Genomic DNA, 125591 nt, shown 5'->3' on the forward strand with positions numbered 1-125591 from the left:
GGCAACTGGGTCAAAGTAGACTATAGGATTACCTGTTATTATTTATGTTTTTGTAATGAAACAATATTGTAGGATGTGTTGTGTTTGTATTTAAGCTAAGGAAGGATAGACAAACACTTAGAGTTATGGTTTTTGTATTTAGAGTTATGGTTTTTGAGAATGGTTTTCAAATGCAGCATACTTCTGTAAATGGATTGGTATTGAATGGCATTGTCAGCATACTTTTGTAAATGGATTGGTATTGAATAGCATTGTCAATTTTAGTTTTTTTTTGTCATTTTTGTTCCATTGCTTCAAGTGCATTGATTTGGAATAAGGCCTATTGTTTTGCAAATCAACTCAGTAGGGTTACCATTGCTTTAAGTATACAGTCAATTTGTTTGTGTTGGAAATGTTGGTTGTGTATTTTGCATTGGAATGCAGTAAAAAAAATTAAGAATTTGTTGATTTTTTTCCAATTAAACTCAGCAGGTTTGTGTTGGAATAATTTTCAATGCATTTTCATGTTCCAATAAAAAAGAACATACAAAAATCACAAATTTCATAAACATAATTCATTGCTTTCAAACATACATCAAGTACATAAAACACCTTACAAATTCTTACAAATTCATTTCATACTGAACATTAACATGGTGGAAATAAAACACATAAGCAAAACCACCATAGATGTCTTCATCATCATGGTTAGTACCTCCATCTTCATCTCCAGCTTGATCAGTCTTCCATTAAATTGGACTCCTTCCTCAACTCTTGGCATCTCATCGTCAATTTCATCTCTTCCATAGATGAGAGCATATCCAACTGGGTTACATCAAGCCCAGAAATCACAACCCCTCAAACTTGCATTTTCATAGACATAGTACAACTTACCTTTTGAAGGCTTCTCGGAGTCCACGATTCTAATGGCTGCTTTTCTCCCACAATGACATTTCTTACTTATGAACCTCAACATTTGTCCTTCTCCACCTCTAATGCCTGAAGATGACATTTTTGCTGGTTAGATTAGCCTACAACTCAACATACAAAGCAACGAGGCAATATAAAAAATAATCTTCTTGGGTAAGCTTTTATGTTTAACCCTAGGGGCATTTTGGTCTTTTCATTGTGAGGGAATATCATTAGTTCATGCTCATTTATACCACACTCGCGTGTACTGCACAACTAGTTAGAATACACAAAAAAGCTAAATGTGCACATTACTCCATCAACCACAGAGGAATTATGTGATGATATTTGAAAGTCGAAGGTAATCCACATAAGACCTTAACCATAGTGGGTGAAGTAAAGTTTGTCGTAATAATAATATAATCGTAGGAAAAATATTTGGGATATCTTTTTGGAGAGATCCCACCACTCTCATAATGACGTGGATTAATGATCTGTTTTGTAGTATTTTTTTTCTTTTTATTTCTTATTTGGACCAATGAGGGGGTGATGTTTTGTGGGGGTTGTCCATCATTACGACGACCTAACTTGGAGCACCACTGTTTCCATAAACAGGCCCGGTTTTTACACTCCATCACAGCCCAGGCTATCGGTCGAGACCGTACGCTCTTCGGGGTGGACCGCTACACCTTCCCTTCCCGGCTCTCGTGGTCTCTTCCATCGATCGATCAAACTTGGAAAAGGCTATGCGAACCAGAAACCAATCCAAGCGACACAACCAATCCACTGGTACGCTCTTCAACCCCCCCACTCTTTCTCTTTCACACTTAATAATAATTCCATGTCTAGGTTTCCACAATAATGGACCAACTAGTTCTAATCTAATAGTTTCAGTGCCATTTTCATTTTCCCGTTTCCAACTCTCAATCTTACTTTCCTGGTGGTCAATAAGATAAATTTCAAAAAATAATGTAAACTTTATTTAAATTTTTTAAACCATAATGTGCAATTTATTAGCACATGGTTGGGTTTGTGTTATTGCTGGGGGATACATCAGTTTTAATGGTCTTGTAAATGACTGCATTTTGTTTGGGAACTGTGGCATCATTGTACAATAATAATATTATTGGGTTATATAGATATTAATTGGTTATTTGAGCTAGTTGGTTCGGTGGCACGCTTTTGGAGGTTTCCAAGTGTTGTTGGCATGGAGCAATGTGAATGCTTTGTATTGGTTTTTTTGTGTATCTCCTCAACCATCTTATGTTATGTATAAATATGGATGTATGGGTTGGGTTGAGACTCAGAGAGAGACTCTCCAAAATGGGTGAGTGAGAGTATGAGCTATCAAGGGCGTGTGTGATTGAGGTGAGGAGTGTGAAATGTAAAATACCAATGAGCGGGAAAGGCTTACGGACTCAATTAGCCTTGAGTAGTGAGCGGGTATTCTCTATTATACATAGTGGATTTACCTCCCTCTCTTGTGGATGTAAGCATTTGGGTTTAACCACGTTAAATATTGTATCTTTTGTGTGTGCATTTTGTCTTGGGTATGGGTAGCTTCCATTGGCATGTGGGTTCATATTTTAACATGGGGTGTCAAAGTTTTAAGGTGGGATTATTCCCAACACATATATGGGACAAAATATTCAATATAAATAAATATAATAGAGGACAAAGAGAAAGGGATAGTTGATTATACATACTCTAGAACCAAAGTGGTTTCATATCATGGAATTCATCTATGATTGAATCCGTACTAAACTTTTTAGTAAATTCCTTTTCTATGTTTACAATCAAAGAGTTGGTGATAAAATAATCCTTCATTTTGTTGCGAAGCTAACTTTTATTATTTATAGAAGAGAAAGCACTAATTGTGGTAGAAGTGGGAAGTGTAAGCACAAGTCTGACAACCAATCTATCAATAAATGGATAAATTGTTGGTTTTCTAGTCTTAACCATCTTAACCAACTATGCACATAAATCAGAAATACTCGACAATTTCAAAAGATCTGGACATATCTTGTCCTCCCTGTCACTGCATATATTTCCGGGTGTGTCTGTATATGTGTGTTTGTGTGTGGTCAAGAGAGTGGAATTGGAGTAAAGAACCTATGAGAATGAAGATGGGTCAGTTTTCAAAACTGAGGAAATCATGATATGGTTTTATGCTTCATTTCATTTTCTAATCGGATCTGTCAAGCTCATTCTGTCTGGTTTCAGTTTGTGATACAAATAAGGGGTCTCAATTTTTTTTTTTTTTTTTTGTTCCTTTTATTATATCAGGTGAACAAGTGATGGAACCAGTGGAAGGCTCAAACTCTTTGGAATCTCTTAATGAAGATGGTTCGTTCATTAGCCCGATTTTTTTGTTCTAGTCAAAGTTTAATATGGTTGAAGTAATGGATTAATAAATTACAATGTCATCAATGTGAATGTGATGCTGGTATAATTTCAGGCACTCTTACTTCCATATCACGTGAGGCTGTAGGAAAGCTTTTAAAACGAGTGAATGCACGTGGCTTGTCAGCTTTGAAGAAACAAGATAACTATCTCCGTCAGTGTGATCTTGCAAGCAAAGTTAGCGTTTTTTTTTTTTTTTTTTTTTTTTTTTTTTTTTTTTTTGTGACTTCATTTTTATTTTTCATTCATAGCATGGACATGGGCAATAGTTGTTGTGCAATTTTGGCCTATTTATTTTTGTTCAGTTTTCATAGAGTAGCAATTACTTTACACAGACTCTTAATTTCCTATCACCATTTCAATATGAAGTTGTTTGATATTGAGTTTTGGTTGTACCGATTAAGGAAAAGAGTTTTAACCTCTGTTTTCTTTGTCCTCTATCCTTTTGTTTTTATTTTTCAGTCGGAAAGTCTGTCTGAGAAGACTGATGAACATGGTGTAGCAAAGAGGAATAAAGAAAATGCCTTAGATGGTGCAGGTTGTAGTAGTGATGCAATACAAAGCACTCCATCGAAAGACACGGTTGAAGGGAAAGCATTCCATCACACTAATCCTGATAGTGAAGAAGGATTGGACGAGTCATTTTGGGAAGATGGTTCTCTTCATATTTTGAATTCTGTAAACAATTTTCAAAAAGACTTAGTTCATGGAGTGACTATAGAATTTGAGGGGACCCCAGATTCTGGTAAACGGAAGACTATTCGTCGAGCTTCTGCTGAAGATAAGGTTAACTTCATTAAAAAGTTTAGATGCCATGTTCACCTGATTGTAAACTTTTGCCTTTTGCTTGAGCAGGCTAACATTTTCTAATTATTTCCACAGGAATTGGCTGAGCTTGTGCACAAGGTGCATTTACTTTGTTTACTTGGACGAGGAAGGTTGATTGACAATGCTTGTAATGATCCTCTCATTCAGGTTTTTTCTTGCATAACTTCATATTTCACGAGGAATATCCCTTTAAATATGTTTACTCAATATTGTCCATTCAATTTGCTATTGCCATGGATTCTGTTATGATCATATTCAAATGAATCTATTATTAACTGAATAGCAAGGACCGCTCCTATGACCACATTGTGTTGGCCATTGTCACTTGTCCCAAACCATTTAATTATTATAAGAGGTTGACTGCTGGCCTCCAAGTATAGACGTTGGAGAGTGGCACCTGCACTTCTTTCTTCGATACTTTTCACGTAAATCTAGTTATATCTGCATGTTATGGACTCCTTATTGATGAGTGACAGCGAAAGCCTTAAGAAGAAAATCTGGTAAACTTTGTGGGCTTTTCTTTGTCCATGCCTGTCATATTAAATAAATCAGAAAGTAAAACTGGCGGTTTGGGCTTCTTATTAGGGTAAGAATGGCAATTTTAAGGCTTTTCTTTGTCCATGCCTATCATATTAAATAAATCAGAAAGTAAAACTGGTGGTTTGGGCTTTTTATTAGGGTAAGGATGGCAATTTTAAGTTTCTATGATGCCTTTGTAGTACTAGGAAATGTCATGGGGAATCTCTTGCTTTCGCTATTTATTGGGGGTATATTACAAGAAAAGGTGGCTAATGTGTTAAAAGACTAATGCTTGAAATTCATCATTTTTATAACCCGGCGATGGCTTTCATTTCCTTTGATGCTTCCAATTGTTATGGTGGAACTTTTAGGTTCCATTTGGATTTAAGGATTTTAGTAATGTGGATTTGAAATCTGGGTCTGCAATTCTTGTGTCCCATTTTGATGAATAAACAGCATATGGATCCAGCCAAATACGCGCATTGATTTGATTAGCAGAATATGAGGATTTGAAAATGGCTGCATTATTTGCAATATCTGCTTCTTATGTGACTGTTGCTCACTCATATCGTAGCTCTGCTCTAAGCAACCGAGACAAATGGGTATCATGGTTGTTTATTCATGTCCCAACCTTCTTTTCTTTTCTTTTTTTTTTTTTTTTTTGTTGTATTCATTTGTTTTTGTTTTCTTTCCTTCTTTTCTCTTGCCACTGTATTGAATAGCAAGTTAATCCTGGGGGATTCGATTATCATGGCAGGCTTCCTTACTTTCACTTCTACCAAAACACTTGCTGAGGATATCAGAGGTCACAAAATTGACAGTTAATGCACTGGCTCCACTTGTCAGTTGGGTATATGACACTATTCTTTTTTCTCTTCTTTCATGTTATTTGGAATTTTGTTCTCCAAACAGAGACCATGCCAACTTCTTTTGCCATTGTTTTTTTCTTATCTATTCGTTTGATGTCTTGCATAACTTGCAGTTTCACAATAATTTCCATATTAGAAGTCCAAGCAGTACAGAGAGATCATTTCATTCAGCTTTGGCATTTGCTCTCGAGACTCGTGAAGGGACTGCAGAGGAGGTAGTAGCTTCATAATCTCGGAAGTAAGAATATTTATCAAAAAAAATAAAAATAAAAATAATCTCAGAAGTAAGAATAAGGTTTTACTTTCTTTCTTTTTCATGTATTTCTATTTCTTTTCTTCTTTCCTTCTTTTCTCCTTTTTTGATTTCTCCTCCCCTACCTCATGGCCAACCCCTCTTCTTTTAGCTAACAGAATCAACCAAAAATAATTTTTCATTTCTGCCGCACACACCCATTTCTGACGCACAAGATTTTTCAAATTAAAATCACACACATAAACACACACTCACACACACATATACACCTATATATATAATACACATATATATAAATATAAATATATATCAATCAATCAATATATATATCATATATGTATAATTGAAATTGCCCACCCACCATGTTTGCCTCCAGCTGCATTACTAGCAATTTTATCTCCTCATAATTTATTTATTTTTCGTAGAAACAACCATGACTGTCCAGCCAACTAAGTAGGAAGATCCACCCACACACCCACACGTAAATATTTACATATATATATATATATATATATATTCATCAGCCATGATAAAAAAGAAGGGAAATGAGATGGAGGAGATAATGAGTAGGGGCAAGAAGAAGAGGTGAGGAAGGACAGAGTAGATAGGTTGCTGCCATACAGTGTGATGAAGGGGAGGAGGATGAAGGAAGAAGAAAAAAAAAAAAGGCAAAAAAGAAAGGAAAAAAAAGGGAAAAAAATGTCATTTGATGAACCCATTTGAGGGCCCATGTTTATATGATAGGTCTCACATGCCTAATTTGTGGTGTGTTATCTACCCACAGTTAATTTGGACAGAATCCGTTACTTTTACATTTCACTTCAAACCACAAGGGGGTTAAGTGTGTATTTCTAAACTACAGGGAGGAAATGTGTTTTCGAGTTAAACTACAGGGAGGCAAAATGTAATTAATCCAATTTTTTATAATGCTAGTACCCACATAAAGTCTGCTAGCACATATAACCACTAAAATTATATAATAAAATTTAGTTATTTAGATCAAGGCATGAAGAAATTATTACAAAAAAATAAAAATAAAATGTGGTTATGTGGCTTTGTAGTTTAGTAGTTTACAAGAAACAATATTAAACAAAATCTAAAATTATCAACTAAAAATTCTTCTTCTTGCATTTTTAGATGTAAAATTACTAATTAAACTTGCCACTATATCCTTTTCAGTAGATAATATAATTAATTCGTAATCTTTTTCGTGACATTGTTGACCGAAGTAAGATTTAATCAATCTCAACTTTAAAAGATTTTCTCCTGAGGCAACTGTAGCTCATATAGTTAACAGTATTTTATAAGCAATCAATGCATTTGGGAAACAACTATCCATTAATTTCAAATAATTGACTACTTCAATTTGCTTTTTGGTGCTTATTTGGCCATCCCTCCTATACACTCTTAATTAGGAGGTGAGTGGGTCGATTTTCTACGAAAGGCAAATATTGAAAATTTTTCTTTCATTATGGCTTTTTTTTTTTTTTTTATATAAATTTTTATGTTGGATGTTGGGTTGTTTGTTGTGTTATTGATTTCTTTCCTATTATGAGACTTTTGTTGGGTTGATTGTTAATTATTAGATATTAGATATGTGCTGTATTGTGATTAACTGTGATTGCCAATTGTATGTAATTTATGTTATATTTGTAATCTCATATTGATTAATAAAAAAAATTAAAAAAATCTCTGTGGTTTGGATTTTGGACTTAGATAAATTGGAGTGGGCCTCATTTTCGAGTCTACTAATACTATAAGGGTTAAACTTTTTTCTTCGCCTTTTCTGAAGGCCAGCTCTGATTCCCCGGACTATGCCTTGTGAAACTGGGATCCACATATGTATGCCATCGGTGCATGCTTCAGAATTCAGCTTTCTTTCTATATAAGCTCTATCTAAATTTTAATGGGTTCTCTAGGTCAGGAAAGTACCTTACTACATTTTTTTTGGGTTCATTTTCGTAGTGCCTGCAAACAGTTTTCTTTTTCTTTATGCTCTGATGAAATTTTTATTCTTTTGGAAAAGAACAAAGGTGCTGATTAACTGGTTGATTGTGTTGGTGGAAGAGTTGAATCAATTTTTACATGATGCTTTATTTTCTGAGCAAAATGTTTCAGAATCTTTATTTTTTTCGTTCCCAGGTTGCTGCATTGTCTGTGGCGCTATTTAGAGCTCTGAACCTTACAACCCGGTACACTGTTTTAACATAACTGAAGTTGGAATTTCTGTTTTCTAATAATCAATGTTTTCATTTTGTCTCCATCCATTCTTTTTGTAGTTTCAAATATTTCTTTGACATTTGTGATTTCAGTTTCATTATCTTTATTTCCTTACCAACTGGGCATAGGTCTAACCTTTGGCATGATTGGACCTTATTGGCTGCTCTCAAACTTGAGCCTGAGGTCTCATGCTTGGCAACCAAGGCTTTATCCATTAATGCTCCTTGGTACTGATACCTTAATTGTAAGCTTTGGGAGTTCAGGCATAAGCCATGCTCCTTCACACTTCCTTCTACATTAAAATTTATGGTTAGCATCTTCAACCATAGTCGGGGTGTCACTTGTGTCCCAATGTGAGATACCTGGTTGCTGCAGAGCAATTAAAGACCCTTAAATTTTGACTGAACAATGAATTCAATTTGCTTGCTGTATAAAGCCCAAAATTCTGTGCATTAATTTATGATGCCAAGGAAGAAACCTGCGAGGGTAGGTCATTGGTTTTCAACCTAAAATCTTTGCTGCTTTGGTTTCATTTCTGCTCCCTGAGTTTCCTTAATTGACATTAGACCTCACGTTGAAGTTACTTTTGTAACTTCCTGGAATGCGAAGTCTTCTTTTTGTGCTGACAAAAAGAATGTCTTCTTTTTGTGATATTTCACCATGCCAAATTTGGGCAGACCCTTAGCATGGGTATAATGATAGGTATACCACTAGAATATGTGTGAGTATTGACACTGATTAGGATAATATTGATATGTATCTAGTGTCTAAAAGATCATAACAAAATGATGTGGAAGATATAAAAATTTTTAACAAGTGGCTTTCTGAATTAGTGGCAATGAGAACCTCAAAAGAGTCCTCAAACTGTAAACTGTGTATGAAGTAAATTATATGTCGACAGTCAGCTAAAATGCTAAAAGAAATCTTGCTCTTGTTTTGTGGACAAGATACAAGGTGAGCTTTGGGCATGTAGCTTCCACTTTATATGCACCATCACCATGTACCTTGGGGCTTAAAATTCTGTGCTTGAGCCCTTCAGCCCTTTGAGAAAATTGGACATCTCTACTTAAATTTTTGTGATGAATAAGAAGTAACCTAACTTGTGTGGTTGCTTATGTTTGCTAAGAAGGCCCTGTTGCAATGGGAATAGTCCATCAAATTCTCTGATACTTGTATGACTTTGCGTCTGATTTGTATATTTACTGACTTTTCAAATGAAGGCAGAGTTTGTGAATAAATGGAAGTAGTTTTTGTGAAATCTTTGGCACTTCTAAGGACCAAGGTCAATTGTCTGCTGGTTCTAGAATTATCTTATTTAATTTTATCTCTATTTTTTTTTTAACTGTTTAAAGATACATACTAAGGATTCTCTAAGTGGTTTAGTTTGTCAGACTGAAAGGAAGAGTTTCAGGGTTTAAGACCCAGTTAGGAGCTGGGGTGTGTTTTGTTCTTATCAAGAAAGAGAAGAAAAAAAAAAAAAACTACAGATTTTAAGCAATCACTAGTCTTCTTGTGTGCATGCACAAATATCTTTTGAATAGCCAGCAAAGAATCATCTGTTGGTTCTAGAATTGTCTCCAATGGTTTCTTGGGATATTTTATAATTCCTCTGTAGTCATAATGGCAGGTCTTTTTGTAGTTCCAGCAGGTTCTAGAACTTATCTGTGATGGTTCTTAGCAAATAATGAATATCATGTACACTCATAGTTCTTAATTAGCTCAAAATGCGGTTATTTGCATTTCTTAATTTTGCTGGCTACTTTTCTACATCAATATATTGTAAAAGGAAAGTTCCTGTGTGATAATTGCTCTACAAGTTTTGTCCTTTTCTTCTTGATTCTAGGTAAGTGTTGTTTCCCGAGGGCTGAAGTATTTGATTTGAAGTTGTCTGTCTATTTTCAGGTTTGTGTCCATTTTGGATGTGGCCTCCTTGAAACCTGATACTGACAAATCTGAATCTGTTAGTCAAGATGCAAGCAAAGCAGGTAAGGGCATATTTCACTCTTCCACACTGATGGTGGCTAGACCAAATCAGGTTTCTATTTCTCCCGTGAAACAATCATCATCAGATGACAAGGGCAACATCTGTGAAACTTCCTCAAGGGGTGCATGCAGAGCTAAGAATAGCAAGTCATCAAGAAATTCCTCTCAATCCAAAGATACTCCAATTGCTGATCAGTCTACGTTAGCTTCCGAGGAACCAAATGAATTATCTGATATGTGCCTGACCAAGAAATCAAAAGAGGAATCCAAGAGAAAAGGGGATCTTGAGTTTGAGATGCAGTTGGAAATGGCTCTTTCTACCACAGCAGTTGGGACTTCTAGAAGCAGTATGATCTTGGATGCAAATGACATTCATAATAATTCAGAAAATCTCTCGTCTCCTGCTAAAAGAATGAAAACAATTAAAACGGTAGAATCTCCGTCTTCTCAGGGAATTTCTACTGCATTTGGATCAAGAAAAGTTGGAGCTCCTCTATATTGGGCAGAAGTCTACTGCAGTGGAGAGAACTTGACAGGAAAGTGGGTGCATGTTGATGCTGTCAATGCTATTATTGATGGAGAACAGAAAGTAGAACCTGCGGCTGCTGCGTGCAAAACATCTTTGAGATATGCAGTTGCTTTTGCTGGACTTGGAGCTAAAGATGTGACCCGCAGGTTATTGTTTTCATGTCTACTCTGCATGTTTTTACTGTGACAATCACAATATTTCCCAATCCAGGAGTAGTTTGGGGGTTCTTGAACATTATCAGCTTCCCAGAGGATAAGTTTGTTTCCTCATTGCATTATCTTTCTTACAATCTTCTCAATATAATTCTGTAAGCCTATTTCTTTGGAAATCGTCAGCATCCCTGTTTCCATTAACACCTCGTGAAGGCATCTATTTTTGAAAAGAATTCATAGCTTGAAGTAATCTTGTTCGTGTAAAAAAGGATTATACAATATGTATATTGAAGGCATCTTCTCATTACTTGGGCTAAAGGGAGTCCAGCTAGCAGGTGTAGGAAGAGTTGAGTGACTGATCCTTTATGTGTTTTTTGTGAGTATGTAGGGAGAAAGGGTGGAGATCTTGAGAATGAGGACAGCTCTTTATTGTGCCTGAAGGGAATATTTCTCATGTCTCTTTATTTTGTTTAGGGATTTTTTCCCTTTCGCTCTTGATTCTTCTGTAGAGTTTTTGGGGAAATTGTGGTATATTCCTGTAGAGATATAAAGGTATAGATTTTGATGTATACATTGGGTGTTTGCATCCCTGAATACACATATGAGTTGATCAATAAATATCTGAAAGGTGGTCATTTGATTAATGTGGCATCTAGTGTGTGTATTTAGTGTTAAAACTACAATATACAAAATCAATGTCAATTGAAAGGTGGCAGTAACTACAACATCGTCAGGTGATATGATTACTGAAGGTATATATAGAGAGTAAGCACTAATATATTTGAGATGACCTTTGTTTGGATGTTCTTTGACCCGTCTTAACCCTTTCTTTTCTTCTGTACCTAGTTCTAAGGTATTATCATGTGAATCATCGTGTTTTTATTAAAAGTTGGGTAGAAATGATTTATGTGGTAAATCTGCTCCGTGTTATAATAAACTATAGGCTTGCATTAGTAAGAAAGTTGACTTGGGGATTTTCTTAGAAGTCAAGAGAGTCCCGAGTGTGGAGACTAGTATTGCTCAGGTGTCACTGCTCCATAGAAAGACAACTCAATGTCCAGGGGTGACTTCAGTTTCAAATTTTAGTTGACAAGAGCATGACTGTGATTGTGCACTGGGAGGCTAAGGGAGAAGAAGTCTTGTTCTGAGGAGCTGGTATTGCAATTGTCATGCAAAATCTAGGTATTGCAATTGTCATGCAAAATCTATGTCATTTATATCTTTTGAGGCTTTAAGTCTTCAATTAATTCTTGATCTCAGTTTTCTGCTCTATCCGTTAGATAGTGGTCTCTTTTTAGAGTCCCGTGGATGCGTATTTAATTCAAACATTGTTCTAGTAACATTTGTGTTCATCCAGTGGAGATAGGGATAAGTATAAATGTATCACACGAAAAATTTGTAGGGACAATGCAGAATTACTCCACTTTAATGTTCATCTTCTACTACAAGCTCTTGGGCTCAGATAATTAAAATTGCTGTGTGGTTTGAATAGTTCTTAAGTTTCTTTGGTCTGGATTGGTGTTGACACAGGATGCTGTGGTAAGATTTTAATTAGAAAACTGTAGACATCTTAGAATACTGGAAATTTGGTAATAAAAATTTCAGAGAGTTTGGAAGTTGTTTATGGGCTCAAGCATAATTAGATGTCAAAAAGGTACAAATGCTTATATGTCAGAAAGAAAGTTTTTCAAGTTCTTATTTATCGTAATGACATGCTTAGGGGTCATTGTTTTGTGCAATGGTATAAGCTTGGGCTTTTAAGAGTGAGAATACAAGTTTGAGTCTGAGCATCCACTTTGTGCATATAATGCCAAATTTTAGGTCTGTGTCTGATCAACCCCTCCCAGCACCCTGGATTTCAGGGACTAGCAATTGGGAATAACCTTTATAAAGTATTCTCAGCATTCTGGTTTCATGAATTTTGAACTTTTGGCTCCTTCTTTCTCCCTTTTCCTTTTAACTAAAGGTTTGCTAGAAAGCATGATATCCTATATGCTGACTTGGCCCACATAGTCGCATTCATACATCAACTCATGCATAGGAAACTTTTGTTGGAATGCAGTTATAATAATTATGATTCCAGCATTTGACTATATTTCGATCAAAAATGTGTTTATCTAGCCGTGGAAGCTTTTTGATGTGAGTAGAACCAATTTTTAATTTTTGTGCCAAATTATAACCCCCTCCCCGGTCCCCGGTCCCCAGTCCCCAGCATGCACATGCAACAACAGCATACACACGGGGGATTTATTTTTCTTACAAGGCTGTTATTGTCATCTACTTTGTACTTTAGGAGCCCATAGAAAATAACTGTTTGAATTCCATATACTATTTTTGGTCATTTTGTGTTACCCTTCTGGTAATCTTACTCAGAGTCACTAGATATGCGTTCCAGGTATTGCATGAAATGGTACAAGATAGCATCACAACGAGTTGATCCAATTTGGTGGGGCACCATTTTGGCCCCATTGAAGGAGTTGGAGTCCGGAGCAACTGGAGGAGTGATCCATTTGGAGCAGGATGATTCAAATGGACAAGAGAAAGTAGGAGCATTTAAAATTTCTGATTCTCTAGGTCAAAACTGTATTCTAGCAGATGCTGCCATCTTGCCTGGGCAGCTAGCAATGGAAGTGCCAAAAGAGGCTTGTAAGAAACTGGGTGCAGAGTCTCCTGCAAGGAATCCTATTATTGCTAGCAGGAGCTCTCTTGAGGACATGGACTTGGAAACTAGGGCATTAACTGAGCCTCTTCCTACTAATCAACAGGTAAAATGTTTGTTATGGTTATATAAGGCGCTTTAAAAGTTATTTGTTAATCTGAAAGTTTTTTGTTTTATGCAGGCCTACAAAACCCATCACCTTTATGCTCTTGAAAGATGGCTTAATAAGTATCAGATACTTCATCCAAAGGGGCCTATATTGGGATTTTGTTCAGGTCATCCAGTCTACCCAAGGACTTGTGTCCAAATACTCCATGCAAAACAAAGATGGCTGCGTGAGGGGCTGCAAGTCAAAGCCAATGAGCTTCCTGCAAAGGTCTGATCTGGCTCATAAGAATTTTAGAATTCTGGAAGTTGACATATCGAGCACTTCTTGCAGTTCATCTTCATCAATTTGTGATTTTTTTTTTAGGTGTTGAAGCGTTCTCTGAAACTCAGCAAAGCACAAACTTCTGAAGCTGATGATCATGGTGAAGAGGGTTGTGAAGGGAATATTGTGCTTTATGGGAAGTGGCAAACAGAACCTTTGTGTCTGCCTCATGCTGTCAATGGGATTGTTCCTAAGGTGAAATGTTATTAATTTACCATAAATGTGGTTCCTTATATATAATTTGAGAGGAGTTTTTTGTTGCCATAAAGCAAATATCATCCATAACGAGGAAGAATTCTATCCTTGGGTGACAATGATTTGTCTACAGCTTCGTGTGTTTCCATTACTATTAGCTGGAATGAGAAGACTAGTGTGTTATGTGTTGTGTGCATGACAAACGACATAGGGGTTGAGAGCAGGTTGATATCGGGGTTAAAACTAGACAAAGGGGTCAGGGAGAGAAGATTGAACCTCACAATGATGTAGATGGTTGCTGTGTGGTTGTCCATTGAGAGAAGATAAGCTGATGAAAAGATGAAAAGATCAACTGAAAAGATAAACTGAAACCCCATAATTTAGACATTTATGGGAAATGACATATAGTGAAACATAAAAGTTGTTTTTTTTTTTTCTTTTCACCTTTCCTTTTTCATATTATTTTTGTACAGTAGATTTCCTCGAAACTGATTTAATCTACAGAAAACTACATAGAATTGACTTTTACATGGAATGCATTTTTACCTGTCATACTCCTATATTTTTCTGAAACAAAGCTCAAATTGTATGTAGAGGTTTCACATTATCATACCTAATATATGTTGAATTGTCAATTTTTTTGGGGTTATTCTTGGGGCTGTTAAAATTCAGAATGTGTCTTGCTTCAACAGGAACTTTAACTTTCATGTAAGTGAAAAGGTAGAGGCAAACATTTTGGGCCTAAAAGGGGGTGAACAAGCTAAACTTGAACAAATTACTTATTACAATTTAGCAAGTGGATAATTTAGTTCAGTTAACCGGTTTTAATTATCAATCATATTATTACCATCCACACAATATTGCAGTAAATAAGGTACTATTTAACACGTTGAAATATGTGGAAAACCCTTGGAACAATGATCCCCACGAAAAACCATAGGCACCCCAATTGGCGTAAGTAGTCTAGTAAACAAGTAAAACAACTTGCAACACTGATCTTCAGTACTAGAAGACTGAGACATATATAATATGCCTAATGTAGACACCTAGCAGACTCGCACATGTTTTGTCTATGGAAATTGGCAGCACACTAAATCCTATAATGAAGTCTTGAAAATAAACCTGCATTCCATGGTACACTAGTACTTTCCTTAAATCTTGGTTTTTATTTATTTATTGGTTTAGTGGGAATGATGTGTTGAATAAATTCAATGTCAACATGGGACTCACTGCTGGATTGGTTGGTATCTAATTAAATTGTTGGTTAATGCGTTATAGCATGTGGGTGTGGTTGCATCTTGCTGATAGATAGAATTTGTTGAGGTTCCTGCCAAAATATGTGGACATATAATTTATGTTGGTGGAGAGGACTTGTGTTTGTACAACATCTGATGACTATTAGAGTTTGCTTCCCAAAGTCTGCGACTTCTTCCTTTTCTATATGATGCCTGTATATAGATTTTTTGTTTGCCATTGAGATTAGTGGAAGAACAAGGTCTTTGGCAGACTGGATTTCCGGGGTGGCTTTGCTAAAATATTCATTTCTTTCTTGGTTATATAAAGTTACGATGCAATCCATTGCTTTATATAATGTATATATATTATATATATATTTCTTTTTCCTTTTTGGCCGTGAATTTTCCTGTTCCCAGTTAACAATTATGAGTCAAAATTATTTTTTCACTTTCAATACCTTTTTTGGGTTGCGTGGTTGTTTTTCTTTAAAGAACTGATACAAATCATTTGTGTGTAACATTCTAAGAATGCATGCTATAGCATTTATAGTTTTCACTGAACATCAAGATTGAAAAGATCCAAGGCCAAGGTCTTCGGATATTGTCTTGTTCTTTGTCAATCTCTCTAATTAATTTATGATTGCTGATATCTGATTTATCTTGTAGAATGAACGTGGCCAAGTGGATGTGTGGTCCGAGAAGTGCCTGCCACCAGGAACTGTGCACTTAAGGTTGCCACGGCTGGCTCCTGTTGCAAAGAGGCTGGACATTGATTTTGCACCTGCTATGGTTGGATTTGAATTCCGAAATGGTCGCTCTTTACCTGTCTTTGAGGGCATTGTGGTTTGTGCTGAGTTTAAGGATGCGATTTTAGAGGTATATGACACAACACAACGCAACACAACTTGGTGAATGAATGGGTTTATCAGAAATGTTCATGTCTCCATGCATTGAACACCACTATTATGCATACAATTTTGGAACTTTTGTGCTAGATTCACAATAATTGTCAAATTCTGATCCATATAGTTTTTGTTTGGCACATTAATCCCGTGCATTTAACTTTTTTTACAATGAGACTGCTAATTCGCAGCCTTAATGGCTGTAACCACAGCCCTTCCTCTCGCTATGTGGGTCCCACATTGTGAGAGTGGGGGCTATAGATGCAGCCTAAAAGGCTGTGGATTTAATCCGTTTGAATAGATGTGGATTTGAAATGCATGGATTTGACATTAACTTTTCAAGGAGAATAACTCAAATTTAGATTTGATAGTTTACCTGTGAATTTTAAGATTGAATTAAATAGCTTTATCATGCCGGGTTTGAAATAATTATATGAAAGTAGTTATTTGAAATCATGCTAAGGATTCTCTTCTATCTACAAGTATCCTACTAAAATAAATCTATTTTATCTCAAGTTCTCTTCTATGTTTTTCTCTCCACCTGAATAGCTAACTCTCCAATATTATTTTTATTATTATTTTTTTAATGGCAACTCTCCAATATTATTAACCTCAAATTTCTTGATTTGAAATCCACATCCATCCAAACGGACCCTAAAAGTTTTCCTTGTGCTCCCATCTTATGATGATATTTGCTTCTGACATATTATTGGATTTTAAGTCATCTTTGTAGAAGTCTGATGAATCTCAAATTTATGGGCTACTGGTTCTTCTTCAGGCATATGCAGAGGAAGAAGAAAGAAGAGAGGCTGAAGAGAAGAAAAGGAGCGAAGCGCAAGCTATTCTTAGGTGGTATCAGCTTCTCTCATCCATTGTTACCCGGCAAAGGTTGAATAACTGTTATGGGGATGGTTTGGCGTCACAAACCTCCAATGACATTCCGCAAACAAATGATAAAGTTAGTGCACAGGTTGGTTGTAGTGAGGATGACAGGCATTCTCCTGGACGTTTGGAACAGAATGTATTGGACAGAAAGTTGGATGTTAAGTCGATGGTGCCCACAGAAGAAGAACACGAGCATGCATTTTTGACAGATGATCAGGCTTTTGATGAAGAGAGTTTTACGAGGACAAAGCGATGTCGTTGTGGTTTTTCTATTCAAGTGGAGGAAATGTAGCACCTCTGACCAGTTATTATCTATCTGGTGCTTTCTTTCATGGTAACCTCATATTATGGGTCGGATTTGGTAGCGTATCATGTGATCTTGTCTGGAAATAGCTTAGTACTGGAAACAGGAAGAAACTTTCATAATAGATGTTCTTTTTTTTTTTGGGTATCTGAATGTAAGTTTGGTTCACTGAAAAGAAGGTGAGGCATATATTTTCGTTGTAATGTATACTGGGCTATCAGGAAATGAAGAACCCATTGTACATCTTTTTGGCATATACAACCATTGTGAAGTCTAATTTTGACTCGTAATTTCGAATGAGATCATAACTAGTGTTTACATGCTTTGATGAAAAAGATATGCTATTAATAATTATTTTAGTTCTGATATATTAGGAACTACCATATTAGTGTATACAAGAGTTATATCCTTCTCTCTTCAGGGTATTTTGTGACTCTAATCAAATTCAGTCCTATGCTTATTTGCTATGATGAATATGCTTTGAAATTTGTTGTTCCACGAATATAATAAGATCATAATCTAAACTGTTCCAAGGTTTGTTTTTAAACCTGGGAGTTTCCAAGAGAATGCTTTTTAGTGAGCTCATATAGTTATGGTGCTGAAAGAGAAAAGTAACATTTTAAGTAGTAATTTTCATGATTCCTCAAAAAAAAAAAAAAAAAAAAAAAAATAGAGTTGTAATTTTCAAATATTTCTTTTCATGTGGGCAAAGGCTTTGATAAAGTAGTTTGGAAGTAAACTGAATAAAAGAATTGAGAATGCCCATCAATTGCCTTAAAATATAACAGTCATGATGATGAAGGTTTATTCTCTCCCTCTTTACATCTCCCCTTCTCATTGCTATTGCATATTTTAGTGGTATGATCATTTATTTCATTTTTATTGTTCCTTTTTCCTTCCTTATTTTACAACCTTTTGTTGTCACTAGAGTGATTCTTATAGTTTAGGAGGGAACTAGAACTCAAGGTAAAACAGGGCAAACACAGGAGCACACATTTATGTGGTCTGGCTTAAAGCTTATGTCCACGAGTGAAAAACGACAGTGTTTATTGACTCCAATTAGCTTAGATGAACACCTAATGGAATTTAGTAAGTCACATTTATGTAATATGCTTTTTAAGCATTTGCTTCAACTATGAGCATCTCATATTTGCCTCTTTGGATCAAAACTCATTCACAAAAGGTTTAAAAGAACAAAAATTGCGGGTTAAAAATATTAATGTTTTTCACTTTCAGAGATGGAAAATTGGCAACTACATTGCTCGAGGCAAAATGTAATATGAAAACTAGTCTTACCTTTCATGATATGCATATAACAAACTCACTGCTACTATCAGCTCCATCAGTGACAAAACCCCATTCATTTAGATACAATGTATGCATGTTTTACAAATCAAAACAACCTTGTCCCTCGCTAATTAAATACATCGGTGCAGACAGTTAGCCATCTTTGCTTGTCGTCCCCCACAAAGGAAAACAAAGAAAGTTTTGCAACTTGCGTAGGCCAACATACAAACTGACACACTTCACCTCTTCACCTTTCTATGGAAATGAAGTAATATTGAAGGAAACCTTCAAAAACTAGGATTAATTGAAGGCCCAAAATTGTTTCAGGTTTCGATTATGAAGTCTACCTCGTAATACAGATGATACGAGGAATGTCCTCCGTCAATCTGCATTTATCAAACACAAATGCATTGGTGAAAGTAACAATAATACAATCAAAAATTTCAATCATAGTGCAAAGAATATGAAAAGTATGATCATTTCACCTCTCATCTTCCCATTTGTAGCCAAGATCACAATAAAGGACTGTCACATATGTTTCTTGCGCGTAGCTCCACAGTCCTCAAATCACGAAGATGTTGTAAAATTTCTTGAAGAAGATCCATTCCTTTATCTCCTTTCTTTAAGGAGCTTATGCAATGCTTTAGGAACTCCCTGTCGGTTTCAAGTGCTTGTAGCCTTTCATAGACATGATCTACATCCTCTTCGATAGCAAGTTTCTTGTTCACCGAATCAAATTTGGAACCAGATTCGATCCAGTCTTCATTCAACTCCCCTTCTTCATCAAAAAGAGGAAGGAGTGTCTTTGCCTTGGAATGCGTTATATCACTCTCTGGAGAATGTTCTCCATTTGAATTCCCCGAAAACCCATGTGAAACCCCATTTTCTTTTGGACTGCTAAAATCATAGTGGTCATCATCTTTACCATCATAGTCTGCAAAATGCCCAATTGATTTTTTTACATCCCCAAACGACTGTTCCTCACCATCAGCCAATGTGAAAAGCTTCTCCTCCAATTCCTTGAGTTCCTCTAGAATCGACAGTCTCTCTTCCTCAAATTCTGCCAATGATTCATCAAGCGTGCTCAAATGTTTCACAGGATCTACCCCCAATTCCTCCAAATTTAAATCTGCGCCAATAGGAGTACTAATGTTACTCCCTTCTTGATGCTCATAAAAGCTACTACTATCTTCATCCCTTCCTTCACGATTAAGATCAATAGACAGCTCATCAGTTTCATCAGCATTGCCACAAGCAGAAGAGTTTCTACTTCTAACACTCCCATCTTTTCTTCTCATCATCATCGTCATCTTCTCTTTCGCTTCATAATCAAACACCTTCTTACGATACATTTCTAGCTCCTTCTCGAGCTCTTGCTTCTCCTTCTCTCTCTTTATCATGATCTCATTTAGAAGCTGCAATGCCTCTTGGTCATACTCGGATTGTTCTTCCATCATTCTCTGATATTGCAGTGCTTCCATTTGCATTGCCGACTTCTCTTCTTGAAGCCTTGTTATCATAGCCATTGTCTGATTGGCAGCTATTGCAGCGGCACTCCTCTCTTCTTCTAGTTCTGCGTATAAAGCACTTAGAGCCTTACGTTCAGCTTTTAGTGCCGATTTAAGGTTTTCAGTGGTCATGGCTCCATCACCGCCTTCCATTTCACTAATAACACTCCCATCACAACACTCCTCTGTTCCGGATTCTCTTTTCTCAAATAGTTGTAGTTTCTTATGCAGGTTGCGAAGATCATCCATGTAAAACTTCTCTTCCTCAACCTTCCTGAGCTCTGAATTTGCCGATAAATGTGAGTTTATCCCTTCACAATCTTTACAAGTCAAAATTGTTGTTTCTTGTGAGGTAGCGCTCTGGATTTGCTTTGAACCTTGCAATATCAAACATTAATCATCAGAAGTCTCTCTTGCATTACATGATATATATCAAGTTAGTACTTTATTAGAGAAAAAAGATAGAAGTATGCTGAGTCCTGCCTTGATCAATGTTATTATTTATGCATTTGTTTTCATCACCCAACAATCCACAATCTTCATCTTCCTCATCTTCTTCACCTTTAATTTGTTCATTAATCAATCAATTGTAGATTTAGCTGACACAATGAAGAGAACTATGCATTTGGGATGGAAAAAAATGGATTTGTATATATTTACCTGTTTCTTTAATGGCTGGTGCTTCGACATTGTTGTCATCAGAGCACGGGGTTTGAGCTGCTTCACTAACTGCAAGTTGATGACATGTCCCGGCAACTAAATCTTGTATGCCTTGTTCATCCATTGGAATTGAAGAGTTCACAAGCTCACCAATCTCCAATTTTTCTGTCACTCCATAGCTAGTCTTCTCTTCAACCTCACTCACTGATTTGACTTGTTTATTGATCTCTGGTTCAGAATCCGAAGTTCCATTTAGATGGTCATGCTTTGCCAGTGGATCTTCCTCCCCCACACTTGATATTTGGCTTTCAATAGTCGAAGAATCGATCAATGCAATAGGTAGTAATCGATCAATATCTTCATCATCGTAAGTACTAATCCGCGGAGACAGATTCATGAGAATAAATGATTCATCTTCTCTGCAGCAAATTTGACTGATCTCTCCATTTTCAGGACCTGCATTCATATCTCCATTTCCACTAGAAATGAAACTATCAACATCAGAAAGTATCAGATGTTCATCTTCTTTATCTTCTTCTTTCTTTAGTTTGATGTCACGATCTTTGACGTTGTGATCTGCAAAACAATCAGAATTACTTGTATCTGAAAACTCAATTTCATTATTGCCATCATCCATTGCTTGAGCTTTCAAAGTACCCCAAGAGGGCTTAAACAGCAAGAAAGAAGGGTAGACTCGTTTGCCATTGCTCAAGCTCTGATCACAGCATGAACATTTGGAATTGATCTTGTCACCATTTTCAAGTCTGTTCTCACTAACCCATGTGAAGAAGCCAATCCTTCTTGAGATTTCAATGGAATTCTCGGCTTGTTTTGGGTGCGTGGATAAGCAATCCTTGCACAGGTTTTGGGGATGATCAGCCAGTTTCTTGTGATTGGGACAGTAACCCAACTTGGAAATCTCAGTGGCATGTGCTTCACAGACAAGATCTCTGTAGGAATTTCTTTTACTAGTGTTTGGGTCCAACATGTGATCAACTCTTGAACACCAAAGGCAGGGTGGTTTGAGTCCAAAGTAGTGAGCAAACTTTGAAATCAGAAAAGAAAAGAGTGAGTTCAAGAGGAGGAGGAAGATGAGAATCCACTCAAGGACTGCATAGACTAGGATTACAGTGATTTTGTGGGTGTTTCTGTGCAACATGGTTGCAAACTTGTTGGCAGCCATAGATGTTGCTAGGGTTTCTTGTTCTTTACAGAGAGAGAGAGAGAGAGAGAGAAGAAGAAGAAGAAGAAGACGAAGAAGACGAACAAGAAGAAGAAGAAGAGTGTTTTATGAAGCTTTTAAAACAACAGATACTGGGTGGGTGTGGCAGAAAGAAGCAGAGTTGTACTCCAAAAACAATGTTGTATTGTACTTGTGTTAAGAATACATACTTGAGTTTCTGTAATATTATTACCATATATGAGTATTATTTTTGGATTAGTTTCCTCTTAATTTCAATTTGTTGGGCTCACTATTTTAATAATTTAAATCGTTGAATTGGTAAGACTTTTCTTATATATATCATTTATGCAAAAAATTTAGGTCGAACCAACAATTGTAGACTTTTTATTTTATCATTTTTTGCCTAAAACAAATGGAGATTTATTTTTAAAAACACACTTGTCTTTTATTTTTTTATAAACAAATATAATAAAATAAAAATATTATAATTATTGAATCAATTTAATTTTTTTTATAAATAATAACCTTAGAAAATAATTGTTAAATTATCGAAACGGGATGATATATATCACTAAGAATTAGTGCTCCTAGACTCCCTTTTCTGCCCATGTCTGTAACTGTTGTGTACAAATAAATTTCTTATTAGTTTTTATTTATTTATTATTAAGCCCCGTTTGGCAACAGGCCGGTTTAGTTAAAAAGTCAAAAAGTCAACAATTCATACTAAAAAGTTAAAAATTCTCTTTTTTTCTACTTTTTGCACATCTTTTCGTAAAAAGTCAAAAAATTATTCCAAACATATTAATTTTTTTTAATTCATATTTTAACCAAATAGTCAAAAAATTACTAAATTAACCTATTCCTAAACGAGCCCTTAGACATAAAGATAATAAGAAGTTCATACCTTAACAATAAGAAATGCACACGGGATCCATGCCTTTATGTTTAGTAATATGAAAATTATGTTAAAAATTCACTTACTTAAAGATTGAAAAAAAATAAAAAATAAATACTAACCGTTATATGGCAAATAACAATGGTCCAACTTTAGACCATCTCCAACGGTAAACTAAACTTTCCATTAGATTTGAAATTTGGTGAAAAAGTCACTTTTTGGAGCTCCAATGGTTTCACCAAATTGATAACAAAATGAGAATGGAACAAAAAATTCATCAAAGTGAGAACATGTTCCAGATTTCACCAGTTCACTGTGCGTTACCGTTAAGGTGGGCCAACCGATCAATCAATCGGTTGTCCGGCCGGTTGACCAACCGGTTGATCGGTTCCCTTTCAAATAGGTAGGTTTAAACCGGTCAAAAAGGTTCAAAAAGGCAAAAAAAAAAAAAAAAAAAAAAAAAAAAAATATTTTTTGCCTTACCGGTCAACCGGTCGGTCAACCAACCGGTCGACTACTTCCCTTTTGATGCACGGTTGGAGCAAATGGTATCAGATTGAGAAAATTGACTTTTTTTTACTCAAATTTGGTAAAAATTTTGGTTCACCGTTGAAGATGCTCTTAACTGCTATAGAAGAACTTGAGTCTATCAAACTTTCACATTGACGGCAATAAAATAACAAATCAGTAGCGTTAGGAGCGGAAGTGTGATCGAGAAGTTATAAAATATTTTTGAAGTATTGCGCGTCTGTATTCTGAATCAACTATTATTTATTACACATTTTATATTTATCAATCACCTAATACAATACTCCACTTATTCACCTTCTCTACAAATTACAATATTATAACAATTATCTGGCATGATCACTATGTTGAAAAATATTGATTTAATAAAATTTATTTGAAAAATTATTAGCAAATATAAATTGTATTAGTTGAGGCGCGTTTATAATTTTATATTAAATTATTTTGGATAGTTTGATGAGTGAAAAAAATGAGTTAACTATTATTAGATGTCATAGTTACTGAATGTTGAACGTTTTTATGAAAAAAATAAAAAGCATGATAATGTATATACTAGATGAGTTATACATTTTATATAATAGAATCAATATAGAAATCTATCCTAATAATGTAGTAGTGACATTTTCAATAATATGAGCTATAATGATGAATATTTTAATTTAAAATGAAGACCACATTATTTTGCATGAACAATATATTTATATAATATTATTCAGTTTTATTATTTTTTTTGGGTATAAATAATATTCAATATCTTTAAAGTAGACTCCATTTTGAGTGAGGTACGACAAGAAATCACAGCAGTGACTGATAATCACTCTGTAAAGTAGTTATCCCATACCAAATTTGACCTATTTGCAAAGGAACACAAAATAATGACAGAAGGATAGTGATACAGTTTTACTTTTTATCCTTGTAGTGTGAAATAGTTAATAAAGATAAAAAAATTTAAAATTAAAAATAATTAATAAAGTAAAATATTATATTTTACATATTAATCAATCATTTAAAGGGTGTTTGAAATGATTTAAATAAGTATGCTTTTGATTTTTTTATGAAAAAATGTGTAAAAAAGTATAGAATAAAGCTTGAGGGCTCGAAAATTCCAAGGCTCGATTGGCCCGAAATTGAAAACGATGTCGTTTTCAAAATTTTTTTCCCTCTCCTTGAACAGGGAGAAGAGAAAAGAGAGAAAGGAGAAAGGAGAAAGAAGAAAGGAGGAGAGAGAGAAGAGGGAGGAAGAGAGAAGAGCAACGGCGACGACGGGACGACGGGTTGTGCGTGTGTATACACAGATCTGTGTATACACACAGAGCAATGGCGATGGTCGACGGAGGCGGTTTCTTCCTCCTCTCATTCTTTCTCTGTTCTTCTCTCTTCTCCTCATTTTTTTTTTTTTTTTTATTTTGATTTTGATTTTTTTGATTTGTGTAGATTTGGTGATTTGTGAGATTTTTTTGAGTTTTTGAGAAGAACAGATTTGGTGATATGTTCTTCTCTATTTCTTTGCAAATTGGGGATCTGTTCTTGAGTATTGGTGATCTGTTCTTCTTTATTTCTTAGATTTGGTGAAAAAACCCATAAATTTTTTTGATGATCTGTTCTTCTCTATTTCTTAGATTTGGTGAAAAAATCCATAATTTTTTTGAGTTTGTTTGCTGAGTTTTGATCTTCATGTGAGATTTTGAGTTGTTGAGTTTGCGATGGGTTTGAATTTCCAGAGCAGCAAGGCAGAGAGGGGGAAGGAAGAAGAGAGTGAAGGAAGAAGAAAAGGGAAAAAAAAAAAAAAAATCAAACGACGTTGTTTGAAAATTCGAGGCAGTCGAGCCCCTTAACATTCGGGCTACGTAGCACAATTGAAAAATATAAATGTGATGTGATTCAAAAAAGATAAAAAAAATGTACTAATATAGGGATGCCAAATAGTACTTTATTCTTTCTCAATCATCTATTTAATTACAAAAGAATTTATAAGGCTAGGTCTGGCATCCCTTAAAAAAATCAAAAAATTACCATTCTATTTAAGTCACATCATCTTATTTAAGTCACATCACCTTTCTACCACATCATTTTAAACCTAACTCATATTTCATAAAAAGTTAAAAAGTACACTTATTTAGAATATTTGAAACAACTCCTAAATCATGTCAAGCATAATTTTTTTATCTCATAAAATAATCAAAAACAAATTGCAAGTGAGCCCGTGAACTTGTCCATGCAAAGTTGTTATCCGAAAGTAATGGATCATAATAGTTACTAACCTAACCAAAAAACCCTCCACGTAGATGTATGATTTAATTGAAACATTATCATGGTTACAGCAATATTAAACAATGAGATATAGATATCTCACAAAAAAGTAGTCCCAAATGTGAACCCTACGTTATGTGGATTCCATCCGTCATGAAACACATTCTATTATGTATCAAAAAATTAATATATAATTCTATTTTCTAGATTAATAATTTATAAAAGAAATAATTAATTGATAATTAGAGAATACATAAGAAAAAGTGTTAACAGAGATAGAGTATCACATCATTGTGTCTAAAAAGTGAGTATCACATCATTGTGTCTAAAAAGTGAGTCCAATTTTTACATTTTAGATGCACTTAACTTAGAGTGCCGCATCATTTGGTTTCAATTTTTTAAAAATTGAGTTTGTTTTTTTTAAAATTTTTCGTATTTTTTAAAATATTTTAAGCATTTTTTTTAAAAACTTTTTACATACACTTAATATAAATACAATTTAAAAATATAATATTTGTGAAAAAAACTTTAACAAATTCAATAAATACCGAAAATATAAAAGAAATGTGAAAATTCAGTATATTTTCGTATTTTTATGTATTTATTATTTTTTTAAATATATTTTTATAAATATTTTATTTTTTAAATATATCTAAGTTAGGTGCATCTAAAAAGTAAAAATTTTACTTCAAATATTAAAAAAATTAATTAAAAACCAAAAAAATATGAAAAATAAAAAACTCAATTTAAAAAAAATTAAATTTAAAAAATTGGAACCAAACACTATTTTTTTTTTGGTATTTGGTATATGTGCACTTCAACTTAAACTTATTGTTATGATTATATTATTATGGGAAATTATAAATAAATAAAAAAACCCAAATTTTGATTTTTGTAACAAAATAAATTTTAAAATTTTGATTTTGTCAATTTAAAAGTTTGATTTTTTTTAATATAAACCATCAGTCTATTTTCATTCAGTAGAATTTATGAAAAAAAAATGATATTTTAGTCATTACTATAGGTGCATATAAAATATCTAAAATATCCTTATTCGTTGAGTTTAATGATTAAAATACATTTTTTTCTTTCAATTTTACTTAACGGAAATAGAAAGATAATTTAGATTAAAAATAGATCAAAAATTTAAAATTTAAAATTTATAAATTTAGAATTTATTTTATTATAGTCAAATATTAAACTTATTTTATAATTTTAACTAAAAGTTAAAAGCATTTATAGTTTAGTTTAGCCATGTTTGGTGCCATTGAGTTTGTGATTTGGGCTACAAGACGCGCAGTGGCTGACCCACCACCACCACCACCAACATCATCCGCGCAATGAGCTGTTAAAAAGCCCTGTTGAACATTTTGGGGATTACACACCATAATCAAGTTATTGGGCAGACAAAATAATTCATTTGCACATGCCTGTTTTCTTTAAGGAATAGTAATTGTGTGATTCTTTTTACATCTCATCAATGTGATATGATATCAAATGAATTTTGAAATGTCATTCAAGTTTAATCTACACTTGAAATTTATAAGTGACTTAAAAAACTTGGAATTTATTAAATTTTTTTACCTTGAGGAAGTTTTCCATCATAAAAAGGTTATGAATAAATTCAAAAATCAATCCCAATATAGATGGGGCGATAGGGAGGGGATCATGGCAAATATATCCTTTTGAAAATCTAATAATTTTATCTTATCCTCTTGATTGTACAATTTTTGAATCCGCCATTGTCGACCTAAATATGGTAATTATTGAATCAGCAATGCTAGGTATCATGAAAAGTCTTTCATGAAAATGATCATGAAAGATTTGTGACCTTTAGATTACACTTACAATAAAACACCACACACTAATCAAAATAATCTAAGGGTCCCAAATTTTCATGATCATTTTCATGATCCTTAACATTTCTCTTATTGAATTGTTTCGCAAGATTTACTTTCAAGTTTTTCTATAAACACACACTTGAACATTAATAAAAATCCTAAAGTTGAAACCAGACTTTTCTAACTTGTACTATTTGAAGTGGAATTTGGGATTTTGTTTATAAAAGATTGAAGTGGGGATGCAGGGAATGATGAAACATAGCTGTCAACAATGGCTAGCATGATGAAAAAGGCTGTAAAAAAAACAAAAAGAAAAAGAAAAAAAAGAGTGGATCAAGGTAGGCACTCCGACGGTGACTCAAGAGCCTTTGTGGTGCACAAAAGCTATAGAAAATGTGGTTGTGCTGGATCAAGGTTTTTCTCTTCTCTCTCTCTCTCTCTTTTTTTTCTTCATATATATATATATATATTATTTCTTAATTTCTCTCTCTTCCCTCTGCCTTTATTTTCCTAGTTCTTTCTTTGCTTTTAGAAAAATCCTTACTGGTTCATATGCAATTAAATTGATCATATATAACCACTCTTGCTTGATGGTTTTGAGACCTACGAAGAAATTTATCAAACAATTGTTTGTGTTTTAAATTCTGTGTCTCTGTTATTGCTTGTAGTTGTATCTACAAATTTTTATCATACACGATCAAATCACTTAACCTATTTTTCTCAATTTGTCTTCAATTGATGATATTATTTTCATTTTAATTGGCTTTTCTAATTTTATCATACATCTATTTAGTTTCATTAACGGCATATCAGTATTCTTCATTATAGTTGCATCTACAAGTTTTTATTATATATAATCAAATTATCTCAACTTTATGCTTTCTCAAATTATTTTTAATGGGTGATATTTTAGAATTTCACAAATACATTCGTTTATAATTTTTTCAATCTTATCATATATTTATTTAAGAATTCTTATATTAGTTATATTCATTTTATGTATGTGTTATTTTTTATTTTTTTATCGTGCTATTAATGTACAAATAAAACAATTAATTAAAGTCGAAATGAAACGCCGAAAGTCCGTAGGTTAATGCCTCCATAAGAGAGCAAAAACATCATCACAGAGCACAAGGAAACATGCGCAAAATCGCAACATTTAACTTAAAGATAAATTAATGATAGAATTAAGATTAATAATAAGGTTAATGGCACCATAATTTGCATTAAGCTACTTTAAAAATGGTACAAAAGCCCATTTGATCTGTATTTAATGTAGTTTGCCAGAACAGTATTTTGATAAGAGTAGATCTTCCCAAAAATAGCAAAAATTTATCTAGAAACATCAATACATCATTTAAATCTCAGTCTTTTCACATTTGAGTAACTTTTTAATAAAATTTCTGGCTACTTTTTTCTCCAGAAAAAAGGATAAATTTCACACCTGCATCCTAATCACCATTTTTAATTTATTTTTCTCTCCTCTCCGTTATTTATTTATTTATTTTGGGTCATTTTTTTAAGAAACATTTTCCATGGAACGTTGGGACACATCACTCCTCCATTAGAAAATAAAAAACAAAGTAAAACGATAGGGAAGATTTACGTGTAGATCTTAATCGATAGTTATTATCCAATAGATTTTATGATATTTAATGATATTTTTCATCAAATATTATTAAAAAAGTCACCAATTATTAATTTTTAGCGAAAATTTGAAAATTTTGTAATAAAAAATGTCACTAATTATAAGTTTTAGCAACAGTTTAAAAAAATTGTCACAAAAAGTCACTAATTTTCAACTTTTAGCGACACTTTGAAAAATTTGTCACAAAAAATGTTACTAACTGTAAGTTTTAGCGATAATTTATAAAAATTATGACAAAAAAATCACTAATTATCAATTTTTAGCGATATGCAAAAAATCGTCCAAAAATTATTTTTAGTGACGATTTTACTAAGATTTATTTTTAATAAGATTTGATAGGAATTAAGTCCAACTAGATCTATTGGTAGTTTACCCAAATGATATATTAATACGTAATTTTCATAGGAAATTTAAGACAAGAATAATATGACAACGTCTTTCTGTTTTTTTGATCTGGATGACAATATCATTCTAGCAGTTATGAACTACGGTTATGAACATTTTAACTTTCAATAAATAGATATAAATATGACACATTATTCTATACAATTTTTGTGTTGTTTTTTATTTTGTTTTTAAATACAAATTTAATTGTATATCTGTGACAACTCCAACATGGATATTATAATTGCATTTATTTAATTGTGTGTGAATTTAAAGTCGTGATATGTGCTTTGTGATTAATTAGTGTATCTCTGTTTGATTTGAAAACTATATGGTATAATTTTTGTTCAGAATTTGAAATTGAAGGCCTAAATGAATTCAGAAACCAAAATTGACAAGGTTAATAAGTTAATTGGAGTATCTAGAACTTTTTGGGAATAAAATTTGATTTAGTTTAGTAAAATCTGTCATGATTAAATTAAGTTTTGTTTAATTAGTATTGAACCTTGATTAATTAGTCTAATGTTTAATTAGTGGTATAAGCTAATCAACACTTATATATACGAGCCTTAAGTGAAGAATTGGTTTATTTCTTTTGAGTTCATCTGCTGTAGAGGTTCTGGAGAGGTTCTGGAGAGAGAGACAGAGAGAGAGAGAGAGAGAGTTCAGCATCTAGAGAGAGAAATTTGTGTTTGTGTTGAATTAAAGAAAAAATGAAGTAGCTAAGGGGAAATCATCCCAAAATCTTGAAGATAAAAGCTCTAGGTAAGAGTTATAAGCTTAATTTTTGTAGGAAATCCTCCATGCATCGTGTATTAAGAGAATTGTAGAGTCAATTTCATGGAATTTGTAAAGAAGATGGGTTTTGAGTAAGAAAATGGAAAAATGGGTTGCATGCATGTTCATGGAAGATACTCTTTGGTTTCATCATTTTTGGTTTGAGTTTTGAAATTAATGCATGCATGTGAGTTATATCTTGTTTATTGTTTCATAAATTCATGAACTTGTAAACATCATTGCATGTTCTGAAGAATAAGAGAAAGGAGTTGCAAAATCTTGCATGCATGGAGTTTGAGTTCAATTTTGTGAATTTAAGAAGTTTTGAGCAAATGATTTTTAAAGGGGATATGTATTTGAGTTTTATAAAGTATTTTCATGTTTTTAAGCAAGCTATGCATGACCCTAAGTTTTGAAATGGTGTTTTAAAGCTCAATTTTTCAATTTTGAGATCCAGAATTTTTACAAACTGCTCAAGCGACCATGTGATAACTCGAGTGAACATTGTGAGCTCCCAGTACTTTTGCAGTCTTTACAGACCGCTTGAGCGACCAATTGGTGGCTCGAGCGAACTCACTGTATGTTTTCCAGACGCTTGGGCGACAAAGTGTTGGCTCGAGCGTACATCACACCTATCCAGTAGTTTTGTAGACCTCTTTGACTGGGTGCGCTCGAGCGAAAACTTCTATTTTAGCATATTTTGGCAAGTTGTTCTATGTTCATATCTTCAATCCCATCTCTTTTTGGCCATTTCTAGGCATGAATTATGACTCATTGAGAATTAATAGGTAAGAAACCAACTTGTGTAATTGAATTAGAAAAGAGAAGAAAGAGTTATTCGATTGAACAATGTGATTCCATATGTGTGGTTATATCTAATGCGTAGGTTGAAATGCCAAAGTGGAACATCAAACTTTGTAAAGATGTTTTTGTATAAATGACCTTGAAAATGGCTACGGTATACGATGATTTGTGACATACTTTGCTTACAAAATGTTCTAATATGATTAGTTTTCCGAATAAATACTTTTGAAACGCTAAGTTATGATATGAAATTTCGAAATGGGTACGACATGATAAGTTTTTTGTAAATGAGATTTTGCTAAGAATGAATGAGTATCCTTTTAATCAACTAATGTGATAATGCTTTTGAAAATGTACTTTGATCTCCGAAACTTCCATTCTACCTTCGACTCGTTTTGGACGTTCTGAATATGTCATTGATTCGTTACAAACGTTTTGTATAATGTTGATCTTTGATGATTGACGTTCTGAATATGTCATTGATTCGTTACAAGCGTTTTGTATAATGTTGATCTTTGATGATTGTTCTGTATGGTTTCGATTGTGTATAATCGTTCTGTATGCCTCTGTACCTTTATGGACGTTTTGCATATTATTGACCCGTTATAGACGTTCTGTATGATATCTACATGTGATAAACGTTCCGTATGAGCTCGTCCAATGTGGACATTCCTTATGACGTCGTCTAATGTAAGCGTTCCGTATGAGCTCATCCAATGTGGGCGTTCCGTATAATGTCATCTAATGTGAGCGTTCTGAATGAAACCATCCAGTGAGGGTGTTCTGAATGCTTTGTTCCGTTGTGAATGTTCTGTATGGTATCCGTCATGTGTTTATAAAGCTTCGGAAATGTACTATATTATGTGTGATACCATGAAAGGTTTGATAGACTTTATTTGTTATTATTATGTATTTGAAAATGCTTTGATTATGTTAATGTCTCTGTATTTCTAAAATTATGGAACTCATTCATTTAATCTCTTTACATTGAGATTACCCATTAGGGCTTTCAACTCATTCTTATATATATATATATATATGCAGGTGAGCATCAGGAGGTCCCGCATTAGAGATTGTGTGGAGTCAACCCTTTTGGTGAAGTCACCCCGAGATGTGCCTATGCGTTGAGACTTAGCTTTTGTTTTGGCCAAGCTTTACTAAGTTTGACTTTATTTAAGTCTTGTTAAGTTATATGTATGATCTTGGGTTATGCTTATTCAGATGAATGTTTGTAAATATGTTAAGTATGTGAAGAAGTGTTTTGTATATCTCTACTCATGTCAAATAAGCACAGCTCAATGGACAACATTATTCTGTCTTGCTTCCGTTTCAGGGCCCGTATATTTAATTATGTTTTGATTTTCTGTCTGAGGCCGTAGTTAATCTCATGATTACTGGTCAGTCATGATCCAAACCTCTAGGGGCGGCTTCAATCATTACCCAAATATATGATATTAAACTATTACATTGTGTGAAGGGCATTGTTACAGACAAGGCCGACTGAAACGTGAAGGCATTAAAGCTTTTGCTTTAGGCTACCAAATTTGGAAGGCCCCCAATTTTTTAAAAGTGTTAGTCTATATAATATATGTACATATATATACATATATATTTTGGTTGAAATAGGCCATTGACATAAAAAGGCCTCCCAATTGTTGTATATTTTCGATCCAACTACTACTGATGTAATGTGAAATCGAAGAAGGAAAAGAAAGATGAAAATATATATATATATATATATATACTGATGAAACATTGTGTGCAAGGAAATTGTTACTTACTTGATTTCTAGACATCTTTTTCTTGTTAGCAGAGATATAAGATGATTAAAAAATAATAAAATATTAATTACATATCCACTTCCAAAAAATTAACCTATTTTCTCTCTATATCTCTCTTTCTCTTCATTTTTTTATTTAAAAAAAATTATTATACTATAATTAGAAATTTTTTTTTTTGTGCGCGTGCGCGCGCGCGCACGCAAGTTTAACATAGAAAAAATTTGTACCAAACACTAAAAAATTTGCACCAATACATACAAGAGACTTGCACTACCATAAAAATAAGATTAGTTCTTCACTGTCCAACTAAAAATTAATTTCCCTTCTTTTTTTGTTCTTCAAACCATTTTTTTTTTCCATACTGATGAAGAAAGCACTCTAATTGATATAGTAAATTTATATAAAAAGATTTGGTTTTTTTTTTTAATGCATGCATTTCTTACAAAATATTATTAAGAATACTTGCAATTGTTGTTTCCTCATACAAAAGTTATTCAAAATTAAAATTATAAAATCTTACCTTAAATTAACTATGTCTTAATAAAGATTAAGACCTCAAAAAGTTAGACAAATAAATTTTCAATAAAAATTTTAAAATGTAAAAGGCCTAATTTTTTATTGTCATCTAAACCATAAATGATCTAGGACCGGCCCTGGTTACAAATATTACCTAGAATCATCGAAGAGAACCTTTACAATTTCAGTCCAACATTCCTTCCGAGTAATAAAAGAGAACTGAAACTGACATGAACAAAGCAAGCAAATTGCACAAAGTTTAGCCTAAAACTAAGAAATGAAAAATGCTAACATCATGTTAAAATTTTTTCAAAATATTTAAAATTTGTTTTGGATTTTGTGAATATTCAAACCTTTCCTTTTTGTTTGTTTACTTGCCATTATGAAATCTTGTTCCACATATGAAAGGCATGACAAAAGTAATATCTTAATAAGGGAGCTGTTGTAGATGAAGTCATGAAAGATTCTCTTTGTTCAAAGAGTATCAACGGCTGTGCTAGTATGTACTTGTATGTTACACACAATGGTGCAAAGTACCATTTGCATGTGACGCGGGCAATTTGGCACTTTAGAAGCACACTTGGCACTTGGACATGTGTTCATTTGGTGTATGTTCAAGACCATTATTTTTTCCAATCATAATTGGCAATGATCAAACAGTCAAAATGCTCCAATATTATGATCAATCAGCCATATTTTAATCTATCATTATGACAGTTACAAAATGATAGTTTATGATTGTTATTAATAGTCATATTATTCATATACAAAAATAGAGACGTCGGGAAATCATGTTCTAGCCTATATGAAGGTTAGATTAGGCCTTTAGAAAGAATAAGAATAATTCGTAAGCTCTTTCTATTTTCGCAATGTTTTCTATAAGGCATTCTATTATTCTTTATTTTCTTCTTTAGTTTTTTTTTTATTATATATTTACAGAAATAGAATTTCAGAACCTCTTCAATTTCGTGCATCACCAAAGATATTTTCGGTCAATATTCATTAGTGCAAAGTGCAGATTTACAAACAAAATTGGCCCCAATTGTATCTTAAAAATGATTTGCCATTACGTGTTACACTTTATGTGCAGACAAATAACGTCTTAATTGGACAACGATGTTTGTAACATGTCTTGAAACAATATTTACCATTGTTCCCTACATAATTACTGCACTAATTTTCCAATACATCAGAAGATGCAAGTTTTCGTGTATTAGTGAATTTTATCTCAACAATTGCTCGGTCCTTCTGGTTGATATTTTACACTAAAATTTTATGGTAAATTTTTTAGGGTAAGGCTTCGTTCACCAATCTTCACTGTATTCGAAGAATAGTTTAAGATAGAAGAAATTATATTCGAGTACTAAACCGAAACAGAATGTATAAATACATAAAAATTGGAAATATAGATTCTGTTTTAATTACAGAAACCAAACAGGATCTTGAAAAAAAAAAATAGAAAAACCAGAAATAAAATAAAATACTCACAGTATTTATTTGTCTAGAAAAACTAATCAAGTTTGGCGTTTGACATTGTTTTCTTAAGACAGATTCGTCCTCTCCATGTTGCTTTTAGAATATGGACGTTTATCTCCTAGGATAAAATGATCGACAACAATCATTAGCAGCACTACACACTAATTGTTCAACGAACACATACAGTGTATATACTCTCTTTTACAAACAGAAATGCAGAAAATATACAGAGAAAAAGAAGGACGGAAATTGAATGAATGAATACATGAAGGACTGCTTATTTATAAAAGCATTAGTGGCTATTCGGGACAGAATTAAACAGGCATGGAACCTGTTCGGGTTGGAAGGAAAAGCTGGAAAGGTGCATTGGACCAAACTGCCAACGTTTAGAAATGTTGGGGTCATTTTAGCATTTAATTTGAATTTCAAATAGAAATTTAAATTCCAAACGGTAAGAATTTAATTTAGAAAAAATAAAATTCAAATGTTTTTGATCCAAAAAGATAAACACTGGGCTGGACCACATAAGCCCAACCCAACCTCGCACCCGTGCCCAAGCCTAGGCAAGGTCTAGTTTGGGTTGGTGGCGGCGGTGGCACCACAAGCGTGTGTGTAGTGGTTTTTGGGTCCAATGGGTCAAGGCCCACTTTACCCATAACCTCTCAATCCACAAAACTTGGGTGCCCCTTGTGGCCCTCCCCAAGATGCAAACTTAAAACTTATAAACCCATATCATGTTTGCTACCCAAGCAATGTGGGACAAGAGTTTCTTCTTCCCCTATGGAAACCTCACCAAAACACCATTTCCATGGAGTTCACTTTAGCATCAATTTTCCATTTACCTGATAATGGTTTTGAGCAACCAAATATATGACGTGAATCGTCATGTGGCAAAGAATACGTTGCCACATAGACTCGCCAACTTTGGTGCATGGGTCCCACTTTAAAATTAGACCAAAGTTTAGACAAAATCTATTTTTTTCCCAAACCATTTCCAACAATCCCCCACATGAATGAATTTGATGACAACGAAAATGCAACAATATGTAGAATTGTCGAAAGAGTATAAATCGAAAATATTTTGTTTTAAGATAGGTAGCTTTCGACTTTGAACCTTCCTTAGTGATAACCAATCGGACTTACTAGCTAACCAATGGATGCGATGCCTTGACTTGTTCAGCCATTTGTGTAAGCCAAGATAATAGATTTCACACAGAATATCTTCTAACACATCGTGGTTCTCACGGTTTTGTTCATTTGGCCTTGAACGTTCCTGGTTATTCATGAGTGCTTTAGAGAGTTTAGCCTCTTCATTCTCATAAAACTGGCTCTAGTTCGACACTCATATAGATGATTCCTATTGTGAATATCCCTTATACTCATCTTGATTTTTATTCCTAAATCAAGATATAAGTAATCATTAAAAGCAAAGCTTACCCTTAAACCCTTGTATATAACACATGTTGCAGCTATCACTCTCATCATAGGAATGGATAGGGATCTTAATCCCTTGATGATTTCTGGTAAGCCACACATAACTTAGTTGTCCCTTTGAACTTAGTTCTTGGGATCTCCAGTCATCTAAGTAGGGTTACCATTATGACGGCTCTTATGTAATAGGTTTTAATCTCATTCCCTTCATTGAACTATACACTTGCTATTTTGTTAAACTTTTTGTTAACGGATCCACAATATTCTTTTTAGACTTTATATAATCTATTGAGATTATACCATTTGAGAGCAATTGTCTTACGGTATTGTGTTGCCGATGAATATGCCGTAACTTATTGTTATACATATGACTTTGTACCCTTCTTATTGTAGATTGACTATCACAATGAACGCAAAATAGCTGGCACATGTTTTGGCCACATTAGAATTTCTTCTAAGAAATGGTGAAGCCATTATGCTTCTTCTTTTGTTTTCTCTAAAGCAATGGACTTAGATTCCATTAGGGATCGTGCAATGTACGTTTGTTTCGAGGATTTTCAAAAAACAACTACACCTCATAGAGTAAAAACATAACCACTAGTGGATTTTGAATATTTAGTATCTGATATCTAATTGGCATCACAATACCCTTCGAGTATTGCTGGATATCGTATAAAGTTCAAACCATGATCACGAGTAAATCTTAGATACTTAAAAACTCAAATCATTGCTTTTCAACGATCTTCTCCGGGGTTACTAGTGTACCTGTTTAACTTACTGACAACATATGCTATATTAGGATATGTGCAGTTTATTAGGTACATTAGGCTTCCAATGATCTGGGAGTATTTTAACTGAGGCATCCCATCACCTTTATTTTTTGACAAATAACAATTGATATCTACAGGTGTTTTTGCCACATTTATATCATCCTCGATGTATTTACCAAGTATTTTTCTCAATATAATGTGATTAAGACAATGCATATCCGTTAGATGTTTTAGTAATTTTCATTCCTAGAATAACATCTGTTACTCCTATATATTTCATATCAGCATTTTCTTGGTTGATTTAATCATATTATGACTACTACCAATTATGAGCATGTCATCTATATAAAGACAAACTATGACATACCCTATCAGTGTTTTTAACATAGACACATTTGTCACAGTCGTTTATCTTAAATCCATTGGTTAGCATAGTGTAGACACGCCCTTGAGCCCCATGCTACAGTTCGGACTCGATTTGTGTGTCGGTTCTTAATCTGATCTCACAATGTGCAATGTGAGATTGATAAATCACCAAAGAGTCCAAATCCGGCAAATCGTTTTGGAAAACAGATTTTTTAGAAAGAAGTGCCAAACATGGACTGCTTTGCCAGATACAGAGTCGCCATCTAAATATTTTATTTTTTGGGAATTTAGAAAACCCTGACTCGTTGCCTAAGGCCACGTGCCCATCATCACCAAAGTTGCCTCGGCTCGGGAACTTGAGTACGATTAGGGAAGGTCAGCTATGAGCACCCCCGCTTGCCCGATCCGAAGATCGGCCTCTACTAACCATGATATCTAGTTTTGAAAACGTTATGTGTTCTTAATCCGGTTATTAGCCTAATCTTACTATGTGATGCGCACAACACAAAAGTATAAACTAGATCGCCTAATTTGGAACAAAGCATCGCATATCCATTTGGTTGAAAAATAATTTGAAATTTGCTACTCGCAAGTAGGCTAAAACACGGATTTCAATGGGTTGTTCCAACTCAAACAATCCGACCTTCACCCACAGGCATTCAGGCAGTTTATATCACATAAGCATATAGCCACATGGTAAGTATGCTATCATGTTTAACATTCACACTCATGCGGGATGCTAAAGCATAAAAACACTCATAGTGTACTCCAAGCCAAAACAAGAAACTAGTTAGTAATCATGCATGATCCTAGTTCATGTTAAAGTGGCTAATGCATCGCATACAAAATGTCACTAGAATAGGCTCGGCTAATCTATGGATGGCATGTGAAATACGACAGATAGCATATATTCAAATTAGATTTGAAATACTATGCAGTTAGCATGATACGCCGAGCCCGGTGCATGCAATACTGATGAATGATGCACGCATGCATAGCATAAGGTATGCTAAATTGAATATGCCCTAATACTAACCATCAAAAGCTGGTAAATAAAAGGGAGAAAAACATAGAGTTGGAAAACATACACACACTCACGCACGCTTATTACACAATTGCCCTCGCTTGAAGGGTCCGAAAGAATAATACAAATCACCTAATTAACTAACTCACAAGCTAATTAATTACAAAGCCACTTAACTAATTAAATGAATCAACTAAGCTACTAAAGCAGTAAAGAGGCCTCGGGAAGAGGGTCAAATGCATGCATGTTCGGCTCCGCTTGAAAATCTATCGCCATGCTCATGTTGCCTCTGTTTACACTGCTTTTACACCTCTGAAGACTTCACAAATCTTCGGAACACTGTTGTACCACTCTTTGGGTATTGTGGGAGGTCACTGGCCAAGAGGTAATGCCACCAGCCACTGGAAACTGGTCATTGACCATAAATAAGGCTCTCAGCCAGATGTTGTTAGCCGACTGGCACTAAAAGTAGCCGACCGGCCATTTCTTCTTGCAGAAAGCTCCTGTGCTGCAGTAGAGGACAAACAGAGCATGACAATACATTTACAAGACAATGTTTGCACCACCACCCTCCCTATCATGTTATGAACTCAAGGGAGTATAGTTCTCGACCCTCGGACCATCAATCATGCATTTCCATGTATGATGGCCAAAGAAGTCAAGTGTGCATTTAATATCAAATGAAATGCAAACAAACACATAAAGGGGCTCCCAACCTCTATCATGATTGATCAAGAGGCAAAGGATGCATGCACAATGCTATGCAACCTAAGCATGCAAGCAAACTAATGCAACATGAGCATGCAAGCAACAATGCAACCTAAACATGCAAGCATGAAGCAATGTAACAACACTTTAGCAACATGCAAAAGATGGACTTAAACTAATATGGACAAGCCTCAGCCATGTCTAAATCAGTGGCCATATGAGATGAGAACAAGGCCCAAGATTCATGCAAACATGCACAATGCAAGGGCTCCAAGCCTAAGGCACAAAATGCAACTTTCCAAGAGCAATGCAAGGATGAAACATGGCATACAATGGCATACATTTCAGCTCTGAAATGACAAACTAAATGATTCCAAAATGACTTCGAAGCATGCAAACACTCATGCTATGCATGCTAGAAGGCTCAAACACCAAAAACTAGTGAAGTGCATTACATTATAGTCATGCAAAGCTATGTTCAAATGATGAAACCAACCCCAAACAGACCTTATGCAGCCCTAAAACAGTGGCAAAATGATATGAGATGGTAGCTCGAAATGCATTTAAATGAAGCTCATGCAAAGGCTCATAAATGGGGCATACAAGCACAACTCTCAAACACATTTAAAGCATGGAAAATAAGGGACTATGGCACAAGTATAAGCTCCGAAATATCATACACAATGATACTAAAACATGCAAACACCTCGGTATAAGCATGCAATAGGCTTTAAAACTCAAAGCTAAGCATGGCTATTACACTACAAGCATGCATGGAAAGCACCAATCGACTAAGAGGCCTAAAAAAAGAGCTAAGGCAGCCCAAAATATGAACAAAACATGTTTGGAGTATGGCCAAAACATGCTAGAATGGAGGGCCAAAACAACATGCAACATTGGCTAGTAAGCATGGATTACACTACATGTATATGAAGCATTCAAGGGGCCACTAAACCAGCCAAAAATAGATTTATGGCATGCCAAAATATGACCAAATACCCACTGAAATGTGTCCAAAACATGCTAGAATGAGGTGCTCCTTTGGAAGGCCATGTAAGGGGTTGTTCTACACATGCAAAAAAGACATCTAACACGGCAAACCAACTCTGGAAAGGGGTTATGTAGGCCCTAAAACTCACTGAAAAAGGCCTGAAACATGCTTAAGAAGTGTGCAAATATAGGCCCATTTGGAAGGCCAAATATGCTAGTAAACAAGACAACAAAGGAGAGGATCACCCCTCTCTTTCTTAGGACCTCAAAACACCATCCCCACCACTGAAATCCCTCTGGATTTCAGTGGTGAGAGGGCCAATACAAGGTGGTCCCGAAGCTCACAAAAAAGACACAAAAATGAGGCCAAACAAGGCCTAAGAGGGGCTAAACAACGCCAAACACAAAAGTGATCTTAAACAAACTTCAAAAGCATTCAAAAACAGAACTTTTATCAGTTATAAGTTAAGCTCAAAAAAGCATGCAAGATAGGCTAAAAGTCTATGCAAAAATGGGGAATAAAGAGGGCGTTTCTCACCCTTGATGCACAGCTACGAAACCAGCAGGTTCTTGGACCAAAAACCAGTCCCTTAGCCTCTGAAAATGACCTCCAAGATACTTAGGTTGATGATGGAGGTGTTAGGTTAAGAGTTGGTGTGCAAAAGGGCTAAGAACCAAGCAATTTGGAGCTCAAAATAGAGAGATATAAAGAGATGTATATTGTTTGCCTTAGCAAAATTTTGGAACCCTTGCAATGGAAGAGGAGCTCTTCTTTTATAGAGGAACAAAGGTCCAAGCTTCTTGGAGAAGCTTGGAGCAAAGGGGCCAAGCTTCTCTTAGAAGCTTGTAGCAAAAGGGCCAAGCTTCTTAAGGAAGCTAGAGCAAAGGGGTCAAACTTCCTCAAGAAGCTAAGCAAAGGGTTCAAGCTTCTCTAAGAAGCCAAAACAAAAGGGTCAAGCTTCTTGGAGAAGCTAGAGCAAAAAGGTCAATGCTTCTTGGAGAAGCTAAAAAGGTTCAAGCTTCTTGGAGAAGCTAAAACCAAAGGTTCAAAAGGTTCAAGCTCCCTCAAGAAGCTAAAACCAAAGGTTCAAAAGGTTCAAGCTTCTTGGAGAAGCTAAAACTAAGGGTTCAAAAGGTTCAAACTTCCTCAAGAAGCTAAAACAAGGGTTCAAAAGGTTCAAACCTCCTCAAGAAAAGGTCTCGGCCAGAAAAAGTGGCCGATTGATCAAAAAAATGGCCGGTCGACCAAAAACATTGCCGACCGGCCAACACCTTTGGCTGGTAGCAAGAAAACAGGGCCGGTGGCCTCAAGCCATGGCCGGTGAGGTGTAGGGATGGCCAACAAGCTATTTCCCACCCTCAGAAGCAAAATAACAAGTGTTTGGTGCAAAACCAAACACAAAACAAACAAGTCGAGAGGTCTTGAGGCAAGGCGCGTAGCCGAAACCTCCGAGAACTCAAGATGAACACAAACATAGGTGATCATCGAGTGTTCAAACGATGACGTCCAAGTCTTGAGGACGGTCAAAAATGGGGTGTCTACACATAACATGATCAAATTTCTCATGCCATTGCTTAGGAGTTTGTTTCAATCTATATAGAGAGTTTACAAGCTGACACACTTTCTTTTCTTTTCCTGGTACTACAAACCCTTCAGGTTGTTCCATATAGATTTCCTTATGTAAATTTTCATTTAAGAAAGCTGTCTTAATATCTATTTGATGTATCTCAAGATTATATAACGCTGCTATCGCAATAAGCATGCGAATGGATGTGATCCTTGTTACTGGAAAGCAAGTGTCGAAATAGTCCAGACCTTCCTTTTGTCTATAACCTTTTACTACAAGTCTTACTTTATACTTGTCTATTAAACCATTTGCTTTCATTTTTCTCTTTAATATCAATTTATACCTAAGAGGTTTACAACCGGATGGAAGATCCACCAACTCCCAAGTGTGATTTTGCATGATAGGTTCAATTTCACTATTAACAGACTCTTTCCATAATGGTGCTTTAGGACCCGACATTGCTTCCTTAAAGTTTCGAGGCTCATTTTCTAATAGGTATGTCAAAAAATCTAGACCAAAGGATTTTGATGTTCTTGCTCTTTTACTATGTCTTGGTTCATCATCAACTATTCCCTGTTGGTCATGACAAATACTAGTCTCTTGGTCTTAAACATCTTGACTTTGTGTAGAATTATAAGTTCCTATTTGTGAACTTAATTCATGTCCTTTCTTATGAGGAAAAACATGTTCAAAGAATACAACATTTCTAGACTCTATAATAGTATTTACATATATTTATCAGGGATTTCTGACTTATAAGTCAGAAATCGATATGTACTACTATTATGTACTACTATTATGTGAATAACCAATAAACACACAATCAACTGTGTTTGGTCATATTTTAGTCTTTTTAGGAATAGGAACTTCTACCTTTGCTAGACACCCACATACTTCAAAATATTTGTAAGAAGGCGGTCTACCTTTCCATAACTCATATGGAGTGCTATTTGTTTTCTTATGGGGTATTCTGTTAATAACATAATTAGCAGACAATATTGCTTTCCTCTACAAGTTCTGTGGTAAGCCTAAACTTAGTAACATGATATTCATCATTTCTTTAAAGGTTCTATTCTTCCTTTCTACAATTCCATTTTGTTAAGGAGAATATGGTGCTGTAGTTTGATGAATAATGCCATGTTGCGCACAAAATTCATTTAAAGGTTCATCGCATTCACCACCCCTATCACTTCTAACCATTTTAATGGTTTTATCTAGTTGATTTTCAACTTCGGTTTTGAAAAGTTTAAACATTTCTAAGGCTTTATCTTTACTTCTAAGTATACTTAACAATATCTTGTGTAATCATCAATAAATGTTATGAAATACTTTTTTCCTTCTCTAGTTTAAACAAATTTAAAATCACATACATCAGTATGAATTAATTCTAGAGGTTCGGTCTTTCTTTCAACAGATTTAAATGGCGCCTTAGTTAGTTTTTTTTCTACACATACTTTACATTTATGATTAGAATCAATTTGAAATTTTGGTAGATAATTCAAACCAATAAGTCTATGCAAAGTATCAAAATTCACATGTCCTAATCTATCATGCCATATATTAGGCTTAAGAGTATAAACAGAAGCTGTGTTAATCCTATTAATAGCATAAATTGGTACAACAGTCATTACATTCATTTTAAAGAGCCCATCGCTCATATACCCTTTACTCACATACATACCACTCTTAGTTAGTACAAATTTATCAGACTCAAATATAAGCCTAAAACCATTTTTACTCAACAAAGACCCAGAAACTAAATCCTTGCAAATGTCTAGTACATGCAGTATGTTGTTGAGAGTAAGTTCTTTCCCCGTGGTCATTTTCAAAATCACCTTTCCTTGTCTAGCCACTGCAAAAATAGAAGAATTTCCCATGAATAGTTGTTCCCCATTGGTAGCCTCACTATATGAAGTGAACATCTTCTTATCTGCACAAATGTGACAAATTGCCCCCGTGTCAACCTACCACTCCTTAGGATTTCCAACCAAATTAGCCTCAGACACCATAGCAGAGAGATTGAGGTCATTTACCCCTTCAGAGATGCAATTTAGTTCATTCACATTGGCTTGATTGGCAGACTTTTTAATCGTACTTCCGCGATTTTTCTTAGGAAGTCAACAATCAGAAGCACGATGTCCAGTCTTACCATAGTTATAGCATTTGAACTTTTTATTGCCATTGTTGTTACCTTGTTTAGGATCATCTCCAGCATACTTCTTTTTGTTGTTATGTGGTTTGTGCACTTGTTCCACTACATTAGCCTTTGACTCAATAGGATTTTTACCACTCATCTTTTCAGCATTCCGGTTATCCTCTTCAATCCTCAATCGGATAATGAGTTTCTCCAATGTCATCTCTTTGCATTATGCTTAATATAGTTCTTGAACTCTTTCCAAGCAGGCAGTAATTTTTCCACAATTGCAGCAACTAGGAATGATTTGCTTAGAGACATATCTTATGCATGAATAACATGCAAAATAAGTTGGAGACTTTCCACTTGACTAATAACCATCTTAGAGTTAATCATTACAAAGTCCAGAAGTTTGCCAACAACGAATTTCATTGTGCCTGCATCCTCTGTCTTGCATTTTTTCTCTCAAGAATCCTACAATTCTTTTGTTATTTTAAGAGGACTTTAAACAATATAGCATGTTGTCCATGCCATTCAGGACGTAATTCTTGCAAAGAAAATCAGAATGCTTCCAAGCATCCACTGCGGTAACAACTTGTCGATCACTTTCATCCGATTTAAGTACTGGAGTATCTTCATGGAGAAACTGGGCAAGATTAAGAATTGTAAGATAGAACATCATTTTCTCCTGTCATCTCTTAAACTCTGTACCGTTAAATTTTTCCGGTTTCTCTTCATGATTCACAAGAACCACACTTGAACAGGGTTTTGGGTAATAACTGGTGTTGCTGTAACAACCAGATTTGGTGTACTAGTTTCAATAGCCATCAATTCTGATTACAAAAATCATAAAAACAAATTAAAATCAATATAATTTTCTAGTTACAAAAACTAAAAGATAAAATATTGATTTAAAATAAAATCAGAATTTTGAATACAATGAAGACTAGTTTGAACCAAAAAATGTATTAAGATTGTTCGCCGATCTTCACTGTATTCGAAGAATAGTTTAAGATAGAAGAAATTATGTTCGAATACTAAACCAAAACAAAATGTATAAATAAATAAAAATTGGAAAAAATAGATTCTGTTTTAATTACAAAAACCAAACAGGATTTGGAAAAAAAAAACACAAAAAAACCAAAATTAAAATAAAATACTTAAAGTATTTATTTTTTTGAAAAATTTGATCAAGTACAACATTTGACACTGTTTCCTTAAGACAGATTCGTCATCTCCACGGCGTTTTCAGAATATGAATTTCTATCTCCTAAGATAAAATTATCGACAACAATCAGTAGCAGCACTACACACTAATTGTTTAACGAACACAATCAATGTATATACTCTCTGTACGAGCACGAAATAATTCTTCTCATATGATCCCGTTGATCAAGTTTGCAATCCTCCAAACAATGTTGCTTTGCCACCTGAAAACACAAACGTGAGCAAACCGGTGGGTGTGTGCCAGAAACCCTTCTGACGCCTAAGTCAGCAACTAGACAATAGACAATAAGCTCTGTGTATTCTAGAGTAAGAATTGAGATACCTGTCCATAGGTCTGGTCATGAGCTTTTATAGACTTTGCTTGGCACATTCTTAGTAGGATTCCAACTCTCCCTATGAGAGTCCTCTTAGGAATCACACATCCTACTCACTACCAACCAAGTGAGATGGTTTTGCACAATCCCAGTAGGACTCTAACTCTCCTTAGCAGAGTCCTCCTAGAAGTCACACTCCTACTCACTACCAACTAAGTGAGATGGTTTACACAATCCCAGTAGGACTCTAACTCTCCTTAGCAGAGTCCTACTAGGAGTCTCATCACTGCAAGCCAAGTGAGATGGCTGAACCCTTTACCTCGGTTATACATTTTTGACCGAACTGCCTTATCTCAGTCCCCTGCCATTCGAACCGTGTGATCGAAAGCTAATCTATCGAATGCCACCCTGCCGAGCTATACACAGCTCAGCCCTCGCCATTGATGTTACCTCTTTTACCTCGGCTGACATTGCGGCCAACCAGTTTATTTCGGCTCGGTGATACTTTAAGCACCACTATCAGTCTTGACTCTGAGATGACGCCCTGCAGAGCTATCCTTTAGCTCGGTTCTCCCCCCACTGATACCTTGGTTTTGTCTGTTTAGACCGAGCTAACTGCAGCAGTCTCCGACCGAACTAACAAGGACGAGGTCCAACTTGCGAAGCCCAAACACCTCGGCCCATAGTTTGGCCCAAATCTGTAATATAAGATGTCTTCTTGGCCTAAGACCGAGCTACACCAGCCCTTATCTCGGCCCATTGCGCGGCCCAACTTCCAAAGAAGACTTTCCTAGCTCGGCCTAATTTGCTTACAAATTACCCTCTCAATTGCCCCTTAATTCCATCTGCGCAGCATGATTGGGATTACTCTCCTCTAGCCGAGCTAAAAACGCTCAACTTTGCCGAACTAGAGAAGTTTGCTCGATCTCATAACTCGTTCAGTCCCAACAAGTCTGGTCAGTTGCTCAACATGTTCTTCCACTAATCTAGTACGACGTCATTTCCAGGATACATGGCATGCCCCCAATATCCTCGTTCTTCTGTTACCACTGTTATGCCAAAAATTTGAATAGCCCTGCTTTTTTACCTTCAACGTATATATCCTTCGAGTTTGTAATCATATGGCCAGTCGTTCTTTCTGTGTCTCGCTGAGTAGACTAACTCGGTTTATACTAACCCTGCCAACCTGCTTTGGCCGAGATAACCATCTCGGTCCAGGAATTCAAAAATTTGTTGGTCATACCTGCCAACCTACTTTGGCCGAGGTAACCACCATCCTAGCCAAAGAGTTTCAAAAAATTTTGTTGGTCATACTTGCTAAGCTGCTTTGGCTGAGGTAACCATCATCCCGGCCAAAGAGTTCCAAAAATTTTGTTGGTCATACCTGCCAACCTGCTTTGGCCGAGATAACCATCATCCCAGCCAAAGAGTTCAAAAATTTTGTTGGTCATACCTGCCAACTTCCTGCAGCCTAGATCCTCATCTCGGCTTAGGAGAGCTAAATGTTGGTTATTCTTGCCAACCTTCTTCATTGCGAGTCCTTATCTCGGCTTGAAGAAGAGCTAAATGCTTGGCCATTCATACCAAACTTCTTGATTGCCCCCAGTCGGGCAAAGACTTGTTGGTCAAACCTGCCAACTTCCTGCAGCCTAGATCCTTATCTCGACTTAGGAGAAGTGTTGGTTTTTCCAGCCAACCTCTTCAGCCCAGATTCTAATCCTAGCTGAAGAGAGCTCAAAGTTGGTTATTCCGGCCAACTCTGAGCGAAGTGTTTGGTTTTTCCAGCCAAACGTCCTGCAGCCTGGATCCTTATCCTGGACTTAGGAGGGGTGTTGGTTTTTCTAACCAACCTCTAAGTTGGTTATTCCTGCCAACCTAGAGTAAAATGTTTGGTTATTTCGACCAAACGTCCTACAGCCTGAATCCTTATCCTGGGCTTAGGAGGGGTGTTGGTTTTTCCAGCCAACCTCTAAGTTGGTTATTCCTGCCAACCTAGAGTAAAGTGTTTGGTTTTTCCAGCCAAACGTCCTGCAGCCTGCATCCTTATCCTGGGCTTAGAAGGGGTGTTGGTTTTTCCAGCCAACCTCTAAGTTGGTTATTCTTGCCAACCTAGAGTAAAGTATTTGGTTATTCCGACCAAACGTCCTGCAGCCTGGATCCTTATCCTGGGCTTAGGAGGGGTGTTGGTTTATTCCAACCAACTTCTTCTGTTGCCCTCCAGTCAGGCAAAGACTTTTCAGAAAGAGTTGGTCAAACCTGCCAACCCACTTCGCCCCTAGTTGGGCAAAGATTTTTGCGCGGTCGGTCCTATTTGTCAACTGTGTTATCTTTTGCTGAAAGTGTTTTGTCCGACATCGCTGTTGTGCCAGACTCTGCCTTGGTGCGCACCCTATCTTCCTCTACCCTGATGTGTTGGTGCACTCTCTCCATCAGGGCTTCCATAGTAAGGGGCAACGTCATTGTCATTGAATCCCTCAACTCAGTTCACGATATTCTGCTTCAGTCAATTTTACACCATCAAATAGATACTGCTCGTCTTCTATATAACCTCTGAGCTCCTTCAGTTTCTTCAAATACTCTTGCCTTGAAACTTTCCTTATAGCTCCAATGCCATCTTCCTCCAAAGCATTAGATCTCTGAACAGCTTCTTCTTCCTGCCTCTGTGTTAATTTTGGCTCAGCTAGCTTCCTTGTTGCTGCTGCATCCCTCTCTTTGGTCACGCAATTGTTTTTCCTCCGACTCAGAACCATCATCATCATCTTGAGAAGTCCGTCTTTTAACTCGTCTTTCTTCTTCACTGCTCTTCTTTTTCTTCGAATCTTCCTTCTCTGTTTTCGTCTTCTTCAACTTTCTCTGCTTCGAATCCTGCTTCTCTGTCTCCGACTCCTTTTTTCTTCCCTTTGCCTTTTATCTGGCTCTTCATAGACTCTATGTCAATCACCATTCTTCTTATCACTTTATCTTGCTCCTTTACGCGATCTTCGAGAACCTGAGGATCCACCTTTCGCCTTTGTCTATCAGGGATTTGAGAGCGGTGTGGACTTGAGCCCTATCTTTCTCTTGCTTCTCTCCGCCCACCCCCTTCCGGTGTTTGCCCATCAATAGCAGATTGTGGCAAGTCTTTATTGTGCGCTATTGCTTTCAACTAGAGAGGAAAACTTGATCAAGAGGTTTTGCTCTTTGTGAAATTCCCACAGATGGCGCCAATTGTACGAGCACGAAATAATTCTTCTTGTATGATCCTGTTGATCAAGTTTGTAATCCTCCAAACTATGTTGCTTTGCCACCTGAAAATACAAACGTGAGCTAACCGGTGGGTGTGTGCCGGAAACCCCTCCGACGCCTAAGTCAGCAACTAGACAATAGACAATAAGCTCTGTGTATTCTAGAGTAAGAATTGAGATACCTGTCCATAGGTCTGGTCATGAGCTTTTATAGACTTTGCTTGACACATTCTTAGTAGGATTCTAACTCTTCTTATGAGAGTCCTCTTGGAAATCACACACCCTACTCACTACCAATCAAGTGAGATGGTTTTGCACAATCCCAGTAGGACTCTAACTCTCCTTAGCAGAGTCCTCCTAGGAGTCACACTCCTACTCACTACCAACCAAGTGAGATGGTTTACACAATCCCAGTAGGACTCTAACTCTCCTTAGCAGAGTCCTACTAAGAGTCTCATCACTACAAGCCAAGTGAGATGGCTGAACCCTTTACCTCGGTTATACATTTCTGACTGAACTGCCTTATCTCGGTCCCCTGCCATTCGGACCGTGTGATCGAAAGCTAATCTATCGAATGCCACCCTGTCGAGCTATACACAGCTCGGCCCTCGCCATTGACGTTACCTCCTTTACCTCGGCTAACATCTTTACCTCGGCTGACATTGCGGTCAACCAGTTTATTTCAGCTCGGTGATACTTTAAGCGCAACTATCAGTCTTGACTCTGAGATGACGCCCTGCAGAGCTATCCTTTAGCTCGGTTCTCCCCCCACTGATACCTCAGTTTTGTCTGTTTAGACCGAGCTAACTGCAGCAGTTTCCGATCGAACTAACAAGGATGAGGTCCAACTTGTTAAGCCCAAATACCTCGGCCCATAGTTTGGCCCAAATCTGTAATATGAGATGCCTTCTTGGCCTAAGACCGAGCTACACCAGCCCTTATCTCAGCCCATTGCGCTGCCTAACTTCCAAAGAAGACTTTCCTAGCTCGGCCCAATTTGCTTACAAATTACCCTCTCACTCTCTTTTACAAACATAAATGTAGAAAATATGTAGACAAAAAGAAGGACGAAAATTGAATGAATGAACAAATGGAGAACTATCTATTTATAGAAGCATTGGTGGCTGTTTGGGACAGAATTGAACAGGCATGGAACCTGTTCGAATTGGAGGGAAAAGCTGGAAAAATGCATTGGACCAAACTGCCAACATTCAAAAATGTTGGGGTCATTTCAGAATTTAATTTAGAAAAAATAACATTCAAATATTGCACTGGGCTGGACTACACAGGCCCAACCCAACCTCACACCTTGCACCCGCGCCCAGGCCCTGTCCGGGCGGGCAGCAGCGCGTGCTCGCATGTGGTAGTTTTTGGGTCCAATGGGTCGCCCACTTTACCCATAACTTTTTCCTCCACAAAACTTGGGTGCCCCTTGAGGCCCTTCCCAAGATGCAAACTCAAGACTTATAAATCCATACCATGTTTGTCCACCCAAGCAATGTGGAACAAGAGTTTCTTACTCCCTTATGGAAACCTCACCAAAACACCATTTCCACGAAGCTCACTTTGGCATTGACTTCTCATTCATCTAATAATGCTTTTGAGCAACCAAATATACAGCGTGAATCATCACGCGACAAAGAACGCGTTGCCACATAGACCCATCAACTTTGGCATATGGGTCCCACTTTAAAATTAGATCAAAGTTTAGGAAAAAATCTATTTTTTCTCCAAACCATTTCCAACAGGCCTGTCTCCTATCCAGTTTCAGATTGGACTGTACTGTTGGGTCTCCATGGACTGACCACGAGCCCACATTGATAATTCGAACAATTCAATGTGTAAAACTCGCCGAGTACTTTATTCTTATAAAAATCACGTTGATCAGATATCGATTACTACTTTGATCAGATAACATTTCTGTTAAATTTTATTTTTTTCAAAATCATATTGAACGCTGACAGAAATGTGATCTGATCAGGTAGCTATCAATATTCAATCAATGTGATTTTTTACAAGTATAAATACTCAACGGACCCTATACATTAACGATTCAGATCATCGATACGGATTTTGTAATAGGCCTACAGGCACATCAGTATGATCTAGTATGATTATGGACTGGATACAAGTCACATTCAATTTTTTAATCTGTCACTGTAACATCATCAACAGCTTCACGATCTACTTCTCCTCCAGCTGCTTGCTTTGATTACAATGTCTGTTTAGGTTGAGAGAAACAATTCAATATCTCTCTAATGCTTCTTTGATGGGCCAAAGGCACACATTCTTAGCCTCAAATGAGCACTGAAATGATCTTTTAAAAGTGTGTTCACATCTTAAATTTTTGGAACAGATTTGTGAATGAAATAATAATAATAATAATCTCTACGTCAATTACTAATTTCTCCTTGTTTTTATTTTATTTTATTTATATTCACTTCATAAATTCTTTTTCAAATTTAAAATTTAAACATAACATAAAGGCATTAAATTGGACTTAAGCCATCATATTAGAGTAAGTGCCCTCTTCTTGTTATCCATGGAATTTTCCTATTTTTCATTTGGGATGTGGGGTTGACTTTTTGACTTTTTAACTATTTTCGTTTCGGGCTAAAAGTCTTGTTTGGGATGTGTTTTTTAACTTTTTTAACTTTTGTGAAAGAAAAAATAAAATGATTATGGTTTGAATGTGATATTTTTTAACTTGAAACTAAAAAATCTATTTTATCTTTTTGTAACTATTTTAACTCCAACCCACTGAACCCAACTTTCCAAACGAGTGGCGACTTTGTTTGATTTTAGCTTATTACAAAAAAAGAAAAGAAAAGAAAGACTAATGTTGACAAATGCGGAGGGACACTTGATAAGATGCAATAAATGATAATTAATGTTATTATTTAATGAGTCTTACTAATAAAATTGAAAAATGCTAGGGATACTAATAATCTTACTAACAATCTTATTAACACACTCACAAGTTGATGTGGGTTTCATACCAAGTGATGGTTGATCTTATTAAAACTTGTGAATGTGTTAGTAAGATTGTTAGTACGTAAGTATCCCTATCATTGTTGAATAAAATTTTAGTAATAACATTGAATGTTACAAATGATGTCATTAAAATATGTCAATAATATTGTAAATGACTAAAATAACTTAACTTGACTTTCCATTTAATCTAATAAAATGAAAATAAAAAGCGAACGCCACCTTATAACTTGACTCCTCATCTAATTTTAAAAGGACATGCTTATTAATTTTGGATGAAAAATGATGTATCATTTTATTTTTGCCCTTGTTTTTTAATGATGAATCAATTATGTTGACTTATTTTTTAGAAAAAATAATTATTATTTGAAATATTTCTATTTTAATATTATGCCTAGCATGAGTTATAATTTAAAACACATTATATATCCTGTGTTCTAAAAATAAAATAAAAAAATCAAACATTGATTTCATTGAAGTGTAAAAAAAAAAAAAAAAATCACAAAGTAATATATATGTATTAATCTTGTAACAAATAGTTAAGGTTAAAATAGCCATTAAAAAAGTTATGTAAATATTATAATTAGTATTAAAAATTATAAAAATAAATAATAATTTTTTAGTTCTTTAACCCATTTCAATAAAGTTAACTGCACTTATTACAAATGCAAGACCCATTATTTTAGCATGAACCTCAAAAAAATACATACATGTGAACAGGATCCATTCTGTGTTAGAAACACACACACGGTGTGCAATGGAAATTTTACATGACATACATGTAATGAAGAGAATCAAAGTATAAAAAATGATAGGCGCATTTGTTATTCAATTTTATCTTTTTTGTATTTCGTACTTAAAAAAAAATTGTTTTTTGATATTTTAAAAAAAACTTTGTAGGTCTTTCTAATTTAGAAGGATATAAAAGTAAAAACAAAAAATTGAAGAAAAAAAAAAAGAAAGTATACTAAAGATAAAATAAAAAAAATTTAAATCCCACCTAAACTTTCCCAATAACAAAAGGCGAATGTTAGAGGAACCTGGTTTAGTGTAATATGTAAATTATTAGATAGAAAATTAGGCATACATATTATTTTTCATAACAAAAATGGCCAAGTTCTCCCCAAGAAGGGGAAGCAACTAGACCGTCCGATTTGCTATATAGGGCCCACCATTGTTCGCATCTTGATGATTTAACTATTTATTTTGTAAAAGTTTTGAAGCAGATTATTCATGCTAAAAATTAAATTAATCGAAACTCATTTATTTGGAAAAAAATAGACAAACTATTTTCAAAATCATACTGTCCTTTAATTAATTTTCAAACAAATATAATCTAATCAAATAACTTTTGATATCATATCAACTTAATTTTTGATAAAAATAATCAGTTCAATGAGTTTTACAAGTTTACCGCTCAAACTATCAAAATAATAGCATTTTGCTTAAAGTATAGAGTGACATGCACAAATATATCATTCTAAATACAACTTTTTAGTTAAGTTAAAATAGTCAAAAAGTTAATTAAAATATCCGAGTTCCTAAACGAGCCCAAAATGCTACCACCTCAGCTGATTCAAGAGACAGAAGTGCTTGCTGAGGAATGCGCCAATATAACTGGAAACAATGATATTCACAATTTATTTTAAAAAATTTCACATATTTTTTCTCAATAAAAAAAATCAGTATAATTATGCTAATTTTGTAGGGCTTACTTTATTTTTATTTTTTTCCAAATCTTAGAAGTTAGTGTAATTTATCTTTTCTCCTTATTTATTTATTATTTTCCCCATATTTTCTTGTAGTAAATATAAGATCCAAACATATCATTAGAGTTATGCTATGGAACACTTTTTGTCTCTCAAAGGAAAGAAAATATTTGTGATGCTACTTGACACAATCGTAATTAAATAAAAGAGTAATGCTTTGGTCACCCACTTTTCAGATTGAGATTCTCTTCAATGGCAAATTTCCATTATATCATTCAATAATTGTGAAAAAAATCCCATCAATAATTGTAATATTTTTTTCCTAATTTAAAATAATAATAAATTACATAACTATTTTAGAATTATTAAATAATTATAGTTATATAATGAAAATAATTTAGGGATATTTACCAATAATTCCCATCTCACAAATAAGTACTCCAATTAGTCCTAAATTTTTTCTATTGATCTGTAAGTGCTAATTAATAAATACATATTTAAGACTCTAGTTCATTTTAAAATGTGATGGTTGTAACAAATTTTGTGTGTGTAAAAATATAGATTTGATTTCTCTTAAATTGTTATCTCAGTATGAGCGTTTAGACTTAGTAGACCCAATTTTGAGATCGATTTCGGTTATTCAAATCGTTCACTTTTTAGGATTCGTTTAATAGAATATTCATGCAAAAAATTAAGTTGATTGGACATCGATAATTATATGTTTGAATCATATTTGTTTTACAAAAATAGATAAAAAATATAATTTTAAAAATAGTCATTCATTTTTTGTAATACAAATTCGATCCAAATATATAACTATTGATATTCGATCATCTTGATTTTTTACATGAATATTCTACTCAACATATTCTACAAAGTGAATGACGAAATCGGTCTCAAAATAAACTTATTAAATCCAATACTCTCTCAAATTGAAATAATCAATTTAAAAGAAGCCAAACCTAATATAGGGCCAGTTTTCTAACTTGCTAAGCAATAAATGGGGTGAAGCCCACATTAATTACCAACTATTATGGTTGCTTTAGTAAATGATAAATGGAGCTTCATCACAAAACAAATTAAAAGTTAACACTCATCATTTTATATCATCGTGGATAAAATTATGGGAGATTTTATTAGGGTCTCAAAAAATTTTCAATTTTTAAATTTGGCCAATCAATCTTTCTCACATTCTATGTAAAATGCTATATATAATCTTATATCTTATTATATGTTTTTTTTACTCTAAGATATAAGTGAGTAGGTCCCATATTACATTTATGAATGTGAACCCTATGTCTAAGAATGAAAAAAAAAACAAAATAAAATATGAAAAATAAAATTATGTATAACATTGCTCAAATGAAAAAGACTTCAATAAATTTATTTTTATTGTAAATAATATACAAGTCGTCATAACTTTTAGTTAAAACTATCTTAAAAAAAAACGCTTCAAATTTTTTTCCCTTGCAATTTACTTTGGTCTCACTACATATCCTTCAATGATTTATTCAAAGTCATTATTAATTTGTGCAGTGTTTGTGGAAAATACTACATTGAATAAATTTGCATTTAAGAAATACATATATACCAAAACATTCCATAGGAAACTTGCAAGATTTTCAATACTATAATTTTGAATGAAAGCAAAAGTGAATACAACCTTGGCAGAAATGAAATTGCTACCATTAAGCCAAAATGCCCATGGCCAAAATTCATACTAACGATATTAAAATTTTTTATCTAAGTAACAAGAAGAAACATATAGAGAGACTGACATAGGCTAAAAAATTAAAATTAAAATAATAATAATAATAAATCTAGAGTAAATACAGATATTTAAGGGCATTTGGGACCGCCTTGTTTGGTCTTCCAGTTGTTGTAGCAAGGGCATGTTTGTTTGTTGCCATAAGTCCCCGGCGGCACACACAGGCATTTGGAGCAGCACTTGAGGCAGAAGAACATGCACGGCTTCTTGTGCGATGTCGCCGAGCACCTGTATGTGCATCTTGGCTTGCAATCTGTGCAGTTTATATAATACTTTAGGCATGAAAACTTAACCTCCATTTTTGTCATTAATTGAACTTGATTTATCAATTGCATTACATCCTTTATTATAATTAGGATCCGATCCGAGTATTAAAATTTTCATAACAATTCAGTGGGGTTCAAGTCAACAAATCACTTTGTTGTGAGAATCAAAATGAAAATTGTGTAATTTATTTTTAAATTCCAAAATTGTTAAGGAATAATTTTGTAATTTTGAATCTAATGAAAGTTTTTCACTTGGCATCTTTTATTTTTTATTTAACATAAATGTAAGGAAAATGTTATAAATCCGTATAATCTATCAAATTTTCCAACCAAACACACCATAAATGTAATAGATTGAAATTATTGAATTAACTTAATTTTGTATGTAAATGACAGACACGAGGGATCTTATAAAATGAGTAATTCAGATTATCAAATGAGACTTGTGGTAGATCTCACAAACTCTGATAATACTTTTTAGTTCAGATTTTGGATCGGAGGAAACGAGGACCGAAAAGATAGCGTAAAGAACAGATGTATTAATATGCATACACATCGCATAGGTCCGAAATGAATGTACCTGCTGGACGGAGTCTATTATAGCCCTGTTGGAACAATAAAAACAACAAAGAAAAAAGATCAGTCAGACCATGTACACGAAATAAGAAGAGCTTTTCTTTTATATAGGATTTGAAGTTGTACAATTAAAATATTATTACCTCAGCCACATTGGAGAATGTAATCAAAAGAAGAAGCAGCGAAACAAGCATGAAGAGAGTGTTGTACTGATGTCTTGCCATCTCTCTCTCTCTCTCACTCTCTATCTGTCTGTCTCTCTTTGTGTGAATAAATATACTCACTGATCAGTAAATTAAGCTAGATCTAATAATTAATTGACAAAGCACACAATGAGTGAATGAGAATGGAATTTGAAGAGGTATTTATAGGGGAAGAAATGTGATGCGAAGTTAGAGGCGGGAATTTGGGAGGGCCCAATGAACATAAAAGTCAATTTGATATGATTTGATTCACATGCATTTTAAACTGCTCATCACGAAAAAAAATTGGGTATGCGTTATATGCGCCGTGTTTGTTGTGTCCTTTTTGCTCTAATTTCTTGAACTTTTTATAATCTCATTACATGTACATGTGTCCCTTCTTCATTTTTTTTTTGGTAAGGTGATTATATTTAGTTATTGTAGTTTCCTTTGGCAATAGATAATGTAGTTGAAAAATTATTTAAAAAAAAAAAAAAAGTTAAAAAGTCAGGTCAAAATATTAAATATTGTTTTTTATTCTATTTACTTTTTGTATGTTTTTTTTAGTAGAAAGTCAAAAAGTCATCAATTTAATTTTTTTTATTTTATATGTTTCATATTTTAGTCAAAAAAATTACTTTCCAAGCAAACATGCAAAATCTATTAGGTCACATATGTTACATCAGTCTCACATAATAATATTATTAGTCGGTGCTCTTTTTTTTTTTTTGACAAAAAAAAAAAAAAGATTCAATAATATAATTAGTACTCCATTCGTCCCATTTTGTTAATCTTTTGAAATTTTTAACTGTTTTAGGTGACAAACAATTATTATATTTAAATTCAAACTTTAAAATATTTATTTCAAGAATGTCTTTTTGTTTTTTAGCTTTTAACATATTTATAACCACTTTATGAGAGAGAGCTTTAAAAATTAAACAATTTTTTCTTTGTTTTTTTAAATAAGACTAAACTTTTGAGATATTCCAAATTAAAATAAGATGGACATATTAGTTGTATAAAGGTGTTGGCCATATATTTTGTATTAACCAATCACAACCTAATACTTGATCCATCAAGGGTAATTTGGAGAATTAGCAAGGATTTCCAATCATCGAAGGACATGTGACAAGTTATATCAATAGTAAAGGATCTACGAAGTACTGAAATAATCGAAAGAAGCAAGGTGACATGGCTAAATAGTTCTTGGATGTTTAAATTCAAATTAAGGAGGGAAATCCAACTGCAAGAAGTGACTTAGTAGAGGCAAACTGCTTGGAGCCATATTTGATGTTTGTGGAGGTTACTTCCACAGTTTCCAGTTACTTCAATGGTTGTCAACAGAGCATATAAATAGAGGAGTGAGAGGACCCAGAACCAGATCCAAAAAATCAGTCTATTTTACCTTACATTTTTCGGTTCTTTACTTTCCGATTATTTACTTTCCAGTTCTTTACCTTCTAGTCCATTACTTTTCTGCATTGAATTTCAATTTCTTAAGAGTAGTTCTAAGTTAGTCTGTTTATTGCTGTAATCCCCTTTCGGAGTTATGAAAGTGCGAAGGTACAATTGTAAACGCTTGTTTACTTAATGAAATTTATTTTTTGACACTGTTCTCTCCCTCCTTCTTTTACTATTGAGATTAGTTCTTCTAAATTTTCTCCTAAAAATAAGTCACTAGTAAAAATCCTCTTTATTAAGACTAAAAGAATTTCGAAGCAATTGTCTGATTAATTGGTTGGCATTTATTATTTCTCTAAGAACTTATTGATCCTTATTGATAATCTCAAATTACATTTTTAACCTTCGAAAGTAGAAAAAATCAACAAAATGACAACATCAAATGTGGTGACTCAAAATTATTTATAATCAAGTGTCTGGTTTGGTTAAAGAAATATACTATATTTTGTTTCTTTGGATGTGAGTGTACTTTTCTCAAGATTAGATTTGAATTTGAAAGAATTTAAGGGTATGTGAGGCTCATTACAGATTGCATTTTGATAATTCGAATTGTTCATTTTGTAAGACATTATATGCATATCAAGTAAAAAAAATTAATTCGATATGATAATCATAACTTTTTCATTATTGTGGGGATATATTTTCTGAGTACCAACACGTAGCATGGTGACACCGACGTGTCAGCCGAGGTGCCACGTATCGTTGTAGTTACGCCGAGGTAATCTCGGAGTTGCCGAGGTTACCTCCGAAGATATCGGAATCCGAGATAAGCGGATAAGGGACAAGAGTCCTAGGACAAAGAGGAGACTTAGTCAAGATAAGGATAAAGCTCTTAGGGAGTTTATGTTTATCTCTTGAGGAATCCAAAGTAAGCACTGAATTGGAGTTCATAGAAGTCATGCTTCTAGTGGGACTTGGATTGAGTAAACTATAAAAGAGAGGCACCCCCGTGGGTCTAAGGTACGCAATTTATGTTTTGAGCATTAAGTTTAGCACTTGATTATCTTTGAGAGAAATATTGACTTGATCGTTGGAGTGCCCCCGGGTAGAAGAACCACCGCCGGAGCCTTTTTTTTCTGTTACAGGTTAGCTGAAGCCATCTATTCTGCCAGTGCTCTCCAGTTGATTACTAAGCGGGCAGTGTGGTCAAATTTTTACCCACACAATTTGGTGCCGTCTGTGGGAATCTTAGAAGAATAGATGGCCAGTGATAGACAGAGGGAAAACATTGGGGGCGACACTCCTGCTAGGAGTGGCAGACCAATCGATCTTGACGTTGAAGAAGATAACCACAGTACAGAAAATCATGACCAGGGTCACAGAGAGAAAGACGTCGGCCAGGAGGGCGGTACTTCGAAGCGAACAGACCAAAGCAAGTATTATAACGGAGATAACCTTCAGGTATAGAGGGATAGGTGCCTACGGAGAGATGAGGAAGTAAAAGACTTGGCAAACAAGTTGGCAGACCTACAGTCAGTGGTCAACTTCCTGATGCAAAACAATGTTATATAGCCACCATACCAGCTGCAAGATACGCCGATGCCGGCAATTAACATCCAGAAGGGAGGAAGGAAAGCAATCCCTGAAGCCCCTCAGCACATCAGGAGTGGAAGGCACTCACCCCGACCTTCCAGGAAAGACGGACAAGAGGAGCCAAGGCAAGAAGAGTCCCGAAGGACACATCGAATGAAGGATCCAGGGCCCAAAGAACATCGGCATGTTCAAGGGCAGGCACTCTGCTTTGACACAACCCATGGAGAAAGATTGAAACGGGCCCACCACGAGGCCGAAAGTAGTGTGCCAAAAAGATTGAAGTCCAGAGATAGCCGAGCTCCAGGTAGGAGTAAGGAAGACTTGAGGGATTACCTCAAAAGGAGGCAGCAGAATGTTGAAGTCGAGGTGACATCCCCAGTTAAGCCGAGAACACCGTTCTCGGTGGAACTGGACAAATTTGAAGCACCAAAAAGATTCAGTATGTCAAGGTTCCAAATTTATGATGGTAAGTCAGATCCCAACTTTCATGTTGGACTGTACCTGAACTCAATGGCATTATATAGTGGGAACGAGCCGTTACTCTACAAAGTATTTCCCTTATCCTTTAGGGAAATTGCATCTGATTGGTTCCATAAACTACCAAAGGGAAGCGTAAAGACATGGGAAGGCCTGGCCGATATGTTTGTGGCCAGGTTTGTAACAAACAAACTACAGCCCTTAAGGGTCGACGCCGTGATGGCTTTAAGAATCACCAAGGAAGAAGGCCTTAGGGCCTACGCGAAGAGGTACTACGAGGTGTTCAATCGAATACCCGAATGCAACCAAGAAGTGGCGGTTGTGTCTTTCAAGAACGGCCTAAAAGATGACTGCCCACTACGGAAGTCTTTGGCAAAAACATTGCCAAAAAGCATGGAGGAACTCATGGCAAGAATCGAGAAGTACGCCAGAGCCGAGGAAGATACGTCAGGAAACAAAGAGATGAAGCAGGAGAAGGGAAACGGCTCGCCGAAGCGAGGCCGAGGTAACAACGGACCAACCAAACAAGAAACAGAATTGAAGGGTAAACAGGCAGTGACGACGGTGTTCCGAATCCCTATCCATAAGGTCTTGGATCAAATACGAAACCAACCCTATTTCAGAACTCCAGCAAGAGCACCAAGGGAATTCATGGGAAGAAACGTTGGTAGGCGTTGTGCTTACCACAATGAAGAAGGGCACCCAACTCAGGGTTGCAGAGCCCTAAAATCACACTTAAAAGATTTGGTAAGGCAAGGCCATCTAAGGAACCTTATTGATGAGGCCAGGACAAGAGAGGAACATGCGAGATTGCCTCAAGCACCAGTAGCACCGCCTCTCCCAGCACAGCAACCACAGGCAGGAGGACCACAGGTAGGGGTGCAACTCGGGCGGGCTCAACCCGAGCAACCCGAGCCCAGCCCGAGTTTTTTTAGGGCTTGGGCAACTATATCTTGTAATCTGGACGGGCTTGGGCAGATTTTTGATGCCCGAATTGCAATTCGGACCGGGCTTGGGCAGAACCAATGGCCAACCCGAGTAACCCGAACCCGAATTCAATTTAATATATTATATAAATTATATAATATATAATATATAATATATATATAATTTAATAAATTATGTAATATATATAAATTAAATAAAAGAGTTAGTCTTAATTTTTATTTATTTATTTTTTTTTGGTTAGTCTTCTATTAAGTAAAAGAGTTAGTCTTAATTTTTATTTTTTATTTTTTTTTGGTTAGTTTTCTACCATTAGATTAGCATCTTTTATGTCTACCCTTAGATCTACCTACAGGTTTTTGAACTCGGGCAATTCGGGTAATTCGGGCAACCCAAGTTCAAAATACAAAGCTTGGGCCGGGCTTGGGCAACAATGTTCGGGTTCATGGTCGGGCTTGGGCGGGCTTGGGCAGTGCCAAATACAATTCGGGTCGGGCTTGGGCAGACCCCCAACCCGACCGAACCCGCCCGAGTTGCACCCCTAACCACAGGTGGTTAATGTAATCCACTCAAAGGTGAACGAAAGCGACATACGGGGAGAAACCAAAAAGTAAAACACCTGCAGCACGTGAACCAGGTCGGATACAAAAGACCTCGGCCTGAAGAATGCCAAGGACCGATGATAACTTTCACTGAAGCCGACCTAGAGTTGGTCCAACATCCGCATAATGATGCCTTGGTAGTATCCCTCTAGGTTGGGGAATGCCAAGTGAAACGCATCCTGATAGATCAAGGCAGCTCTTGTGACATCATGTACGTTAGATGTTACAAGGAGCTGGGCCTTCACCCTGACGACTTGGAACAATCCAGCAACCCTATGGTCGGCTTCAATGGAACGCCGACATGGCCATTGGGCGCAGCAAGCGTGGAAGTACAAACTGGTACTAAAAAGTTCAAGACAGAATTCATGGTGATTGACACACCCTCACCATATAACATCATCTTGGGAAGACCATGGTTGCATGCAATGGGGGCAGTTCCCTCAACACTGCATCAACTACTACGGTTCCCAACAGAGCATGGGATTGAAGAAGTAAGAGGAGATCAACTACAGGCAAAAACTTGCTTCATGGCAGCAATGAAGACCACTTGCAGCATTCGAAAGCCAAAAGAGGCAGAGATTGAAGACGAGGACATGGAGGTCCTAGAAGATGTCGGCAAGGAGCCGATCGAAAAAAGTGAAGAGACACTAAAGAAAATCCTTGTCCAGGAGGGTGACGAAGAACGCTTCTTTCTTCTCGGCTCAGGCTTAGCCGAAGAAGAGGAAAGAGAACTAGAAGATTTTTTAAGAGCCAACATTGAGGTGTTCGCCTGGACACCTTACGAGATGCCTGGAATTGACCCCGAGGTCACTTGCCACAGATTGGATGTCGACAGGTCAGCAAAACCTGTGATTCAACGAGCCAAAAGACCAACTTTGATGCACGTCGAAGCAGTAGAAGAAGAAGTAGATAGACTTCTGGAGGCCAGGGCCATCCGAGAAGTTCACTACCCAACTTGGCTATCCAACACAGTAGTGGTGAAGAAGAAGAACGGCAAATTGAGGGTTTGTGTAGACTTTACTAGCCTCAACAAAGCCTGCCCCAAAGACAGCTTTCCTCTGCCCAAGATTGACCAGCTAGTAGATACAACTTCAGGGCATGAAAGGATGAGTTTTTTGGATGCATACAGAGGGTACCACCAGATTGCCATGTACCCTCCAGACGAGGAGAAAACCGCGTTCATCACCTCTAAAGGACTATACTGTTACAAGGTAATGCCTTTTGGGTTAAAAAACGCAGGAGCAACTTACCAAAGGTTAGTAACAAAAATGTTCAAACACCTGATTGGTAAAACGGTAGAAGTCTACATCGATGACATGGTCGTGAAGACCAAGGAATCTAAGGGTCATCTTGCCGACCTAAAAGAGGTCTTTGATATACTCAAAACATATCGGCTACGACTCAACGTGTCAAAGTGCGCGTTTGGAGTTGGATCAGGTAAGTTTTTAGGGTATCTGGTAACGAGAAAAGGCATTGAGGCCAGCCCAGACCAAATCAAGGCCATTCTAGAGCTGCAGAGTCCGATGTCGGCAAAACAGGTTCAGATGCTTACCGGAAGGGCCGCAGCCCTAAACAGATTCATCAGCAGAAGCTCAGATAAATGCCGACCCTTCTTCAACTTGGTGAAAAAAGCCACAGACTTTCTGTGGACAGAAGAATGCGAAGCCGCTTTAACCGACCTAAAGAAGTACTTGACCACGACTCCGGTTCTTTCCAATCCAGAACCAAGGGAAGAACTATATTTGTACTTGGTAGTTTCAGAACACGCCGTTAGTACAGTACTAATCCGAGAAGAAAAAGGGGAGCAAAAGGCTGTTTACTATGTAAGCAAAACTCTGGCCAGCACAGAAACAAGGTATCTACCACTGGAGAAATTAATGCTAGCCTTAGTAATGGCTTCAAAGAAGCTGAACCATTATTTTCAGGCACATAAAATTGTGGTCTTAACAGAGCATCCATTGAAGTCCTTATTACAGCAAGGAGACTTAACATGAAAGATAGCAAGATGGGCCGTAGCCCTAGGTCAGTATGATCTGGAGTTCAGGCCGAGAACAGTGATTAAAGGCCAAGTTTTGGCCGACTTCGTGGCAGAATTCACCCCCGAAACCACCGAACATCGGGCTCCGTTGAGCCAGGATGAGCATTGTCCGAGCAAGCAAGGAGAATCTCAGCCAAAGACCAAAGAGCAAAGGAAGGAAAAACTCAGACCTTGCAGCATCTATATCGGCGACTCATTCAGACTGTTTGTCGATGGAAGTTCAAACCGACAAGGCGCAGGGGCAGGAGTACTGCTGATATCTCCAGATGGAGAAATAATAGAACAGTCCATCCGTTTGGGGTTCAAGGCCTCAAACAATGAAGCGGAATACGAAGCATTAATTGCAGGGCTAAAACTGGTAGCAGCAGCAGAAGCAGATGAGGTAATAGTTTTTTGTGATTCACAACTTATTGTTAACCAGTCCACAGGTGAATTTGCAGCTAGGGATGAAAGGATGTCGGCATATGCAAAAGAGGTCATCAGATTAGCAGCCCTATTTCAGAACTGTTAACTACTCCAAGTTAGCCGAGATGACAACACTCACGCCGACTCGTTGGCTAACCTGGCAAGTTCAATACAGACTGGAAAAACAAGGACAATTATGATCGACTATATGTCGGGCCCGAGCATAGAAAAAGAGAACACAAAGCAGCAAGCAATGTGTGTGGAGATGGGGTCAAGCTGGATGGATGCAATTGTTGCATTCCTGAAAAAAGGAAAGCTTCCAGAAGATTGTAAGGAGGCACACAAAGTCAGGCTGAAATCGGCAAGATTCTGTCTGACAGAAGATGGACACCTCTACAGAAGGTCCTTCACTGGACCACTTTTAAGGTGCGTACACCCTTTACAGGTTGAAGATTTCTTGTATGAAATTCATGAAGGAATTTGTGGAAGCCATGCTGGGGGCAGATCATTAGCCCACAGGGCCATTACCCAGGGGTATTGGTGGCCCTACATGCAGAAGGATACTGAAGCCTACGTAAAGAAGTGTGAACAATGCCAAAAGTTTGCACCTTTGATACATCAGCCAGCTGCTGACCTAAACCCAGTATCCAACCCTTGGCCGTTTGCCCAATGGGGCATGGATCTGGTTGGGAAACTTCCCCAGGCAACTGGGCAGAGAAAATACTTGCTGGTGGCAACAGATTACTTTACAAAATGGATAGAGGCAGAACCTCTTGCCAAAATCCGAGATGTGGACGTCAAGAACTTTATATGGAGAAATATCATCACCAGATTTGGGATTTCAAGAGCAATAATTGCCGACAACGGAACACAGTTTGACAGCAAACTCATCAAGAACTTTTGTGCGAAATTCAAGATCAAAAATTACTTTTCAACACTAAGTTTTCCCCAAAGTAATGGGCAAGCAAAAGCATTCAACAAAGTAATTTTGGATGGGATAAAGAAGAGGCTGCAGGCAGCAAAAGGAAAGTGGGTAGACGAATTGCCCAATGTGCTTTGGGCATATCGGACTACGCCGAGAAGATCAACAGGGGAATCCCCCTTTGCCATGGCTTATGGCACAGAAGCAGTCATCCCATTAGAGATCGGCATCCCAGGGATCAGGACCCAGGGAGTAGAGAATGGCACCAATGACATACTCTTGGCCCGAGATCTGGATCTTCTGGAAGAACGAAGAGAAAAGCTACAATTCAGCTAGCAGTATACCAGCAATAGCTTGCCAGAGCTTACAACAAGAAGGTTAATCCAAGAGAATTTCAAGTCGGCGACCTAGTCTTGAGAAAAGTCGTCGGCAACAAGAAGGATCCCAGAGAGGGCAAGCTTAGCCCAAACTGGGAAGGATCCTACAGAATTACTTCGGTATTAGGCAATGGAGCTTATCGGCTTAAAGATAACGAGGGCAAAGCACTGCCAAGACCTTGGAACACTTGTAATTTGAAATTTTTCTATCATTAGAGGTGCATTATTTTTTGGCCGATGTCATCAATAAAGTTTTTTCAGAGTTCTTTCAACACATATGACTGATAAAATTACATATTCTTTGGAGACATGAATAATGAGAACCCAAGTAGAACTCAGGTTCACATTGAGGGCAGGGAGAACAAGAATGCGTTTACCACTTGTTGAAATTTGTAGCAATTTACAAGTTGGTTAAACCGAGATGATGCTTAACCGAAGTTAAGCCGAGATTATTCCTTAATTCACTTGTTGAAATTTGTAGCAATTTACAAGTTGGAATTAAGCTGATTCCTTATCTTCACTTGTTGAAATTTGTAACAATTTACAAGTTGAAGTTAAGCCGAGATTATTCCTTAATTCACTTGTTGAAATTTGTAGCAATTTACAAGTTGGAATTAAGCTGATTCCTTATCTTCACTTGTTGAAATTTGTAGCAATTTACAAGTTGAAGTTAAGCCGAGATTATTCCTTAATTCACTTGTTGAAATTTGTAGCAATTTACAAGTTAGAATTAAGCTGATTCCTTATCTTCACTTGTTGAAATTTGTAGCAATTTACAAGTTGAAGTTAAACCGAGATTATTCCTTAATTCACTTATTGAAATTTGTAGCAATTTACTAGTTGGAATTAAGCTGATTCCTTATCTTCACTTGTTGAAATTCATAGCAATTTATAAGTTGAAGTTACGCCGAGATTACTGCTTCTCTTCGCTTGTTGAAATTTGTAACAATTTACAAACTGAAGTGAAGCCGAGGTTATTGCTTAAGCCCTTATAGCAATATATAGGTTGTCTAAACCAAAGAAAGATGCTTAATGCTTGTTGAAATTTGTAGCAATTTACAAGCTGATGTTAAGCCAACATGTGATCATCCGTTGAAATTTGCAGTAATTTACAGGTTGAAGTAAAAGCTAAGTATATTGTTTAAACACTTGTTGAAATTTGTAACAATTTACAAGTAGATCATTATTTAACACTTGTTATAACTTGAGAACAGTTTACAGTATATGTTAACACTTGTTGAAATTTGTAGCAATTTACAAGTAGGTTAGACCGAGATCACTGTTTACATACTTGTTGAAATTTGAAAAGAAGCTTGCAAAGTTAACATTGAGTAGTATATGTTTCATACTTGTTAAAATCTATGACAAGTTTTCAGGACAGTATCTTGCCGAAGTAAAGCTTGTAGTTATTATACCTGAGGTATGTTACCCCGAGAAGATTGCACAAAGGTGGCAAGATATGAAAGGCGTGCAACACATGCTAAGTATAGAATCACACAGAAGTAATCCAGAGAAAATAAAAATTGAAGCATTCAGAGGAAAACAGTTACAGTTGTATACACACATCAGCCATAAGAGGGAGCTTACATTGTCCAGAAATTGAAACAAAGTACAAAAAAACGAAAGACATCAAAGTTGTGATTCCTCAGCCCCAGGAGCAGTTTGGGTCTGGACCTCGGAAGTTTCTTGCGAAACCACTTCGGCAACCTTCTTTGCTGCCAGCTCGGCGTTAATCTCTGCTATTGTTTTTTCAAGACTTCTTTCAGCCAGAAAAAGGTCGGATGATAGCTGCCCTGGAACAGCCTCCTTGGACACCTCCTCAACCTCACCATCCTCTTCATCTTGAGTTAAGTTGATGACCTGCTCAGTGGAAGGAAAGGACTTGGCTTCAGCAGCATCCTTGGATTTCCTCACTAGGGCCTCATCATCATTGTTGTTTTCTTCCTTAGCCTCAGACTCTGATTCATCTTCAGCTTGGCTTGGAGGTGGAGGTGGAGGAAATGGAAGAGGAATAGCATCGGCATTGCGGAAAGGCAAGTCAACAGGGAGATCAAGTTTTTTTATCAGGGATATCCAACCAAGGGAAAATCCCCTGTTGCATGCCTGCCTGACTTGAAGCTTGTAATCCTTAGTGACGTCGGCCACGCTCTGAGCATAAGCCTTCTCATCAGCCTCTTTGATTTCGGCTTCCTTTGTGGCCAAGGCTTCGTAAAGCTTCTTCTCGGCCTGGGCCGCTCTTCCCTCGGCCTCTTTCTTTTGGGATTCAGCAACTGTCTTGGTGGCCTCAGCAGATTCAGCCTTTTCCTCGGCTAAGGTTTGGGCTTTGGTGGCAGCCTCGGCCTGATCCTCCAATTTTTTCATCTTTAATTCAAAAGATTTATTCTCCTTTTTGAGAGAAGAAACCTCCCTCCTCAGGTCGACCAGCTTCTCTCGATTCTGGAAAGATTGCATTGAAAATGAGTGGGCATGCTGGATGGCCTGAAAGAAAACAGAAGTGTTAGAAAATATTTTTAAGTACAAAACATAATAGAAGAAAAAGTACTAAGCAGGAACGCTTACTTGAATAGAGTGCTGGAGCATTAGGGCATAGTTCTCATATTCACTATACCCAGCATTCCGCTCCAAATCACCAAAAAGGAGCAGCGCCGTAGTAAGGGCAACGCCGACATTAATGTCATCGGCGCTTTCATTGGTCATTATGGGCCTATCTTCCAAAGTAATCTGGAGAGCCCAAGGAACATCAGATTTTTTGGACCCCGAGGTCGTCGTCGACGACCTCGGCTTCTTGGGTTGAGTAGATTCTGATGGCTGGGATTCTGCACGCCTCTTCCCAGCGGAAGGTTGAGATTTGCTGCTTTCAGCCAGCTTGGAGATGCGTAGAGCATCCTCAGCCTCAACCTTAGTAGCCTTGGTCTTAGGCTGGGCCTTCTTGGTTCTTCTTGGCTTCGGTGGGGGCATAGGTTGTGTCGGAACAGCATTGACGTCGGTTGGAAGATCGGCTAGGAGATCTTGGGCGACAGGCTTTGGGCGAACCATCTCGGCAGTTTTTACGAGTCTTCACCGACGTTTTCTTTCTGGTATTGGGATTAGGTATGGGGCAGAAGTTGATGGTTGGCCGGTTGGATTAGAGGTTGACCCTTGGTCAGCCCGAGATGTTGATGCTGTTTAAAGAGTAGTAGCAGAGGGAGGAGATAGGCTCTTCTTCTTTCTTTTTGGGACGTCGGGCAGAGTTGATTTGTATGTTGGAATAAAGTTCAGCACCAGTGGAGCCTTGCGCCTCTGGATGGGAAGATCTAGGAGCTTTTTGAGGTCTTTGCCTGGGAAGTATGATTGGCGAAAGTTTTTTGGTGGCTGATGAAGATCTGCAGGACAAACAAACAGACATTAGAAACAGACAAAGTTTTGAAGACTTGAAAAGAAACAACTAGGTATTGACGCTGGGCTCTTACCCTTGCCCTCTTTAACTGTTCGAGGAAGAGGGTAGAGGTGAACATCTTCGTCTGGGCCAAATTCCCAACTTCCCGAAGCAATAACAAAGTCATCCCCGGCTCCCTTGTTGGAGTCTGGGAGGTCGGCTACAATTTTGAACTTGGTGGACCTCGACTTGAGGTAGTAGACGTAACCTTTTTCCTTCAGGTTAAGTGGACACATGGTATAACAATATTGTATATCGGCAAGGGTGATTCTAACGTTTTCTTGTCTAGCTAAGGCGATGATACCAAAAATCACTCGATAAGAGTTTATGGCAAGTTGCATAGGGTTCAACCTATAGTAGTGGAGAACTTCGCGAAAAAGGGGATTAAGTGGAAGCCGAAGTCCACATTCAGTAAAGGCTACAATAGGAAAGGGCATCGTATGATCTGTGGGCATGATGGAATCGTCATCCCCAGCTAGCCTGAGGTGAACATCGGCAGGGATGGAGAACTCCTGCCTAAAGTATTCGAGTTTGGTTGGGGTGTTTACCCTATGTCTCCACATACCCATAACGTCGGCCTAAGTTCAGAAGGCTAGGTTTCAGAAAGAAGGCGCTTTTAAAGGGTTATTTGGAAACTCGGCAAAGCCCTAGGTAAGGACTGATAAGGTTTGTTTCAGTTTTCCTTAAAAATTAAAGGTTCTATAGACAAATCCCAAACCTAAAACTATGAAGGCAAAGATTGAAAAGCAAGAATTAAAGATAGAGATCTGGAAAGAAAAAACAGAAAACAAGAAACACAGAATGACGTTTCAGAATCAACGAATAGAGGTATGGTTCTCAAAAGGGAAAAAAATATAGAAGTAAACAAGTCAAGAACAGTGGCAAGAAAAGTGTTGAAATAGTGCAAGTGTTCAAGATATGAGCAAAATCATGGAACAAACACATCCAGATGAACAATCCAAGGTTTGAACAAAACAAAAATGGCAGCAAGTAAACGAAAGCGCATAGAAGAAATTGGGAATAAGAGGAACAGAATCTTACCAGAACAAATGGAGCCGGAATGAAAGTCGCCGAGGTAGGGCAACGATTGCAGACACAACAGAACGGCGAACGCTTTGCTAAAATGGAGGAATGAAGACGGTTGTAGAGCTTGGAGTTAGAACAATGGTGGATTTGAGAAAGTTTAGAGAGAGAGAGAGCTAGAAATTCGAATGCATAAAGTAAAGGAGAGAAGACAGAAAGAAAGGTTTTATCAAAAACTTGAAACGGCGGCAAAACAAGGCATTTATTGCGCCTAGAGGAACGCGTGCGTCAGACGGAGGAAAGACGGCTTACAGGCGCGTCACGGACACGGGCCAATAAGGATATAAAGCGGGAGTAAAACGGTTGAAAATTGATGTATGATAGCTCATACGCATGAAGGGATTCATTTGAATTCTTGTTCTTCGAAGAGAACACGTCGGCCTGAAATGAATGATCTCGGCTAAACAGTTTTTTGAGCCAAATATGCAGAAAGGAATATCGATATAGGTTCCCTCACCTCAGAATGCCGAGGTAATAGAACCTAGGGGGCAGTTGTGGGAATATATTTTCTGAGTACCAACACGTGGCATGGTGACACCGACGTGTCAGCCGAGGTGCCACGTATCGTGGTAGTTACGCCGAGGTAATCTCGGAGTTGCCGAGGTTACCTCCGAAGATATCGGAATCCGAGATAAGCGGATAAGGGACAAGAGTCCTAGGACAAAGAGGAGACTTAGTCAAGATAAGGATAAAACTCTTAGGGAGTTTATCTTTATCTCTTGAGGAATCCAAAGTAAGTACTGAATTGGAGTTCATAGAAGTCATGCTTCTAGTGGGACTTGGATTGAGTAAACTATAAAAGAGAGGCACCCCCGTGGGTCTAAGGTACGCAATTTATGTTTTGAGCATTAAGTTTAGCACTTGATTATCTTTGAGAGAAATATTGACTTGATCGTCGGAGTGCCCCCGGGTAGCAGAACCACCGCCGGAGCCTTTTCTTTCTGTTATAGGTTAGCTGAAGCCATCTATTCTGCCAGTGCTCTCCAGTTGATTACTAAGCGGGCAGTGTGGTCAAATTTTTACCCACACAATTATATTTTGAGGTGAGTATGGTTTAGTTTGAATCGGTTTGGGATGAAACCATGACTAATTCATTATCTACGGTTCTATAAAAATTGAAACCAAACCAAACAATTAAAATCATGGAATCAATATGAACCAAATTATTTAAACATGGTTGAATTTGATTTGAAACCATGGTATTATATAGTATGTTCACAAAAAAAATCATATAATATTTTTAAAAAAAAATTAACCTATCATTAATTATAAAATATTAATAATATGCCCATCAAATAAACTACCCATGATACGCACAAATCAAGTAAAAATATAACATTAAGGATTTTATGTTTGCTATGCGTGATGGTCTTCTTTCCTCCATAACCTTTGGTACAAATCATAGCCCTCTCTCAATCACTATTTCTTTTTGGCTTTTATGTTTTCTTTTTAATCATTAGATGTTCCTTTTGATACTTTTTATAACTTAATCTAGCATTAAGCCACTATTTGGTAAATTAAGGCACTATTCAGCATCCTCTATAAAATATATATATATATATATATTATCTTTTTATCTTTTTATTTTTTTTGAGTGACATCACTACTTTATGTTTTTATATATTTTTTCGTAAAAAATTAAATAATATATTTATTTAAATCAGCTCAAACACCCTCTAAATCTAAATATATTGACTGAAGAGAATCGCGTGTCCCTAGTGTGGCTTTGAATGTTCCTAGTTTGGCTTTGAATGGGAGATAACAGTTCAACTACAGATATATGCTATATTGGTTTTTTTTTTTTTTTTTTGTAAATTAATGATTTAAGATTTTATATCTTCACATTAACCCATTAAATATCAGATATAATTATTTATTGTTTATTTTTTGGGATCTACTATTAGATTTGTAAATAAGTGTGCAAAATCTAAACCATTGGTTTGTAAAAAGTACCAACGTGGCATGTATCAGGAGCTCAACCTGGACGTTCATATGAGAAGCTAATCTATTAAATTCGTGTGATAACAATAATTAATATTACTTACAAAATTAAGAAGTTAATAAAATGTAAGTTCAAAGTAAAAAAAAATGTGAAGTAATAAATTTTTTACTTAATACCAACTAAATTTATAATTGTTTATGCATAATCATCAATGTATGCCCTCAGTACCGCAACCATCACCACCACTAGTAGTGCACTCCCACCCAATCCCACCACCATTGGCGCCACTACGGTTGTTGTCACCGCTGTTGGAAATGGTAGAAAAATTTTGGATAAAATCAGAATTTTTTTTTAAGTTTGGTCTATTTTTTAAGTGGGCCCCGAGCGTCGATTTACTCGGGTCAAAGTGGTAACGCGTTCTATGCCGCGTTGTGATTCACGTGGTATATTTGGTTGCTCAAAACCATTACCGAGTGAATAGAAAATTGAAGCCAAAGTGTGTTCCATGGAAATGGAGTTTTGGTGGAAATTCCTTAAGGTTGTAAATTGGCTTGTCCCATATTGATTTGGTGGGAAGTTTTGAAAGGGTTTATAAGGCTTGGGTGAGATACTTGGAGTGTGCCCCAAGGGGTACCCAAGTATTTTAGAGGGAGAGGTTATGGGCAAAATGGGCTAGACCCATTGGACCCAAAAATCACCACACACGCGCGTCGCCGGCCGTCCGATCAGGCCGGGCCGGGTCGGGTCTGGGCGCGGGTGCGTGGTTCGGTTGAGCTTCTAATCTTTTTGGACAAAAAACATTTGCATGTAATTTTATTTTTTGGTAAAATAAAATCCAGAATTCAAATTAAACTGTTTTGGATTTATTGTTCATCCAAACAGGGCCCTTCCCGGTTTCAAACAGAATTAAATTAGTTTGGATTTATTGCTCATCCAAACAGAGCTCTTCCCGTTTTTATCTGTTTGAATTATTAACCCAACAGATTCAAAATCTGTTTAAATTCGAAACTAACAGGTTTCATACATCTTCAATTCAAAACCAAGAGCCACCTTTACATCTATAAATAGACTAGCCTCCCATTTGGATTAATGTCGAATATTTTGTACTCCATCCTCTGCTTTAAATCTTTGCATTTTATTGCATTTTATTTTTGAAAGAAAGAATGTAAACACTTTGTGTGTTCGACGAACGATTAAATTGTAGTGCTACTTTTATTCGTTGATAAGATCATTTTATCCTGGGAGATAGACGTCCAAATTCTAAAAGCACCATGGAGAGGGCGAATCTGTCTTAAGGACACAGTGTTAAACACTGGACTTGATCAGAAAAGTTATTCAGATAAATTAACCTAGTAAGTTGTTTAATTTTATTCTGTTTTTTTTTTTTTGTTTATTTGTTTATTTAATCAGATTTTATTTTTTTGTTTTTGTAACAAAATAAAATCTGTGGTTTTATTTATTTATTTATTATTTAAAGTTTGATTTTTGTAATCAAACATATTCTCTCCTTTTCTTTATTTCTTTAAATTCTAATTGTTGTTGTGTACACAATAGAATTAAATCTTTTAAATACAGTGAAGATTGTCCAACAACCACCACCATCACTCCTGCCACACAACCACCACCACTATCTTACCACAACCACACAACCATTGTTACTACCGTCACCACTTGTACTCTATTACTATCACTGCCACGGCCACGGCCACTACCACCACCACCACCACCACCACCACCACATTATAACTACTAGGTCACCATCGATAATATAAAGGGTGTAACAGAAAAAAATAAAAATTTAATAAATTTCCAAGTTAAGCCTTTTTTATGTATTAAATAACTTGATTAAATTTAGAACTTAAATTTTAGTAAATATCAAACAACTTTCAAATTAAAAAGTTTAGCATTCAATTTTAGTACTTAATTTTCAATTTTATTAAACAACACCGTAAGTGTTGGCTTTTTTTTTATTTTCGAGGGTTAATAATGTAATTTTAAGCCTATTAGCAAGAATCAATAAGTCCTTACAGAAATTTTAATTGCCAACCAATTATCAGACGATTGTGTTGAAATTCTTTTAGCCTCAATGAAGATGACTTTTACAGATGACTTTGCTTAAGAAAAAATTAAAGATATTGACAATAACAATAGATAAAAAAACAGTTCAGGAACTGAATTTCATTAAATAATAAGAACTTACAATGATACCCTCGCACTTCCACAGTCTCGAAGGATTTACAACAACAAACTACTTGGAACTACTCCTAAGAATTGAAGTGCAGTATAGAAATTAAAGAACTGGAAATGTAAAAACTAGAAAGAAAAATATGAAGTAAATAACTGGTTTCTAGATCTAAGTCCTCTTCATTTCTGTTGGCCTTCTCTTCTATTTATACCCTCTAATTGTAACCGTCAAAGTGGTCTTCTAACTGTCGAAATGCCCTTCCACGATCACTAGTCATGGCCTTAAACAATTTGTTTCCACTATGCCATTCTTGCAGTTGGACTTCCCTCCTGAATTTGAATTTGAATTGTGAGTAAACGTTGGGCCACGTCACCTTGCGTTTCCTAACTACTCTAATGCTGCGCAGATCCATTGTTACCAATATAAACTGCCACGTGTATGTCATTGACTAGAGATTTGCATTAACTCTCCAAATTACCCTTTACGAGCCACGTGTTAAGCTACGATTGGCATATACAAAATATATAGCCAACATTATCCCCCGTACTAATATGACCAATACTTGGGAATATTAGTGGATTTCTGCACTGAATATATCACCCACGACAAGAGACGTGCATGACAATTAATTGCTCAGGAAGCGTAACCGCCTGCATGCATGCTTATATTGAGCCCCTTTTTACTGTTTGAATTTCATCTTTCATTACTTAGGCAAATGAAAAAACCGATTCACCTCCCTATGGCTAACCAATTCTTCTTCCTTATTGATCAAGCATATGAAGAGGCGATAGATGACAATAACCATTCTCATAAAAAATGCCCATGCATGCATTAGCTACACTTATCCTCCTTTGCATATACAAGTTCTAGAAGCCCTTGCACAGTGCAAAACTCCAGAACAATTGCTTGAAGCTTCCTCAGAACCTAAACCCATAGGACAACAATTTACTCAAATAGACCTTGCAAGTTCTTCTTTTTCCCTAAATTCTTCATCTATTCTCAATGCGTAGGAAAAGGCCGCTGCTTCGAAGGGCACTGGCTGGGATGATTACTTTGCCTGGAATAACTGGCCACCTCAATCTCAATAAAGGAATGAATTCGCCATAGATTGGTCGAATTTGATGACCCTCTTTTGGTTCCTCATTATGTCCATAGTTTAGTGGTATACCTCTATGTACCATTTGACCATTTTCACTGCTTAGAAGACAATCTACTTACAGCATGGTATACTTCCTCCCTACCCGTAAAGATAGTGCAGAGAACACCCACTCCAACTGAAGCTTTCGGGTTTAGTCCTGCATTCTTGGCCAAGAAAGCAAAATTTTGCTCTTTTGACTGGTTAGAATGTGTGAACGACCCTCAATTCCCTTATTTGTTTGGAGTTGACCCCTCTGTATCTCCTTCTCCTTAAAACCCTAACTGGATTAAGGAATTAAGACTCACTCTCTTCAAGGGTCAGTGTTTCTCATCCTATCAACCTCTAGTTCCCCCAATTGCATATCAACAGTTCAAGGCTCAAACCATACTTGGAGCCTTTTCTCACCTTTCCTTCGAAGTGCTTCGAGATAAAATCCCCCACAAGAATTTCTTATGGGCTTGTGACATAGTCTCTCAAGATCATTTCCTTAATTCCATAGCACAAGCAGAGCTAACGCCTTCTTGGACCAACTCCCCATTTTGCTTAATTGGCATAAGAACTCCCTAGCCACCAATAATTCACTAGATGAGATCTCTACCACCCACATTCATACCTAGTATGAAGCATAAAATCTTCTTGAAAAATATGAAGCCTTCAAAAACAAAGACTCATCATACTGGGATGATGTGGTTACTATGAGATGGAAAAAGGCCTAAAGGATATAGAATTTGAGATGAGAGCTGAACAACTTTTCAATCAAATAAGAGCATATCAACTGCAAAACTCCAATTAGATAAAATTGAAGCTACGTTAGAGAAAGAACACAAATTCATAGAACACTGCTGGACTAAGTTCCATGAGCTTGTAACTTTTCTATTCCTTATTATTATGAAATTAAATATGTACTTCAATGAATTATCAATAAAGTGTGATATGTACTTACTGTGCCTCTATTCCTTGATGGATATCAATGATCTTTGTTTGTGAATTATTTATGCCTTTAATTCTAAGACTTGTGTATCAACAAACACTGATTTTCAAAGAAATTCACTTTATTTGAAACCAAATCAATCATTTAGTAACATGTTCAAAGGAAACATTTCAATGAAAGAACCAATATGTGGCCCAAATCATTAATAACATCCAGATATCCTTCGAAAGAATTTTTCCTTGTGGAAGTGTTAACAAATGGCTCATTAGTATCCTTCGAAAGAGGCTTTTCTGCTAGAAAATTACCAACAAATGGCTCATACTCAATAATTTTAACAACAACTGGTTCTCAAGCAACTTACTAAGTATTTTACCATATATTTCCCTTCTTCTCAAAAATAGCCAACCTTCTTCGAAGAACATCTCTTTAACGGATAAACCTAAAAATGCACTTCCCAAACAGAAAACCAATAAATGGCTGTTATATGACCAAAACTGGTTTCAAGCTAAGCAGTTTGACATATAAACCTTCTCTACAAACAGTGAAGTCTTCTTCGAAGGAAACCATCTTTCTTAAAATAGCATCCAAAACACTCCCTGCTCATTCGAATTGTACTTTGTAACAACCTTCTTCTTCCGAAGGCAACAAAGTTCTTTTTATATGACATTTCATTATTGGAAAAGTCTTAAAATAAGCTTTCCCAATCATCAAAATGTTTATTTGAAGTTTAATTCTTATGGGTTTAACAAAACCCAGTTAAAAAAGGGTCATTTTTGGACAGGAAAGGTATAAAACCCCAACTTATACACTATTTCTTTCACTTGTTCATTTCAAATCCATATCACTCTTACTCTCCATTACTTCTCACCTCAGCTTACCAACTATTTCTCTCCTTACTTATTTCTTGTCACCTTTCCTGGTTCAACATCCTTACTTTCTTCTTCATAGGTAAAATCTGTCCATAGAGCATCTTCTTTCTGTATTTCTTGGACTTTAGTTTCAATGTCCAATGCACAATACTTACCAAGAGCCAAAGGTCTGGCCTTTTGTTGCTTCTGACTACAACCAATCACCATGGCTTCTTTCTCTTCTTCCAGCACCTTCTAGACTATTGTCCCTATATCCAATGTTGAAAATTTTATTAAAGCCAATGGTCTGGCTTCTTGATCTTGATCCTTTTTCCTACAACCAGGCAACATTGGCATCTTTAATGATGAACTCCTAATCAACACTTTCCTGTACTAGATGCTTCAGGTGTGCCACTTCCTCATTAGTTGTTACTTCAGCTGTTACGTCAGGCTTCCTTAGCACACTAAGTGGTACCATCTCTTTAGTGTACAGCTTGGCTTCTGCAAAATCTGCATATGCAATAAAGGGCGGTGGATCTGCATCGATCTCCTTTGTTTCCCTATTGCCTAGTGTTATCATTATCTTCTGATGCAAAGAAAAAGGCACATATTTGTTTGTGTAGATCTAATCCCTGTTGAGCAAAGCATTATATTTGGCATTACTATCTATGACAAAAAATATTGGCCTACAGTCTTTGGTTCCCACACTTAGGTTGATAGGCAGAATGCCTTGAGTCTAGGGGTGTGCGCAGTGCGGTTCAGGCGGTTTGAAAGTAAAATTACAAACCGAATGGCGGATTAGCGGATTGACAAATTGCGGTTTGGGCAATTTTTGGCGGATTGGCGGATTGGCGGATTAAAGAATATTCTAACTAATTATCATACATTTCCATAATATATAACACTAATTTGTATAATATTTTTTAGATATATAATACAAAGTAATGTTACATAATATGTTTCACACATATAACCACTAATTTGTAATAAATTTCATATCTTAAACCTCTCTCACACTCATTTTAACGTTGATATTTTATTGAAAGGTAAAAAATATATACGTATTAACTATAGCAGAGCGGAGCGGTTGGATTGGCAGATTATAAATTTTAAAGTTTAGACCGCGGTTAGCGGTTAGAGCGGTGTGGATTGATGCGGATCGGTGCGGTTTTAGCGGATTGGGCGGTATTTTGCACAGCCCTACTTGAGTCATCTGTTTGTCTCCAATAAAACCAGCAATGGTAGTGCTTGTTGGGATCAACCTGGGATTTCTTTTCCCTAACTTCTTCAAGGAGGATTGTGGAAGTAGGTTCACTGCTGCCACATTGTCCACCAATACTTAGCCCATTACTATTCCATCAAAATAGGCCTTAATGTACAGGGGCTTAACATACTGGGTCATGGATACTGTAGGGTGTTCGAAAGGGTATGAGAGGTTAATGCTTACCTCTACATTCTCTTCATCAGTTTCCATGGGCCTGGCTACCTCAGATTCATCTTGGACCATGCTGGTTTATGAATCCTCACTGGAAACTGGAATGGGATCACCCTCCCGGCCTTCTTGGTTCTCCTCCTCAACTTGAAACTCTTGAGGCAGTACATAAGCCATATTAACTTGCATTGGAGGAAATGAGCCAAATTGTACTACTGACTGTGTTTGATCTTCTTCCATATTGGTTTGCTTTGATGCTTGGGAAGTATCCTCCATACTGCATTCTGGTACCTCAGTACTATTAGGTTCCTTCGAAGCAATTTGTTGTGGTATACCTCTGTTGGCTTGTCAACCATGAAGGTCTGTTCAGCCATAAAAGCTTCGAACATTTCCTCTTCAGCCAATATCTTTTCTTGGCCTAGTTCAACTCCTTTATCTGTCTCATCATCACTTTCAATTAATATAACTACCCGGACCTGTGATTAACTATTAAACCATGATTAAAGATGCCTAATAAGTAATTAAAAAGAAATTATGAATTAATTGTATGTGTGTTGCATTATTTGTGTTTATATCTGTCCGTCGTAGAAATATCTATCTGTGTTTCTGTTCTGTTTTGTGAATTCAAGGCCTTATCGGCATCCGATTTCTAAATTGACTTGATTTATGTGTTATTTGACATTTTTAGAACATTGTGGTAAGTTTAAGTGAAATCCGATTCGGAACCAAATAAGTAGAATAAATAATGTAAATTAATTAGCTATTAATTAAACTTTCTAATTAAGCCTATATAAGGCAACTTGTTGAACTTAAGGCCATTATTTTACACTTTCATTTCTCATCCTCTTGAGCTCAAACGTAGGGGAAGAGGGAGAGAAAGAGAGAGAAAGAGAGAGAGAGAGTAGGAAGAATTGAAATCAAGCTTGAGGATTGTAGAAAATTAGAAGAACTTGGAGGTTTTGGCTTAGACACTCAAACAATTAGCCATCTAGAGCACAATTGAGAAAATAAGGTAAGAATTTAACCCTTTAATTATGTATTTGAGTTAGTTAATGTAAGAATTCAAGTGAATTGGGTGATGAATCACAAGAATTGGGGTAAATTGGGTGATGAATCACAAGCATTGGGCTAAATTAGGAGAATTAAAACTCAAGCCATGCATGCATGCATATTTCATGACATTTTGAAGTTGTTTCCTAATAATTTCCTGTTACATGTCCATAATTTGGCTTTGTTCTAAGAATTCAACATGTATTGGAGTTAAACATTTCATTTGATTATGTTTTGAAGGCTTTGAAGCCAAGATAATTCATGCATGTTGTCTTTATGTTATGTTCTTCAAGTTCCAAATTGAATTTTGAACAATTGACTTACTTTTGGGCCTTGATTTTGTAAAATGATCCTTAATTCTTGATGTTTTCTCAAGTTTGGGACCCAAAGGTTGTATTTTAAGGCTTTGAATTTGAGTTTTGGACTTGGGAGTGCAATTTGAAAATTTCAGAATTTGCACCCTCCGCTCAAGTGGTGAACTCTGCACTCAAGCGGAGAATGAGAGCTCCCAGAAGTTTTATAGACTTTTGTAGATTGCTCGAGCGATCGAAGTTACTCTTGAGCGGAGACCCTTTTTACTCAGTCTTGCACTCGAGCGAATGTCAAGCGCCCGTCAAACGAAAAAATCAAGCAACTAGTACTTTTACAAGCTTTACAGATCACTCAAGCAACAAAAGTTGTGTTCTAGCAGGCTGCCCTATTTTTAAAAATTTGACTAAATGTTCTAAAGTGCATTTTAGCATCCTCATTGCATCTTAGGCTTCCTTAAGCCCTAATTAAGACATAGTAATGAGGATAAAGATTGGAAACACACCAAGATAGAAATGAAATGAGTTACGTACCTTTTGAGCGTGTATTTCAGTATGTATCTGTTATGTGTGTGTGTAGGTCATGTGCTGTAAGCTATCTAATCTGTCTATCATATCTATTTTCTTTTGGAGCCAACTATGAGTAATACCTTGGTAAAACTATGTTCAACTTTACTTATTTTCTGTATAATGAAATAAGATATGTTCTTTGAAATGCTACATTTTGTACAATGAACGATTGCCCAATTTTTGAAATGTAATTGTGGCATCCTTAGCATCATGTGATATCTTTTAGTTGTTACTCAGTATCGAAGGTTCCATTATGGAACTTAATATGTTTGAAATCTGTTACTTGTACTGGACGCTCCATCATGGAGCTTAGCATAGCTGTTATCTGTTACTTGGATTTGGAGGTTCCTTTATGGAACTGGTTACTCGTAACCGTTATCTGCTCTGTATTTGTTTTGTAAGTGCTAATAGATGTACCACATATAATTAAGCATGAGACTCTGATTTCTGTATGTGATTTGAACAAGAATATGAAAATGGATCTGCTTCTGTTTCTGAAATAAATATGAATCTGTTTTCTGAATCGGACATGGGACATCATTCATTTAAACCCTTTACTCTGTTATTATTCATTAGGCTCCAGTTCACTGTAATATTTATGTATGTAGGTGACCAGGCGCATAACCAGGCCCAGAATTGATGACCTGGAGTTTTGTTTTGTTTTGTCAGCCAGCCACAGTGCCTCCCGAAGAGGTTCTCGTTGCAGTAGTCGGTCATTTTTGTGAACCATATTGAAGAACTTTTGTATTTCTTTCGTTAAGTTCGAACAAACCTTTTGGTTGTCTATTTGCACGAATGTTGCCGTAGGTGTGATCTTATATAAACATAAGTTTTAAATTTCTATCCCATATATGTCTGTACAACTCAATGGACTATGTATATTTTATATATCTGCTTCCGCAGCCCCTCATTATGTGTTAATTTGCTCAGAGGCCTTTGGTAATCCCAGCATTACTGGCCGGTTCTGGCGCTAACCTATAGGGGCGGGTTTAGGTTGTGACAATCATGGCCTTTTCGAGGCCTGCTAGACTGGATCTCTCTTTGGCTCTTAGTTCAGCATGAACTTTGGCCAATTGTTCTCTGCTGGTACTCTTTTTGATCTTAGGACCAAGCTTTGAACGTTCTCCTTGTCTTGTCTGGTCTTTTGACTGCACCAAGAAAGTACTTTCTCCATTTTTCTCAAATCTCTTTGGTACTAGGTGTACCTTCGCTGGATTTTCCTTCTCTGAAACTTGGAGATTATAGGAACCATATCTAGTTCCATTGTCTTTGGGTTTTTCAGTAATACTCAGTTATTTAGGGCTACTAAAGGGGGCTTGATCATCATTTCCTTTTCTCTAAAAACCCTTTCCAGGGTAAGCATCACTTTAGGTTTGTTTTGCATAACAAACCAATCAAGTACCCCTGTTACCCATGTACCTATTGCTCCGGTTGTTAGGCTTGCTAGTCTTGCCTTTGGAACTGTCTTTGAAGGCCAATCATTGGCTCTGGTGCCTTGTCTTGAGCCAAATTCAGGCTTTCTTTCAGGCTGGCTAATTGTCTTGTAGTAGTTATGTAGCTTGATCTCATGCAGAGTTTTCTTACCCCTTGATAGATTCCTGGTATCTGGACAACCAGCCAAGGGTGGCTTCTGCCTAGAACCAATTGGAAATGGCCTCCTGCCATAAGTGTTGGCTGTCTTACGGTCTCTCTACACATCTTTGTAAACTACTTCCTATCAATTGGGAGCCCCCTCAGCCATTTATAACTCAACCTGTATCTGGGACACATTCTCTGCATTACAGCTGTTTCGAGGGAGTCATCATTCAATACTTCTTCACTAGAGCCATCCCTTTGACCTACAAAGCTTTGTCCACTAGCTGGTAAACCTTTTACATTCTTTTGAAGGTAGATTGGCCAACAACATGTATTTGCACATTGACTTCTTTCAATTCCTTCAAAGAGAGATTTTACAAATCTGGTATGTCAACATTAGCTGCTGCCTCTCCAATTTCTGGAAATGGGTTGGTATCAATTCCCATGGTTTTTTCAGTCTTGGTTGGAAATTTTAGTCTCCCTTTCTGAATTTGTTCTTGGATCCTGTCTCGAAAAACAATGTAGTTTTTAGTTGAGTGGGACCAAGAATTATGCCATTTGCAGTACAATTTTCCTTTAAGTTCTTCGGAAGTTGAGATCTTAACTCCCTTAGGCAACTTTAAGAAATGTGCTACTAGTAAATGATCAAATATGTCATCTGTTTTTGTTATGTCAAAAGAATAATTCTAGTATCTTTCTGAATCAACACTTCACAGGTCGTAGGTTATTTTCTTATGATATCTAATACATCAATTTCAAAGTTAGGGTCCCCCTAATAGGTCCTATAGGATGCATTGCTTCAGTCTTGTTCTTCTTCAAGTAAGGTTTTATATCTAGAAACTTTATAAGTGTGTTTTACTAGATCTCGAAACTCTATTGAATCAAACTTCTTTCGAAGCCTGAATTCTAGCCAATTTTGGGCCAATCTAACAAATTTAGATTCAAGTAAAACGACCCTACATTTGTTACATGCTGTTTTAAACTTGGCAATGAATTGAGCAGCCTTCTTATCAGGTGTTTGGCTCAATCTTGCCAAGTCTTCCATAGAAACCTCAAGTTCTGTTTGAAAAAATTGGGCATGAATCACTTCCTCCATTTATTGCCAAGTTTGAATAGAACCAAGTGTAAGGTTCGTGTACCAGGAAAAAGTTGCCCTAGTTAAAGAATTTGAAAAAAGTCATAGTTTCATATAATCATTATTGGTAAACTCACCACATTGGCTTATAAATCTAGCAATGTGTTCAATGGTTGAATGGTTTCCATTCCCATAAAAAAAGGCAAAATCTGGTATTTTATATCCCTTTGGGTACTCATGTAGCCTATCTATCCATTCTAGGTAAGGTTTTCTGTAGACAGAAGTCTGGAACCCCCGAGCCATGGGTCCACAAATTTCTCTTACTACATCAGCAATGTGGTCTCTAGGTACCATGTGTTTGTAACAACCCTCACTTTTCTTTAGTCATGCTCACATGCATTTATATGATTTTGCCTTGTCAAATTGCATTCATAAGATCCTGTTTTGTTTTATCTAAGTGTTGTTGCATGCTTTGTTCCTTGTTTAGTGTGTGTTTAGCCGAGGTCATCTTAAAGCCTAGGTCACACCCTTGAATCTCTTATAGATAGGACCATCTTGGAACCACTTTGGTTGACCTCCACCCTAGCATATTGGCCGAGATGTCATCATCTAAGCCGAGGTGTTCATCACCGAGGCCGAGATATGTATCATCTAAGGCGAGATGTTATCCTTTAGGTATTTTAGATCTTTGATCCCTGCACCTGATGATCTTGTTCCTGGACTGATATGACCTAGACCGAGGTGTGGCACATCTAGGCCGAGGTGTGGCACAGCTAGGCCAAGTGTTATCCTTCCTAGCCGAGATCATTGAGACCTTACTTGCCGAAGCCTTGTCCCAATCCGAGGTCATTACCGCCGGAGTGCCCTTGTTACCTTGCTTGTCATACACACTTTGTCATAGCCTTGTCTTTTCACTCAGTCACCTTTTTGAGGAGAACCAACCGGTCGTTGCCACGTGTCCCAATAGAGGGTTAAGTCTGCTGGCAGTAGAGAAAACATATCATTTTGTCATACCTTTTGCATTGTAGAGAGAGAGGCTCTAGGAAGATGAAGAAAAGTTTAGAGTGAGAGAGAAGTAGATTTCCAGGGTTAAACCGTTAGATCTGTGTTTTGAGGTTAGATTCTTGATCTACTCTTATTATTCTTTATGTTGATCCGATCACATTGCATGATCTAGCATGATTCATGAGCCATGCATTGATTTAAAGCTTGTTTTAGAAAGAGAAAATGGTGTTTTTGTGTTCTTGAAGAAAAACCATGTTTTGATCCGAAAATTTGTGTCAAAATCCATGTTTTTGTGTTTGTTTTCTTAAGATCTTCAAGTATGGGTACCAAGGTCCATGTTTTTGAACTCATAGCATGAAATCTCAGATTTTGAATAAAGAAATTATGATTTTAGCATTCATGTTCTTTATATTCTTCATGTTCATGTTCGTCATGTGTTTCAAGGAAGGAAATCCAGATTTCCAGACTTCACTTTTCCCTAGGTGTGGTCACCGAGACCACTCTTACCTAGATCTCACACTTAGGCCAAGCATCGTATCTCACCTTGGCCTACTTTGCATGATCACTTGCACCATTAGTCTATCTTGCATGAACACCTCGGCAGAGAGCCATTCGTCAAAGCCTTGGTAACCACACCTCGACCAAGAGGTGTGGGACCTCGGCACAGACCTGGTTGGTACCCAGCAAGTTTTCCCCGAGATGAAAAACAGTGTTTTAACTTCCAGCATGTTTTGCTTTGACTTGACCTAGTCTTGAAGGAAATGCCGGGATCATTTGCATTCATGTGAGGCTTGTCTTGAGAGTGCATTTCATATCCATCTTTGAGCATTCTTTCTTGTCTCCTTGAAGTACATTCAGTAGACTTTGCCATGTGTTTGTAGGACTTGGACCCTTGCTTTAACCCCGACGTCTGAAGAGCTATGTGAGTGGTATTTTTAATAAAACTATGTTATAAAGTTTTGATAAAGCTTTGCTTTGTTTTAGAAAAGTATTTGATCAAGTATGAATGATTATCCCTAGTTTTTGTATCAAGTATTATATTTTTTTTGATGACATTCTGGGAAAGTCCTTAGTGCCAGGGGACTATAATGCAATTGCACCCTTGTTTTGCCACTGACGGTTTTCCGCGTGGGTTTGTTTGTCCGGAATGTCATCCTTTGGTATTATGTAGATATTATTAACATCCAAGAAGCTTTGAAAGATTTGATAGATGAACTTGGTTCATCCCTTTGATTTGTAAAGTTATGATATGTATTGTTTTGGAAAAGATCTCGGATATCATTCATTCAAACCTTTATTACTTATACCATTCACTGAGTATCCAAGCTCACCCTCTCCTTATATATATGTAGGTGATGAGCAAGAAGGCGACGACGCCTAGATGATTATTTGCAATTTGTTTTGGATTCGCATTTTTTGTAGCATCTTGAAGATCATACTTCTTGGCTTGTAGTTTGTTTTTTTTGTTTATGTCGGCTTGAGAAGCCTTTTGATCAAGATGTATTATGTACTTATTTTATTTTTATTTAGGTTGTAAGACCTCGATAAGATATATGGCATTTCATTTAATCTATACACAGCTCTTATGGACTAATTAGATTTAAATTTATTGCTTCCGCACATATAGGCCCCATATATATACTCTGATTGTGTGTGAATCTTTGTAAGTTGCCTTTGGTAATCTCGGATTACTGGCCATCACGGCACCATTCTACTAGGGGCGGAATGGGGTCGTGACAGTGTTAGTGTTAATTGAGCCAGCATTGGGGAAGCAAACACTGGGTTTGGAGGAACCACTTGTGTTTGGAGTCCCTTTGGTCCAGGCAAAGGCATATTTGAGACTAGTTGTCCATGTTGTGCTTTAGGATATAGCTGACCCCTTTGGGTAGTTACCTAGCCTACAAAACGTACTGTAAAAGGAACCGTTGGGGGGGAGGGGAACAAGCAGTGTTTCTCTTTCAATTGCAAGAATCTCATCCAATCCCCCGGGTGAAACCTCAAACATGAGATTAGTATATGCTCTGTCATTTCCTTGTGTTGATCCTACTCCACCAATATTTATGGCTTCGTTGGTAGGTATAGACATGTTTTGGCCTATTGGCATTCTAAAAAAGGGCTCATACCATGACTGAGGCACTGATACTGGTCTTTCAGATGTTTGATTGCTGGTTTGACCATTGTTTTGCCCATTATTTTGTATAGGCTATCTATTTCGAGCCAATTGCTGCTAAAGCAAATTTATGTTTTCTTCAGCTTGTCCAATGATGGGTGGTTGATATGTATGCATTCAATCCAAAAAAGATATTGCCCACCTTTCCATTGTATACATTAACTGTTGTCCTATAATATCCACTAAACCTCCCCATTGATTAACTGGTTGTGTGGATGAGACAATCAAAGGGCCAGCTTCTTGGCCTTGCCCAATATTCTGGCCTTAGGTTGTATACCCTAAAGTAATGGTTTCTTCAACCAATTGTGGAGGATTGTTTGAAGCATGCACATTTTAGGATGTGGCTCAACATTCTCCTCTATATTAGCTCATTCTACACCTTCTTCGAGGTGGTCATTTTCTCCTTTTGCTTGACGTCTAGCCATTTTAAAGGTCCCACTGGGTGCGCCCAAAAAAAAATATATATGTTGGCTTTTTTAGTTTTCGAAGGTTAATAATGTAATTTTAAGCGTGTCAGCAAAGATCAATAAGTCCTTCTAGAAATTTTAATTACCAACCAATTATCAGACGATTGTATTGAAATTCTTTCAGTCTCAATGAAAAAGACTTTTACTAATGACTTTACTTAGGAGGAAATTAAAGATATTGACAATAACAATAGATAAAAACAGTTCAGGAACTGAATTTCATTAAATAATAAGAACTTACAATGATACCCTCGCACTTCCACAGTCTCGAAGAGTTTTACAGCAACAGACTACTTGGAACTACTCCTAAGAATTGAAGTGCAATATAGGAATTGAAGAACTGAAAGTGTAAAAACTGAAAAGAAAAATATAAAGTAAATAACTAGTTTCTGGATTTGAGTCCCCTCTATTTCTGTTAGCTTTCTCTTCTATTTATACTTTCTAATGGTAACCGTCAAAGTGGTCTTTTAACCGTCGAAATGCCCTTCCACGATCACTGGTCATGGCCTTGAATAGTTTGCTTTCACTACACTATTCTTGCAGTTGGGCTTTCCTCATGAATTTGAATTTGAATTGTGAGTAACTATTGGGCCACGTCACCTTATGCCTCCTAACTGCTCCAATGCTGCGCAGATCCATTGTTACTAATATAAATTGCCATATGTCTGTCGTTGACTTGGAGACTTGTATTAACTCCCCAAATTACCTTTTACGAGTCACGTGTTAAGCTGCGATTGGCTTATACAAAATATATAGCCAACAGTAATTAATCTATTTATTTTGATAGTTACGTTATTACAAAATTGATATATTATGAGTTATCAACATCTTTATGTAATGCAAATTTCATAAAGATATTGATATAAAGGGGAACACCAATTCCTTTTTAAAGTTGTGTAAATTTTTATTGTGCCAAAAATATCCTATAAAATCATTCTTTCTGTACCTCAATCAACTTCTAGTACATTCATTTGTCAAAGGACAAACATGGGAATTTTTGTCAACAATATTTACATCTCTCAAATTTCAATAATTGGAATAGTTTTCTGCTTCAATTTTTGTTTTTTATTTTTATTTTTAAATTTTATTTTTCCTATCTGTTCAATTTTACAATAATATTAAAATGATCATATTTGTTTATTTAATATTTCGCATGTCAATTATGTATTAGTACAATAAATTTTACAATTCATATCTATTTCTAATCTAAAATATATCTGAAAACATAATTTTGAGTAAGGTCACATGGCATGGCCTTAGCCAAGATGTCGGGGGATATGATGTAATTGGCCGATGTATTAGTGTGAACCATATCTTAGCCGATATATTAGGCTAGGAGGTTGAGTCATGTATCTCCTAGGTTAGTTCTTAGATGGAATGTGTCTAACAAGAAAGAAGACTTAAATGTGGTTGGCCACTCTATATAAAGATAGGTATGTGAGAATTGTACGTTCAAGTTAGTAAAATCAATTCAAATTGAAAAGAGATCATTGGAAATGGTTTGGAAAAATCTGGGTTTATAACAGATTTTTTCCTATCTTTGGTCTAATATTTAAGTGGGACCCACACGTCGATTTTCGCGAGTCAAAGTGGTAACGCATTCTATGTTACGTTGTGATTCACGTGGTATATTTGGTTGCTCAAAACCATTACCGAGTGAATGGGAAATTGAAGCCAAAGTATACTCCATGGAAATGGGGTTTTGGTGGAAAATCCTTAAAGGTTTGAATAAGGCTTGTCCCACATTGATTTGGTGGGAAGTTTTGAATGGGTTTATAAGGCATGGGTTTGGTACTTGGGGTGTGCCCCAAGGGATACCCAAGTGTTTTAAAGAGGAAGGCTATGGGCAAAATGGGCTAGACCCATTGGACCCAAAAATCACCATACACGCGCGCCGTCGTCCGTCCGATTGGGCGGGCTGGGCTTGGGCGCGGGTGTGTGGTTGGGTTGGGCTTGTTCAACCTAATACCTATTTTTTTGGGTAAAAAACATTTGAATTTAATTTTATTTTTTGGTAAAATAAAATCCAGAATTCAAATTAATTCCGGAAATAAACTAGTCCAGTTTTTCCTGTACACCCAAACAGGGCCCTTCCCGTTTTTATCTGTTCAAATTTTGAACCCAACAGACTTGTATCTGTTTATTCAAACTGAACAAGTTTCATACATGTTCAAACAGGTTTGCACTTGTTTAATTCAAAACCTGCAGCCACCACTACATCTATAAATAGGACAGGCCTCATTTGATGTAAAATATATTCAGAAAATTCGTACTTCACCTCTGCAAATTTATTTTTCATTTTGTTGCATTATTTTATTGTAAGAAAGAGTGTAAACACTTAGTGTGTTCGTAAGACAAACAATTTGTAGTGCTACTATTGTTTGTAGTTGATCATTTCATCCTGGGAGATAGATGTCCACATTCTGAAAGTACCGTGGAGAGGACGAATCTGTCTTAAGGACACAGTGCCAAACACTGGACTTGATCAGATTATTAATCGAACAAATTAATCAAGTAAGTTGTTTAATTTATTATTCTATTTTATTTGTTTATTAAATCAGATTTTAATTTATTTTAATTTTGTTTTTGTAACAAAATAAAATATGTTTTTATTTATTTAATTCTATTTTTAGTTTGATTTTTGTAATCAAACAAATTCTCTCATTTCCTTTATTTCTTTTATTTTCTGTTTGTTGTTAAGTACACAAACAGAATTAATCTATTTAAATACAGTGAAGATTGTCCTACAATCTTAAGACAGACCCATTTTTGGTATCTTCATTGTATTTAATTTTCTATAATTTTATAAAGACATATTCTGGTTGGAAAAACAAATAGTGACTTATGCTATTTGACAGATAGTAGTAATATACTGTCTCTTTTCTTTGACAACTAGTAGTAATATACTGGTGTCATTAACAATTGCAAAATATTAATTTGTGTTATAGAAAATTATTGTGGTATTTTATTTTTCTAGTTTTAGTAACAAGGAAAATAAAATTATTTTGTGTTATAATTTATTTTTTGGTTTTAGTAACTAGAAAATTAATTTGTGTTTTAATTTTTTCTGATTTTTGTAATCAGAGATTATGGCTACTACAACTGGAACTGCAACTGGTAGTGGTACTCCGAGTGTTACACCGACACCGGTCCCTATCCAGAACCATGTTCATGTACCAATAAATCATGGAGAAAAATCGAAAAAATTCAACGGTACTGAGTTTAAGAGATGGCAGCAAAAGATGTTGATCTGTCTTACAACTCTTAATTTGGCCCGGCTTCTCCATGAAGAGGCTCCAGCACTTAAAGAGGGTGAAAGTGATCAGCAAGTTGTTACCGCTGTAGATGTTTGGAAACATTCAGATTTCCTGTGCAGAAACTACATCCTTAATGGCCTTGACAACATGCTATATAATGTATACAGTCCTCTGAAGTCAGCAAAAGAATTATGGGATTCTTTGGAGAAGAAATACACGACAGAGGATGCCAGCACTAACAAATTTGTTGTCAGTAAATTTCTAGACTTTGTTACAGTAGACTCCCAAACGGTAATTTCTCAAGTTCAAAGTTTTTAATTAATTTTGCATGATATTCATTCAGAAGGTATGTCTCTTAACGAGTCTTTCCAAGTCGCTGCTTTAGTGGAGGAAGGTCTGGATTATTTTGACACATATTCCCCTGTGACAGGAATAACATCCATTCGTATGCTTATTTCCATAGCAGCATTGTTTAATTTAGAAATACATCAAATGGATGTTAAGACAGCTTTCTTAAACGGTGATCTAAATGAAGAGATCCATATGGAGCAACCCAAAGGGTTTGTAGTGTCGGGGCAAGAAAAGAAAATTTGTCGGCTTGTAAAATCTCTTTATGGATTAAAACAAGCGCCTAAGCAATGGCATGAAAATTTTGATCATGCTATGCTTACTAATGGGTTTAAGATAAACGAATGTGACAAATGCGTCTATGTTAAAAACACTGACCAAGGATATGTCATCACTTGTCTTTATGTGGATGACATGCTTATCATTGGAAGCAGTCAAAACATGATCAAATCAACTAAGCAACTGCTTAACAAAAGATTTGATATGAAAGACATGGGGGTCGCCGATGTTATATTAGGAATGAAAATTACTAAAACATCTGACGGATATGCATTATCTCAATCACATTATATTGAGAAAATTCTTGGTAAATTTATCAAGGATGATTTGAATGTAGCTAGAACACCTGTAGACATCAGTCTTTATTTATCGAAAAATAAAGGTGATGCAGTGTCTCAGTTAAAATACTCCCAAATCATTGGAAGCCTAATATACCTAATGAATTGTACTCGTCCTAATATAGCTTATGCTATCAGTAAATTGAGTAGGTACACTAGTAATCCCAGAGAAGACCATTGGAAAGCGATCATTCGGGTTCTTAGATAGCTAAGATTTACCTGTGATCATGATTTGAACTTTACTCGATATCCAGCAGTACTCGAAGGTTATTGTGATGTCAATTGGATATCGGATACTAAAGATTCAAAATCCACTAGTGGATATGTCTTTACTCTGAGAGATGGTGCTATTGCTTAAAAATCCACGAAACAAACTTGCATCGCACGATCCACAATGGAATCCGAGTTTATTGCTTTAGACAAAGCAGGAGAAGAAGCAGAGTGACTCCGTCACTTCTTAGAAGACATTCCAATGTGGCCAAAACCTGTGCCAGCTATTTGCATTCATTGTGATAGTTAATCTGCAATAGGCAGGGCACAAAATCATATGTGTAACGGTAAGTCATAACATATTCGTCGTCGACATAATATTGTTAGGCAGTTGTTGTCAAATGGAATAATCTCAATAGATTATATAAAATCTAAAGAGAATATTGCAGATCCGTTAACAAAACGTTTGACAAAAGAGGTAGTGTATAGTTCATCGAAGGGGATGGGATTAAAGCCTATTACATAAGAGTCGTCATAATGGTAACTCTACTTATATGACTAGAGATCCCAAGAACTAAGTTCAATGGGACAACTAAGTTATGTATGGCTCGCCAGAAATCACCAAGGGATTAAATTTCCCTACCCATTCCTATGATAAGAGTGATATCTGCAACATATGTTGTCTGCAGGGGCATAAGGATAGGCTTTGCTTTTAATGATTACTTATATCTTGATTAAGGCATAAAATCAAGACGAGTATAAGGAGATACTCACAATAAGAATCACCTATATGAGTGTTGAACTGGGGCCGGTTCTATGAGAATGAAAAAGCTAAATTCTCTAGAAACACTCATGAAAACCAGGAGCGTTCAAGGCCAAAATGAACACAACAGTGAGAACCACGATATGTTAGAAGATATTTTGTGTGAAACCTGTTGTCTTGGCTTACACAAATGGCTGAACAATTCAAGGCATCGTGTCCATTGGTTAGCTAGTAAGTCCGATAGGTTATCACTAGGGAAGGTTCAAGGCCGAAAGTTATCTATCCTGATGCAAGATATTTTCGACTTATACTCTTTTGATAAAGTTTGCATATTGTTGCATTTCCGTTGTCATCAAATTCCATTCATGTGGGGGATTGTTGGAAATGGTTTGGAAAAATCTGGGTTTATAACAGATATTTTCCTAACTTTGGTCTAATATTTAGGTGGGACCCCTGCGTCGATTTTCAAGAGTCAAAGTGGTAACGCGTTCTATGTCACGTTGTGATTCACGTGGTATATTTGGTTGCTCAAAACCACTACCGAGTGAATGGGAAATTGAAGCCAAAGTATGCTCCATGTAAATGGAGTTTTGGTGGAAAATCCTTAAAGGTTTGAATAAGGCTTGTCCCACATTGATTTGGTGGGAAGTTTTGAATGGGTTTATAAGGCATGGGTTTGGTAGTTGGGGTGTGCCCTAAGGGGTACCCAAGTGTTTTAGATAGGGAGGTTATGGGAAAAATAGGCTATACCTATTGGACCCAAAAATCACCACACACACGCGCGCGCCGTTGCCTTCTATCCGGTCAAGTGAACTGGGCTTGGGTGCGGGTGCGTGGTGTGTAGTTGGGTTGGGCTTGTTCGACCTAATACCTATCTTTTTAGGCCAAAAATATTTGAATTTAATTTTATTTTTTAGTAAAATAAAATCCAGAATTCAAATCAATTCCGAAAATAAACTGGTTCGGTTTTTCCTGTACACCCAAACAGGGCCCTTCCCGTTTTTATTTGTTCAAATTTGAACCCAACAGACTTGTATCTATTTATTCAAACTGAACAGGTTTCATACCTATTCAAACAGGTTTGCACCTGTTTAATTCAAAATCTGCAGCCACCACTACATCTATAAATAGGACAGGCCTCATTTGATGTAAAATATATTCAGAAAATTCGTACTTCACCTCTGCAAATTTATTCTTCATTTTGTTGCATTATTTTATTGTAAGAAAGAGTGTAAACACTTAGTGTGTTCGTAAGACAAACAATTTGTAGTGCTACTATTGTTTGTAGTTGATCATTTCATCTTGGGAGATAGACGTCCACATTCTGAAAGCACCGTGGAGAGGACGAATCTGTCTTAAGGACACAGTGTCAAACACTAGACTTGATTAGATTATTAATCGAACAAATTAATCAAGTAAGTTGTTTAATTTATTATTCTGTTTTATTTGTTTATTAAATCAAATTTTAATTTTGTTTTTGTAAATACAAATTTTTTAAAATTCACCAAATACAAAAAATTCAGTAATACTGTTATAAATGTGAATGAAGGTGTTTGGTAATACTGTAATAAATGTGGATGAATAGACGAAAGAAAAAAAGGACAATGGAAATAAATATAAAATAATTAAAAATTTATACGAAAAAAAAATCATTAAAATGCTGTGATAGTGATGTTGTTGTAAATACAAATTTTATTTGTGGGTGTTTTATTTTAAAGTGAAAGATCACCATTAAACTATATCATTGTGTTTGAAAATTTCATATGAAATTTATGCTTATATATCATTAGTCTATAAAAATATGTTCAGATAGAATTTAATGAGAGAAAGTTGTAGAATGTAATCATGATGATATGAAGAAGAAATAGTAAGAAAAAGGGCAAAATGATCATTTAAAAACTTTTAGGGCATTACATCATCAATCTAAGGAATAATTTGTAATGAGACTACAAACTTTAAGGAGGAGAATGTAATTTTTCAAACGTGAGAGAAAATCTGTATTAAATATCAATCTCAGGGGGTGCCAGTGTAATTTATCCTAAAATGTATTGGGTCAAGTTTGTAATGAGCCTTTTGTTGTTTTGTTGGGCTATAGACTCCAATTTTGGGCTACTAATTGATAAGGTAAAATTTACAAAAAATTTAAGCCATATGAAAATTATTTAATTTGAGTGAATGTATAATATTAAACATAAATATCGATATACATTATTATAAACTAACAATCACCACTACTATCACAACTACCATCATTACCACTACCATCACTACATTTACCACCATGCCATCGCCATCGCTATCATTACCTTCACTATCGCTACCACCACCGCCATGCTATCACCACTAGTGTTGCCACTACCACCACTACCATCATTGCTTATCACTATCGCTACCACTGTGCCACTACCACCACTACCATCATTGCGCATCACTATTGCTATCACTATGTCACTACCATCACTACCACCACCACCACCGCAATTACCACCATCATGCCACCGCTACCATTACCACTGCCATCATCACTACCGCTACCACCTCCACCATTACCATGCCGCCGCCACTTTCATCACTATTGATATTATTACTACAAGAACTACCATTATTTTACTACTACTATTACTATTACTATTGTTATCGCTACCGCTACTGTGACCACCACCACCATGTCGCTGTCGTCACCATCGCCGCCACTACCACCACTACCATCAATGCTACCATTACCATCATTACTACCATCACCATTATACCATCACCACCACCATCACAATATAAAAATTAAAATATACAATTTAAAAATAATAAATTTTAAATTTAATCTTATACATATTAAGCAATTTATTTTTAGTTCAGCACTTTAGTTTTTATCAAACAGCTTTTTAGCTTAAAAAATTCAGTATTCAGTTTTCAATATTTACTTTTCAGTCTTTCGTTTTAGTTTTCAGTTTTCAGTTTTTAGCTTTATCAAATACCAATCTTAGGATAAATAATTTCTGGACTATTTGGCTAAAAGTAATATGTATCCCATATTCATTTTATCATAGGATTAGATGTCTAGAAATGATTATTTTAGTGAATCTCATATTTAGTTAGAAAATTATAAAAAATGATAAGTTCTCAAAAAATTATTTTGTCTTTAATGATTTATAATGACAATACTAAATTTGAAGTACATTTTATTTTATGTGAAGTATATATATATATATATATTTTCTAGTAAGACCACTTTAAATGATTTATAATCTCCTAAGGCGTCACCTGTTCGTGCTTCACATCAATCAGCATACATCATGATCCTTGCTGCTTCCCAATTACTTAACATAAAATTATGAATCCTATCTCATCACTGCTGGAAATTCTGGTTTTAGAGGCGTTTAAAAAACGCCGCAATAGATCCTAAAAACGCCGTTAAATATTTTTGTGGCGTTTAGCACCAAACGTCGAAGATGCGGCCGTCGCTATAACTCTGTGGCGCTTTATAAACGTCGCTATATGCCAATAGGCGGCGTTTTCTAAAAACGCCGCTAAAAGTTCTGCCAAGTCATCATGCTATTTAGCGACGTTTTTAAAACGCCATCGTATATCTGATGCTATTTAACGACGTTTTTAAAAACGCCGTGATAGCCCCTTTTTTTTTCTTTTTTTAATTGTGCTAATTTTAGGTTATTGAACCCAAAAAAACCTATAATAAAACTGAAAAATAACACTAATATGAAATAATAACTCTCATTCACATAGTAAAATCTTATCAAATGAATTACATTAAGGAGTCACCAAAAAAAAAAAAAAACCATGCACACACAAATCGTTTGAATTACATTAAGGAGTCACCAAAATTGGATGTCCCTCTATTTGAGCCAAAATAGGAATCTGAGTTCACCAAAATACAAATCTGGACATTTGAACCAACTTGATATTCTTATTCTCATTCACAATAACCACATTCACACAAATCATTTTCCTACCATATCAACCTAGTTCACCACAATTGGATGCCCCTCTTTATGCATTGCGTCTCTGCAATTATATTCGGAATCTGAGTTTTGTTAACTTGTAATCCAACCTCTCCATCATTAATCCAGCCTCTCCATCATTGTCTCCAATGCACTTTTTTCATTTATCGCTGTTGTTCCCTGAACTTAAAAACATGAATACAATTTTTTTTTGGGGGGGGGAGAGAGAGAGAGAGAGAGAGAAATTGATATCAGTAATCATAAATAATAGAAAATGCATCTAACCGTTGATAGCAATTCCAAAATCTAACAATCTGCCAAGACTTGTACTAAATTTGGCACCAATATTAGCAATGTCAACATGCAACAACTTTAATGGCATCTCCATTAGAGCATTGTGCACTTCATAATTGATGCATATATATTATCATCATGTGTACTTTTAATAGCTTTAGTTTCGTTTTTACTTCAGTTGTCAAGCATGTCATCTTTGCTAATATATAAAAGTAGAACACTAATTTTGTGTATATTTTTCTTTTCCCTAAACTATCCAAAGAAAATTAAATTATGCATTATTAAAATCCTTTTGCTTCTATATTCATTTGAGGGTAAATGTTCAAGTAAACACCTTATTCTAAAGAACTCCCCACAACTGCCTAGAACTCCCAGTTAGTTTTAAAAATTCTCTTTCCTAATTAAGAGGCTACTTAGTACACCTCTTTCTCTCTCTCTATGCACTATTGTTCAAAAATTGGCTAACTTAGTGGTTCTTTGTGGCACTTGCACTCATGTAATGAGTGCCACCCCACTAGTTTCTGTAATATTTCTATGCATTTGATAGGGGTCAAATCCTTTTGATGTTATAGGAGTGGCAGCATATCAAGAGGTTTTAGAGGAGAGTTCAGGCATTGACAAATTATGCTGATGTAGTAAGAGACAAACAGTTGCAAAAGTAAGAGAGGGAGTGGGGGTGGTTTGAGACAAGCTGTCAATTTGTCATGATAAGATTCCTTCGTAATTGAACAAAACAATGAACACATCGCACAATGGCACAAGGAGATCAATCACCAAAAAAATATAAAATCATATTTAATGATTAATAAAATTCTCTATAATTGATCAAACAAATAAACTGTGATAGTCATGTCCATTTGATTTCAATTGAAGTATACTATACAAATACTACTAAAAAGTCAAAAACTTATACGTACCAGCTGAAACTGAGCCATGTGATTTATTACCGCTACATGATGTGGTAGGAAGACTAACTGATCTCTGAACTGCCCATTTTATCATGAAATCTGTGTGTTATTTCTCATGGTATAAGTTTCCTTGAACTTACAATACATACATCTATACTATTTATATTATTATATAATATAATGTGAACACATATTTTAAGGTCCGTCACGCTACCTCTTTGTCCAGAAAAACCATGCCATATGTCTCTGCTTTTCATCATAAAAGGGATAAACATGTAAATATCAAGTCGCCACCGAAGTTCAGAGAAAAATCATGACAGTTTCAACTGCCTACCCTCAACCATATCTCTATTTAAACAGAAATAGAAATTCATATTATGAATTTTACAAAAAAAAAAAAAGAGGACCAAAATGAATTGCTACGCATTGCATGGGCCCAAATGCTAATATATATATATATATATATATGTATACACAAGTACATATTTCTTTTAACAAGATATACGAATTAGACATTTACATATTTAACATGATATGTACACACAAGTGCAGAATTCAATTAAAGAGAAAGATGATGATGATGAAAGTGAGAAAATGGGTTGACCATGGGGTTTAACATATGGCTAGTTACTGTTCGAGAAAGCTCATGCCAAGCTCATGCCCATAGGTGAGAATTATTTTTCTCCAACCACAGAGACAGAGAGCAAGGAAGGTACCGTGAATGAAACAGAAAAGGAATAGAGGTATAAATGAAACTGAACTTACCATTAAATTTCACATTTGGCTGGACAAACTCTGGCCAGGTCATAGCAAATTGGATCAGTTAATAATATACATATTAACTGGAACCTGGATCTGGCTTAGACCCAAAATAATTAGGTTCTTTTCTCAGTATCTCAGCTTCTCTAGCTATCTGGATATCTGAAGGCCAAAAATTTTAATGTATAACTTTCCAAATAAAGCGAGGGAGTAATGCTAAGACTATTATAACCAAGACGGAGAGCCAATATGCAGGTGACTTTGCCAGATGGTATATTGTCCTAATGAAGACAAAAAAACATATTAGCTCCACATTGTGAAATGGACAAAATATGCAGTGGTCCTATTTGAATCAAAACACTAACCCGTAATTGGGGAAGATGGGTATAGAATCCAATACCACCACACAGGCATAAGTAATGATTATTGATCCCCAAACTAAAGAATGAGTAAGTAGCAACCACCGCTTAATGTCCATTGCCAAGTGCATATTAACTAGGATAGCAACTGCAATCGTCCACAAACTTCCCATGCCCCATATGTCAATAGTGCTCTCCCTATAGGTGAATAAAAGTACATAGAAGAGAACAAGGCTCTGCCATAGTGTGTCAATCATTGTGAAGATGGTGCACAACATAGTCACTCATCATAGACTAACTGAATCCAGTGTTGAGAAAAGAAATCTTGTAGAAAAAGTCCATAAGCAAATGAAAAGGAGCTAAAAATATTCTTGTTGCTTACTCTAAAGGAGAAGCAATGGCAGGAACATCAATATCAAGCTCAGAATGCAATTGCATCATTAGGTCCATAAAAGCTGTCTGAAAGCTTCATGCAGAGCAACAGAAGTCCATAAACCACATAAAAAATAAGCTTCCATGAAATTAAGAGGCTGCAACTTTTTTATATCAAACTTCGCGTAAACAACACGCACCTCCTCCGATGAAGCATTACCAGCTCTTTCACCAATGCCATTGATTGTTACTTCCACTTGTCTTGAGCCTGCACATGCCCCCTAAATTTAGATGAACTAACACATGAGTGCACCTTGGTTTATGTGGCCCTTAAATGTATACAAGAAGACCAATATAATTACATACCGCTAATGTGTTGGCAGTAGACAGCCCAAGATCATTGTGGCAGTGCGTCGAAATAATCACATTTTCAATTCCAGGAGTGTTGGCTTTTATGTCGGCAATCAATTGTCCAAATTCATCAGGCACAGTATACCCAACAGTATCAGGGACATTGACAGTTGTAGCCCCTGCATTAATAACTTCACCCAATATCTGATAAAGAAACTTCCTATCAGATCTGTCAAGAACCAAAAGGGAATGATATGTTAACAAGAAGATATTGCCAACAAAGACCAGTATCCTAGCAAGTTGTTTCTAAATTCAATAGGAATGAAATTCAAATAATAATCAATGACAGATACCAAGTTTAACATAGTAAGATCATTAAAAGCTTTTCCAGCTGCCCTAATTCAAAACTACTTCATGAAAAACCAGCAATAAAAAAAATAAAAACATTAGATGTAATATCTGTCTTTCCTTAGATGGACAATAATATGGAAGTTTGACAAAATTCAACTAACTTTGCAACTTAAGACTTCAATATTCTTTTCCTCCCCTCTTTTCTTATCTTGGTTATGAAAAAGTTCTACACCTGAGATTATGAAACCACCTTAAAGCTCAAATAGTACCCTTCGGCAATGCAACAAGAACTATTCATTGGTACAGCTCAAAGTGATTGAAGTAAGACATGATGTAAATAGACTTTAGCCAGCAAAGCTTGGTTCACCTCATTAAACCCTAAAATTTTTAAGAGATTTTATTTCCAACTTAGTTATTTCTCGTTTTTCTTTAATTTCCTTATTAGCTATGTTAGCCATATATATATGGAGGTTGTGGAACATAAACCCTAGAGTAGGTTGTGCCGCCTTTCGTCTTCTGGTTCTACACCACCCTTTCTTCTTAGGAAGTGAGACTATTTCTTAGTTTAGCAGATGGTCCTTCTTGCCCTCACCTTTCCCTTCCTAAAAAAAAATCCCATCAATTGTTCAAATTTTTTTTGCAATCCTAATTAGAATCTTGAATATAGACAGAAAGTAAATTGGGATCCCATTCAAAACTCCTTGTACCAGTGGTGCATCATGTGTAGAAGAAACAGAGAATCTTTAAACCAGTTATTCTTGCATTGCCATCTAGTTCTTAATCTTTGGCATCGACTCTTTTTTTTGGTTGATTCACTTTTAATCAAGAAAACACTGTCATCAAGAGGAAAACCATCCATTTTTTTCATGAATCTCTGGAGAATCCCCGTTGTTTAAGAGTTTCTTCTTTAGTAAAAGTTCCTCCAGCCTGGAACACAGTTGAACTTGTTCAAAGGCTTCTTTCAAAGCCTACAGGAAAAACAAAAAACCCATTTGGTTTTATGAGTTTTACCATTTTCCCTAAGTTTATGAGTTTTACCATAAACTTAGTAAACCTAAAACTCATTCAAAATGAACGTAATGATCAACAATAAAACTCTAGTAACTTTTCTATTAAATAAAAGAACAACACATAGATTGATTTTATTTCATTAGAATAACAATTTCAAGTGTCGCTTGTAGTATTGAAAGATTAAAATCCAAAAACATTACAATCATTCCAAAAGGTTTTTTCAAATCAGTAATTGGCCCAGATATGTAATCTCACTATTAGATGTGTGTGAGTATTGAATCAATCTCACCTCTACTGGTGCAACAGTTGTTTCTTCAGATGAGGGCTTTTTGGGCTTCTCTCCATCTAGAATTTTATGTAATCATGCTTTTTATCTCCTTGTCAAAAGTTTCAGCATTCAAATTCAATGGATAATTGACAATCATCACAACTCATGTCATTCAATAATTAATTGCGTAGTGAACAATAAAAAATGGTCCTTTGCTTGCTACATCATAGCTCAATAAGCTTTCACCATACTAAAAGATTATTATTGCACGTTTCCTCAAACACTAAAATTCAACACAATTCCAAATCATGAAAGCTATTGTTTGCAACATTTGCCAACAATCTAATAATTTCCACACACTTCAACATTTGTATGAATTAAAAGCAGGGCAAAGCAATATATATGTACAAGAAAAGCTCCAAAATCACTAAAAAAAATAAATAGACCAGTAGAATTTGATCAAGTGGTCGGTCAAGAGATGGATATAGAAAAAGAAAGAAAAAATCAACAACTTTTAACATTAAACTTCAGGAATTAGGAATTTCTAAATATCACTATAAATAAAAATTAAAAATCCTTGAGGCTGTGTTTGGTTTGAGGATTTGATTCTATGTCAACAAATTAAATTCTATGTCAACAACTAACATAAAACACAATTTCCACCTGCTCAAAATAGTATTGTGGCTGAAACATAAATCCAATCAACACTAGAAGAAAGTAACAAACAGAATTTAGAGCTGATATTTACAGATCTGATCGAAGAGATAGCAGATCTGAGAATAAGATCTACGTCTCTAGATCGTTAAGCCGCTAATTGCCTGGAGACATTGACATTGCACGCGAAACCCTAGACAAAATCCATTCGCCATGAACGAGAAAAACTTTCCATGTATCCCATTGCATGGACTAGAAAGAGCAAGAGACCACAAATGAAGAGACAGAACACAAAACAAAAGCAAAAATGCAAGAAATAAGCTAGATTTGGGGAAAAAATGCAAGTGAATCTACAAACATCAACCAAAAATATATTCCAAATCGTTGTTTTAACCATGAGATTTTACAGATCTTGAGTGAACTTAGCAAATCTAGGTTAGAAAACCCTTACCGTGAGCCCTAGATCGATTTAGATCAGAAGGATTCAAACAATCTCGAAGATATACGCTCAGGTCAGAAGAGAGAACAAGATTTTCTAGATCAAAATCACCAAAAATCGATGGAAATCAAAGAACCAGCCCTCTCTCTCTCTCTCTCTCTCTCTCTCTCAAGTCGCGTCTCTGTTCAATCGATTGAAATCGAAAAGCATATCTAGATATTTGTAAAAGGGCAAAAAAAATCCCCTATTTCACATACACAAAACTGTGCCGTTTCACTGGCACAAATGTTACCCTCCGTTTCATACCATGTTATACCACCGTTTGCCAATAAACTAGTATAGCATAATCGGGAATTTAAAAGATTTGTTCATAGATTGGACGGCATTTGTCAAAAACGCCACCAAAAAAAACGTGGTTATATCTCATTTTTCCTGTAGTGCATTTATCAATCACAATATTTTTGGAAACAGTAATGTTAGGTATCATGTAAAATCTTTTATAAAAATAATTATGAAAATTTTGTGACCTTTGAATTACACTTAAAATAAAGTATCGCACACTAAGATAATCTAAGAATCATAAATCTTTTATAATCATTTTCATAAATTTTTTTTTATAATCCCTAACTTTTCTCTTTTGAAAAACTAACGTGCCGTGTCCAAAACCAACGAATAACTTATCCACGCCCGAAAATCAGCATCTAATCCAAATCATAGAGGAAGGGAAGGGCAGTGTTCTTGCATACACGCACATTTAGGCCTCATTTGACAACAGGTCAATTTAGTAAAAAAAATCAAAAAATTATTAAAAAAATTAAAAAGTCAATAATTCAAATTAAAAAATTTTAAAAAAAAATTTCTCTACTTTTTACACATCTTTTCGTAAAAAGTTAAAAAGTTATCCCAAACATACTAATTTTTTTTAACTCATATTTTAGCTAAATAACTAAAAAATTACTAAATTAACTTGTTCCCAAACGTGACCTTAGCCTCATTATTTTTTTAATCATAATGGCACATGAACAGCAAAAGTGGAGCATCAATCCAAGATCCAGGAGAAACAAAACAACAAACAACTTATTAAGAGCCGAAGATGATTATCTGTCGGACTTGGTTTAGAGAGCACTTGGTTTCAGAGAAACAAATTCCAGCAACTCCGGGTCGCGCTCGAACAACGCCATCTCTTCTTTAGATAAACTCACCCAAGCTTCAACACCGTCACCCTCTCTTGTATCCATCAACAACATTGCATTCTGGGGAACCAAGTAACCAACGCTTACCCATACAGGCTTCCCCCACCCAAAATCGGCATCGTAAAATGGGAATCTGCACAAACTAGAATGGCTCAACAAGCTTCTTCTATCTTGTGCTTTGACCTCTTTCTGCTGTAGTCCCTGATTTCCAACCTCAATTGCTGAAGAAGCTTTAGTCTCCGATACACATTCATCATCATCGCCTTGCAGTTTCTTCACCGCGATATCGCAAGACTCCGCAAACCCTTTCCTAACGCGAGAGACCCATCCGGGAAAGTCTAATTCTGTTTCAGTGTCATCAGCCACTATGACCACTCGTAGCACCCCAAATATGTTTCCGAAGCAATATTCTGGCAAGGGCGGGACAAGCCTTGAACGCAGGTTCGCCACTCCGATCAATACATACGTCTGTTTTAGATGTTGGAATGTCAACCTTGATCTGGATGCTTTCACGGCGCATTTCCAAATGAGCGCGGTCACAACCTCGACGCGACTGGGATGCTGCGCGCTCGAGCTGGCTGCTTTAGCTTTGAGATCTGAAATGTTTAATGCGTCAAACACATACCTTCTACAAACAACGTTATGTCTCGTGTTGAACTCCGCTGACATTACTTGTGGTGACTGCGAGTGTGAATCGTCTAATGGGGGGAAGCGAGAGGCGGCGCTGATATCAGGAACCACCGTGTTGGGGTATCCGAGGGCAGTGCAGGACCAGCCTTTCATGAATGCACTGAATGTGGCTGCGTCGGCGACCTTGTGGGAATTGGACACGGCCAACGCTAACCCTCCGCATTTGAAGAAGTTGGCTTGAACGAGTAACAAACGAGGAGCCTTACTGCCGAGCTCTGTCGGCTCGGTGGTCGGAGCGAAACTCATCACGGTTTCATGATTGGGGTGCTCGAGAACGTCAGAGATAGGACAGTCGACTCGAGATTCGAAATAATCAACACCCTCGTCGTTGCAATCAATGGAGAGGTGGTCTTTGATTCTTCCAGCAAATGGGTAGAAGCAAGTTAGGATTTGAGAGAGCGATTGCTTTAAGTGTTGCGATTTTTGAGTGATCATCGCTTCCTGATCACTAGCACTACTACTACTATCACCACCGCTATTAATTGGATAGTAAAAAACCATTGACTTGTAAACATGAGGAATACGTTGGTCTAGAAGGGAGAGCTTGAAGGTTCTAAGGTGAGTGGGAGTGGGACAAAATGGTTTGATAGTTTCTCTGGCAATTACCTCAACCTTCATCTTAATGGTGTGCTTGGATCCAAAAGGATCAACCTTGAAATTACTAATAAAAATGCTCTAGTCTACAATCACAGAAAGTGTATAGAGGCCTCGTCTTGGAAGTGATTATTTTAGTAGGTTATTTTAGTTTTTGGCTATTTTAGTAGGTTAAAATTTTTGTGTTTGAGAACATGATTGGATTTTTTTGTGATTGGATGTGATGTTTGTGAGAGAAAAAATGAAATGATTATGGGTTTGATGTGATATTTTGTCTTATTAACTATTTTAGTCTATTTTATCTTTTTATAATTTTTAACCTAAACTAAGCTAGTATTTTTTTTCTTCCCAAACACTCCCATAATTGTGTACTATATCGCTGACTTCTATAGATGTAGTACACCCATAAAATATATTTTTATATGTAAAAATATTAAAAAGCTTTAAGTGTATGAACCTATAGTGATGTTGATGTTTTGATTTTTTTTTTATTTATATTTTATTTTTTATATCATTAAAGTTCAATTAAAATTTTAAAATTAGAAGAATATAATTTTTTAACTTTTTGGCTTATTGACTTTTTTGGTAAAAAGTTGGGTTGTTTTCGGTAAAAAAAAGTTAAAAAAACTAAAAAATTAAAAAGTTGACTTTTTACCATTGTTTAGACTTGTTTTGAAAAGTTGGTTAAAAGTTAACTTTTTAACTTTAAAATTTTTTTGTGAAATATATATAAAAAAATAAAGAAATAATATGACTCAAAATAAATTAAAAATCAAATTTTAACTTTTTTTTAGTACATCGGAAAAGAAATTTTAGATTTTAACCCTATTCTCAAATTAGCCTGTTAATATTTTAAAATAAACAGTGAACAAGCTTTTCAAGACAAATCAAAATGAAAAAGTGAAAAAAAAAATAGGACAGGAGAAACAACTTTTGCTTTGCCTTTTCTTCAAACAGTAATGGTAAAGAACGCCACAAAACACCACTTCCTAATTTTTAAAATGAACTAAACTATTTATATTACTTTCACACATATAAAAATAAAAATAACAAATAACAAATCAATGATTAATACATTAATAAAGACCGTGAAATCTTTCTTTATTTTTTTTTAACAGATGGAATCTTTCTTTATGGGTCCAAACATTTTCCTTCTTGTAAAAACGTGTAGTACGATTTTGATCCATCAATCACGGTTATTGTGGTTTCCCACTTTCTTTCTTTTTGTTTTTTCCCTTCATTTTCTCCTTTTTCTCCTTTGTTTTCCCACCACAACTTTCACTTTCTCCATACATCTTGTTCGGTTTGTGTTTTTCAAAAAATTTTGGAAAAATTTTTTTACAAATAAGTTTTTAAAAATAATCAAATTAAACAAATTTTTTAAAAAAAATTTCTCAAAACTTGTTTGGTTTACAAGTTTTCCAAACAAATCTCTCTCTCATACATATCAAATCAATCACTTTTTCCAAAACTCTCTCTCAAAATAATTTTTCAAAACATCTTTTGAAAAAAACTAAACCAAACAATTTTTCATACTTTTTATCTCTAAAACTCATCTCCCAAACTCAAACCAAACATACCCGTGTTACTGTTTTATACCTTGCAAGTGCGCATACCTAACGTGTCTCTATTACAATAGGATACTGTTATGGTGTGCAACCCTTTAAGGTTGCACACTATATGCAATCAACACAAAAGGTATAAATGAAAGGTATAAACATAAGAGAAATGTTAGAGATCATGAAAATTTTGTCATGAAAAAGATCATGAAAAATTTATGATCTTTAGATTACCTTGATTAGTGTGTGGTGCTTTATTATAAGTATAATTCAAAGGTCACAAATCTTCCATGACCATTTTCATAAAAGACTTTTCATGATACTTAGCATTACTGTAAACATAAAACAGGACAGGAAATAAAAAGACATAAGTGTAAGGTGTAAATTGCACACTTAAAAAAAATCCATTACAATAATACCGTTTTTTCCAGAAATTAATAATGTGGTCAATATGTCGTTCAAAAAAAATGTGGTCCATGTGAACTATTCAATATTGTGCACGCGATCCGCGCGCACTCTAAAGATTTCTTTTCTTTTAAGTTACTAGGTCATAATAATTGTTTTAATAAAAGTAAATTTTAATAAAATTATTATTAAAATCAATTTTTTATAACAATTTTTTTGTATATATTTTTAAGAACTGGCAATTAGTAATTTTTTTATTATAATTTTTATAAATTGTTGTAAAAACTTATAATTAGTATAAAAAAAATTGTGAAGAATTTTTTAAACTATCGCTGAAAGTTAAAAATTAGTCACTTTTTTATGACAATTTTTTTAAACCGTCGCTAAAACTTATAATTAATAACATTTTTGTGATAAAATTTTCAAACTATCGCTGAAAATTAACAATTAGTGACATTTTTTAGTAGTGTTTGGTGAAAAATGTCATTAATATTATAGGACTTATTGGATAATAAATCTATCAATTAAGACCTACACGTAAGCCCCCTTAAGAAAAATTAACATATCACTCGCGCTATTTACGAGATAAAATTTAAAGGGTTTATTTATGGCTATGCCAAATATATTTTTAAACTATTAGTATAAAATCTATATAATTATAAAAGAAAATGTTGACACTTCATAATTGAAGTATAATAAAAATCAAAATTAATCAAATTTGTTCGAAATTCACTGAATAAATAAAATCTATAATAACTATAATCTCAATTGTCGTGAATCTTCTATTACCATTCCCGCATTAGCAACATGATAGTTAGTACTATAAACAACGCGCTTTTTTTTTAAAGTTGTTTCAATTTATCCTTAGATATCAAATCATTATAATCAGTCTGGCGTGAAATGAGTAATTTTCCTTTTTCAAATAATTGAGCAATTTTAATGGCAACTTTATCACGTTACATCATGTAAAAATGTTATTGAAATAAGTCTGGAATGAATATTTAAAAAAAATGAGGTAGAAAGTCTCGTTTGGGATGAGCTTTTTAATTTTTGTGAGAGAAAAAATAAAATGATTATGATTTGGATGTGACATTTTATATTATTAAACTAAAAAAATATATTTTATCTTTTTATAACTATTTTAGTTAAAAAACCTCGTTTGGCTTATGCCAAACGAGGGCACAAAAGCCTCCTCTGTTTTGCTCTTAATAAATAAACATAAAGTAGAATATGACCAGTGCAACAATTAAGGTTAAAAGAAAAAAAAAAAATCTCAATCTAATTTTCTTATACTTTTTAAATTTTATATCACTTAAAATATACATGCCATTTTACAATTGGTTTACAATCTAATTTAGCTAAATTAAATTAATGTTTTAAATTTTCTTAATCAATGTCAGTAATATATAAATAGTTATGGAATGACATTGATTTAATTCCATAATAGTATCAATAGTTATGGAATGATATTTGCTTTAATCAAAAGATTTTCATAGTATAATTCCATGATAAAATAGTATAGACACAAATTTCATAATATTTATACGTACTATTATATAAACAAAAACATTATGACCTCTTTGAAATTAGAAATGGCAATCTATTTTTCTTATATTTTGTAATTTATATAACACAAAAACGTCATTTTTTAATTGGTCCAAAATCTAATTTAAATAAAATAAATTAATTTTTAAATTCTCTTAATCATTGTCAAAAATTTATTAATAGATTTTTTTAAACTTTGTGATTTGGCATGTAGTATCAATAGATATGAAATGATATTTCTTTCAACCAAAAAATTTCATAATATATAACACTTAAATACATGCCATTTTATGGAATGATCTTCTAATATATTTTTCTTGTTTTTTTCTTTTTAACACTTCAAATAGTCATTTTCTAATTAGTTCAGAATATAAAGTAAGCTAATTTTTAAAAAAATTCAAAAATTCATTAAAATTATTTCTTTAAAATTCGTGATTGTTATTGCAATATGTAAAATTTACTGCTAATTATAGTACAAAATTTCAAAATATATTCAACACAAACAAAAGCTTTCATAATATATTAGTATTATTTCCTTCCCAGTTGAGATTTGTTATTGCTATATAAAATCTCATCCTTCACGTAATTGAGATGTCCCAGACTGCTATTCTTTTTCTTTTCTTTTCTTTTTTTAAAGTTTTGCCGTTAAGTTTTTTTTTTTATTCTTCTTTCAAGTTCTACTTTTGCTTCTTTTTTTTTTTTTTTTTCACTTCAACCTACACTATCAAAACATCATAAGACAGTTCGGTTTAAAAATTTATAATTGCTTTTTACAAATAATGTAAGAGAAATCACAAGAAGTCTTTACAAATAGTGTGAATGTGTGAAAATCAAAGTATGTATGTAGATATTCTTTCTTGATTTACAGCTATATATTTGGGTATGCTATTACACTGAATTTTAAATGAGTTACAAAGATCAATCGGTTAGATACATTAGACTATAGATGTGTTTGACTTTTATTGATTTCAATATTGGTGATTAAATTTTTAGGCATATATTATTTTTATTTAAATATTTTAAAAATTAAAGTAGGCATATATATATTCTTCATATACCATAACACAACTCTAAATGACTTATAGAGACCAACTAACTGGATGCATAATTGTACACGAGTTTGGCTTTTTTAGTTTCAATCTTAGTGATAGTGTGAAAATTACACTATTAATATTCTATACTATTATATAAAACACAACATAAAGTTTCACAAACTCAATTTTCTTTTCTCACTTTTTTGAATTTATTTTAGATTGCGAAACAGGGTTGTTCCGAACCCTTCAGAGCAGATATTTATAAAAGTGTTATAGGGGATTGTGATCGGCGGTTGTTTCGAATCCTCCAGAGTAGATATTTATAAAAGTGTTATAGGGGATTGTGATCGGCGGTTGTTCCGAATCCTCCAGAGCAAATATTTATAAAAGTGTTATAGGGGATTGTGATCCTCCGAATTATTAATACACAAAATCAAATTGTAAAAAATAATCCAAAGACTATCAGTTTGCCAGTGAGGCCACTTCGAATAATCACCACTCATTCAAAGTAGATCAATTGTAAAAATATTTATTTTGTTTATATATTTTCATATTTTATTTTATTTTTTTATTATTTGAATCTCACAAAATTTCTCGCACTCACCGTTCATGAGAAGGTAGTAGAAGAGACAAATATTGAATAAGTCACAGTAGTGGAATTATTAAAAAATATAATCATATTATGATATTTGAAATTGTTTGATATTTGAATGCTCACCACAGTTCATGATAAGGTAATGAAGGAGACAAATATTGAACACGCTACAGTAATAGAATTATTAGAAAAATAATCATATTATAATGTTTAAAAATGTCTGATATTTGAAGGTGTACGAATTTTAGACGGTATTTTGTTGTGCAATAAATATAAATTACTATCTGATATTTAAAAACAGTCCTGCTACGTAGCCTAAATTTGTTGGGGCTCGACTGGCCCGAATTTCAAAACGACGTCGTTTGAATTCCCCTTCCCCCTTTTCTTCTTCCTTTCCCTCTTTGCTCTGCTCTTCAAAAAAAATGAAAATGAAAATGAAAATCTAAATCTAAATCAACAAAAACAAAAAGGTGATTGGCACCAACCAATGATGTTTCAGTTATCAACTGAAATCAAAATCAACCTACAGCAAACCCAAAAAAAATCAGTTACCAGCAGAAATGATGATTCGTAAATTCAAACCCATAGCAAACTCAACAACTCAAAATCTCACATGAAAATCAAAACTCAACAGACAAACTCAAAAAAAAAAAAAAAAATCAAAAATCAAACCCACAGCAACTGACAAACTCACATGAAAATTTAAATCTAAATCTAAATCAAAAACTCGAAAAAATCTTACAAATCACCAAATCTACACAAATCAAAAAAATCAAAATCAGAATTAAAAAAAAAAAAAAAAAACGAAGAGAAGAGAAGAGAGAACAGGGGAAGAAGGAGAGGAGGAAGAAGCCGCCGTCGCCATCACCGTTGCTGTCCGTCGCCCATCGCCATTACCATTGCTCTGTGTGTATACACAGATCTGTGTATATATACACACAGCCCGTCATCGCCATCACGCCGTTGCTCTCCTGCCTCTTCTGTCTTTCTCCCTCTTCTCTCTCTCCCTTCTCCCTTCTCCCTTCTATCTGTTTAAAGAGAGGGAAAAAAAATCAAGACGACATCAATTTGAATTTTAGATCAATCGGGGCCTAAACTTTTCAAACTACCAAGTTTTATTTAAAATTTTGAGATGATATTTTTGAAATTAAAAAAAAATAAAAAATATACGTGTTTTTCGTACTTTTAAAATAATCTGCTAGTAGATGTGCTTTTGATGTGCTCAAGGAAAGTGTGACGTGCTATTTTAAATTGGTTGGGTCATTGGTGGGTTAGCCTAGACTATAATATTATTGACTTAAAAAAGTTTCACATTGTGCATCGACGATATTCTTGTTTCGCATTGGCATTTTAAGGTTGTTTGGTGTGTTTTAAATAAGTATGTTTTTTAATTTTTTAGATTAAAAAGTTTAGGAAAAAAAATATTGTTGTTTGGATTAATTTTTTTTGATTTTTTATAAAAAAAAATTGTATTAAAAAATTGTATAAATTAATGTGTAGTAGAAGATAAAGATTGTGAATTGTATAGCTGTACCGTCTGCGTAGGCTGAATTGATGCTAAGAAATGCTTGTCTATTTTTTGGGCATTGCATTGGACGGTTTTGTTCGGTCCGTGGCGGCCATCACGGGTCCCGTTTTGATAATCTGAACCGTTCAATATATAAAACTCGTCGAGCACTATATGCCTATAAAAAATCACGTTGATCGGATATTGATAGCTATCTGATCGGATTAGTTTTTTTAACCGTTAACTATAACCCCATCCATTTTTTATACAAAATTGATTTGATCATATAGTTAGCGACATCCGATTAACGTGATTTTTTACAGACGTATAGTACACGACGAGTTCTACACATTCAACGGTTCAGATTATCAAAATGGGACCCGTGATAGGCCCCCATGAACCAAACAACACTGCTGTGTAAATTTGTTGTGCACATGTGTGTAATTTGTACCAGGACAGACCCATCACTGTGTCGTATATTCATGACTTGTACTTTGCATCAATGTAAATTTATTTTTTTTATATTTTTAATTCGTGAATATTGATAACTTTTTAACTTTTTTAGTATTTTTTTGACTTTTTGTTTTTTTTAAGGCATGCCAAACCAGCCCTTAGTTTAAAAAATAAAATAAAATAAAATAAAATAAAATAAAAGTAGAAAAGACAAAATAATCTAACTAAGTTAATAAGATAAAATAGCACATTTAAATTATAATTATTTTACTTTTTTACTCACAAAAGTGAAAAAAAATCAAAAAAGTCAAATTAAACAAACTTTTAGTACCAAGTTAAAATAGCCAAAAAATTTAAAAAAAAAAAAAAAAAACCAACAAAAAAAATCAATTGCCAAACGATGACTAAAAAATTTTGACTTTTTATTTCATATTCAGTTCAAATTTCAATATTTACAAATTTTGTTGATATTCATCCTATTGTTATATATTTTACTTAATATAATGAAATTTATAAGTCTCATCCAAAAAATATTTTTTAAATTTTTAGGACATTCGATTCAAAAATCCGTTTTATAAAATTGTATGGTCATAGATCCAAGCGTTAAAATACTTTGTCCATAAGGACATACAGAGGCAGAAAGACCAAAACAGCCCTATGTATATATAAGGTATGCACATCGACATTTCCCAGCAAAGTTGTCTCTCTCTCTCTCTCTCACACACACACACACACACACATCTCCCTCTCTTCTCTCTTCTCTCTCATCTTTTTCCCTCCCTCCCACACCGTTGCCTCATCATTCCTCTCCCTTCCACATTGACGCCTCATTCTCTACTGCCACCGTGACTTCAGCGACCACCACAACCACCACAACCACCTCCGTCGCTGCCTTCTCTCTCTCTTTCTCTCTCTTTTCCTCTTCTCTTCACCATCCCGCTGATGTTCACCAATCTTCTCTCTGATCATAGATATGAGATCACTGTCGTGGTTCAACGACAAACAAAGTTCAACACCATGTCGACGTCGCTGCTTTGGTGAAGCCTAATCCAGATTTGTCGTGTCTATTGAATATTGGCTACAGATTCTTGCCGAACCATGGAAAGTGGCAGCCAGCTACATGGTGGGGAAGCCATGAGGCCATGTGAGTTGGCTATGAGGCCATGAGAAGCCATGTGAAGCATCAATCTGGAAAGCCACCGAAAGCACAACAATGGGCTGGCAGCCAGCTCATTTCAAAGACTTTCTCTTGCATTTGTAATCTCTATATATAGAGAAGCTAAGGAGAGTTGAGGTACAGCTGAGATAACAGAGAGTGTGAGCTCCTCCTCTATTGTAATCTTTCTGTAATATCTCCATTGTTATAGTGATAACTGGCTACTCTCCCGTGGACGTAGGCATTGAGGCCGAACCACGTTAAATGTTGTGTCTCCTTGAGTGTGGGTGTGTTTTTCTGCATTAAATAATTTCTATAAGGTCTTGGGCGGGATCCTAGATCCCAACAAGTGGTATCAGAGCCTCGTTGGTGGCGTTTCGGAACAAAAACAACGTGTTGTTTGAAACTGCCCAGAAATCAAGTTGCTCGAAATAAGGTTTTGAGCACACCAGGAGCAAGGGCTCGACGAGAGGAGTCCAGAAATATAAAGCAGACACCCAACGGAGGCCGGACGCGCCCTCACGCGCCACCTGAAGAAGGCGTGTGAGGCCCAGTCTCTGCACGCGCCCCCACGCGCCGTGAAGACAGTCGGCGCGTCGGCCCAGTCTCACGCACGCGCCCCACGCGCGGCTGAAGGAAAAAGACGAGTGGGGGAAGGCGCGTGTACGGCACGCGCAGGCCACGGGCGCCCCGTCAGCAGCCGCGTCATCGGACACGTCAGCATAAGCATGCCAGCCGTACTGCCACGTGGCAGACAGGTCAGCGACACGTGGCAGTGCACGTCAGCGCCACGTGACAGTTTGCCATCGCCACGTCAGCAAGTGGTCGCCATGTGGCAGCACAGTCATCTGCCACGTCAGCATCCAGATGAGGGATCCAGTGCTTTGCGGCGAAGGTACAGCCGCAGATCTGAGGCGTACAAAATGTTTGGCTAGATCGAAGCCATTTGGAGTCCGTTTTTGGTGATCCAATAGTGGTTTCCGACTATTTGGAGTATTCCGGACACATCTGTACGGTCAGATTTTGGAGATGGAGTTTCTGTAAAAAGAAGGCAGATTGAAGTGGTGGACGGCGTCAGGGGCAGTGGACGGAATATTTCGTTGGTACACGGAATATTCCTTGAACTTCTGAAAATTGCAATTTGGCCCAGAATTTTCAGAAAATTGTAGTGTGGCCTAGCTTTCGGGGATAGTTTTCAGTGAGGTCCCCGGAAATGCAACGAAGGTTGGTTCTAGCTAAACGGACTGCTCCGGACGCAACCGCGAGGTCAGAATAGTGAAATTCTGAACGGTTTGGAAAGATTGTCAAAACATGGGTGTTTGCCATCTTCAATACTCGAAGGAAGGTTGCCGGATATTATGGAATGTTGCGGATTCACTGAAGAGGTTAGAATGGGCAGATTCTGACCAGATTGGACAACCAGATACAGATTGAGATAGATCATTGAAGACCAGAGGAGATCAGGCTTGATCAAATGGCAGATCGAGGGAGATCAGGATTGGTCAGGGGCGATCAGAGGATTGCAGACATGATTATCTCAAAGGTCTAGGAAAGTTCTGTCAAAAAGACACTGTCTAAGGAGACTGGTTCTTAAGTGGGACCGGTTGTGACCCCACCAGTCTTTCCTGGGAACTTTCCTGGTTGTTGAGGTGATCGGAGGATCTGGTTCAATCAAAAGAGAAAACCATTCATCGACGGATAAATGATTTGGCAACCAGTTCAGGCTCAGGGAAATGTTGTGGCTGTTGGAGCTACTGTATACGAGTAAGTACTGGTGGTACGTGGACATGTAGAACAATAGTTGCAGAGGAGCATCCTAAGCGCAAAAGTACAATTGCAGACATGCAACAGTACAAGGGTACGCTAGAGTGTCGTACAGAGGCGCGAGAAGAGTGTGCAGCAGTAGGTTGGTGACAGTTCACAGGAACTTCCAGACAGAGAAATTGAGACAGGTAAAACGCAAGAGTGCGTGCCAAGGAGTGGCAAGTCTTATTTCTCTATGGTGGTTTCTTTAGTTCCATGGCAGCAAATGATAGAGTTGATGCAGATCTCTCAAGAATGCTTGACGCAGGGAGACCAGAAGCCATGGGTGCGAGCACTATGCACGGTGTTGCATAGTGGTAACTTGTACAGACCGGTGGAAGTTGTCTTGGCAGAAGGGCTAACTGTCAAACATCAGTACGGACGTACAAGTGAGACAGAACCGAACATCAGGGATTGCAGCACAGACAACGGGCGTATGAGATCGCTGGGAAGTTGTTCTGAAGTGCAGAAAGCAAAAGCTGGTTGTTCAGAAATAAGCTCCGAGCAAGGAAAATTGAGGATGTTGATGTGTCAAACTCTGAAGTTTTCTAGTTGCTCCCGTGTTCATCATGCAAGGAGTTGCACGGTAATGCATGACAGTCAAGGGCATCCCAGCGGGGGGTGCAGGACATCCAATCAGGGGGTGTCGGATATCTTGGTTGCGCAAGTTCAAGCATAGCAGGTATAGACATCTGAGACAGAAGCGTGGAAGAGATCTGTGGGAGATAGGAGCAGAGGCTCTCTCCAAATCAGAGAGTGGTGTGAGTTGAGTTGAGGATGTAGGATTCCCTCCTCCTCTTATATCTCTGGTGTATTATCTCTAGCTTCAGGGGGTGCAAGCATCTCAGTGAGGAGATGCAGACTATGCTGAAGACATCCGAGACAGGAAGCGTGGAAGAGATCTGTAGGAGATAGGAGCAGCGGTTCTCTCCAAATCAGAGAGTGGTGTGAGTTGAGTTGAGGATGTAGGATTCCCTCCTCCTCTTGTATCTCTGGTGTATTATCTCTAGTTTTCAAGGGATGCAGCGTCTCAGTGAGGAGATGCAAACTATGTTGAATTTGGGCGTGACAAGATTAGCAGCAATGTGTGTTGTGGATCACCTCACATGGGTTGAGGGGGTGATTTGTGGAATATCATCACCCCATGTGAGGGGTGATCCTCTATGTGCTGCATGAGCTGGCCATGTGAAGCCAACACACAAGATAGCTGGCCATATGCAAGGCCAGCCTCTCCATCTCCATTCTGATTGAGTATAAATGGAGGCTAAGGGGAGGGTTTGTGTGAGGGTGTAGAGCAAGCCACAGAGAGTGAGATATGTGAGGCGGAGAGACCGTCTCCCTCGGTGTGAGCGAGGGAGACGGGTGAGTGGGTGAGTAAGGAGAGTGTGAGCTCCTCCTCTATTGTAATCTTTCTGTAATATCTCTATTGTTATAGTGATAACTGGCTACTCTCTCGTGGACGTAGGCATTGAGGCCGAACCACGTTAAATATTGTGTCTCCTTGAGTGTGGGTGTGTTTTTCTGCATTAAATAATTTCTATAAGGTCTTGGGCGGGATCCCAGATCCCAACAGTGTCAACGTCAGTCGTGTATCCAAGATCTCAAATCTACCTTGAACATGTTTATGTAAATATGTATATATATAATAGTCTTTATTCTTTTTGTAAAAAAAATCCAAGTTGTATCATAAATTGGATGGCCTATTCTGAGGCACACAATTCCATCCAAGTCGTATGCCATCTATGTATAAAGAAAAGTTCAACTCATTATATCAATTACTGATAACAAGCTTTTCACCAAAAAAAGAAAAACAAAAAAAAAGAAAACAAGGCTTTTCAAACATTTAGTCTTAGCGTTATGGTTTTAACGATTATATCAATTAATGTAATTCAAAAAAGTGTATGATGTCAATCAACTACCAAATTGATTTTTTTGCAAAGAGACATTTATTTTCATGAGCTCTTAATGGAGCTACTATCAGTGCGGCGGAAGAGTGTAGTAATGAACTTGAGGTTGTTTTTGTTGTTGTTGATGATGATGATGATGATGATGATGAAACAGATTGCTATAGACAAGATAGGTTTTGCTTTGGTTTGGCATTGCAACAGATAAAAATATATAAAATTTGTTTTTGTTGTTGTTGATGATGATGAAACAGATTGCTATAGGCAAGATAGGTTTGCTTTGGCTTGGTATTGCAACAAATTGGGGTTTTGTTTGGCTCAACAGATAGGATTTTGTTTAGTTTAATATTTCAACAGATAGAAAAAAAAATATTAAAAAAAATTCAACAAATAAATTTTTTTGAACATACAGAAATTTTAACTAATAAAAAATTTGAACATATAGGATTTTGGACAGATACAAATAATTTCAACAGATAGAAAATAATATTAATAGATAGTCAACGAAAATCAACAGGTAAAAAAAAGTCGAGAGGTAAAATTGAAAACAAAATATCCTTTAAGACTTCTCACCAAACTATTTTACAAAAAGTGGACTTATCACCAACAAAAAATATGCACTGGACCTATTGCCTTAAACAATTACTAGAGGGAAAATTTAGCTAAAACTTCTCCAATGGACTTAGGGGTGTAATTTTGACCCGTGACTCGCGGGCGGTCCGAGGTGGGCTTGGCCTGTTAAGGCCCGTTTAGGCTTGAGCCCAAGCCCAACCCGAGGCCCGAGGCCTTCGGCCAGGGCCTGGGCCATCGTTTTGAAGCTCGGCCCGACCGGCTTGGCTCGGCCTATTGGCCTGGTTAAGGCCCGCCCAAAAGCCGGCCCACCCGATGCCCAGTGTTGTTGTTAATGGAAAATAATAAAATTTTGGTGGAAATAATAAAAAAAATTGTTTAAGCCCGTCCAAAGCTCGAGCCCAGGCCTAAGCCTAAGGGTCCGCCCCAATACCCGGCCCACTGGCCCGCCTAAAGCCCGAATACCCTTGGGCCTAGGCCTAATTTTTTGGCCTGCGGGTCGGCCTGACCCGGTCCGATTTTTTTGGCGGGAGCCCGCAAGGTGCGATATGGGCCCTGCTTGGGCCGGGCCGAGCCAAAATTACACCCCTAATTGGACCATTGTTTGATGAAAAGGACATCCCAATTTGTTTTGTTTCATAAACCCCTTAAGGAGAAAACACATAATTGAGTAAGGATAAAGTAAATTTTTTTTTTTTCTTATTTTAAACAATGTTTCCAGAATAACATGTTACTGTCAAATAAAATAACATATTACTGTTACTGTTTATTGTGAAAATTAAAATAATTTTAATTCAGAAAGAAGAATACCTCCTGCCATAATGTTCAAGCCTTTGAATCTTTATCCTTGAATGATCAAACCTTGAATGTGTAAAAACCCCACTCACAGAACACTTACAGAACCATATGTGAAAAGTGAAAGAGACAGAGTTTCAAGGCTATTCTATTCACAAAAACAACATCTGTGTTTGATGGCTATCACAAGCATATATATAGATAGGCTTGGACCCATATCCAAGTGTAACTCCTTATAACTTGCCACCATCAGGGAAGTTGTAAAGTCCCATGAAACCACCATATGAGATAGTGAACAGACATGAGTTACCTATTAGTCATTAAACCAATTAAAGATATATAATATAAATAAATAAATAAAACAAACAAGTGGCATATGGGCCACTTTATAGATATTCTTACATTCTCCCACTTGGCACATATAACACATGTTGTTGACTGTCGGATAACTAACAAACTGATGATGATCATAAAACTACCCAAACCTACCTTAGAGGTATAATACACGAATCATGGCGGTTATACTCTATCAATTAAGTATTTCCTTCCATGTATTACATTGTATCACACTCTCAACTTTATGTGGTGTCATTCTTTGTGAATAACTTCTAATAAGTTATTCTGGGTCCAATGATCTCTATGGATCAATAGTCCCAATGGACTGCATAGCATCACAAATACTTTAGGTGCACAAAATGATATTTTTCACTAATAATAATCAAAATGTCATGACAGAACAAAATAAAACAACAATTAGAAAAATTATTGAGCTAACCAATCAGTCCTATGTCTTCAACGTGTTTTGAAAACACCTTTATAGAAAGACCTTTGGTTATGGGATCTGCAATCATCATATCGGTACTAATATGCTCAATGCTGACTTCTTGCTTCTTAACACGGTCTCGAATAGCAAGATACTTTATGTCAATATTCTTGCTTCGGCTACCACTTTTGTTGTTGTTAGAGAAGAAAACCGCAGCCGAATTATCACAGTAAACCTTTAATGGCCTAGAAATTGAATCCACAATTCGAAGCCCTGTGATAAAATTCCTTAACCAAATAGTCTGTGAGGTTGCTTCAAAGCAGGTTATAAACTCTGCTTCCATTGTTGACGATGCAATTATCGTCTCTTTGGCGTTTTTCCATGAAACAGCACCGCCTGCTAGAAGATAGACATATCCTAAAGTGGATTTTCTGGAATCTTAACAACTCGCAAAATCCAAGTCTGAAAATCCAACCACCTCAAGACAGTCAACATGCTTGTAAGTAAGCATGTAGTCCTTGGTTCCCTTTAAGTACCTCATGATTTTCTTTGCAGCCTTTCAATGTTCCATTCCTGGATTGCTTTGGTATCTTCCAAGCATCCCAACTGCAAATGCAATGTCAGGTCGTGTACAAACCAGAGCATGCATTAAACTGCCTACGGCAGACGCATAGGGAATGCTAACCATTTGTTCCTTTTCCAAATCATTCTTCGGACATTGACTTAAACTGAATTTGTTACCCTTTAAAATGGGCGCTGCATTAGGAGTGCAACCACTCATCTTGAATTTCTCCAAAACTCTTTCAATGTAGGCTTTATGAGACAGTCCTAATGTCCTTTTGGACATATCTCTATGAATCTCTATGCCAATGACATAAGAAGCTTCACCCACATCTTTCATTTCAAAATTTTGGGAAAGAAATTGTTTAGTATCATGTAACAATCCCAAATCATTAGATGCAAGTAAAATGTCATCCACATATAGAACTAGAAAAATGTATTTACACCCACTAACCTTAAGGTATATACAGTTGTCCACAACATTCTCCGTAAAACCATATGAAGTAATAACATTGTGGAACTTTACCATTGTCGGGAAGCTTGTTTTAGTTCATATATGGATTTCTTGAGCTTGCAAACTAAGTGACTATCTTTATCAGAACAAAAACCTTCAGGTTGCTTCATGTATACTTCTTCCTCAAGATCCCAATTCAGAAATGTCATTTTCACATCCATTTGATGTAGCTCTAAATCAAAATGAGCCACTAATGCCATGATAATTCTAAATGAATCCTTTTTTGAAACCGGAGAAAAGGTATTATGACAATCGATGCCTTCTCTTTGAGTGAAACCTTTAGCTACGAGTCTGGCTTTATATCGTTTGACATTGCCATTTGAGTCTTTCTTGGTCTTATAGACCCATTTACAGCCAACCGTTTTAACTCCTTTAGGCAACTCGACAATTTTCCAAACTTGATTCTTAGCCATAGATTCCAACTCTTCCTTCATGGCATCATACCATAATTTAGAATCATCCTTATTCATGGCATTAGAAAATGAAATAGGATCATCTTTAGGTCCGATGTCAAAATCAGACTCCATTGAGTATACAAAATAATCACCAGAAATTGCTGACTTTCTAGCTCGTGAGGATCTTCTTAATTCTGTAGTCTCAATTGGGACTTGAGCTACAGGTTCTATGTTGACCTGTTCCTCTTGTGGTGGAAGTTCTTGAATTTGTTGATTTTCAAGGATATCAGGTTGATTATCCTGAAAGATAACCAATTCACCTATATTCACAGGTGTTGTATCTGGATCCCGTGATTCCTTCCACTCTATCTTTTGAGGGTAACTCCCACTAGGGTCAACTTCCTCAATAAACTTAGTATTTTTGGCTTCAACAATTCTAAGTGAATTTAAAGAACAATAAAATCTGTAACCCTTAGAGTTTTCCGCATATCCTATGAAAAAACCACTAACTGTTCTAGGGTCCAATTTCTTTAAATGTGGGTTATACACCCTCACTTCAACTGGACAACCCCAAACGTGTAAATGTCTTAAACTTGGCTTCCATCCTTTCCATAACTCAAACGGTGTTTTAGGAACAACCTTGGATGGAACCCTGTTTAAGATATACACAGCGGTTTTCAAAGCTTCACTCCATAAATTTATAGACACATTAGAATAACTAAGCATGCTCCTTACCATGTCCATAAGTGTTCGGTTCCTTCTTTCTGCAACACCATTTTGTTATGGTGTGCCAGGCATTGAATATTGTGCAATAATGCCTTCTTCCTTAAGGAACTTAGCAAATGGACCTGGTAATTGTCCCAATTCTGTGTACCTCCCATAATATTTTCCACCCTTGTCTGACCTCACAATTTTAATTTTCTTTTCTGTTTATTTCTCTACATTTGCTTTATAATCTTTAAAGGCATCAAGCATTGTTTTCAAACCTGGATCGGACCGGCCAGTCGGACCGAGAACTGGGCCTTGTTCCGGTCTGGTCAACCCCCTAAACCCGGAGTGGGGCCAAAACTAGGAAAACCCGGCAACCCAGTGGTCGAACTGGTAAAACCGGTGACCCAGACCGGGTCGGGAGGGTCAGACCAGTTTTTTTTTCTTTTCTTTTCTTTCTTATATATTTATATATATTTATAAATATATATTTCAAAATTGACTAAAAATTCTTATTTGAAGAGTCTCCTCTCATAAGGAAGAGTCTCATTGAAAGCTTGAGAAGATTATGAAAGTCTATTCCTATTTATAGGAAAAGATTTTTTAAAGAGAACCTAAAAAATTTTATGTGTGATTCAATCAAATTATTTGAAACATATTGATTGGAGGGAGAGTTGAAAATTTCATTTCCCTCCAAAATTAAATTTAGCATTCAATCAATTTATTTGGAGGGAATGTTTAAAAAATTTAATTTTTTTAAAATTTAATTTTTTTAAAGAAGTGACTTTTTTTTATCAATTATGACTTTATTAAATATTATTAATAAATACTATGCAACAATTTTTATTTTTATTTGATTATTTATATATATTTTTATTTATTTATAATTTATAATTATATTTTTTTAATTATATAATATTAATTATGACATCACAGTTCGATCGCTTTGACCCGACAGTTGAACCGGTGACCCGTCCACCTGGTCCCTTTTCCGGTTGCTCACCAGTCCGGTTTTGAAAACATTGGCATCAAGTGCCTCGGCCTTATCAAACAAGAGGTAGAAATACATGTATCGTGTGAAGTCATTAATAAATGAGATAAAATAACTCTGACCATTCAGACAAGGTGGAGTAAATGGTCCACAAATATCAGTGTGTATGATTCCAAGAATTTCCTCACTCCTTTTGGCACCTTTACTGGTCTTGTTGGTCTGCTTTCCCTTTATGCAGTCCACACAAATACCAACGTTGGTAAAATCAAGAGTCGGAAGGACTTCATCATTAACCAAGCTCTTTATTTTCTCAATGGAGATATGTCCCAATCTCCTATGCCAAAGAATAGAGGAGGACTCATCAACAATATTACACTTAATGTCAATATCACCATGCAAGGTTAAAAGATTTTGTTCAAAAACAGGATCCAGATTTAATTTGTACAAACCATTAATTAAAGTACAAAATCCTACAGAAACAGAGTCCTTAAACAAACTAAAATTTGCACCAACAAACTGAAATTCAAATCCGAACGGTACTAGTCTAGAAACAGAAATTAAGGGTATGTTTGGTTTGGTTTGGTTTTGAGAGAGTAATTTTTAAAAATTGTTTTGGGGAGAGAGTTTAGAAAAATTTTTGGTTTGTTTGGTTGTGTATTTTTAAAGTAGTTTTGGAGTTTAGCAATTTGAAATAATTTGATATTTTATTATAATTGAGTAGATGTGTGTGAGAGAAAAAGTGATTGAGAATGAGAGAGGAGAGAGAAAAAGTGATTGATTAATGTGTAAGAGAGATAAAGTGATTTTGGAAATTGTTTTAGAAAAATTACAAACTAAACAAATTTTTTAGAAAAAATTTGTCAAAATCACTCTACAAATCCAAACCAAACATATCCTAAGTTTTTTGAAAAAGATGGAATGTAAAATGCGTTTTCAAGATCCAAAACAAAGCCATTTTTTAAGACAAGTCTGAAAGTTCCAATAGCTTCGACGTGCGAACGCATCCCATTGCCCGAATAGATGCTTTGTTCACTTCCCGTCAGTTTCCTTAGACTAAGGAAGCCTTGCATGGTATTAGCAATGCGAATTGTGGAACCCGAATCAATCCACCAATCATATTGATGGGTATTAACAAAATTAGATCCATAACATACAAGAGATATGAGATTACCTTTCTTCTCAATCTCTGAGGACTTAAGATGAGCTGCAATGTCCCTCATTTCTATAATGTGCTCACACACACTCCTAGAATTGTTATGCTTCATTCCTGATAGTTTGTTCATTAGGGTACTTGTCAATGCTTTGTCAGAACTAACAAATTGCTCTTCAATAGCCCTCATGTAGTTCTTGACCTTATCAGATGGTGGGACTGAGCCCTTAATGCTCTGGCTAATATGTGACTTTATGAGCATTAGGCTTAAGCGATTGGATCGCTCCCACTTATCATAAGCACTCTTTTCTGCAGCGGAACTCTCGTCCGTGGGTTCAGGAGGTTCATCCACACGGAGTGCCAGATCGAGGTCCATGCACCCTAATGTTAGAAGGATTTTGTCCTTCCAGTCCGAAAAATTATCATTATTCAAGAATGGAATACAAGAAGACTCATTAGACAGTACAGAGGTAGAAATCATTGCAATTACCAAGAACATTATTAATACTTTGAAACCATAGCTATAGTCTGAATCAACCAATGTCAAATTCAGTAACAAATTTAAACCTTCCTGTGGGTAGAGGTCACTAAACTGTATTAGATTTGCTATTACTTTATAATAAGACTAATGGGTTCCGAAATATGTAAGGAAAAGAAAACTCATACCTGTGGGTTTAGAGTGTTCAATCCCTTTAATACCCAATCCATTACCTTATTCCAATTAAATTTCACAAATAATTACTTTCCTGTGGGACCAAGAAATTATTTATAAAACATAATTGCAATGTAAAAATGTCAAATTAATTTTTAACTTTATGTGATCAAAATACTGAGGATCACATCTTTATGTCTTAAGATGTTGTGGCTACTCTTAAAACAGAATAAAATTTTTAAATATGACATAATTTACTAATGTCAGCAAATCCTTATAGTCACAACAAATACATAATCTTTCAATGCACATAATGAATAATACATACAATCAGAGTAAAATCACATGAAAAATTCCAAGACCAAACACATGTAATTCAACCTTATACTAGAATTTGCTTAAAAATTAGACCAAAATAAATTCCGTAAGCCCAACACATAGTGTATCCATACTCTTATTTCACATGAATTTTCAATGCATAAATAATTACTTTAATGCATGCAATATAATATTACATTATTTTAGATAACATGCCAATGAATCTCCAAATTTATAAAAACTAAAGAACATGTTATAATTCACTGTATGAGATTCAATTGAATTTGCTTACTATTTAAACATGCAATGATAATAAAAAAAATATCCTTAACAGCATGTTAAAATTTATTTATGAAGATTCTAGAAATAAATTCAAGTCTTTCATGCTTTTTTTTTTAAAATAAACCAAATAAATCCAAATAAAAGTATGGAAATTTCTAGATTTTATACAGAACCAGATTAAATATTTTGCTCTTTAAGGTGTGTGTCAAAAATAATAGTTAATGACACACAACAAGCCTTCTAAATAAAATAGATTCAAAGTAGGAAAAAATTCTAAATAAATGTAAATACAACTAGCACAAATCACAATGGACTCTACTATTGCAACAGTGCTTCCTTTTTCTTTAATAGTGATATTCAAAAGTTATGCAATATAAATTACTCATTCTGATTCTACAATGATTCTGAATTGTTAAATTTTATGGTGTGAATTAGATTCAGTATACGACTGTACGCATCAAAACATTCAGTAAATTGTTGAATAAAATGTTCTACACTATAAGATGCAGAAGTTTGATTTTATGTAGATGAAACAAATACTAAACAACATAACAGAAGGTTGGCTCTGATACCAATTATGAGAATTAAAATAATTTTAATTTAGAAAGAAGAATACTTCCTGCCATGATGTTCAAGCCTTTGAATCTTTATCATTGAATGATCAAACCTTGAATGTATAAAAACCCTACTCACAAAACACTTTTACAGAACCATATGGGAAAAGTGAAAGGGACAGAATTTCAAGCCTATTCACAAAAATAACTGTGTTTGATGGCTATCACAGACACATGTAGATAGGCTTGGACCCATATCCAAGTGTAACTCCTTATAACTTCCCACCATCAGGGAAGTTGTAAAATCCCATGAAACCACCATATGGGATAGTGAACAGACATGAGTTATCCATTAGTCATTAAACCAATTAATTAGTCATTAAACCAATTAAAGATATATAATATAAATAAATAAATAAAACAAACATGTGGCATATGGGCCACTTTATGGATATTCTTACATTTATATCAATTTCAATGGTAATATTTATATTTTTTTTAAAAATAATTTCATAGTCAACATGAATTTTCTTTGATAGATTTTGATGAGAGAATTTTAAAAATATTAATTTTATTAAAAACTGATGTCCACATCAAAAATTATATTATTTTAAAATTTAATATTTTGATAATAATGATATATATTGAATTTTTCACGAAAGACTTTTTGTACTTGTCTTTAATGTATTAAAGTTTTATTATGAGCAGGTTTTGACTAAATCTCCATTACTAGAGTGGATTTGCCATCATTTTTTTTTTCTAATTTTTATTAATATTCTATTTATTTAATTTTTTATAAGTCCTAACTAGAACGTAAAATAAAATTTAGAAATCATATTTAACATTGTCATTACGTAGGTCTCATTTGGAGAAAATTAGGTAGCGTTTGGTAGAGTTTTAGAATTATGATTTGAGAATAGAGTTGTATTTTGAGTTTGTGAGTTTTGGAATTATAATTTAAGTGTGAAAAATTTGTTTGGTTATGAGTTTTGAAAAGAGTTTTGAATTGAATTTAGAATTTTTGATATGACAAATGATATTTGATTCAAAAACTTACAACTCATAACCAAACACACAATCCAAAATTCTATTCAAAACTCATAAAAAAATTTAAAAAATTTCAAAAATATTTTTTTATTTAAAATATAAAATATAACAGGTGCCTATTGCCAAAAAAAATAAAAATAAAATAACACTGTTTCGGTCAACAGGCCGGATGACCGGTCGGACATTCGAGAGGACGACGAGGTAGGCCAAATTTCAAAATTCAAAACCCCGCTTGGAACGAGTTTTCAAAAGTGGATAAGGAATTAATTTTTGAAAGTTGTATCGAGACACCACACCCAAATATGGGTGGGGAGTCATAATTAGAACTCCACACCAAACACAGCCTTATTGTTTACTCCAGGTTATGTTGACATGGTATTCCAATTTAATTTTTATTAGTTGAAACAGTAGGATTCACAGTCTTTTTGGATGTGTTTGGTTTGGTTTGGCTTTGGGAGATGAATTTTCAAAAAAGATTTTGGAGAGAGACTTTAGAAAATTTTTTGAGGGTTTGGGGTGATTTGATATTTTGTTAGAATTGAATAGATGTATGTGAGAGAAAAAGTGATTGAAAAAAAGAGAGGAGAGAGAAAAAATGATTGATTGATATGTAAAAGAAAGAAAGTGATTTTGAATTTTTTTTTTCAAAATCACTAAACCAAACAAAATTTTGAAAAATTTTTTCCAAAATTTTTTTCTCAAAAGCAAATCAAACAAGGCCTTTATCTTTTTTTGGAAGACAACTGAACACCTATCTTTCAATGAATAATGTGAAACAGTATTCCAAGACTACCAAATAACTTCTCCTCATTTGGGATGAAACTTCACAAAAAATTGAAAAGTCAAATCAAAATATTAAATCCTTTACATCAATCCATTACTTTTTCTCTCACAATTTTCTATAATATATATATATATATATATAATATTCTAAACAAGGCATTT

At 35.7% G+C, this 125591-nt stretch overlaps 4 protein-coding genes and 1 long non-coding RNA gene across 6 annotated transcripts; 2 read left to right on the plus strand and 3 right to left on the minus strand.

The window, feature by feature from the left end:
- Window positions 1–1431: 1431 nt before the first annotated feature.
- On the plus strand, window positions 1432–17589 carry RAD4 (DNA repair protein Rad4 family). The gene is made up of 14 exons (XM_082887836.1): window positions 1432–1677; window positions 3175–3234; window positions 3347–3468; window positions 3754–4077; window positions 4174–4266; window positions 5396–5488; window positions 5621–5722; window positions 7903–7952; window positions 9883–10638; window positions 13040–13409; window positions 13485–13679; window positions 13776–13928; window positions 15830–16039; window positions 16844–17589. Exons 1-14 carry the CDS (start codon window positions 1635–1637, stop codon window positions 17240–17242), a joined length of 2970 nt encoding a protein of 989 aa, XP_082743962.1. The 5' UTR covers window positions 1432–1634; the 3' UTR covers window positions 17243–17589.
- Window positions 17590–18600: 1011 nt separating this feature from the next.
- Window positions 18601–22093, minus strand: LOC114259436 (caldesmon-like protein (Protein of unknown function, DUF593)). Of its 2 annotated transcripts, XM_028199454.2 has the most exons (4): window positions 20710–22093; window positions 20533–20610; window positions 19027–20426; window positions 18601–18927 (listed from the first exon to the last, which is right to left on the minus strand). In XM_028199454.2, exons 1-3 carry the CDS (start codon window positions 21890–21892, stop codon window positions 19054–19056), a joined length of 2634 nt encoding a protein of 877 aa, XP_028055255.2. In that variant the 5' UTR covers window positions 21893–22093; the 3' UTR covers window positions 18601–18927; window positions 19027–19053. The 2 variants fall into 2 exon arrangements, with proteins under 2 accessions (XP_028055255.2, XP_082743970.1); XM_082887844.1 differs by lacking the exon at window positions 20533–20610.
- A 5471-nt stretch (window positions 22094–27564) lies between these two features.
- LOC145798816 (uncharacterized) lies at window positions 27565–32344 on the plus strand. Its single transcript, XR_014340495.1, has 2 exons — window positions 27565–27820; window positions 32064–32344. It is a non-coding gene; the product is annotated as an uncharacterized LOC145798816 (long non-coding RNA).
- A 22507-nt stretch (window positions 32345–54851) lies between these two features.
- Window positions 54852–56197, minus strand: LOC114259482 (protein RSI-1). Its single transcript, XM_028199497.2, has 3 exons — window positions 56002–56197; window positions 55863–55887; window positions 54852–55269 (listed from the first exon to the last, which is right to left on the minus strand). Exons 1-3 carry the CDS (start codon window positions 56080–56082, stop codon window positions 55088–55090), a joined length of 288 nt encoding a protein of 95 aa, XP_028055298.1. The 5' UTR covers window positions 56083–56197; the 3' UTR covers window positions 54852–55087.
- Window positions 56198–101875: 45678 nt separating this feature from the next.
- LOC114259466 (akuammiline synthase 1) lies at window positions 101876–103487 on the minus strand. The gene has a single exon (XM_028199484.2). It carries the CDS (start codon window positions 103407–103409, stop codon window positions 102024–102026), a length of 1386 nt encoding a protein of 461 aa, XP_028055285.2. The 5' UTR covers window positions 103410–103487; the 3' UTR covers window positions 101876–102023.
- Window positions 103488–125591: the final 22104 nt, after the last annotated feature.

This window comes from Camellia sinensis, chromosome 1, assembly GCF_055761805.1.
Source record: "Camellia sinensis isolate YWXY chromosome 1, ASM5576180v1, whole genome shotgun sequence".
NCBI classification, from domain to species: Eukaryota; Viridiplantae; Streptophyta; class Magnoliopsida; order Ericales; family Theaceae; genus Camellia; species Camellia sinensis.

Excerpts from the sequence above, each read along its gene's own strand:
- LOC114259466 (XM_028199484.2), bottom strand. The coding sequence starts at position 103,409 with ATGAAGGTTGAGGTAATTGCCAGAGAAACTATCAAACCATTTTGTCCC.
- LOC114259436 (XM_028199454.2), bottom strand. The coding sequence starts at position 21,892 with ATGGCTGCCAACAAGTTTGCAACCATGTTGCACAGAAACACCCACAAA. Across the intron at positions 20,611-20,709 it reads ACCAGCCATTAAAGAAACAG|GTGAAGAAGATGAGGAAGAT; the intron begins GTAAATATATAC and ends AACAAATTAAAG. Across the intron at positions 20,427-20,532 it reads AAATAATAACATTGATCAAG|GTTCAAAGCAAATCCAGAGC; the intron begins GCAGGACTCAGC and ends TGATATTGCAAG.
- RAD4 (XM_082887836.1), top strand. The coding sequence starts at position 1,635 with ATGCGAACCAGAAACCAATCCAAGCGACACAACCAATCCACTG. Across the intron at positions 5,489-5,620 it reads TGGCTCCACTTGTCAGTTGG|TTTCACAATAATTTCCATAT; the intron begins GTATATGACACT and ends CATAACTTGCAG. Across the intron at positions 16,040-16,843 it reads TTAAGGATGCGATTTTAGAG|GCATATGCAGAGGAAGAAGA; the intron begins GTATATGACACA and ends GTTCTTCTTCAG.
- LOC114259482 (XM_028199497.2), bottom strand. The coding sequence starts at position 56,082 with ATGGCAAGACATCAGTACAACACTCTCTTCATGCTTGTTTCGCTGCTT. Across the intron at positions 55,888-56,001 it reads CATTCTCCAATGTGGCTGAG|GGCTATAATAGACTCCGTCC; the intron begins GTAATAATATTT and ends TTGTTCCAACAG. Across the intron at positions 55,270-55,862 it reads TAATAGACTCCGTCCAGCAG|ATTGCAAGCCAAGATGCACA; the intron begins GTACATTCATTT and ends TAAACTGCACAG.